This window comes from Coccinella septempunctata, chromosome 6 (assembly GCF_907165205.1).
Source record: "Coccinella septempunctata chromosome 6, icCocSept1.1, whole genome shotgun sequence".
NCBI classification, from domain to species: domain Eukaryota; kingdom Metazoa; phylum Arthropoda; class Insecta; order Coleoptera; family Coccinellidae; genus Coccinella; species Coccinella septempunctata.
In genome coordinates, this window is record NC_058194.1 from 6,365,745 (window position 1) to 6,487,413 (window position 121,669).

General features: G+C 35.0%; 10 protein-coding genes across 17 annotated transcripts; 6 read left to right on the forward strand and 4 right to left on the reverse strand.

Moving 5' to 3' along the window:
* The first annotated feature begins 3,702 nt into the window (after positions 1–3,702).
* LOC123316062 (troponin T) lies at positions 3,703–37,040 on the forward strand. Of its 8 annotated transcripts, none has more exons than XM_044901982.1 (12): positions 3,708–3,817; positions 9,043–9,085; positions 9,475–9,516; positions 10,665–10,667; positions 10,885–10,911; positions 13,679–14,057; positions 15,779–15,997; positions 16,052–16,144; positions 16,228–16,308; positions 18,711–18,789; positions 36,562–36,794; positions 36,851–37,040. In XM_044901982.1, the coding sequence occupies exons 2-11, from the start codon at positions 9,060–9,062 to the stop codon at positions 36,777–36,779; spliced, it is 1,167 nt and encodes a 388-aa protein (XP_044757917.1). In that variant the 5' UTR covers positions 3,708–3,817; positions 9,043–9,059; the 3' UTR covers positions 36,780–36,794; positions 36,851–37,040. The 8 variants fall into 8 exon arrangements, with proteins under 8 accessions (XP_044757923.1, XP_044757922.1, XP_044757917.1 ...); XM_044901981.1 differs by lacking the exon at positions 18,711–18,789 and adding an exon at positions 18,953–19,031 and having other exon boundaries at positions 3,710–3,817; XM_044901983.1 differs by lacking the exon at positions 10,665–10,667.
* A 1,917-nt stretch (positions 37,041–38,957) lies between these two features.
* LOC123315580 (uncharacterized protein K02A2.6-like) lies at positions 38,958–40,631 on the reverse strand. The gene is made up of 2 exons (XM_044901333.1): positions 39,983–40,631; positions 38,958–39,746 (listed from the first exon to the last, which is right to left on the reverse strand). Coding segments are annotated over exons 1-2 (651 nt in total). The 3' UTR covers positions 38,958–39,744.
* A 21,530-nt stretch (positions 40,632–62,161) lies between these two features.
* Positions 62,162–65,764, forward strand: LOC123315925. The gene has a single exon (XM_044901830.1). The coding sequence runs from the start codon at positions 62,162–62,164 to the stop codon at positions 65,762–65,764; it is 3,603 nt and encodes a 1,200-aa protein (XP_044757765.1).
* Positions 65,765–66,009: 245 nt separating this feature from the next.
* LOC123315926 lies at positions 66,010–67,401 on the forward strand. Its single transcript, XM_044901831.1, has one exon. It carries the CDS (start codon positions 66,010–66,012, stop codon positions 67,399–67,401), a length of 1,392 nt encoding a protein of 463 aa, XP_044757766.1.
* An 8,323-nt stretch (positions 67,402–75,724) lies between these two features.
* Positions 75,725–76,750, reverse strand: LOC123315927. Its single transcript, XM_044901833.1, has one exon. The coding sequence runs from the start codon at positions 76,748–76,750 to the stop codon at positions 75,725–75,727; it is 1,026 nt and encodes a 341-aa protein (XP_044757768.1).
* A 360-nt stretch (positions 76,751–77,110) lies between these two features.
* Positions 77,111–78,537, forward strand: LOC123315928. The gene is made up of 2 exons (XM_044901834.1): positions 77,111–78,340; positions 78,398–78,537. Exon 1 carries the CDS (start codon positions 77,111–77,113, stop codon positions 78,047–78,049), a length of 939 nt encoding a protein of 312 aa, XP_044757769.1. The 3' UTR covers positions 78,050–78,340; positions 78,398–78,537.
* Positions 78,538–79,284: 747 nt separating this feature from the next.
* LOC123315929 lies at positions 79,285–85,247 on the reverse strand. The gene is made up of 5 exons (XM_044901835.1): positions 85,160–85,247; positions 83,189–85,104; positions 80,764–81,013; positions 79,346–79,360; positions 79,285–79,290 (listed from the first exon to the last, which is right to left on the reverse strand). Exons 2-5 carry the CDS (start codon positions 84,904–84,906, stop codon positions 79,285–79,287), a joined length of 1,989 nt encoding a protein of 662 aa, XP_044757770.1. The 5' UTR covers positions 84,907–85,104; positions 85,160–85,247.
* A 2,907-nt stretch (positions 85,248–88,154) lies between these two features.
* On the forward strand, positions 88,155–90,919 carry LOC123315930. Its single transcript, XM_044901836.1, has 2 exons — positions 88,155–88,242; positions 88,298–90,919. Exon 2 carries the CDS (start codon positions 88,496–88,498, stop codon positions 90,917–90,919), a length of 2,424 nt encoding a protein of 807 aa, XP_044757771.1. The 5' UTR covers positions 88,155–88,242; positions 88,298–88,495.
* Positions 90,920–100,643: 9,724 nt separating this feature from the next.
* On the reverse strand, positions 100,644–102,065 carry LOC123314968 (dnaJ homolog subfamily C member 25 homolog). The gene is made up of 2 exons (XM_044900460.1): positions 101,300–102,065; positions 100,644–101,156 (listed from the first exon to the last, which is right to left on the reverse strand). The coding sequence occupies exons 1-2, from the start codon at positions 101,841–101,843 to the stop codon at positions 100,699–100,701; spliced, it is 1,002 nt and encodes a 333-aa protein (XP_044756395.1). The 5' UTR covers positions 101,844–102,065; the 3' UTR covers positions 100,644–100,698.
* A 5,822-nt stretch (positions 102,066–107,887) lies between these two features.
* Positions 107,888–109,992, forward strand: LOC123315129 (RAD50-interacting protein 1-like). The gene is made up of 2 exons (XM_044900701.1): positions 107,888–108,092; positions 108,159–109,992. The coding sequence occupies exons 1-2, from the start codon at positions 107,930–107,932 to the stop codon at positions 109,967–109,969; spliced, it is 1,974 nt and encodes a 657-aa protein (XP_044756636.1). The 5' UTR covers positions 107,888–107,929; the 3' UTR covers positions 109,970–109,992.
* The last annotated feature ends 11,677 nt before the right edge of the window (positions 109,993–121,669 follow it).

Sequence of the window (121,669 nt, forward strand, 5' to 3'; positions counted from 1 at the left end):
AGGAACGATTGACGAAACAAATGACTGATGCATGACAAAGCCGGAACGACGGCGTGGCGAGAGAAGCGTCCGTCACGGCCGCTAGCGATCTGGGGGCGCAAAATAAAAATAATAAAAAAACAGTTTTCTCTCCAATTGAATATTTTTCATTCAATATTCAACACAAAACATATTATTACAAAAATATGCCATAACACATATTATACATATGTGTGTGAATTAAATAATTAACGAACACTATACATGTGGGATTGTAAAAAACGTCCGTATTCCACACCATCAACTGGAGAATAATAACCAAATACTTAATAATAATAAATTATTAAGTAGTATATAGTCCACGCCATCAGTATGAAAACAGAATGCGTCGCCATAGCCTTCTAAAGAACGTCTCTATAGAGGGCTGTGGCGTCGCATAACAACCAACGCGATAACAAAAGTCATGTCGAGATCTACTCACAAAAAAAATATCATAGACCGATTGAGGCGCAAAACCTTACCCGATTCGCGAATCCAATTACCGTTGAGGGCGTTTGACGTTTGTCAGTACTCTTCTCGAGATTTGTACGGCCTAACAGAGTTTTTCTAGTAAATCAAGATATTTATCGGAATTATCGGAAGTGAATTGATTGATTTGGTTTCGTGAAGAAAGATCAACATTCTTTGGAAATACTTCATTTGAAAGGGATGAATTGTGGAATAAAATTGAGCGATGATATTGGTGATCCACTGTACCTAGACACGAAATCCTATTATTTCACAGATTCTTTCTTGAATTAAAGCTAGGTAATAATGTTGAGGTAGCATATACTGAGTTTGTGAAGTATCTATTTAAAGCTTTTCAATTCCATGTTATGTAATAGGTATTCCTCATACTGAAATCTCAAGAGACATAAATATTATGCAGCTCATGGAACAAGTTTTACAGATGAGAAAAAGCATTCATTTGGAAGTATGATTATTATGAAATTGTTTTTCTAAATCGTCAATTGAATTTAGCAGAAAACTCTCGCAAAAAAAATCGTTCAACCTAACTCCTGCCAGTTGAAAGCACTGGTATAAATACCTTTTGTAATATCATTTCGGAATCAATATTTCTATTCAGAAACCCAGACGATAATCCCAATATAACTTCTCCAAATGATAATTATAATACTTTTTTGGACAACGTGAGATAAGAAAAAACATGAGGAACAAAACTTGTTTCGACTTTGCAGTACTGACAAAGTAGTTTCGTAATTCAGTCGGCAGAGGGCGTCTAGATTTTTGGATTCGCCAATTGAGGGTATTTCATTCAGAACATAGACAACAATAGCTCCTTTTATCGCAGACAACGGCGACAACGCTCGTGCATTTGTGTTTCTAAGGGTTTTCCTTCTTCTTATTATGATATATACTTAGTTATTGAGTGAAAATATAATATGAGCCTGGAAATCATTCGAACTGGGGAGCTGGTGAATTATCACAGATAGAGATTACAGAAGAGGAAAAGAAAAGAAAAATAAAAAAGCCTGGAGGAGAGGCTGATGATGAAACATTTAATTTGGACTAGAAGAAAAAGCTGAAGAAGGACCTCATTCAAGTATTGAACTCTATTTCAGTGCAACTTGAAGAAAGATTCAGTGTTTTGCCAGAAGTTGCTGAAGACAGCTTTCTCGAGGGAATATGTTTGCAAGACTTTCTACTTGGCGAACTAAACAAGAAAGCATTGAAGTATAGTTCCGATTCAGATCCATAAAAATTTGTGGCCACTCAAAATATTTTTGACTTTATCAGTAACTACAGCTGCCACAGCTACATATTAACGTTCTTTCAACAAATTGAAATTCGTGAAAACCTATTTAAGGTCTTCAACTGGACAGGAAAGGCTGACTTATTTAGCATAGCAGTCCCATCAATAGAAAACGACATCATTGATATTCTTGCAGAAACCAAAGCAAGAAAAGTCAAATTAGAGTTCATTTTGAATGAATTTTATTGTTATTTTGTATCCCTTTTATTCTGCTTGTATCCTCAAGCATATTGCATATTATGTGTTAATAATTACATTTTCTTCTATAGCACAAATAAGTATATTTAGAAACTGATCTCTTGTATTTTCCACGTAAATAACTAGATTTGGTATGCCTTCAATCAGTTCTCATACACGTCAATTATGTTCGTCACATATTTTCGACTTCATGTTTTCCGAAGCGATTCGACATCGTGATAAAATACGTAATTATTGAGACTTTTACGTAGAACGGACAACATAGCGCTGATTTAAAACCCAAAAATGTTTTGACAAGCGTCATAATCTCACATTTTCGTTCTATGAAGGCTGAAATGTGTTAAATTTCCATGGCCAACTGAGTGCTAAAATAAAAGTGCCTATGTACTATTGACAAATATCAGTTTTCGGAAATTGATTTTGGTCTGATGAAGGAGTCTGATATAGACTCCGAAACGTTATTATAATTTCAAAGTTGTTTTCCAGTTCATTGTCAGACAACAATTTTTTCTACTTGATTTGTCCTGACAAATCAGTGCAAGAATTTACGCAGGAGCAGATCGTTTATTTCAATTTTCTAATTGATTTTGTTCCAGAGATTGGGAGTGAAAACCCTAAGAAGTTTCAGAAAATGCAGAATCCTCCCAGAATGAATTTCAATCGATACCTTAACCATCATTTACAAACAATATTTGAAGCGTCGTTAAAAATTAAATGTATTCAACAAACTTTTGGGTGGATCTATTATTTTGTCGATGATGTATTTTGTATGTAAAGATCAGAGTACGCCAAGGACATTCTTTTTAAACTTTTTTATAGTTTTTCTCCCAATCTCAGAAACACATAGTTTAATAATTTGAAATTTTTACTTAGAAGTTTTTCTGCTTAACCATGAGTAGTCATTACACTATGTATTTAAAGAAGGAGTTTCTTGGAACAGCATTGCCTTACTGATAATATCAAAACTACTAAAAGGAAATATGAATCAGAGTACTTCAGCTGACGTTGAACTTTTTACTTTCAGGAACTAAAACACTTGAATTCATAAGAAAAAAAAAACTACTTTATATAATATTTAAAGAAGACAAACACCTTGAAAAGATCTGAGTGGGTCACTGAATTGCTTTAAAAAAATCGTATAATGTTCATATAAACATAAAAGAAACAGAGATAATTATCAAAGTTTAAATGCGCAACTGTGAATTCTGGCTCCTATGTCAAAATCAATAGAAGATGAAGAAATGAAATCGATGGCATATTTGGATCTAGAAACAAGATAAACGAAGGGCGCCATCTCTTAAGCTTGAAAAGTTGTAGTTCGAAGACGCAAAATAAATTGAGTTACCTAAACTATCGATTGCTTTATCGATTCATAATATTTTATATGTATATTTCAAGGTAGATATTGAATAATGGAGATACTACGGATCCTTTATTTTCTATTTTGAAAAAAATACTTTCTGAAGAGCAGATGTTATACAATTTTGAAAAATTTCAAAATAAAGAAAGCATTGTGCTTTCTGATATGCTGTTAATGAAGAGTTCACTCAAAATTTCCGTTGATCGAAATGAAAGAAACAATGGTGCGGTAAAATTAGATGTGCAACTATTTTTTCTCTCACTGTCATAACAATTATTCGATTGCCGAAATTCTCCGAGATGAAATTGAGAAACTGAAATGAAACCCAAGAAAAGATTCAGTTGGCGTGGGCGAAATTAGAGGAGGGGGAAAGGCAGAACTGAACCAAAACATGTGAACCTCACCAGTCACTGCGGGCTCCCAGAGTTGTGTGGTGCTCCTGGATTGCTCTTTTTCATCTAATTTTTGTAAGTTTTCTTCTCAAGGAATTTTATATTATAGATAACTAACCCTAACGATAGAGAGTTCGTTCTTGCAAATATAATAATTCACATTTTCTAACAAGATGTAGGTACATGGCAAATTCCAAAGCTATTCTTGTCCTTCTGAAACCAAGGCCTTGAATTTCAGTCTTCCCAATAAATTTTTTGGGTAGCAAATTTACATGCGCAGATCTACATATAAATCGGAACATAATTTATTCGTATAAGTTAAAATCGCGTTAATTTTCTCGAGCAATCCGTTCATCCTGGCGAGCTCCAATTTGGGATCCGAAACCTGGGTTATTTTAAGAACGAATGAATATCCGATTACCAAACTACTTCAACGAGACACATTGAAATCTGGAAATAGCCTATACAATCTTTCATTAGATAATAAGTATCAAATCAGTTTATACCGGAACCTATTTCGACTTTCTGATTTTTTCTCAGTCGATTTCATAAAAATTATGGAAATAGCCAAATGCCTCATAGCTAAATTTTTTTTCCTATATGAGCTTATTCACAAAATCTCATAATTCAAATCGATAAAATCAGACATTTCAGCAATACTTTTGACCGAGTCTTCAGATGTTCAGAATGTTATAATTATATTCAAAGTGGAATGTTGCTTCAAAAATCTATAAGTACACCTACAAATAAGTATATGTAACTAGACTACTATAGACATGATAACTTGATTGCTTGTGATTGATTCAAATGAATTGAACTCATAAACTTACTCTCATACGTAAGACGTATGAACACACAGAGATTATTCTGCTACAAAATGGCGTCCAACGTTTACCTATGTAAATATAAATGGTAAAATGAAGAATTGTGCTTAAATGACGGATATAATGTTGTCTTTAAAAAATTCCAAACTCTAAAAAAGCACTGATATCTGAGAAATTTTTTCTCAAGATTATCTCTACTGTTACTGATCCGTACCCACTCAAAAATATTCAAAATCAAAATTGATAATATCAGGAAGTTTTTAAGATCTTAGGAAAGAATGAAAATCCAATTCAAACAAAGGATGTTCTTTTGCTTATCATTTTAACTCATTCTTAGGCTGCAATTGTGAAACTGCAATCGCATATTCCTTCGAAAAACTGATCCTTTTGCTCAAGGGCTTAGAAATAACGATGGAATTATATCATGGGTCTACAGCAGATTCGACAAACCACTGGTTGGTGCAACCATGACGCCATGTAAAAGATACCCCAAGAAAATGGATCCTTCGAAATTTTATAAAATTCACACATGATAAATAAAAAAGTAGACAGATATCGATTGAAATTTATTCTGGGAGGATTCTGCATTTCTTCATAAACTTTTTAGGGTTTTCACTCCCAATCTCTGAAACAAAATCAATTAAAAATGAAATCAACGATTTGCTCCTGCGTAAATTCTTGCACTAATTTGTCAGGAGCAAATTAACTAGAAAAAAGTAGACAGCACATTTTCTCAGCAGTTATATATGCAAGAGAAAAATTAAAGCTACTTAGTAGTAAAAAAAATTTGTATGGACTAACTTGAATTTCTACTGAACAGTTTATAAGTTATCCTTTACGTTAGATAGGTTTATAAAAATTAATGGATTAAAGATGAACGATGGACTTTAAAAATGTTCTCAATCAAGCCCTACAAATTTTCGTTTTATGGTCATGTTTCGGACATATTACACTTCATCTTTGGCAAAAACTGTCAAGCATTTGCAATATTAGCTCTGCCAACTTGCTGAAGATAGACTCTAATAATTCCCAAAAATGTCAGTAAAATAATAATTTGTTGCGTTCGATTGTAACCTCGCTTTATATGGTAAATCAGCTGTAAATCATGGATATCCATCTCGGGAATCGGTTGTTTTTATCCAATAATGAAAATCAGCCTCATCTTCGATATAGAATCATTGCAATCATAGGGCCAACATTATTCAAAAAAATAGCTTCGCCTAATTTAAGAATAATTATTCCTTATACATAAAACTGAATCTATCGCATGTACGACCAAAGAGATAATTTTCTGAAAACAGAGTCGAATTTCTTTCCTAGTCTATTTCAAGATTACAAGACTTCAGATGTTTAGTTTAGATTAAAAATAACTGTTAAGTTTGCTGTCGTTGCCAAATAGAGCCTGGCAAGAAACCTTGGTTTATTCTAAGTTGCATCGTCTTTGGACGTCATTAGATAGACTACTAAACACTTGACGCACTTTTTATTTACAACTTAAATCTCATGAATCATTATGATTTGAAAGGAAATGATATAGTTGGACATGCATTTATAAAAGTAATAAATTTTTTCAACAGAAAACTGTAACATCTTGGTGGATGACTATGAAATGAATATTTTGAAAAACGAGTCATGATATTTCAAACTTCATTGATAAATGTCAATATTAATGGCAGGTTCATCTATGTATATATAACGTGCGTTCAAAAAAATTCGTCGTCAAGTAGGCTATGGAATTTTGAACGTCGATATTTCGTGCCTAAACGTAATTCTTAGCTCGTGCTATACTATTAATTTTCCAGGTTAACTGTCATTTTAGCATTTTGGATTGTTGTTGAATTAAAATTATCAGCAAATTATAAAAATGGTTTTTACGGACGTGTGAAAGGCTTTTACTATTGAATCCTACTTCAAAATTGGAAAGAAAATTGAAGGAGAATGGAAATATTCTGTTCCGGCGACTTCATAGAAGCCTATGTTGCTGTAGATTATTAAGTATGAATTTTTCCATTGTACTGTTTTGCGATGTGTTGACGAAACAGGTTTGTTCAAACAAAAAAGGAAGTGGTCGACCAAAGAAGAAAACTCCAGAGTTCAGCAATAATGAAAACATCATGACAGAAGCTTGACAAACCTCTGTTTAGGTTTTATCTCAAGTGGCTGGAGTATCTGTTGGCATATGCCACCCGATTTAAAAAAAAATATCCATTTGTTTCCATAAAGATTGACATGTTATCAGAAAACTGAAAAGGTTGTGATTACCTAACCTTGTAGCATCCAAGAAAAATTGGAGTTCAGTATGCATCAGTCAAAGGCAAAATGTGGACCTACTTTCTTTTATGGAACTTTAATAGCAGAACGTGATGAAGGAGATCATGCCTTTTTATATCTGCATTGAATTTTAATAAATTGTCCAATAGCTATTTTTATGTAATTCAGTTCTTTTAGTTTAGTCATGGATTTTCAGTAATGACTGAATCAATTCAATACCTATTTATAGAGAATTAATAAACATATTATTGAGAATATTACTGTGATTTATTCATTTGACTGAAGTTAGCTAGAACCTTCTTACAAAAAAAAAACATAATATCACGATCAATTCAAGATTCATGTCTCTTACGTATGAAAATAGTGGACGGATAAAATTTTTACGAAGAATTTTTCTAACTGCCTCAGATTGTTCGGATTCTTGTCATCTTACTCAATGAAAGAAATGCTTTTCGAAAGTTGGGTGAAATCTACAGATAACTTTTCCTAAAAAGTGAATTTCCGTACAAAATTACGATATCTATATATCGTAATCGACATTAACCTATGTTAATGTCATCATTGTTTACATTTTGGGAAGACGAAGTAATTCAAGGAAAGACATACGTTCAGCCACCGAACATCAGCCTTCAAAATTTCATAGCCTACTTGACGACGAATATTTTTGAACGCACGTTACATAAAAGTGTGAAGACTTTCGGATATTCATAATTGGATTAATTCAAATCCTCAAAGGATTTTTTTTCGATGGAAATAGTATAGTTCCTGAATAAAGATGTTCTTTATGTATATTCGATAATGGAAATTAAAATATCAGCAAAAAATATATCAATGGCCAATAGTTTTGGCCTGGATATATCGCCGAATAAAAAATCAATTGAAATACCTACTGAAGAATAATGAATCTCTGAATTTGAGAAAACTTTTGATATATATTCATATGGATAAAATACTAAGTTTTGCATCAGTACCTAATTCCAACAGAATATTAGCATTAGGCACTTCAAAACAATTAGAAACACCATAGATCAACTCTTGACAACCGTAAAATTTTTGAAAATAATCGCACCATTGCTACAACTTTGTTTTGATTTCATGTTTGAGGTTTTATTTTCGATGGCATATGCCTTCTTTTCTGAGGAGTCCCAACCTTCCAACACATAAATAAATAAATAAATGAACAACTAGAATAAATTAACTAAGCTATCAGTTATATTATGCTGAAATTCATTTCAAAATATTAAATCTTAACTTTGCTTTCAAGGTTGAGAGGTGTGGTTTGAGATAATCTAAGTACCTAACGAAGGAGTTATGGCTCTCAACATTGAATATATGTAGTATTTCTTCAGAGTTGAAGTATATCATTAATTTGGCTTAATTATAGTTGAACTGAAAACAGAATTATATGATTTTCACGAACATGAGTTGTCAAAGCCATGACACATGTTTCGCGATCACAATAGCATCTTCAGGTGGTGAAGGTTAAATAAAATGTTAGTGAAAATCATATACCTAATTCTGTTTTTAATTATGGATTTTCATGAAGTATCGAACACATCAATCAGTAGTAAAATTCAAGGAAAAGAGTCAAAACGAATTCTTGTATTGCTTGGAATTGTTTGAGAAACTTGTGGAGCTACTAACTTGTACGGATTGATACAAATGGTAAGCGCTCGGGTGAGCGTCGTACCTGCTCGTGAAAAATGAGCATTTAAGGAAGTTAAGTATCAGTTTTACAACTCATCACAACTTTTTAATTTAACAACTATACTTATCTATTCGAATTGACGGTTTGTCTTTTTGTCTTTGTTTGGTATTGTTTCTTTTGGGATGTTAAATAATTTCAATATCAATTACGATAATGAAATTGAGAGCAGAATGTACTTCACTATCAAATCAAAAAATGTTTTTAATAAAGACAATGCATGAAAACAAAACATAGTTGCCGATGAGATGAGCGCTAGATTCTTCTTGGATACAACCAAATAAATCTGTATAAAAAAAGGTTGAAAAGAAGGTAACGATTATTTTTTCAGGTGTCAGTTAAACGTAGCCTGACCTATATTTTAAAAATATCCGTCTACATTCTTTCCCCATGACATTTGGGATAAATATAATCCCAATCTTCAACGATTCATTACTATACCAAGCCTGCTTCAGTTACGAAATCTGAACCCAAAGTGAACCATTAATTTTTTTTTTCAGAAAACTAACTCGCTAATATGTCCGATGAAGAGGAAGTTTACTCGTAAGTAGAAAAATCGCAAAATTAATTTTCATCCAGATTCCACTGCCGCTCTTTATTGCACTATGAACCTTATTTCTTCCGGATTGTCTGAGTCTATTTCAGCAGCAAGAAAAATTTGATAGAAGGACTGCATCCTCATATATATTAGTCATGGTTACTAACAAGTTTTTTATGATTCTAAACATTTATATGAACAAAAATAAATTGGTGATGCTACGCAAGATAGAAAAACTAAATATCATATATTTCTCCAACGCTAGCTCTTCTTAAGAAGCTTATTCAACAATTCCCATGCTTTCACTACCTTTGCACACGCTTCTGCTTCAAAAATAGGTAAATCATGTTCCTGTGTTGTTACTCGTGTTAATATTTGTCTGTGTGTCTTTTAGTGAAGAAGAGGAAGAGGAAGAAGAAGAGGAAGTCGTAGAAACGTAAGTAAAGCTCAAACTCTAGTGCTATTGAATCAATTCCTCCCGTTCATATGAAATTTAACGAATTCATTACACAACATACATATTTTCGATGCATATAGGTATGCTTTTTCTGTTACTCCAACTAACGAATAGCATTTCAGAAATGAGAATGAGACAACACTTCCATAATAACTAGTATGTTCTAGTTCTAGAAATGATCCATATAAATGACCAAGAAAATCCCATAAATAAAGCCCGTTTGCAACAGCTGAGAATTCTCTAGAAAATTTACTCGAGATTTCATGCGCCGTGAATTCTTTACCGTTACATACGCACTTTCGGTAGAATTCTCTGTTCAGTTGCATACAAAATAATCTCTGCCGTTTTCTCACCAAAATTTGGTAGAGAATTCTTCAGAGAATTCTTGGCTGTTACAAACGGGCTTAAGAAATCAGATACTCGAAACTTGAGCAACATCTATACGTATCTACTAACCCTAAATAAAAGACCCTTTTTCGACGGACTGATCGACGAATAAAAAAGTGTTGGACAGCCCTGACACTTAACCTATAAGAAAATGTCGCTGATGCGTATTCATCATCAAAAATAAAATAAATTATCAAAACAATCTTTTCACCTCCAATCTATTGTATATTAAAATAAAATCATTCTTTTGCCGTTGAAAAATCAAAAAAATCTCAATTTTCAGTATGTATAAATTACAAAGCCAGAGAAATTAAAAACTGAATATTCTGTTAAAATTGTAGGAACCCTGAAGAAGGACACAAATTGTTCCGAAAGCTTAGTGAATGAATAAAGAGTAACATTTTACAACACTTAATTGGTTAGAAATCCCTTATTTCACCCTTTATATATATATATATATATATATATATATATATATATATATATATATATATATATATATATATATATATATATATATATATATATATATATATATATATATATATATATATATATTAGAAAATATTGATTATATTATATATATTAGAAAAAATCTAGTCAACCAGTGCTATAATGAATAATCACCTCATCTCATTAAATTCCTCCGTTTTCATGTAGATAATCCACTCTTTTGCATCTCGTAGCTCGCCCTCTATAAATATTCTTCAGTCCTAAATAAAAATTTTTTCTCTTTACAGAAAGTAAGTAGTAAGCCCCACCCTGTTTTTAAAACGTATGTTGTACAGCCCTGATGTTGTGGTGACCCTTCTCGAACGTTTGAAATAGAGTAGATTCTAGTAGTAAATTCATGAATACCTATTTTGTAGTTAAGTTTTTTATGATGTGATATTTTATATGTATTTTTGTTTTTTCCTTGTCACTCGTGATCTTCCCCTGCCTTTGTGATGTACCATGTAGGACCACAACTACCACCACCAAAGTCGAGTAAGTTTGAGACAAAATTAAGGAGCATTGCCTGAATAAGCTTCGAACTTTTTTGTCTCGATTTGGTCAATATGCCGCGCCTACAAATTGTAGAAAATGGATCGTATAAACGTCGAAAATGTCTCTAAAATCATCGTTCGCACAATTATATTCTTATACCTCCTTTTTTTTCCGATCCATCTTCTATATACCAAGCTCTAATCAAAAGGCTAACAAAACAGTTAATGAATTTTGCCGTATTTTGTCCACCTTTTACATTCTTTTCAGTTTTTTCCCTCGGCATGTTTTTCAAAACACGGGCAACAAAATACGGCGGAATTCTCAATCTAATTTATCAACGAAGGAGAATGAAAGGCGTGAATTGCCCAAAATATCAGACTATTGAAGTCATTATTCAACTAAAAATAGTTTTTGAGCTTTTTCGCGATCTAATCAATTTTTTATAGGCAGTTTCAACTATTCATATATTATGATTTAATGACGTTAATAACTTTTTGAACTAAGCTATTTTTGTGACCTTAATGATTTTGAGATTTTTCATAACTTTTTTTGTTCTTCACGTAAGTTTGAATATTCAATATTTTCACATTATTGATTCTCATACAGGACACACTTGCGTTGAAGACGGTTTTGGATGAAAGTGTTCTTTCAATTTTTTCTCAGACCTCTAGTATGGAAAGCCATACAATACTGAGAACATAACCTGATTGGAATCTAGACTATCTAGAGGAATTTTTCTCTTAACTCATAAATATTCTATTCTGTTGTCGAATATCAATGAAGAATTCGATGTTGTGGATAAAGTTTTTCAGGTTAACGTTTGGCTATTACTTTTTCCTGAAAAAAAAGCCAAAAAATATTCATTCATCTACAGTCCAGGGTTTCTTCAAACATAACCATGCAGAAATTAATTGATTGAATTTGATACAAAGTCGAGTATCATCCGAAAACCGTCCTTTTCAGTTATCAATTCTATCGAAGGTTTTAAAATTGAGAAATTAACTTTTGAAAGATACTTTTTCTGCCCTATTCTGTAACTTCAGATCGACCTGAGATGGTTAAATTTGCTTTGAATAGAAAGTTATCAGAAATTGCAGCATTTGTTTGGCACCTTTTTATGGATAGATAGTTACAGAATAAGACCGAATAGGTAATATTGCCTTCCTAAAAATATATGCGGCCGTCAAAACGAGAAAATAGAGCTAAAAAAATTTTCCACAGCCTTCGGAGTGATTCGAATAAGACATTTCAGTTTCAGTGTGTTATCCAGAATGACAAGCAAATCTGGAATATTTTCAAATTTCTGTCACTTCCGGTTGTAAATGAAGTAGCCATCAACTTCGTTTTTTCGAATGGCATGCCCAGTAGGTACGTTGCATATACATACTATATTCTTCATCCTTCCCCAAATAAAGTAATCTAAGGGCTTTAGATCAGGTGAACGTGGTGGCCAGTGATGAGGGTCATTGTTTGCCAGCCATCGGTCTTGAAAAACGATTTCATGTGACCATCTTATTGGAAACATAAGTTTTAAACATCGTTCTCCACTAGCGACTCAATTCCTTGAATGAATATCTTCGATTATCTTTAGTTAGTACCTATTCGAATTATAAAAAACACAAATTTTGATTCGGCAGTCCAAATGCCTCTGCCCAAAAAATTCATCTTCTTGAACTGGAATGAACGCTGCTTCCGAATACTGTATCTTTTTCTTGAAATCAGTTTATTTCGAACAATATCCTTGAAAACCGACGCATCATATGTTTTCTCAGAATCCTGATATCCTGACAACAGAATCCTGATATGTTTCAGTATCAATTGGAGAATCTCCCGGATTCGCATGAAAATGCGACAAAATTATAATTTCTCTGTTTCCCCGATCACTTTGTTATGAAAGAGACCAACATTTCAAGTTGTCCATTAAATGTTGTCCCAAGAGTGTGGTTCAAGTAATCTTCTTTCGTGGACTTCTTCAGTGAAAGTGATTGAATGAAAATTAATATTGCAGATGCGAATTCTGGATGTTTAGTATACTTAATATCGGATTATTTGATAATGAAATAAACAACGGATAACTGAATACATTATTCACCTTAGAAACGTATTATTTGTTGAATATTTCAGGCATAAGGTTAATGAGACATTTTTATTGGAGAATACAATCATAATTCAATAAAAATAACTGATTCTCTTGAGGAGTGAAACATTTTTGGATAGAAACTAGAAACTAGAAACAAAATTCTCTGTGCAATTTTTAATGAAGATTAGAGTGAAAAAAGTCAACATGACTTCAATAAAAGTGCCTTAAAAATTTCATCCTTCTAACGTTGAGAAGCTTCTAAAAATTGAGTTGATAGTTACTTCTGGTATATGCGGCAGAATCAATACTTGAGAATATTTTAGATTATCTCGTCATTCTAGAATTTTATATGAACATATCTTGTGCAGTTCACCGTTTAATTTTGCGTGAAGTAATGAAAGAAAGACCCTGTAAATAATTTATTCAAAATAATTTTCTTGAAATTAAAAGTCTAAAATTTCAGCATCGGCAAGAAACATCTTCCACCAAAACCGTTTCTTAACGTGAAACAAATTTATAACGAATCTCTTTCCAAAAAGAGAACATTTTAACACCTAAAACACTTAAACACCTAAATATTGAATAGTTTCTCGATAGTTAAGAGGTATCAACACAAACATCCCGAAAATCGGAAAACGGTGAATTAAAATAATTTGAAAAATCGCTTGATGTATTTTATTCATTCAGGGCGGAAAAAGAAGGGGATCCAGAATTCATCAAACGCCAAGACCAGAAGAGATCAGACTTGGACGAACAGCTCCGTGAGTACATTACAGAATGGAGGAAACAACGTGCCAAGGAGGAAGAAGACCTCAAAAAGCTGAAGGAGAAACAAGCAAAACGCAAGATTAGTCGGGCTGAAGAGGAGAGAAAAATGGCCGAACGTAAGAAGCAAGAAGAAGAGCGCCGTATCAGGGAAATAGAGGAGAAGAAACAAAGGGATATCGAGGAGAAGAGAAGGCGTTTGGAGGATGCTGAGAAAAAGCGTCAAGCTATGATGCAAGCTCTGAAGGACCAGAACAAAAACAAAGGACCCAACTTTACCATCACCAAAAGAGACCCTACTGTGAGTATTTGTAATATGTACACACACACACACTCACACTTACACACATATGTATATATATAGCTGTTTTTCCTGTTTTCTCCGGTAAAAGATCAGTAACACTAATTCATTCTGTGGTTACGATGGTAACCACATTAGACAACGAAATAATTATTATTGGTAATTACTTTCTTCAACAATTAAAGTGGTTGTCTCGTCTGTTTCGTTTTGAAAAGCGCACCCTGTATATATATATATATATATATATATATTGCAGAGATAATACTAATTTCATTATAGTGCTAAAGCCAAAGGGTTATATGAATAATTTGTGAACGAACAAATAATTGCAGATGATTACTAAGAGTACACAGGTTAAGTTTGAGTTAATGCTGAATGTGTATATAAGATAATCCTACAAACATTTTCAAAACTTTTCTTTCTTTCCTTCCAATAATAAAGTAGAAATATGATTCCTATAATGGATATGTATAATATTTTACAAGATGCCTCAGAATAAACTTTTGAAATTTGGCTTTCGAAATATTATTTATTGACCAGGATTACTCACACATAACTAGAGTGGCTTACAAGCGCCTAATCTGAAGACATTTTTCATTCTTGAATCATCTGGGACATATATTCAAGTAAATCATAGACAAATATTGGAGAGCTCATATTATGTAGTAGGTATCTATTAGAACAACTACTTACACTGTTAACTGAATGTAATAGGTACATCCTCCTTTTTTTACCATGAGATTACAAATTTAGTTTGTCTGATTATTTAATTAGTCGACCAGACCTAGTCATTATTTGTGGATGATTTGGAGGAGTATCAATATCTTTATTTCAAACTCCTCTAATTCAGTTTGACAATTATCAATGACCTCCGTCTCAAACTTTATTAGTTGATGGTTTTAAGTCATATATACCGATTCCTATCCTACCTACACTATTTCCTACCCTATCCTGAATAACATAAGATCTAGGACTTTTATGATTATCAATGTAAGTCATGTCAGTTATGTGAGATGCCTAATTTAATTTCTAGAAAAACTAAGTTTCCATTTCCTCAATCAATTCCATGATTGGATTAAACATAATATACACATTGTATGTTACTAAAAGGTGACTGAATGAATTATTGTTATTTCGTTCTTCGCAAGATGGGATTTTTGACATATTTTTCATAACCACAAAATTTCAAAATCGAAAAAAACTTGTTTGAACTAAATTCGTCGGCCAGTAGATACATTTATCTTGAAAAATGGTAATAGTCTTAGGTACTGGTCATGGACTCTTCTGGTATTCCTATTATTAAGCACTTTGAAGTGTATGAACCAAAGGTTAAAAAACTCTGTTTTTGAAAGCAAAACACTAATTTCATTGTTACCTTGTTATATTGTAATTGCGAAGTTCTATACAAAACTAACAAAAATGGTTTTATTGTAACAAAATTGATGTTGACTTGTTCACAGACTTTTGATTGTCTTATAATTGAATTTTTATTTTCGTTAGATAATAAAAAAATATTATTATTTTTGAAATATTATTTCCGTTAACGTTGCGTCAATGTAGAAGTTTTATCGAATTATAGGAAAATATTCCATCCAGAAACACCATTTTATGGCCGTTACATTATTAGCAGGTACTAATAGCAAAATGTAATTGGTAATGCATATCTCCTTTGACAAATAAGCATTTGGTAATATTCATGAAATATTTTCATTATATTTCAGTCCAATCTTTCTGCCGCTCAAATTGAAAGAAACAAGACCAGAGAACAGTTGGAAGAAGAAAAGAAAATTTCACTTTCCATCCGTATCAAACCTTTGGTATTAGATAACTTGAGCGTAGAGAAACTCCGTGACAAAGCCCAAGAGTTGTGGGAGTGCATTGTTAAACTTGAAACCGAGAAGTACGACTTGGAAGAAAGGCAAAAACGCCAAGACTACGATGTAAGATTAATTCAATAAAGTGTCCTACAAAAATTCCATTACTTTCTGTTGTAGCTTAAAGAACTGAAGGAAAGACAGAAGCAACAACTCAGACATAAGGCTTTGAAAAAAGGTTTGGACCCTGAGGCCCTAACTGGAAAGTACCCAGTAAGTATTTTATTATTGTCACAAAACTGGTATCCCTACCTTAATGTCAAAATAGTATACGCATCACTGATCAATTTTTTCAGCCCAAAATTCAAGTAGCCTCCAAATATGAACGACGCGTGGATACCCGGTCATACGACGACAAGAAGAAGCTGTTCGAAGGGGTAAGTCCAATATTTTCATTCACAAATGAACATAAAATGCGGAAAAACTATGGATTTGAATCTTCTATTCTCCATTCACTTTTATTTTAGCAGTCGGTTGGCCATGGAAATTTGACACATTTCACTCTGTATAGTATGAAAATGTGGGGTTATGACGCTTGTCAAAACATTTTTGGGTTTTAAATCAACGCTATGTTGCCCGTTCTACGTGAAAGTTTCTGTTATTACGTTTTTCATCACAATGTCGAATCTCTTCGGAAAATATGTGACCAACACAATTGAAGTTCATACAAACTAATTGAAGGGCTTGAAGGCATACCAAAACCAGTTATTTGCATGGAAAATACAATTAGTATAATATCATAATATGCACCCGCTTGAGGAGAGTTAATGTTCGTTATCTTCTTTGGCTAAAGTTTGAATACGTTACATCAGTTGTAGATTTCAAAAATATTAACCCGATGAAATGCATATGATGGAGTGGTTGAGAATGAGTATCTTCCGGAGGAATTAACAGATAATTACAAGAATGTTAAATTCTTCAACAAAAATCATCTTGCATCAATATAAGTAAAAAGAATTAAAGGAAGTTTGAAGTCAAGATGAACTTCACTGAAAAAAATTGCACATGAATAAACAATTAACAGGACAACTGGCGCGTATTTGTGGCTGTTCATCTTAATACATTGACATAATAATAATAATTGGGTATTTATTGGTATCTTAAGACATTTACAATGTATAGGACAAGTCAAATGAAAAATAGAAAAATCAATTTTCGGGAACTTATTCTACGATGACATTCATCGAAAATCCTGTAGTAAACTTTTCGCATTAATTCACTCAAACATAAGATTCTCAAATGCCACCACTTTTTTGGGTCTCCCCCTTCTATTGGGAGTTCTTAGTCATTCATTGGGTATCTTCCGAAGGAATTAACAGATAATTACAAGAATGTTAAATTCTTCAACAAAAATCATCTTGCATCAATATAAGTAAAAAGAATTAAAGGAAGTTTCAAGTCAAGATGAACTTCACCTTTGAAAAAAATTGCACATGAATAAACAATTAACAGGACAACTGGCGCGTATTTGTGGCTGTTCATCTTAATACATTGACATAATAATAATAATTGGGTATTTATTGGTATCTTAAGACATTTACAATGTATAGGACAAGTCAAAAGAAAAATAGAAAAATCAATTTTCGGGAACTTATTCTACGATGACATTCATCGAAAATCCTGTAGTAAACTTTTCGCATTAATTCACTCAAACATAAAATTCTCAAATGCCACCACTTTTTTGGGACTCCCAATAGAAGGAAATTCTTTGTCATCCTCTTCATTCACAATCTTTCTGATTGTGGAAATATTCAGCTGAAATATGAGTCTTCTAGATTCAGATGAAACATTATATGAATTCTCTTACATTGAATATGTTCGCTGAAGTCTAAAGTATTGTGGATTTTAGAATATCAGGGTATAACTATTGGAATCAGCGGACCTGAATTCTAAATAGCACTTCCTGAAACCCTGTTTCTTTTTTTAATCACTTTCGGCATTTTCGTAATAAAAATTGATATTAGTTGTGGCAACAGCGTTATGACATTATCTACATTTCATGAGTGCCAACCTTACTCCGTTCTAGTTACAAAAACTTGAAAGAAAATTATTTCATGGCCAACTGACTTCTAAAATAAATGTGAATGGAGTCTATACTTCCAAATTTTTTCGGACAAACTTTACGAAACTTTATTATATGAAGGTACAAAAGCAATGAACTAATCTTTTTTTCCAATACTATGCAAATGCCGGAAATACATTCCAACCATCGTTAACGATTCCTTCAGGATTTTAAACAGTCTCAAGGTATATTTCGATATAATAGAGAAAGTGCCTACAATATTGCTCCAATTTAACAAATTCAGTCTGATATCCAGACGTTAAATTATGACACCTGAATTTCCAAAACTTGAAGGTTTTTCTCAATCGTAACCGTGTGTGGTTATGTCAGTAGGTATTTTTATAATCTGATATTCAGGAACAAAAAAGCTTCGATTCAAAAATTTTTGAAATATTCTTTCCTCAATAATATTTTTATTATACATCAAACACTCAAAATTCTGAATACACTCAATATTTGATGTCCAATACCAAATTTTAAAGTACCAATTTTTGTATTTTATGCGAATACAACGCAAAGAGACATATTTCATTTTTCGGCACACGGAATGAATTTCAGTTTCAGTTTGTTTTCTTTAAAATCAAACCAAATCCAACTCAAGTTACTATTAAGTATGTATAAATTTTATCCTGGCAAAAAATCATTACTTTCATATGTATTTCAATTATTGGTTGAATATTGGGATATGAAAATAGTTCAGAAACTTATTTGATACAGGGCTTTGATCATTTGTATATGGATCACGTGGAAAAAATTTGGCAAACAAAAGTCGAAGAATTTATGAGCCGGAACAGGAGTAAGTGACCATTAAGTGCTTGTTCACATGGTCCATTGATTCTTGTTCTCATAAGTTTTTAATGTTTCGTTACGTCCATGTTGAATATGTCTAACGAATTGTGTGAAACAGTGGTTTAATAAATGTTGTGATGTTTGAGCATGGAACTCATGTTTTTTGACAGGGTTTGGAAGAGATCATCAAAGAAACTAATGAGAAGCAGTGGAAAGATAAAATTGGAGTGTTTGACTCAAGACAGAAGAGTAAGGATATACTTTTTCTTGTTGTTGTTGTTTGCCTTTGAGGAGCTTATTCATTTGATTGTGGCAAGCATGCTTTTAATTCCAGAAGAAGACAGTTACATCCCCAAAAAACTGCGAATTTCACACTAAAGTTCATTATTCACAGTGTTCGAAGTATTCAAACCAAATTATTACAAGACAGAATTAAAATAGAAAACAGAAACGAATATGAGAAATAGATAGGTCGAATTAAGGCTAGAAAAATTCTGGAAGGTGGATCTTTATTAATTTTTTGAGAAGATTAACATAGGTACTTACATGTGAATTTTTCAGTTTTGAAATAAAAATTTCAGGAGCAGGAGAGATGATAATTTTCTCTTCATCGATCCTCAGTTTTCCTCCTTTATTGGAAGTGATGAATGCAGGTTCTCTTATATTCCATTTACAAACAAACCTTTCATTTATACCATTCACCATTATAAAACTTATTAGTTTTGGAAAATATTAGGAAATTAAGAGAAGTTATTTTGAGATGTAACTTTCTTGCTGAAAAAGGCTGTTCTACTGGATTCATTTTTCATGTAATGAATCCATATAATTCATTATGTGCATTATTGATTATTTGAAAGTTATTGTCGTTAATATCACCTACTATAATAGTACTTATACAAAAGGTAGGGAACCAATTATTCTTCAATTTCGAAAATAAAGAGATATGGAATTTTGTTTCGAATCAAGAAATCATTGAAGAAGGTCATTACCAAATTTCAATATCGTTTGGTATGGAATTATATACAATTTTTTAGGAATATTGAAAGCTAAAGCCGATTTAATGGGAATAAATAGAAAAATAAACCAGGTTCTTCATGATATTGAATTCACCCACTAGGAATATACAGGGTGTTTCATGAGTCCATTGGCCATAGCCTTATTGCTTGTTTTGTATCCTAAGGCAATTAGTTTCGGAGGTACGGGGTGATTCATGAACATCGACCTAAATTTGCGATAGCCATAAGTCTGGAATGCAAGGTCCTGCTGAAATCGGTGGATTAGGGAGCGGAAAACCAGAAAATGCCCTGGTGTGAGGGCCTCAAGATCAGAAAGATCAGACGATGGGAGATACAGAGGTCGAGATGTTGAGGATTGCCTAAACCTGCAGACGGTGAGAAACTCCGTGAGTTTTTGCTCATCGGTAACGTGAGTGAGATGATGCTTAGCAGATTTTACAGCGGCTTCCCAAAGACCACCAAAGTGAGCACTCGAAGGGTTTACGACGTCAGTTCCGAAAGACGAGGCTGCACCACACAGACTTTGCTGATGTTGTGGAGTAGACAATAAGCGGCCAAGGTCACGAAGGTAGTTATGTGCACCCACAAAGTCAGTCCCGTTATCCGAAAAGATAACGGAAGGATGGCCTCGGCGTGCATGAAGCGACGATAAGCAGCAATGGAAGCGGGGGTGGACAGCCCAGGCGCCAATTCTAGGTGAACCGCTTTGTAGTGAAGCAGATGTAGACAGCTATACTCCATTCACTTTTATTTTAGCACTCGGTTGGCCATGGAAATTTGACACATTTCCCTGTGTATAGTACGAAAATGTGGGTTTATGACGCTTGTCAAAACACATTTGGGTTTTAAATCAGTGCTATGTTGTCCGTTCTACATAAAACTTTTATCACAATGTCGAATCACATGTGACGAATTGATTTGACGTTTATACAAACTGATCGAAAGTATACCAAATCTAGTTATTTGCATGGAAAATACAGGAGATCAGTTTTTAAATATATACATTTTTGCTATATAATTATTGACACATAATATGCAGTAGCTTGAGGAAAGTTAATGTTGGTTATCTTCATTGGCAGTGATTTTTGTAATACTTCTTTTTCGTGGAGAAATTTCACATTTGTAGTTTCAAAATGGCAGCCTTTTGGTATGGTTAGTAGGAAAATTCCTTTTAAGGCAGCGAAGTCAGTACTTCTACAGACTGTATGTATTTCCATTCCAGAGGGGGCGACTGCGATGACTTTGGCATTATCAATTCGTTGAATGAAATTCTTGTCAAGTTGAACTGGGTGATATTGGCATGAACCAGGGAATTTTTTCAGTTATAAAATTGGGAAAAGGCAATCTTTCACTTCAGACCCATCAATTAATTTATCACTTTGGCGATAATACGTTGAGTGCATATTAACACAAGATGAAGAGGTGTACTGATACCGTCTTCCACTTATGGTCAGATATGTATTTTTAGGAATTATAATGGTATTATTACTTGTTGGGATCGAGAACTAATGATAATTTTCTTGGTGTTGGAAAATTTTGAATAGCAGAAATTTTGTCTTTATCAGCAGTTATTCCATGTTTACCAATATAATAACCCACATATTTCACTTAAGGTTTAGCGAAAACGAATTTTTCTGGATTCAATGTTATACCCCATGTTCTGCAACGCTCTAACACTTGTCTTATGCGATTCTCATGTTCATCGAATGTTTCATCATACACAAGTACATCATCAATAGGTAATTTTCAAATTTATATCGCCAATCCTTGAATTGAAGAAAACTGAAAGAATGCATCATCTTTTCTGGGCTCTGCACTATATTCGATAAGCGTATTGGCGTTGAAAAATTACTCTTCGAAGTCGACGTATTTGCTTGACACTCAGTGTTATTAACTTCAAGATGAAATTCCTCATGAACAGATTCTTCTTGTTGATCTGTTGAAACAACTTTCTTTAATATATCCTCCAGCCTTTTAACTTGTTTATTGAAATTGTTTTCCATTCGTGTTAAAGATTCAACTGTTCGTTTTTCCAGTAGGGCGACAGCATTATTTTCTACAGATTCTTCACCATGTAACTTATCGGAAGATTTTCTACTACCTTTTCTAGGCATTTTGTCCAATTTCTATTACTTTCAATATTCTATTACTTTTAATATTTATAGACCATGTTATGATGAATAAGACGTCTGTATTAATTAATTCATTTAATACTGTCCAACTGACACCGTCTACCTCGATATACACATATCACATAACAGGTTCAATTTTGGGTTTTCGCGAATTTTGTTTATGCAGAACTTTCTTATCTCTATGAATTTTAATTTTACGATTACGAAAGACTACTTCCTCAGAAAACTTAGGCGTTAAAAAACATCTCATATTCGATTTTACCTTTCTATATGCAACAGGGCCTGGTTGATATGTTGGGGGCTCCTGTCGTTTTTCGTTATGCTTGGCTATACTGGTCTGCTTTTTGTTCCGCATTGGTTCGTTCAATTGCTTTCTCAGGTTTTTTCCTTATGTTTTTCGATATAATTATTGATAATTTGTTTATTGATATCAATATTAAGAGGATCTTTAATATGAAGATGGCCGTTAACAATATCAATAGGTTTTTGTTTAGTTGAAGAATTAATAGAATTGTTATAACCAAAAATTGCATAGGACATTAGATTTTCAATAACACTGGTTGTGCCTTTTGTATTTATCAAAACCTAAAACTCTAAAAGAACTTTGTTTTAGAGTTCAATGATCAAAACTAGTGAATGTTCCAATAAAGTGGAGTAGAATAGCTCTACAGTGCCGTTCGATTGCGAATTATTGATCGTAATATAATGAGTGGTAATACGATGTAGTTCCAGAAATTCTTTCACAACACTATTTTCGAATTCAGTAGCATTATCCATGATGAGTCATAAATATCAAAAGTGATCTTACAATTTCGATACCTGTTGAGGAAATTAATGGATAAGCTTGGGCGTATATAGAGAAAGCATCTATAATTGTCAGAAATTTCTTATTTTGTGCTTGAAAAGTATCTATATGAACAATTTCGAAAGGCTTAGATGGCGTGGGAGTAAGCATCAATTTTTGATTGAGAGGGTCTCTATCATATTTATTAATTTGAGTTATATCACAATCTATCTATATATATTAATAAAAGAGGATCTATGGTTTACTTCAAAATGCTTTATTGTTCAAACGATCGCACCAAATTGGACAATTCTTTTTTTGTTGTGTTTATTATTGTTAGGGCAAGGTTTATATAACAAAATATTCCCAAAAAAAATTGTACAGAACAGAAAAAAAGGCATCCCTTTTTTCTTACGACTAATCGAGCAATCACGATGAGTTAGTTTATTATTATCTACCCTAGAAATAATTAAAATGGCAAAACTAGGTTTGCCGGGTCAGCTAGTTATTAATATATTCCGTAACGTCATTCTGAAAATAAGGCCAGTAATAAGATATTATTGTTCTGGCAACAGTTTCAGTTATTCCTCTATGATTCGTTTGGCCTTCATGCATACATTGAATGGTTTGTGTTTGATCATATCCTTGTCGAAAATATCGTTGCATTTTACTAGCTTGAACGAAGAAGGGTTGAATGTTTTTCTAAGAATTTCACAAACTTCGGAATAATAATCATCTTGTTTGAAATGAAGGGCATAAAGAATTTTGGGTCGTATATATGTTTTAAAAAAGTCAATAACTGCCTTACTTAAATCGTCAGTTGCAAGCTGGACAAAAATTCTTTGCGGGAAAATTCTATATATTCTTACCTCGGCTGGAGAATGCAAAACAAAATCTAAAATTACCTGATTGTCAAATATATTCGAAACCTTCTCGGAAATAGGAAGAATTTCTTGAACTGGATTTTCATGATTTGAATATACAGTATTACTCTCAGATTGGTTAATGGGTTCTTCAACACTAATTGTTTTTTTCAGTTTATCTAATCCACATAATTATTTTGTAATAAAGAAAGATCACGCCTAAACGGGAAGGCAATGAATACAATGATGAGGATAAATTCAGATGTATACCACACGCTTATATGAATATCAACAAGTGTTACGATCTGAATTAAGGAAAATATGGGACATATGCTCTTGTCTTCGTCTTGTTTTCTATCTGGAGGGGATTGAATCGGACACCTTTTCATATTGGGTGGCGCACTGGGTAAATGTATAGTACCCAGTAGAACACGACAATATTGAATAAAATTCCATCAATTCCAAACGTTCTCCACCGCAGAAAAATGCTATGTTGCTCTGATGAGGCCAAATGAGGCCGAAACCATGGTCAGCATCTGCTGGAGCGTACTCCATTTGGGGCCTTGACGATGGCAAATTGTCTAGTTCAATTCAGATCGTAACCCTTGTTGATATTCATATCAGCGGGTGGTATGCATCTGAATTTATTATTATGACTTTAGCCTTGCGGCTTTCACACTCCTCTCCAGAGGAAAATTAACTTATCCCAGATATCTCAGATATCAAAAGGATTAAGCTCTGTTGGAGCCCTTTCCAGGTTTTCGGGCTCGTGGTGGTGGTCGGGTTCGGCTCGCTCCTCGGCTCCCTGCTGTAGGTTGGATTCCTGCTCCACCCGCACTTCCTGTCGGAGCAGACGGTGTTCCTCTGCATTCCCCATGTACTTGCGTACAGTTCTCGCCGTTCCGAGCAGTACCGCCTTCTGCATGACTTTATAAATATTTTCGTCCAACTGAAGTTTTCTCAAGTTCTCTAGTAGTTTCTTCGGTATCAGGCCTGTAGATGAAATGACAATAGGGATGGTCTTTATATCTTTCAGCTTCCACTGTGTTCTGGTTTGTTCCTCGAGATCTCTGTATTTTGAAATTTTTTCAGTGTGTCTATCTAGAAGATTGTTATTATTTGGAATTGCCACGTCGATGAATAGTGCTGTGTCCTCATCCTTATTGAGCAATATGAGGTCTGGTCTATTGTGGGTTATTTTCCGGTCTGTGAGAACAGTGCGATCCCAGTAGAGCTTGTGATGTTCGTTTTCCAGCACAGCATCTGGATGGTAATTGTAATAAGGAACCCTTTTCGAAGTTAGAAGTTGGTGTTTTAGTGCCAATTCTTGGTGAAGAATTTTGGCAACAGCATCATGTCTATTTTTGTACTCCGTGTCCGCGAACTTCTCACATCCCCCGGTGATGTGCTGGATAGTTTCATGTGTCGCACAGCCATAACGACAGCTATCGTCCGCCACTGAGGCATCCTTGGCGATGTATCTCATGTAATTTCTTGTTGGAATCACCTGATCCTGGATGGCGAGCATGAAGCCCTCTGTCTCAGGAAACAACCTTCCGGAAGTCAACCAGTAGTTCGACGCAGATATGTCGACGTAATCATGGTTGACCTCAATCTGGTGCCTCCCATGCAAAGGTTTGCCAATCAGTTTCTGCATTTTACTTTCTGCAGAGTGTTCGACGAATTCCAAGTGATCCTGGTGTAGCTTTAACGGTGTAGAAGTATCAGCAACACAAACTACTCGATGGAGTTCTGACGAAGCTGCCTTGCTCAAGAAATAGTTTCGAAGTCCTTCAATTTCCTGGGACATACGGTTGGACAAATCAACAATTCCTCTACCCCCAAGATGTCGTGGCAGCTCTGTCCGTTCAATTGAGCTTTTGGGGTGATGTTTATTGTGTTTAGTCAGCATCGTCCTTATTTTTCTCTGTAAAGCTGCTAAATCGGTGGTCGTCCAAGAGATAATACCAAATGAATAGCTCAGCGCCGAGCAAGCGTAGGTGTTAATCGCTTTTATCAGATTCTTGCTGTTAAGACCAGTTATCATTATCCTCCTCAATCTTCGGGTGAACTCCTCCGTTAATTCTTTCTTCATCTGAGTCTGATTGATTTTTCTTGCCTGTTTTATGCATAGATACTTGTATGTGTCTCCTTCCTTTAATGCTTCAATTTCTGCACCTTCCTTGAGTTTGAACGTACCATCTTCTATTTTCCCTCTCGTTATGTTTAGCAGTCGACATTTTTTTAGTCCAAACTTCATTTTGATGTCTTCCGAGAATCCTTCCACCATTTTCAGCATCAGTTGCATTTGTTTTTTGGTAGATGCGAAGAGTTTCAAATCGTCCATGTAAAGGAGATGATTCAGTTTCATCATAGTTCTACTGCCGCTCTTGATGGAAAATCCGTAGTCCGTAGAATTCAATCTATGAGACAAGGGATTCAGGGCCATGCAGAACCACAGAGGGCTCAGCGAGTCTCCTTGGAAAATTCCGCGTCTTATTGGAATAGGTCCTGTTGTAATGGAGCAATCTGCTGCTTTCATTTGAAGACTAGTACGCCAGGTTGACATGGCGTTTTTCAGGAACTTAACAATATTGGGATCCACCTTATAAATCTTCAAGATCGTCAAGAGCCATTCGTGAGGTATAGAATCGAATGCTTTTTTGTAGTCTATGTACGCAGCATAAAGATTCCTTCGCTTGGGCTTGATTGCAGATAACTGAATCTATTATTAGTTGTTCTTTGCACCCTCGGCTGTCTTTGGTGCATCCTTTCTGTTGCATGGCGATGATGTTATTTCTTTCGCAATGGTTGTGAATTCGGTTTGATATGCACGATGTGATTAATTTGTACATCGTTGGAAGACATGTGATCGGACGGTACTTGGATGGGTCTCCTGTATTCTTTTGGTCTTTAGGTAACAGGTATGTTGTGCCATGTGTAAGGAATACTGGCATTCTTTCAGGATTTTCAATGACATCATTTATTGCGGAGGTCAATTTGTCATGCATGTTCCAAAGTTTCTTGATCCGGAAGTTCTGTAATCCATCAGGCCCAGGTGCTTTCCAGTTGTGCAGTCCTCTGATAGCCGATTTTACTTCTTCAATTGTGATCATGTCATGCTGCATCGGCTCATATTTTATAGCTTCAGATTTTTCATCTTCAATCCATCCGGTATCTCCATTGAAGTGAGGTTTCGTTGATAATTGTTCGGTCCAGAATTGTTCAATGGCTTCCTTTGGTGGTAACTTTCCATTTTCTCCATCCGACGATGTGAGTGACCGGTAGAAAGATTCTTCTGACTTTTCGAATGAATTATTGTCTCTTTTCCGGCTATAATTGCTTTTATATCTCCTCAGGCGTTCTACATACAGACTTAATTTTTGCTTCAGAGTGTCGAGGCAATGGTGAGCTGTAGCATTCTCCGTCTCTCGTTCTGTGTGTGTCCTGTTTCTATCCATGATCTCTTTGGCAGCTTTCACAACCTTTCTTCCTCGATTCCCGTTCAAGTACTCCGTCAGTCGTCTCTTCTTAGCCTTTCTGTTTTGTGTTGAAGACGTTTCTGCCATGCTGGCGCGTGTAATTTGTGTAATTTTGGACCATCGTTGTTCGTTCGGCGAACTTTTGCCCCTATGGTTTTCGCTGTCGTCAGCGCTGCACAGTGAAAAACTAGATGCAAATATTCCAATGAACTTCCGTTCTGTAGGTATTCAGGTAAAACGTCCTTATTCAAGATGTCGATTATAAGTGACAGTTTCTTGGATGTATTGAGTCGTGGAGGTGCTACTCGATGAAGAGGATCTGTTCCTTCCAGTTCGGCAAAGTATCTCCTCATGTCAGAGTCAACTTGTCGGTGGAGCTCTTCCCTATCGTCCTGGTGTTCAGGCTCACTTGCGTTGCAAGATGGACTTTCAGTATCAGTTTCTTCTGCCTGTTGTTGCCCAGGCATGTGAATTTCATCAGAGGTGTTGGTGTTATTCTCTATTGTAGACGGACGCTGAAGTTCTCGTTTAATTTCGTCGATTCGTGCCGTTGGTATTAGTTCATTTCTCAGAATTACGCGGTACTGGTCTGCCACTCGTTGTTCAGTGACATTGAGATTTGGGTAGGCAATGCAGAATTCCTCATGGAGCCTTTTCCTATAGTTGTTCGTGTTCTGCCCTAGTCCCGTGATGGAGTTATATATGCGCACAATAGTTTCATTCATGGACGTTGTCCACTTCATGCGCTTTCTCACTAACCCCGCTTGGGTGAGCACTGGCTGAATATCCTGCGCAGCACCTTCAGCGGTTCGAGTCGTCAATTGAATTGGACTCGTTGGTTGCTGTTGTTGCTTTGGAGCAACATTATTATTATTATTTATACAATAAGAATTTAGGTCTAACGTAAAAACTCAGAAATATAAAAAAATATAAAGCGTTCACATGCTGAAACTTAACTGAATACAAATTTAAAAATTTATTTCTATATATAAAAATGAAAAAAAAAAGAAAAAAAAATCACACATACGCTCCACCACCAGTCCACCCATCAAAAGAGTTCTTGAACCCATTCACAGACTCGGCCCCCACCACATCTACAGGCAAACGATTCCAAGACTCGAAAACCCGGTTAGACAGGAAACTCTGGCGCTGTGTTGTCCGAAACTTTTCTTTACGGAGTTTGTAGTTATGGCCTCTCAAGTTGTTCGTGTTTCTCTCGAACATGCGGCAGAAATCTTCTCCAAAATGGCCGTGGAGCGATCGGTAGGTGATAATCAAATCTCCTCTCTCACGCCGATCTCCGAATGAAGGAAGGTTAAAAATGCGAAGGCGGTGTTCGTAGGAGGGACGATATCCACGATACGGAATACGAGTGTTCCAGCGCTGGACCGACTCGAGTAGGTCCTCATCACCCTTGGTAGAAGGCCACCATACTGGACCCAAGTATTCGAGGATTGGTCTTACATACATGGTATAGAGCATCCGAACCGAGGCCACATCACTCCCCCTGAAAGTTTTCTGTAGAGCATAGGTTGTTCGCCTGGCTTTAGCACAGATGTTATAATTATTTTGTTCACATAATATTTTTAGATTCAAAAGTGCTTGGAAAACCTCAATGCCCGTGCTCATACTGAAATCTTTAGATACACAATGAGCCAAAGAATAAGTTCAGGAGTCGTAAATAAATCACCCTCTCTTTGCACTATATTGGGGGAAAGTTTTTCATGCTATTGAAATGGAATCGAGAAGTTTTGAAATGATGAGCTTTGATATTCATCCTCTTCAGGAATTTCTGAGTTATCCGAATTTACAATAATGGATTCATTATCAGTACTTTTATTTAATTTGGAAAATTCTTTTTGAAATTTTTTCTCCATATATTCAAAAAAATCTTTGTTTTGAATTTCAATTCTAGAAAGTGCGTCCGCATTAGTATTGCAACTACTTACATTTTTTATAAATGATTTCGAAATCAAATTCTTTCAGTTTCAATCTCCAACGTAAAAGTTTACTACTCGGTTCTTTCAGTGACATCAACCATTAAGGAGGCTTATGATCAGTAACAATATCAAATTTCCTGCCAAAAAGATAGGGTCTGAAATAGGTACTTAGTTGCCCAAACGATAGATAATAATTCTTTTTTAATCGGGCTGTAATTTATTTCGTTGTCATTAAGGGTCCTTGAGGCATATGCCTAGGGGTTTATCGTTACCAGTTTTTCTTGAGAAAATACAGTACCAATTGCACAATTACTGGCGTCTGTGGATAAAATGAATTCTTTCATTGGGCTCATTGGTTAATGATTTACCTAATTAGATTTTTAAGTTGGCTTCTTTAAGCCGTTGAAAAACTCTTTTGAGATTGACAATATGTTCTAGTAAAGAAGTGGAAATAGTTATTTAATCAACAAGGTTATTAATAAAAGCGATTAATGATTGAGATATTTTAACGTGTGAGCGAAGCGAGCACGTTAATGTTCGAGATCATTAATCGCTCAATTAATAAACGAGTTGATTACAAGATTTTTCCGTCGACCACATTTCGAATTTAATGTGAAATCTTGATTGCAAAAATTTTCTATCGATACCTAGTCAAATTTGACACCTTTAAAATTTTCTATGCTCATATCGGAATGTTGATATTTGTGCGGCCGATCGAACAATTCGAGAAGTCCATAGAGAGCATTTTCGAGTTGTGACATTTTGAGTAAATCACATTGATATCAGTCCCTATTATATCTGTTAAAGAATGTGTGGAGCTGGTGGAAGCTGGAGTTGTAGTGAATAGATATATTGATTACTCTCTAACCATCATAATTTTTCTGCTACCTCCACAATTCATCTCTCCACAATTCACCCGCTAGGTGCTACTAAAATCAATGCTACATAAAAATGAAATAATTATTTGGGAAGCTGAATACTTCTATGTTCGATTACCAATGACAATAATGCATTAATAGGAAATTAATCAATAAAAGGGTTTATTAACAGCTAATTTCGTGTACGTTAAACAGTACTATTATTAAGAGAGGTCGGCGGAAAAAATAATTATGTCATCCAGATAGACGGAGCAATTTTCTAAGCCTCTAAAACCCGATAGCACCGAGTTATTTAAGATAGGATTAACGTTAATTCAGTGATTGCTATGGTAACTGCTATAAAAATCAGAGAATTAATCGAGTATTAACGTTAATTCCGCCTTAAGTACACTCCATTCACTTTCATTTTACCACTCGGTTGGCCATGGAAATTTGACACATTTCACTCTGTATAGTACGAAAATGTGGGGTTATGAAGCTTGTCAAAACATATTTGGGTTTTAAATCAACGCTTTGTTGCCCGTTCTACGTAAAAGTTTCTGTTATTATCAATATAAGTAAAAAGAATTGAAGGAAGTTTCAAGTCAAGATGAACTTCACCTTTGAAAAAAATTGAACATGAATAAACAATTAACAGGATAACTGGTGCGTATTTGTGGCTGTTCATCTTAATACATTGACATAATAATAATAATTGGGTATTTATTGGTATCTTAAGACATTTACAATGTATAGGACAAGTCAAATGAAAAATAGAAAAATCAATTTTCGGGAACTCATTCTACGATGACATTCATCGAAAATCCTGTAGTAAACTTTTCGCATTAATTCACTCAAACATAAGATTCTCAAATGCCACCACTTTTTTGGGTCTCCCCCTTCTATTGGGAGTTCTTAGTCATTCTCTACATTCATGATCATTGTGGAAATATTCAGCTGAAATGTAAGTAGTTTAGATTCAGATGAAACATTATATAAATTCTCTTACATTGAATATGTTCGCTACCATAGATTAATAATATGTTCGCTACCGCCCTGAAACCCTGTCTCTTTTTTCAATCACTTTCGGCATTTTCGTAATAAAAATTGATAGTAGTTGTGGCAACGGCGTTATCACATTAACGACATTTCATGAGTGCCAACTTTACTCCGTTCTAGTAACAAAAACTTGAGAAAATTATTTCATGGCCAACCAACTACTAAAATAAATGTGAACGGAGTATACTAAGTCGGTGCAGACGGCCGTAAGAACATTATCCATAGTTCGTTGAAAAGTGGAAGGAGCATTTTTCAGGCCAAATGGCCTTCTTAAAAATTCGTAATGTCCATTTTCTACATTAAATGCCGTTTTCGGTATATCTTCAGGATACATTTCGATTTGATGAAAACCGCTAGCCAAATCAAGCTTCGTAAAATATTGACATTTTCCTAATTTATCAAGAACATCATTTATATTGGGAATTGGATATTTATCATCAATAATCTTATCGTTAAGCTTTCGAAAATCTATGACAACTCTTTGGACTTTGGAATGATCCATATTGGAGACGACCAAGGGGATTGATTAGGTCAAATAATTTCTTGTTGAGGCATTGAATTAATTTGCTTTTTGACCTCTCTCTTATGAATAAAGGGATATCTATAGGATTCTATAGGATTCAGTATATTATTTATTTCATCCTTCGTTTCAATCGAATGCTTTATTTCATTTGAAAAAGAAAGGGGTTAATTTTCTAATTTAAAAATATCGGAGTATTTTTTGCATAATTTCAAAATATGTATGATGTTGTTCTTCCTCATTTATATGATTCTTCCTAATAAGTTTCTCTATATCAGAATATTCTAATGAGTGATGTGATTCAATATGGAAAACTTTATTTTTTACTGAAATTGACTCAATTGGATTATTCAAAATAAGTATGATATCCTCATCAGTTCTATTCAAAATTTCTACGTTAGCTAATCCATTGCAGGAAAGAGTTAAAATTTCAGGTATTTCACAATTTTGGATAATTTGATTAGAAACGATTATGTCACCTGATTTATTCATTACCATAACCTTTGCGATAATTTTCGAGTTAGCATCAATTTTTATTTTCAAAGGAATGTTATTGGATGTTGCTCTTTATTTTATTCTTAAAGTTGTATGCATAAGGAGTTATCAACACAGAATTATGAAAATCAAGAGTAGCTTTTAAAAATTTCAGATTATCTATGCCAATCAATCCATCATAAACGTTATTGTTATAACGAATTTTATCTGTTGATAAAATTCGAGATTCTCACGATACCGATTAAATTCAGCGAAAATTAGAATATTAGCACAAAATTCATGATGCGAAGTTTGATGAACAGTGTTTATAATAAATGGTTTCTTAAATATGGGGTTTGAAAAATATTTTTTAGCTAAATCCTGACTGATTCTGAAGATTTTGTTGATCCGGTATCAATTAATAACTCAAAAGGAGGATTCTGAATAGTTATATAAGGTAATTCACGTTTGCTATTAGAGATATGAAATTTTATCATCTCTTTTGGTTCGTAGGCCAGGAATCTGAAAAATTTTGATTGAAGAATTATTCGTTGAAAGGGTTGATTTAAAGTATGCTTCTTTGCATAGATTGATTTTGTTTAAATTCTGGTACTGTATGATCAGTTGAAACATTAATAGGTGTAGATTCATTAGGTTTCTTGAAAACTTGTGAACTAGTGGGAAAATTTGGCTGTCAATAATTTCGGTTCCTTTGAACATTTATTGGATTACTAGGAAATGGACGATTAATTGGCCCATAGCTTTGGTTTCTCGAAAAATAATTGGGATGTTGATTATTGAGTCTATAACTAGGTTAGGTGATTTTTTTAAATTTTGGGAAGATTGTACCTACTTTTTGAATGTGCTTACTATTGTCTTCTTTGATAATAAATTGTAAAGCTTGAGCCAACGAGTCAGATCTCATGGCTCTAATTATAGGCCCTAAAGGATCTTTCAAGCCAGCTAAAAATGTATTTTTGGAAAAATAGGTACCGTTTTACTATTCCATTCATGTTCTTCACAATTCAAATCTATATAATTACAGATAGTATCAAGTAAAGTAATGACTCTTTCGTAAAAATCTTAATTCTGCCTTAAATCAACTAAATCTTGAAACACGTTGAGCGCCACAGCGGTCCATAGGGACCGCTGATAGTCTTACTTGTAGGGCCACGGCGGTCCGTAGGGACCGCTGTTTTGGAATTTACGATTACTTCTTAGTAGTATTTTTTTTCGAATTTTTATTCGAAAAAAATTGAACAGGTGTTGTTATGGTTATAATTAGGAGATTGTACTCGACAAATTTCATCTGTACCGCATCTACTGTGCGTTTTAATTTTTCTGGGGACCATAGCGGTCCCGTGGGACCGCTCATCAATATTCTTGATATTAGGCGATATTGCACTTTTAGGGAAAATCTGACCAAAGGGATTATCTATATGATATAAGAGAAAAACAAAATATCGGCACAGAAAATTTGGCCCCACAAGAAAATATATCGATATTTTGATGGCGCTCAACGTATTAAAAACGTTCTCATCTCTTTGATCGCTGAAGTAACCCACTAATACCCTAGTCCGCCTTGAGACTGGTTGCATATAATTGGATACAAAATTATTCTGCCCATGTCCGCCTTCAGTATAGGTTCATTTTGTGAGAACAGGTGTAAATGTAAATCAGTTAACTATTTGCGAAAAAAAGATGTAGATTACTTAAGCTAATTTGAAACTATACAGAAATAATTATAAAAAAGGAAAAAAAAACTTGGGCATTAGAGGGTTAAAAATGAAACATTTTTAATTTCTAACCAACTACCGGTTGCACCATGAATCGCATTTCTTCAGCACGATCCTGTAATTTATTCAATATACCGTTTAGAAGCAAGGTATTCTGAAAATTATCGAGATTGTTATCATCGAAGAAATGGAAAAGAAGTGCTTTCGCGGCTTGAATGAATTTTGTCTACATTACTATCAAACTCGGGGATAATTGTTAAATTTTTCATATCAAAAGCGGGAAAAGCAATTGTTACTTTAGGTTTATTTTTTCAAGATAAATTTTAGAACCAATGTGAAAATTCAAGCTTCAAATCATTATTGTTTTCACAAGAGGAATCAAAATGAGTTTCAGAGGAGTCTGACATACACAAATGAAAGCGAATAAAATATCAATACTACTCACCACCCTGGGAGAATTGCTAAATCCATCCAAGTTTTCTTGGATGGATTGTTGCTGCCTCAATGGATTGTTGCTGGTCCGATGTGGATTTTCCAAAAAAGTAACTGCACGAAAACACTCCGTCGACTGTGCCTTTTATGATTTAGGGGTTAGCGGAAGAGTTTTTGGAAAACTACCTAATTGATATTTTATACAGGAATTGGAATTACGAGTTATTCTTACAACAATTTCTCTTCGCGAGATTCAAGTCAGGACTAACTCACTTAATAATGAATGCAATATGCAATAATTCATTATTTCAATCTGAAATGAAAACGTAGACAAAAAGATTCCACGAGTGGATGCTCCATGTAGATGTCTAGTCATTACTATGGGAGCCTCGACACTTGCCAGGGATATGTAACTCGGGCTCGTCCCTATGGATATGGAGCCTTTACATAGCCCCACAAAAATAATCTAAAGGCGTTAAATCGAACGATTTAGCCGTCCAATTTACCGGTCCTAAACGTGAAATAAACTGTTCACCGAACTCGCCTCCCAATTGAGCCATTGTTTTGCATATGTGGCATGTGGCACCATCTTGTTGAAACGACATGTCAGTCAAGCCCAGCTCTTCCATTTTGGGCACAAAAAAGTTCGTAATCATCGCTCGGTAGCGCTCGCCATTCAGAGTAATGTTCCTGCCTTCGTCGTCTTTGTAAAAGTACGGTCCGATGATGCCACCGGCTCATAATCCACACCAAACAGCGCATTTTCGGGATGCATTGACAGTTCCAGGATTGCCTCTGGCTACACACCAAATACGGCAATTTTGTTTGTTCACGTAACCATTCATACAATTATGAGCTCCGTCGCTGAATACAAATTTCCGATAAAAAAGTGGATCTTTATCGAACTTTTTCAGTGCCCATTCACCAATAATTAGTCGTTGTGGTATGTCGTGTAGTTTCAATTCTTGAACCAGCTGTATTTTGAAGGTTTCAAACCCAAATCCTATTGCAAAATTTTTCACATTGTGGAATATCAAGAGGCCCAATTGCTGCGAACGGCCCCCAATGGATAATTCACGGTCATCAAGAACACTGTCGGATACAGCTGCGATGTTTTCCTCTGTCCTCACTCTACGTATGCGTCTTGGGTTGCGTTCACAAACTTAATCAGAGCAAGCTCTGAGTAAGCTCTGATTACCCGAAGCGTTCACAAACGTACTTTTAGTTCCTCAGAGTATATATATATATATATATATATATATAGGGAAAAACCTTAGTAAAAAAACCCTGTCTCCCCGTGAGAAGTGTAGTGATGACAAATTTGTTTACAGAATAAGCTTTAAATACTGAAGGGCTTCCTTTCCATTGACATAAAAATTTCTTTATCCTCTTTCCATTTCGAAAAAATATCTGAAACAAAGAAACAGAGCAGAAAACGAGAAAAAAGGCGAATAATAAAGCCTTCATCCGAACTTATTTCGAGACTTGATGAAGTCTCGAAAGAAAAAAATTGATAATCATAGGTACATGCTCTCTGAGCATGACCATACTCATACTCTACTCTCGGAGTAAGTTTATGAACACACCCTTGGTGTTTCAAATTGCTTTCCACTCTTTCCAGTCAGGTGCGCGAAAGCTCGGGGCTTGACGCTCTTGCTGCTATGACGGGAACGCCTAATATAAATTGTCAAATTAACCACGTGGAACGGTTACAATTCGGGGAGGTACGCTTCTGGGGCGCACCCGGTGCTCATGACTGGAAAGGCCTTCTATTGTCCAATAATGTAAATTTGGTGCGAAATTCAGTCACAATATTCCGAATAGCCGCTTCAGGTCGCCCAAACTGACCATGAAATGGAAGAAGTGAATGATGTACTTTCTTAACCGAGCATGAATTTTGATAATGAAATTCAATAATCTGCAAGCGTTCTTCGTTTGTGAGTCGATTCATGGTTAGAATATAGATCTAATAGGGAACTCCAACGATTTGTCGGAATCAGCAGATCGTCCGTTGTCGTGGGGCACACAAAGCTTTTTATTATCACTGTAAAGAGGCATTTTTGAGAAAGTTATAGTTTAATCACTCTAATCAAACGCCGGTAGGAACATTTTTTCTAAGAACAGGAACAACATTCAATACTCGACCAAAACAGCATGCGAATCAATAGAGGGAAAAGCTTGTGTGCCCCACGACAACGATCGCTTAGCTGATTTTGACAAATTTTGACACGAAAAAGGCTGAGTTGCCAAAAACAGTGTTGTCAGAAAGAAAGTTGCTAAAAAAACACAAAACACCCATTATGTACTCATTTTTGAGGTTTATTGAAACAATTACAATAATTGGTAATGTTTTTAAGACTCACCAAATAATTTATTGTGATAAATCCATTTCCAATTTCAGAAATTGTGGTAATCCATAAGGAAAATTTTTACACATATAGTATATACCTACTGTATTTTTGAAACTTTATTGTTCCTCTATAGCACGGTTACCTAAATGGTTTGGTGAAAGGCCTGGCAAAAAACCAGGAGACCCCGAAACTCCAGAAGGTGAGGAGGAAGGTAAACAAGCTGCAGACGATGATGAAGACCTCAAGGAGCCTATTATAGAGCCTGAACCAGAAGAGGAGGAGGAAGAAGAAGAAGAAGAAGTTGAGGTAGATGAGGAAGAAGAAGAGGAAGAGGAGGAGGAAGAAGAATAAATTCTTGATAAGTTGGTAAGATTCAATGGTGTGAATTCTGAGAAATATCCTCCTATATAAATTTTTTTCAGCTTTTTCTCTTCTGACAAAATAAATCTTCATCATCAATCCATGAAAACGCTAGCAGTTTCAGGATTATGTTTCATAACATGAGTTTTATTTCCAATATTTTAAGCACCATCTGTTTTAATTAATTTGTAATTATTATGGAAAAACTGTATTTGTAATCATATATTATCATTACAAAATATTGTTCAATCATTTATTTTTCCATCCCATTCGCTCGAAAACAATTATCTGTTTGTAACGATATAGGTACATATTCCCACTAAATCCCATATTCCCTACTAAGTTTTCAATTAGGTATCAGAAATAATTCATACTTACCTACCGTAGATTTGGGTGACTTGGGACGATTGTTAAATTAAACTTGTCATATTTTGAAAACGGTGACCTATTTTCATCTGAAACAGAGGTTTAAATATGCTCAAGTCAACCACCGATCTGGGAGGCTTGGGACACAGTTAAAATCTATTGATTTCTCAACTCTAAAATGAAATAGGTGACTTGGGACAGTGTAAAGTTTTGAAAAATTATAATTCGTGATTATATACTCTAATAGCAGAAAGTAGTCCTATGGACATCCATAAGACATCCTCTTCGGACATTACGGACATCCATGGGACGTCCATTTCTGTTACAATGGACGTTCTATGGACATCCGAGAGACGTACAAATGTCACAACTTTGAACCGAATTCGGACGTCCACCGCGGACGTCCAATGGATATCCCGTTGGGACCATCATAAATTTACCACGACGTTGGCTATCCTATCTATTACAATTTTAATGTCCTAGAACCCAATGTCTTACACTCAGACGCAGATGGTATTTTCTGTGTTGTTCTCATTTCCATCCATACTCACTAGAAATTTTTCACACTATACGATATACCTACTTGTAGGAACATATTCATTATAAACTACTGATTTATGGAATAGTAGTCGATTAATACAGAAATACCTTATAATAAAAACTAAAGTCTTAAAACTCAAATATAGATTATTTCATAATAGTAATTACTCAACTATTTAGTCTTCGTTCATCATAACGTTATACATAATATAATATTCATGAGATATTCATAAACAACAAAGCGAAAAAATGGAGTTTAGTGAAAAATTATATTAAATTTTGGTGTTCATTGATATACATGTATGTATTATTTGGTCCATATTACGGACTCCTAGTGAATATCTGGTATGGACATTCAAAAGATGTGCCTACCGGATATCCAATAGGTGTCCGTCATGGACGTTATACGAACCATGTAATATATACATGTTAATTGGTCCATATTACGTCCATTACAATCTCCTAGTGAATATCCGGTGAGGACATTCTAAAGATGTCCCTACCGGATATCCAATAGGTGTCCGTCATGGACGTTATACGGACCATGTAATATATAAATGTTATTTGGTCCATATTTAATAGTATCCTGCTGCCATTGCGGCATTGTCCCAAGTCACCCTATAAAACAACAAAATAAATGAATGAGATCCATGTTGCCGTTTGATTTGAAACAACCTTGTTTCATGAGATATCTAATATCCCAATATCCCACGTATCAAGAAAAAAAAATGTGCAGTACAGGGCACTAGAAAGTATAGGTCCCATAAATAATGCGCTTTTACTCTCCTGAATTCGTTCATTTTTTTCACTCAATTCAAACGCACTGGTCACGACAAGCTCAACAGGAATTCATTTTTAAACTAACCAAAGAGGCGCTACACAATCTTATAAGTTTGTCTCTTCACTCATAAATGGTAAGAAACAAAGAAATCTGCAAGAGGGGTAATTGTCCCAAGTTGCAAGACTGTCTCAAGTCACCCGAATCTGAAGGTATACAACTTTTTTCTTTTAAAACATTCGGAAGATATAAGGAAATTATGTGATAGGGCCCCGTATCCCTATCACATAATTTCCATAATTCCATAGTATGTTCTATAATCGATTAAGTAGAAATAAAAGGACACATATATTTTATTATTTTTTATTCTTAGGCGATCGATTTCGGATTATTATTATTCCATCATCAGGCCAGCTGAAAATACACAATTAAAAATATGAGGTTTATGTGGTGTATTGAATAAATTAGCAATGATTAAAAACGACTATGACGTATACTTTTAATCTTTCATTTGCTACAATACAACTGAACTGCTTTTTACAACGGAGAACAATTAGGATCAACAAGATTAAGTGGGGAGTTTAACGCATGACAATATTATTCTCCGATTTGACGTATTCGACTTCGTATTGGTAATTCGATAGAATCACAGCCCAACGCTCCAACCTATTAGCAGAAAATTGAGGGATTGGCTTGTTTTGTCCGAAAATCGTCATCAGAGGTTTATTATCTGTAATCAACTTAAATTTTTTTGCATAAAGATATTGATGAAACTTATGTACGCCAAAAATAATAGCTAAACCTTCTCTTTCTATCTGACTATAATTTTTTTCACTTTTTGAAAGTGACCTTGAAGCATAAGCTATTGGTTTTTCAATTCCTGATGGGTATTGATGGCTTAAAATAGCCCCTAAGCCGTGTGAACTAGCGTCTACTGTTAATCTGATATCTAATTCAGGATTGAAATGTACCAAAACTTCTGTTGAACTAAGCAATAACTTGATTCTGTCAAAAGCTTGGTCACAATCTTTCGACCATTTTACATCCTTTCTCAACAAACTATGTAATGGATATAAAATTGAAGAAATATTTCGGATAAATTTTCCATAATAATTTACCATACCTAAAAATGATTTTAATTCAGTTATGTTACTTGGTTTCTGGACTTTCAAACTTGCCGCGACTTTATTCTCACTTGTGTGAAGACCTTCCTTATCAATTTTATATCCCAAATATTCAATTGAATCTTGAAAAAATTTACATTTAGCAATGCTCAACTTGAGACCGGAATTTTCTAAAATTGACAAAACTAATTTAAGTCTATTAAAATGTTCCTTTTCGTCTTTTCCCGTAATAAGAATATCGTCTAAAAATACTGTCACGCCATCAATTCCACTCAACAGTGATTCCATCAGTTTCTGAAATTTAGAGGGCGCAGAAGCAATTCCATAAGTTAGTCTATTGTATATAAATAAACCTTTATGAGTTACAATAGTGGTGAGATTTTTTGAATCATCATCCAAACCTACTTGTTGATACGCGTCTGATAAGTCTAATTTGGAAAATTGAACTCCTCCCTGTAGACAACCAAACAGATCTTGAATTCTTGGTAATGGATGTTGATCTATTTCAATGTGGGGGTTTATTGTCACCTTGTTATCTCCACAAAGTCTGACTGCACCATTTTTCTTCAACACTGGTACTACCGGAGTGCCCCACTGACTATAGTCTACCGGTGAGATGATACCTAGTGAAAGAAGGCGATTAATTTCAGCTTCGACTGGCGATTTTAAAGCATATGGAATAGGACGGGCCTTATGGAATTTAGGAGTAACATTGGTATTTTTCAACTTTAAACTTAAGCTTGACTTATTGAATAATCCTACTCCTTCAGAAAAGAGATTCGAGAATTGATTTATCAGAGCATTTGTTTTAATATTAATTCTTTCATTCATGAAATTCAAATTTGAAAAGCCAATATTGTATATATTCAAGAAATCTCTACCCAATATTGGTGGGCCACCGTTTTTAAAGACATAAAAATTCATATTAGTTACAATTCTTTTAAATTCAACATTAGCATTCAAAATACCTAAAGGCTCTACCTTGGTTCCGTTGTAGAAAGTGAGACATCGATCAGTCTGTTTCAATTTGTACATTCTAAATTTCTCTAAATACAAATCTTCAGAAATGCAAGAGATACTCGCTCCAGTATCAACTAGAAATAGAATATTACAAGAACCAAGTTTTACTTCTAATGAGTATGCATTGTCTTGACTGTTAGCATTATTGACAACAAACAAAGAAGGTTCATTTTCATAATTATCATTTTCATCTTGCAAGTAATTATGAGATCTTGAAACATTATTCGTTCTTTTTTTCTTTTTGAAACAATTATTAATATTATGGCCATTCTTTTTACAGAAAGAACAAAATAAATTTCTGAAGCACTTATCTTTATTATGACCAATTTTTCCACAGGTTGTACACTTGTCATTTGTACCACCTTTCGTTGCGCTGGCGCTGGAACCTTTCTGGGAATTGGAGTGACGTCTGCCCTCGAGACGGTTGACGTGGCTGCGCACATGTAACAACTGTTCACCACAACCACCTTCACGGGGTTGCCGATCTGGTAGCTCTGCGAAGACGCCATCTTGTTTTCTGCTATGCCTATAGCTTGTTCGAAAGTTATATCTTTCTTCTCTTCCAGGAGTCTGTCCAGTATAACACCTTTTTCGAATCCACAAACAAAACGGTCTCGGAGACACATATCTAATTCCTTTCCAAACTCACAAGAAACAGCTAAGCTACGCACACGCGCTGCCCAATCCTTAATTGTTTCATTATTCCCTTTCTTGCTTTGAAACGTTCAGCTAGGACTGATTTTCTTGGGATGAAATGTTTATCCAAGAGTGAAATTAACATATCGAATGTTTTCAATTCAGGACATCCGGGCTGCACATGTTGAATATCAGTTTGTACGATTCTTCATCCAACATGTTTAAGAGAATTGCACGTTTTTTATTATCACTGGTAACTTCATTAGCGATGAAATAATTGTTCAATCTCGCTTTATAGATGTTCCAATCTGTGATATTTAAATGAAATTCTCGCAGTTGGCCGATTCCACCCATAATCACTTCGGAAGTACCGACTTCACCCGTAGCCATTTTGTCTTTTACACTTCTATTCACTCAAATGAAAAAAAATATTCCCAGGCAAAACAAAATTAAAAATACTTTTAGAAAACTTAACTCAAAAATATTGTTCTTTTATCCTCGTCGCCAAATTATGTGGTGTATTGAATAAATTAGCAATGATTAAAAACGACTATCACGTATACTTTTAATCTTTCATTTGCTACAATACAACTGAACTGCTTTTTACAACGGAGAACAATTAGGATCAACAAGATTAAGTGGGGAGTTTAACGCATGACAATATTAATCTTTATAACCAATATATTACAGTTTACTTACGTTGTGTTAAGAATTGAGCGGACTGTATATTTTTTCGCTGGTTCGGAGGCTGAATTTAGAATAAGAATTTAGAGAACCATCATTATTGATGGTTCTCTTTCTTTTCTTATTTATATAAGAAAAAATCTTACCTTGAGAGGTTGGGGCTGTTGCTTGGAAAACCCGCAATTCTCCGAAATCCAGCTGGCCAGAGGACGGGAGTCTCGCAAAGAGATCCTTGTACAGAGAGGGGCCCAAATCTCCTATCTGAATGGGGTTATTGATGGTTCTTTCTAGTGCCTTTCTCAAGAAATGGAATCAAACAGCGAAACTTCACTATCAGAAGCACTAAATGTCGTAAAGTACTCGGAAACTGAGTAATTTTTGAAGGAAACGGCAGAACAAAAACTTTGAAAATCGCGCAATAATTCAAATCAAGAAAACTCGGAAGCAATCTATATTATTCTGATTCTTTTTCATTCCGCTCAACACATGTCGCGATATCGAGAAGAATTCAAAAATCGTGTATATCATGACATCTGTTGACATATCAAATAAATTAGAAGGATGAAACCATGAAATTTGAAGAAATCCATATTCGGCGTCAACATACCGCCCACCAAATTTATAATTATAAATTTGAGCAATTGATTGAAAGTTACAAAAAAACAAAAAAAAAAACAATGGATGCTGTGAAATGAAATCTTACAAAAAACACATAGAGAGACAACAAACCTAATTCAAAGGGAAACTATTCGCCTGTTAACGGTATAAGACAGTTAACAGGGCGACAAATGCTGGAAGTTGCAGTCTTGACCACAGCTACCCTGGGAATACCATCTGGGGAGTTATTTAACTCTGAAATACGTCCCATTGGCCAATTTAACGGGTAAGTATGGACATCCCGGATGTAAACGACATCACCTATTTTAGGGAGTGTGGAACTGGTCCACTTGTGTCTCTGCATTAAAGTGTTCAGATACTGCTTTGACCAACGGGTCCAAAAGGCTTGTACCATTTGTCTCAGGCGAATCCATCCATCACGGACCGTCATTCTCACTGGCAAGGGAGATTCAGGAGCGGCTAAAAGTTGCGTACCAACCAGAAAATGTCCCGGAGACAGGTAATTACACTCTGATGGGTCATCTGACAAAGGACACAATGGACGGCTATTTAACACCGCCTCGATTTGGCAGAATATGGTACTATATTCTTCGACAGTGTAAAGCTCCTTACCTATCATGCGTAAGAGAAGGGATTTCGCGGATTTCACCCCAGCCTCCCAAAGTCACCGAAGTTTGGGGCGTAGGGGGGATTGAAACGCCATCTAACCTCTCTTGTAGTAAGAAAGTCCGCAATTTCAGTTTGGTGCTGCAATAAGAAGCTATATGCTTCTTTCAGTTGCTTGGCAGCGGCGATAAAGTTGCGACCCTGGTCTGAAAGAATTTCAGATGGTAACCCTCGTCTAGCAATGAAACGTGAGAGACAAGCCAGAAAGGCGGAAGCAGTGAGGTCGGAAACAAATTCCAAATGAATTGCTTTGGTTGCTACGCATACAAATAAGGCGAGATATCCTTTTGTGGTTCGAAATTTTCTAAGTTTAGTGTCGCGAACCATGAAGGGACCGGCAAAGTCAACACCGGTAGTGTTGAACGGACGGGAGATGTTGACTCGGGAGGCTGGAAGATCTGCCATAGTTGGCTGGAAGGGGGACGCTCGGAACCTGAAGCAGGTTTTACACTGTCGAATACACTTACGAATTAAGGAGCGAGATGAAAAAATCCAAAAGGTTTTCCTTAACAGAGCCTGAACATTGTTGGGTCCAGAATGGAGGGAAACCAAGTGAAAATGTTTACACAGAAGTGTAGACAGAAAACATGATTTAGGAAGCAAAAGTGGATGCCTTGAATCAAAATCCAAGTTAGAAAATTTCAATCTACCGCCCACCCTGAGAAGACCGCGTGAGTCTAAAAAGGGAGCGAGAGATTGTAGTTGTTTGGAAAGAGGCTGCTTTTTACTAAGGGACTTCAAGTCCGCAGAAAAATGAACATGTTGAACAATATGAACCAGTGATACTGTGGCATCATTCAACTCATCCACAGTCAAACTTTCTTTCCTCAGTACAGAGGAAGTTTTTCTAGAGCGACAATTATGGATAAATCGATTTATCCATCCCATGACTCTACGAAGTCGAAGATAACTGGAAAACTTGCACTCAAACATTACATAGATTTCAGTGGGCTCTATTTTCTGAGTCACCAGAGACACTGAAATATTTTTCGTTTCAGGTAAAGTCTCTGAAACTTCAGAAAGACGGAAGGGTCCAGGCCAGTCCATATTGGAATCCATTATCATTGAGAAACCGTTCAACCAAGTTTTCAGATTTTCTTCATTCAAAAAATAATCAGGATAGCAACCCCGGGAAGCTAAGTCAGCTGGATTTTCCAGACCGGGAACATGAGACCAAAGAGCGTTCTTTGTGTCGTCTACGATTTGAGTCACTCTGTTGGCGACGAAGGTCTTCAACAAGTGAGGGGGTGTATGGATCCATGACAAAACAATTTGAGAGTCACAGAATAGCCGGACGGTTGAAATTGACAGCGGTATCCTCTTGGACCACCAACTTGGCCAATAAACAAGCTCCGGACAGTTCAAGACGAGGAATACTCAAGATCTTTAATGAAGCAACTTTACTTTTGGCTTGCCACAAATGGGAACGACGAAAACCAGTTGATTCAAAACACAAATAGACCACCGCTGCGTAGCCACTTTCGGAGGCATCACAAAATCCGACAATTGAAACGGAATCATAAGCTGAGGGGATGACAAAACAAGGAATTTTTAATTTATTCAAATAAGGTATTGAAGATACAAATTTCAACCAAGTCGTTTTTAAAGAGGGAGGAAGAGGAAAATCCCAATCTAATTTAAGCAACCACAACTTTTGAAGTACAGACTTCATGAAGAACGTTATAGGAGACAAGTAACCTAAGGGATCAAAAGTTTTCGCAATGAAGGATAAGATGTTACGCTTTGTACATGGGCAATTAAAAGGTTGGACATGAAAAGTGAATGCATCTATAGAAGGTTCCCAAGATAATCCTAAGATTTTAAGGGATTCGCAGCCATCTGAGAACCGTATAGGACTTTCTCTGTGATCCTCTGGAGACTAGAAAGTAATTCGGGGTGGTTGGTTGACCATTTTCTGAGTTCGTAACTTGCTCTACTCAGCAATTCACGCAACTCATTCCTTAACAATTCGGCAGTCTCGACATCTTTGGCGCCGCTTATCACGTCGTCAATATATATTTGGTTCGTTATAGCATATGAGGCCAGAGCATTCACCCTCATCCTTCACCAACTGTTTCAGCACTCGTTGTGCCAAATACGCTGAAGGAGTCAATCCGTAGGTAACGGTGTTCAGTTCAAACTCTGCGATTGTATCTGAACCAGGAGGACGCCAATAAATATGTTGGAATCGTCTATACTCAGGAACAATAAGGGTCTGACGATACATTTTTTGTATGTCGGCACATAAAGCAATTGCCTGCAAGCGAAATTCAGAAATAATGTCTTGTATGTCAGATTGCAATTTTGGACCCTTTAGAAGACGCTCATTCAAAGAAATGCCTGTCGAATCTGGATCTGAAGCATTGAATACCACCCTCAATTTTGTTGTGGAACTTGTCTCTTTCATGACAGCGTGATGGGGAATTATGTATGAGGATGTAGAGGAAGTTATAGACATGTGACCAAGATTACGATATTCTGTCATGAAATTTTGATACATGTTGAATTTTTCTGGTTGCTTTAAGAGTCTCTGTTCAAGACGTTTGAATGAAGCTTGTGATCTAGAGCAATTTGATCCGAGGGGAGTTGCATTTGGTTTGAAAGGAAGTGCTACTATGTAACGCCCATCTTTGTCCCGAGAATGGGTACTAAGAAAATGCTCTTCCACCAACACATCCTGTGGATCGAGCGGGGAACTAGGTGAGACTTCCTCTGTTTCCCAAAACTTTTGGAGGGCTGAACTGATGTCACAATGTACATGGAGAGAGGTGGCAATAGATTCTGAAGTTTGAGAAGACGTGGGACCAACCAGAACCCATCCGAAGATAGTATTGACCGCAGTTGGGTTACCAGGAATAGACTGAATACCATCAATCAAAAGTTGAGGGAGCAAATCGGCTCCAATCAGAAAATCTACTGGAGAAGGTAAGTCGAAATCATCATCCGCCAGCTGCAAATTCACAAATTTAGAACGCACTTCCAGAGGGAGTTCTGAAGGAGGAAGCGGATGCGAAATGTTATCAAGAACGACAGCATGGCCCTTGACCAACCGAGAGGAATGTCGTGAATGTAACGAAACATCAACGGACCCAAATATACGCAAGTTCGATTGACCTAAACCTGAAACAGAACAAGTAGAGGGACAAATTTTTAAACCCAAGCAGGAAACACTGGACTTAGTAATGGCAGAAATATGAGAGCCAAGGTCATAAACAGCTCTGAGTATGTGTTTTTGACCTGTAACATCCTCAATTAGGAGACTTATAGTACCAAGAAGAATTGGTGAACTACCAGAAGATGCGATGCATGACACAGACTGAATGGGTTCAGCTTCAGATGAGTCACGACCATGAGGGGGGCAAGTTACATTAAGTGAATTCTGGGTAGCGAAGGGAGACGCAGTAACAGAAGAGGGGTGTAGAGAGGTATGATGTCTATTTGTTTTACAGTGGCGGCATACAGAACGAGAATTACAGTTTTCTCTACGATGTCGACCTAAACAGTTGAAACAGCGTGAATTTTCTCTGAGATATTTATATTTATCATTCAATGTCATATTCTGATACCTTGAACATTGATGCAGAAAATGCGAACTTTTACACAAGGGGCAAGCGAAAGTTCTACCATCAGAAGGAGAAGAATCTGTAGAGTTCACTTAAAGAACGTTTGAGCCGTGCGATCTTGGTCTCGGGATATTGCTATCAGCGGTTTTAGAAAGTTCCATTATACGAATTTGCTGCGTTACGAACTCAATTAATTGTTTATAGGTGGGAATGCCTTTTGATGGCAACTTATTTTCAAAGGCACGTTTAGTGTTCGAATCTAAGTAATTCAAAGCCAAAGAAAATAACAGAAAATCTGCAAGATCTGGAATTTTTAAAGATTTCATTGAATTCACGGCTGTTTCATGATTATGTAAAAAATCTTTGAGCGATGACAGTGAAGGATGAGAGAGAGACTTGAATTGCAGTAATTTCGAAAAATAAACAGAAGCAAGGCGTCTAGGATTTTGGTAACGCTGAACTAAAGCATCATACGCTATATCGTAGTTATCAGGAATCAACTGAAGACCACTGATAACAGCTAGAGCTTCACCCTTGAGTGTGGTTTTCAAATATTGAAATTTTTGTGTTTTGTCTATCATTGAGTTTTTATGAACCAATGAGTCATATAAGGAAATGAATTCTACCCAATTATCTATTTTACCATCGAATGAAGGAAGTGCAATAGTCGGAAGCATCTGTGGTACTGGTGTAGTGCTAGGGGTGGTATCAGATGTGGTCAAAACTGCATTTTGTTTCGCTAAATCACACTGTATACTATGAATGGAGGCTAGTATCTCCTCAAAGGAGGCTTGTACTTGAGAGATCTCGATTTTATCCTTCTGAGGCATATTCTCGTTGAGTGCCTCTATTTCATTTTGAACTTCTTCAAATTTGTCAGAATATTTAGGAAGTTGATTGACAAAGTAGATAACTTTAGCAAGATTATCAGAAGAATATGTTTTGCACTTATTAAAAATAGATGTAACGGTCGCGAAAATATTATCCCTCTGACAAAAGTTTACTGTGAACTTTCATCAGTTCAGGATCAATCGATTCCGGTTCAGCTTTTGAAGTCATTGTAAATGAACTGAAATTTCCGAAAACTCACGGAAGAAAGTTAAATCTGGCAACGTCAGATGAAAGATTTCCCTTTCACCGGCAACGTCGCAAGGGAATTCAAAATGAAGGATGCTTTGTACAAAAAATCGAAGCTGAATTTGAATATTCTAAATTACAAAATTCGGCACGATAGGACCATGTTAAGAATTGAGCGGACTGTATATTTTTTCGCTGGTTCGGAGGCTGAATTTAGAATAAGAATTTAGAGAACCATCAATAAATAAGAAAAAATCTTACCTTGAGAGGTTGGGGCTGTTGCTTGGAAAACCCGCAATTCTCCGAAATCCAGCTGGCCAGAGGACGGGAGTCTCGCAAAGAGATCCTTGTACAGAGAGGGGCCCAAATCTCCTATCTGAATGGGGTTATTGATGGTTCTTTCTAGTGCCTTTCTCAAGAAATGGAATCAAACAGCGAAACTTCACTATCAGAAGCACTAAATGTCGTAAAGTACTCGGAAACTGAGTAATTTTTGGAGGAAACGGCAGAACAAAAACTTTGAAAATCGCGCAATAATTCAAATCAAGAAAACTCGGAAGCAATCTATATTATTCTGATTCTTTTTCATTCCGCTCAACACATGTCGCGATATCGAGAAGAATTCAAAAATCGTGTATATCATGACATCTGTTGACATATCAAATAAATTAGAATGATGAAACCATGAAATTTGAAGAAATCCATATTCGGCGTCAACACATTGTATTCAATATTTTCTTTTCAAAGATGTTTCTTTTTTATTCTTTAGGTTAAGGCTATGCAACTTATGAGACTTACTGTCGAATGTAAGTTAAAATAGAAACAAATCGTATTATTTATTATGACTTTCACACTCCTCTCCAGAGGAAAATTCACTTATCTCAGATATCAAAAGGATTAAGTTCTGTTGGAGCCCTTTCCAGGTTTACGGGCTCGAGGTGGTGGTCGGATCCGGGTCGCTCCTCGGCTCCTTGCTGTCGGTTGGATTCCTGCTCCACCCGCACACAGACGGTGTTCCTCTGCATTCCCCATGTACAGTTCTCGCCGTCCCGAGCAGTACCGCCTTCTGCATGACTCTATAGATATTTTCGTCCAACTGAAGTTTCCTCCGGTTCTCTAATAGTTAATAGGGATAGTCTTGATATCTTTCAGCTTCCACTGCCTTCTGGTTTGTTCCTCGAGATCCCTGTATTTTGAAATTTTTTCAGTGTGCCTATTCAGAAGATTGCTATTATTTGGAATTGCAACGTCGATGAATAGTGCCCTGTCCTCATCCTTATTGAGCAATATGAGGTCTGGTCTATTGTGGGTTATTTTCCGGTCTGTGAGAACCGTGCGATTCCAGTAGAGCTTTTGATGTTCATTTTCCAATACAGCATCCGGATGGTAATTGTAATAAGAAACCTTTTTCGAACTCAGAAGTTGATGTTTTAGTGCCAATTCTTGATGAAGAATCTTAGCAACAACATACTGTCTATTTTTATACTCCGTTCCCGCGAACTTCTGACATCTTCCGGTGATGTGCTGGATAGTTTCATGTGTCGCACAGCCATAATGACCGCTACCATCCGCCACTGAGGCATCCTTAGCGATATATTTCATGTAATTTCTTGTTGGAATCACCTGATCCTGGATGGCGAGCATGAAGCCCTCTGTCTCAGGAAACAACCTTCCGGAAGTCAACCAGTAGTTCGACGCAGATATGTCGACGTAATCATGGTTGACCTCGTTCTGGTGCCTTCCATGCAAGGGTTTGCCAATCAGTTTCAGCATTTTACTTTCTGGAGAGTGTTCGACGGTTTCCGAGTGATCCTGTTGTAGCTTCAACGGCGTAGAACTATCAGCAGCACAAACTACTCGATGGAGTTCTGACGAAGCAGCCTTGCTCAGGCAATATTTTCGAAGTCCTACAATTTTCTGGGACATACGGTTGGACAAATCAACAATTCCTCTACCCCCAAGATGTCTTGGCAGCTCTGTCCGTTCTACTGAGCTTCTGGGGTGATGTTTATTGTGTTTAGTCAGCATCGTCCTTATTTTTGTCTGTAAAGCTGCTAAATCGGTGGTCGTCCAAGAGATGATACCGAATGAATAGCTCAGCGCCGAGCAAGCGTAGGTGTTAATCGCTTTTATCAGAATCTTGCTGTCAAGACCAGTTCTCATTATCCTCCTCAATCTTCGGGTGAACTCCTCCTTTAATTCCTTCTTCATCTGGCTCTGATTGATTTTTCTTGCCTGTTTTATGCCTAGATACTTGTATGTGTCTCCTTCCTTTAATGCTTGAATTTCTGCACCATCCTTGAGTTCGAACGTACCATCTTCTATTTTCCCTCTCGTTATATTCAGCAGTCGACATGTTTCTAATCCAAACTTCATTTTGATGTCTTCCGAGAATACTTCCATCATTTTCAGCATCTGTTACATTTGTTTTTCGGTAGATGCGAAGAGTTTCAAATCGTCCATGTAAAGGAGATGATTCAGTTTCATCATAGTTCTACTGCTGCTCTTGATGGAAAATCCTTAGTTCGTAGAATCCAATCTATGAGACAAGGGATTCAAGGCCATGCAAAACCACAGAGGGCTCAGCGAATCTCCTTGGAAAATTCCGCGTCTTGTTGGAATAGGTCCTGTACTAATGGAGCAATATGTTGCTTTCATTTGAAGACTAGTACGCCAGGTTGACATGGCTTTTTTCAGGAACTTAACAATATTGGGATCCACCTTGTAATTCTTCAAGATCGTCAAGAGCCATTCGTGAGGTATAAAATCGAACGCTTTTTTTTTAGTTGTTCTTTGCACCCTCGGCTGTCTTTGGTGCATCCTTTTTGTTGCATGGCGATGATGTTATTCCTTTCGCAATGGTTGTGAATTCGGTTTGAAATGCACGATGTGATTAATTTGTATATCGTTGGAAGACATGTGATTGGTCGGTACTTGGATGGGTCGTCTGTACTCCTTTGGCCTTTAGGTAACAGGTATGTTGATTGTTGTGCCATGTGTAAGGAATACTGGCATTCTTTCAGGACTTTCAATGACATCATTTATTGCGGAGGTCAATTTGTCATGCATGATCCAAAGTTTCTTGATCCAGAAGTTCTGTAATCCATCAGGCCCAGGTGCTTTCCTGGACCTGATTTTACTTCTTCAATTGTGATCATGTCCGGTATCTCCATCAAACTATTCTATTCTATTTACCCCTAACGCACACAAATAGCGCTATGAATTCCCCTATCTTCAGGATGCTGCATCACTGTAACAATCTGAAGGATCGTATAGATGTATTTTTTCAAAGCGAGGTAACCTTAAAAAATTCTCTCAAAAGGTATTTCTTATCACTCTATTAAATTATTTTGGTTTCTTTGTTTGCTATTTTTTCTTCTTACTTTAGTTATCTTTATTATAGGAATAGAGCACTTTTGTTAATTTATTATTATTAATACATGATAAGGGCACTTTTGTTAATCTTTTTTGTATTTTTGATTTGTGAACACTGTTTTTGGGTATTGGATTACCTGTTTGTGTTCCTTTGTGAATAAATAAATAAATAAATAAATAAACTGAGGTTTCGTTGATAATTGTTGGGTCCAGAATTGTTCAATGGTTTCCTTTGGTGGTTACTTTCCATTTTCTCCATCAGACGATGTGAGTGACCGGTAGAAAGTTTCTTCCGACTTTTCGAATGAATCATTGTCTCTTTTCCGGCTATAATTGCTTTTATATCTCCTCAGGCGTTCTGCATACAGACTTAATTTTTGCTTTAGAGTGTCGAGGCAATGGTGAGCTGTAGCATTCTCCGTCTCTCGTTCTGTGTGTGTCCTTAGTGTAAAACTAAGATATCTTATCTACGTTTTTCTGCTCAGGACGCTGCCATCAAGACTATAACTATACAATAGATAGTTCTGGTGTACTTGACAACATTGCACTCAGAAATGCTCAATGGTACTAGATTTCTGCCACACCAAATCAAGAATGAGTCCACAAGGCACGCTGCAGGAAACGCAGTCTTCAATAGAGCCTATATCACCAAAGATTTTAAAATCGTCGGCATGAGCCCATGCACGAATAGGATTAATTAGGTGCATCCTCACTTGTTCAAACTTCCGGGAGTGGATTACTGAAGTGGGAGGCCTCCAAAATTCCCTGATCGAGTTTTTGCTCCAGATCGTAGTGTGAGAGGCTTGGCCTATTAATTTCGAACTGTTGTAAGTTTTGCTTCAGATGGATCTTAATATGGTAGATCAGTTCCTCTTCTGTTATTCTATATTCGATCATCCTATGGTCAGAGATTGCTGGTTTGGTCGTCATTTTCCAAGCTATAACACTTTTCCTGGTAGCTTCATTGACCATTGTCACGTCCAAAACCCCTTTTCTTGCTCTAGTGACAAAACCAGGTGTTGCCCCCACGTTCTTGAGATAGTTATTCATCCTGCCCTTACAGCGTCTCTCAATAAAAGAGATGAGCTGCAAGCACTCTTCATGGGATCCGAAGGTCCGAGCTTTATCATTCTCAACTACTGCTCTGATCTTGGGAGGTACAAATGAGAGCTCTGGTTATTTGTGTATACTATAAACTTCTGTCAGATGGAAGTAAGGAATTCGCATTGTGTCTCTCTATATACACTGATAAAGTATGAATTCTGCAAGTGGACAGAATGTGCATAAGTTTTCGTCGATCACGGCAAGTCATGCAAGATGTTGAGGTAACCACTTGCATTATATTCTTCTTATACCTTCTAGTATCTAGTATCACTCCATCTTGATGAACAAATCCTCCCTTTTCCGACATCAGCTTAGCCGACTCCAAAAAGCAGAAGATGATTTTTCCAGCAATTCCTCAATCCTTCAATCTCTTGAAATATATAAAGTGCTGATATTTACTCATATGATATTCGACTGAAAACTTCAGTTTTGCTTGTCTTATCTGACTTTCTAATATCTTTTTTCTGATGGCGTGATATATTTTCCTACTAGCTTAAGATTGATTCATATGTCGGATATTTGCTTCTACAACTCCAAGGCACTCCAGCTCTTTGACTAATGATTTCATGATGAGCTACTATTCCCTTGAGTGGGTCTTGACTTCTCGATAATCTCATTCCATTTCCAACTTTTGTGTATTTTGTTTGTATTGCAAACTTTGAAACCCTTGTCTTCCTGCATTCGAGGAAGGTATATCCTTTGTATCGAAGATTTACAGTTACAGTTTGTTGGGCGTATCGGTCGAACCCCCTAGACCTACTACCGTGACCAAAGCGGTCTATTGTGGCACACAAACGAGCTCAGAGAGCAAAACTTCTACCTCCAGTGACATCTTCCTAAGGGAAAAGATTATGTCAGAGGAGTCCATGAGTTTCCCTAGAACCAGCCTGAGCGAACCTTGTCTGCCACTGGGCAGTCACTGAGGATATGCTCAATGGTTTCGTCCTCCTATAAGCAAAGCGAGTGTTTCATTGATGATGTAGTGTTTGTGTAAGTAAGCTCCGGAGACTACAATGACCCTGAAATCAGCAATAGATCTAGAAAATCTTAGCCAATGATTGGTATATTCACCGGGAGGTACCAATATTGCCTTGTGCTAGTGGCGCAGACCGGGACGACTGCCATAGTTGGTTCCGGGCCAATAAACGCTGAGGTTTTGACTTCCTAATTTAGAGAGGTTAGATCTGCATTCGAATACATGTGCCGAATTGCATTCGTTCGCTGCGAGAAATTTGATGCAGCGTACGTCCGTTAGGATTTTATAGATCTTACCGCCCAGCCCCTATCAAGCAGGTGATTGATGCATATGTTAATGGCAGAACGTTTCACCTGGAATGCTGTAAGTAGTCCGCCCAGACTAACACTGAGCTCGGTCAGAGGTTTGCGATTATGGCCACCGAACCTAGAGCCATGTTTGGCTCTGGAACCTACAGAAAACCAACAAGGTCCTTATGTGAAGTTCCTTGTATATCGAAGAGCTAGGATGCAGGCTAAGATTTATATTCATGACTCTCCTCATCGAACTCAAGAATTTCATTCGCCGTCCATTTAACTACCCTGAAAGAGTAGTTGACTCTCCAGACTGCCAAATTGTTCGTAGGATAAACATAAGGAAAACTAACAAACGTGCAGTTAAGGCATTCCTAATTTAAGTTTTCCACAGAACACCACTCTCTCTCATTCATTTGTTATTGAAAAAAAACGAAAATGAAATATATCACGTTTTTTTAATTATTTTTACATAATCACTGAAGCTTTTCTTGACAAAAAGATAGAGTGAAAAAAATTCAGAAATACATTTCCCCAAGTGAGCAGTCCACAAACTAAGGATGGGAGCAATCAAAAATATATTGGTGTTTGGAAAAATTAAAGTTGTAGTAACTTGAACCAATGTTATAATACGATCACGTCATCGAGCTCGGATAATCCTACTATACCAGATTCAAGAACATATGTGGCAACTACGCTGGACGCCATAACATGAATACTCTTCGGACGCAGCATTGTACTGCATATAAAAACAAAATATACACCGGACGCACTAATGGTATATATATATATATATATATATATATATATATATATATATATATATATATATATATATATATATATATATATATATATATATATATATATATATATATATATATATATATATATATATATATATATATATATATATATATATATATATATATATATATATATATATATATATATATATATATATATATATATATATATATATATATATATATATATATATATATATATATATATATATATATATATATATATATATATATATATATATATATATATATATATATATATATATATATATGAACTCGTAGTTCGTTGTGACCTCCGTTAAGTTCATTGGGCGACCTGACCTCCGGGTGAAGGAGTTATATAATTGGAATAATTTTTGTTTATATATGTAGAGGGGAAGGTAAATAACAGGGGTACCTAAAGAGGGGAAAAGATTTTTAGCGATAAATTTTTCTTCAAACGAATCAGACCTTACTACCTCCGCTTATATTTCTTATTAGTAGTTCGCTCTCACCTCCCGCAACGTTGCCAGATTTTAGGAGGACGGAAGGTAAGGCAGCTTGAATTCTACTCATATATAGAATACAGCTGCTCTTTCGATTCATTCACACATATTGAAACTTTTAAATAGTTCGAGAACGCTACTAATATTAATAAACTTAATACGCTAATAATTGATTGATAAGGTTCGTGATCTCGGTGTAAATGAATTTGGAAAGAAATTATTATCTTTTCCTCATGAATATCAACAGTTTTGTTTTGAATAAATATGCTATGTCTACGATACTTCGTCCGATAGGGGAGTTTAATACCATATAGGTCCCAAAATGAATGATTCATGACAATGAAATTTTTCGTGACATATAAGATCAATTCCAAAGACAATTTTACCGAATTTGTTCTGGTATGAAATAGTTATCTAAATTTTGGGCATTATATTCACGACATGAGGAACTCCATTGAAATGTTTTTCCCGAATGAATCAACAAAGATATACGTTTTACTTTCAGCTTCTATACTTCATTCACTTTCATTTTAGCACAGGATTGGCCATGGAAATTGGATACCTTTCACTCTGTATGGTACGAAAATGTTGGGTTAACACGCTTGTCAAAACATTTTTGAGTTTTAAATCAGTGCTAGGTAGTCCGTTCTACGTGAGGCTCTCAGTAATTACGTATTTCATCACAATGTCAAATCACTTCGCAAAATATTACGTCGAAAATATGTAACGAACATAATTGACATTTATACAAAACTGATTGAAGACATACCAAATCTATTTATTTACATGGAAAATAGAAGTAATCAGTAGCTTGAGGAGAGTTACTGTTGTTCATTTTCTTTGGCTGAAGGCTGAAGACGTTACATCAGTTGTAGAATTCAAAAAAATCAACCCGAAGATGAAATGCATTTGACGCAGTGTTAGCATTGAATTTAATACTCAAAGGTGGTAGGGAATGGGTATCTCTTGAAGAAATGAACGGATAATTACAAGAATGTTGAATTCCTCAACAAAAATCATCTTGCGTGAATGGTAGTCAAAATAATTAAAAGAAGTTTGAAGCAACAGGAGCTTCACCTTCAAACAAAACAACTGGCACGTATTCATGTCTGTTTATTTTCAATACATTGATATAATAATAATAATTATACAGAATGTGGCGTAATGAATGGATAACATGGAGCCTGCGGGTAGGGTACTGTATGGCGGTTCAAATAAATATATTTTACGTTTGGTAAATGTGCCTTGGTTTTCGAGATATTGGGGATTTTCGATGAATCACCCCAAATAATAATAATAACTGGATATTGACATTTTTCATCAAAGCGGATCAAAAGAAACTCCTTGATTTAATGGCATTTCTTAATTGCTCGAGGAGTCTTTTGAAATTTTTCAGTACACAGGGTGTTTCACAAGTAAACGGACAAACGAAAACCGTGAATAGAGGGCATTGAGCTGAATTCAAAAACACCTTATATGTGTGTCTTAGGCATTCCGTTTCCGATATAGAGAGGAGTTTATTCAAATTTCCCTAATTTTCGTTCGGCTATAACTCCGAATATTTCAGTTGGATTCGGCTAAAAATTCTTTATCCGCACTTTTAAGTTTCAATAAAACAGAACATTGAAAGTTGACGAACATAGGACCGGACTCATTGAGGATATATTCAAATTTAAACTCATGCAAAACACTCTGTTTGCAGTTTTTCTCGTCATAATTTTGAATTTTTCAGGTATCTTCATTGATTTTCTCAAAATCAATGAAACTTTGGTATGCCTATCTAATAATTGTTTGATCGTGAAATGCCAATAGACATATTAAACACATGGACACGGCGTAGAGAGAGAGGGGGTGCGGCCGAAATAAGATAGAGCTAGTATGGGCAAAACATTCGTTTGAACTTTGTATTTATCGAAATTTTCAGAATTTTCTCATCAATTTTAGATCAACTTTGAATGTCGTATCCTTTTTCTATTATGAAAGTAATAATGGTGTCCACGTAGAGTGCAATTAATAGTACGAAATGAGTTGAAAAGACAGATAAAGTGAAATTTCACAGGTATAGTTACTTCTAATGTATTAATCGATTTATTATATCATAGTTGAATTATTCATTTCAAATCAATAAATGTGTGTCAATTCTTTTCTCATCTAGCTAAAATAATACTCAAGAAGCACTTGAGATTAGAAGAGAAAATTAGTATGCTGATTGTATATAATGTCTATTTTTCAACCTTTTGATCAATATTGATCAATGAAATATTTTTTCAGATATTGAACAAGAAATCAGAATATTGTGTTGGCTTAAAATGTGCTCAATTGTTTTTATTCAAATCAATTTATTTACAAACTTTTCATGAACTTATCTGTTGTATTTTCCGAGGAATAGTTGCCGAAAGCAAAAATTTTGCTCTTTAGTTCTAATTGGATCATTAAACGCAATCTAAATGATACTGATATTCGTTCAATTTTTTATATTCGATTATAGGTACTTGTTTTTATCTCTAACGGGCGCAAATATACAAATATAGCTCGGAAATTAATACCATCTTGCCCATACCAGGTTGGCCGCACTCGTGGCTATTGAAACTCACTGAAAGAGCGCGTCCATGTGTTTTATAGGTCTATGGAAATGCCTCTGGAAAAAACAGCGCTGCATATTGACTTTTACTTCACATTAATTAATGGGATGAATATGATCGCCAATCAACTGTGGAAATCTAAAAATGGAATTGGAAATGTTCAACTGAATTTTTTCGTTCTCAATATATGTCTTGCATTTGTTTTTGATATTTATAGCATATCTGGTTATTCAGATAAGTCATTTACAGTGATAATAAGCTTTATTATTGATAATGAACAAAAATAGAAATAAAAAACTACGCTATCATGATCATGAAAATAATAATTATAATTCGATATCTTCCGAATGAATCGCTTTTTATGGACAACGTGAAACTGAAGTAATTTTCCGAACTGATTTTCACCTCATTTGGTTTTTTAGTGAAGGTAATGATTGGCACTTCGAATAAGTATGATAAATGCACTTTCGAATTATTCACTGATTCCGTTATAGTCATTATTGGATCTATGGAAATCTATTGATTGGTCTGGTCTTATTACAATTTGTTATTGAAACATTGATGATATTCATGCACCAGCAAAAGTATTTATCAGTATTTCAGGTCATTTCATTAGAAGGGTTGGACCCCAATATTGGACTGCTAGATCTCCAGATCTGACACCCCGCGATTTCTTTCTTTGTTTTTATTCACACAACTAGTTGTCCATAGAAAAATAGATTCATTCTGAAAATCAAGTTTTAATTTTTAGTTTCAAGATAGCGTAGTTTTTCCATCCATATTTGGATATTATCAATTTTGAAACATTTTATCCTTGTGAAAGAGTATTTTGAAGACCGAATATTGTATAGTTGTTGAACACATTCAACAGAATATTCATTGAAAAAAAAATCAATTTAAAATTTCTAAATACATTTTCATGAAGTGCTCTATTCCTTAGAGGCGTCTGACCAAAACAATTATTTCTAGAACATGATCAACAGGTGGGGCAACCCAAAAATCAATTCATTCTGAGACAATACGAATGCAAATAACAAAAAAGTTAAAATTATGATTAAAAAACTCCACACACGGTGTTTTTATGAGTTTGAAGTTAAGTAAAGCCTCACTGAGCCTGGTCCTGATTTTTGTCTAATTTTAATGCTCTGTTTGAATGAAATTTACAACTCAAGTCTAAATATAAATTTTCAGTCTATTTGATCGAGAATTTCAGGAGTTATAGCCAAATTTCAAAAAACCCCGAAGAAACCTATATATAGGGTGCCCCAAAACTATTGAATCAAACGTCACACCACGATAGAGTAGATCAAATACTATCGAATGACACCAACATTAGTTGAGCGAAAATGTACCGTTTCTGAAAAAACCTAACCTAAAGTTGCCGATTTTCGAACTATTTTTTCAGTCACAAGGCCAATTTGTTATTAAGGATAGCGTTTTTCTCCCATATTATCACCCCTGTTTATTCTGAGTATTAAAAATCATGTAGAAAAAACAATTGTTCTAATTTACATTTACTTAGGTTATGGTTATCGATTAACTACATAAAATAATTTCAATTAGGGGAGATGAAACAATAATATTACTTCAATATAATTTAAAATCGATATCCTTTTTCACAAACTGGCCCTGTTATTAAGCAAAATAGTTCGAAAATCGGCAACTTTAGGTATTTTAATAAAGTTCTGATTATTTTGGAAACGGTACATTTTCGTCAAACTAATGTTGGTGTCAGTCGATAATATTTGGTTTACTCTATCGTGGTGTGACGTTTGATTCACTAGTTTTGGTACACCCTGTATATGGGATGATTTTGAACTCAGCTCAATGCCCTCTATTCACGGTTTTCATTTGTCTGTTTACTCGTGAAACACCCTGTATACTTCTTGTACTCTGAAAATTTTAAAACAAATGCCCTCACAGTCAATGAAAATTCAAATTCTTCTTGTTGTAAGAACCGCTCATCCTTTTACCCAACGCCGATCCTAGTTACATGGCCCGTTGAAAATGAAATCGGCATCTGTTTACTGCAGAACACGTGTTAATGCTGATATGAAGGGTTCAAAATTTTCTACCTGATTCGGGCTTTTTAGGAACGAATTGCTCAAGATGCCGAGTTCGAGTAACATTTCGTTTCGCGTGTTATATTGGATAAAATTGAATTTATTCCATGGATGATTCGAGAATTATTGATGTCCAGAATGCTCCAGAATGATGAAAATTTTCAGATTTCATTAAAACTCTCGCGAAAATTATCTCGAATATTATCAAGTTTAGATTTTAATTCATTCAGAACTTTGAAGTTCGGCAAATAATGATGTAAGTGATATAGATAACAGTCAATCACATTTCCTTCAGCGCAGTTGTTGTTTTGAAGAAAAAGCAGTAGATTCTCGCAAAATCCGAAACTCTACATGAATAGGCCCAGTTGTTCAGTTCGGGATTAAAGATTATCCTAGATTGATTTTGACATTTCAGTTTATTTCTGTCAGGTTGATCTAGGATCATCTTAAATCTCGGCCTAATCCTGAACTGAACAACCGGGCCTTATAGTAATAGCAACGTAGCATTAATTAAGTCGGTATATTGTTGGGATAATATTAATTGTTTATAGCGGAGAATAGTTGTTTTTAGCCCCGGTAAACACGATATTCATTTCATTATGTTTTTTTTAAGGTGAATCGGCCCGAAATCTTGAATCCCCCGACCTGCTAGTTTCGTACACTTCTTTGACAATAGCATAATAACTCAAGTTTCAACATTTTAACAGAAATTTTTGAATTTAAGGGCGGTTTTATGACTTAGTGTTTTTCAGAACCTGCAAAAAAAATTAAAAACTATAGACTCGTCATCGCCTTCCAAGGCTGCATCTTGGAAGGGCTGTCGATTTGAAAAAAAATTTATAGGAACTAGCCCCGCTTATTTTCATTAAGGAATCATCTCCCTTAATCCTTCGCATTTGTTTATAGATATCCTGTATATAGATACATTTTATCCATGTACCGATTTATTTTGGATAGTAGAAGTTTAATCAATATGTGTTATTTTCGAAGACCAAAACAACAATTTCAATTGCACCTGATTTGTTAATTATGAGAATCATCATTCATTTTGAATAATAAAACTGCATGCGAAGATACTTGAATTAACTTTTGTCTTTCTCCTTTCATCATGCGTTCATCATAGTGTTCGCTGTTCATCATAGCTTTTGGGAATTTACCAATCAATCATCTGTATATCAATCATATGTATCCGAGTATGTATCTATATTATTAACTTCATTTTGTAGATTAATCATGTCTCGACAAAAATATGGTTGCAATTTCAAAATATGTTGACTCGAGGCCTTCAAAAGACTTCAATTTTTTTTTATTTTTTCCCTTACATCATGTATGATCTATCGAAAAATGCAAATCTGTTTTGGATAATTCTTCATAAAAACTTGTTTCCATATAATTGGTAATTTTCTTTATGATATATCACAAAAAAATTAAACCAGAGAGATGGTACAAGCTCTTCAAATATTCGGGAAAATCCAATATTTAAACATAATCGATAATAAAAGAGATGTTTCTGAGCAAATAAATCTGTGCTCAAAATCATTGAGCAATCCGATTTAAGGAAAATATATAGAATGTCCCATTCGAAATAACACAACAATGTCCAACATTCGGTTTAGCAGACGTTGTTCATTTCTGTGATATTGTAAAATTTGTAGCATTTTTTCTCTTGATTCTGAAATGAAAATTTTCGGAATGGCTCATTGTCCTTGAATTTTCATCACCATTTACATCTGAGTAATCTTTTCCAACAAATTTTTTTTTCTCTGAACAGCTCATTTAATTATATGCAATGCAACAATACTAATTATTCGTTATTCTAATAGGTAGTATTATCTATATGGATCATATCCATAGAGAGAAGCAATATTATTATGGACAACACTCAAATCGATTTGTTTTCATATAGGTAATGAAATAGTTCGCCAAATTCAGAATTATAGTGTTAGCTTGAGATGAAAAAAGTCCAACGGATGCATAGATGCACACGATGAAATATAAACAGTCATAATCCCATTCGAGAGAGCCAAGATTGGTTTTCTTTCACGTGATTCTTTCCCCTACAGAAGAATGCGATAAAAAATCTTTGAGATATGCCGCCAGGATTGCAATAATGGAGGAGATAACGCGCTGCGCCTCTCTTCAGTTAATTCCTCCGTATACTGATATTCCGCCTGTCTACATCTGCTTGGACAATACAGCGTTGCCATTTTCGGAGGTGCTAACCAGCAAAGAGTCTTCCAGAGCAATTCTTCGATATACAGCTCAGCACACTAGCGCCAGTGATATACACTCGAACTAAAAGATTGTTCAGTACATAAACGAGGTGCGTTGTGACCTCGAAACGATTTTTTGATATGTTGGTCCCTGAAGCCTCCTGAATCTAACAAGCTAAAAAACAAGGCAAAACGTTGTCACCTCCGATTTCGGAGGTGACAGCGATATATATGAGGTGAGAGCGTTAAACGAGTTACTATTTTGGAGGTGGTATTAACACTTTATAACTATATATATATATATATATATATATATATATATATATATATATATATATATATATATATATATATATATATATATATATATATATATATATATATATACATGCAGGGGGGCAGTAATGCTTTCGGGGAGTGACGACCCCGCATACCTGAGTCACCCAGCCCCCAGGTTAGCAGCCTGGGAAGCTGTAGATTATGAAGCTCCTGTCACTAGAAGCATGATGCAGGGCGGTAGAGGGCAGCGGGCTGGCCCTCTTCGGAGCCGTCTGGAGGCAGAGCCTGTAGGGGACAGCTGTGGGGCGAGCGGCGCAGCCCCCCGAGATGGCACCGTAAGCCATAGCAGTAACAACATCAGAAGAGTGAGAAGGAGTATCAGTTTGGACGGAATCAGGAACCGTCCCGCTGAGGCTCAGACTAGAGATGGAAGAATGCGCTGGACCGAGGAAGAGAATATCCTCATTATGCGGGTTCACTTTATTGCTGAGGAACTGCACCAACAGAATGCAGAAAGAACTTATCGACAAATTCTAACCACCACTTGGAATGAGATCTATCCAAGTAGACTCTCATATCCGAATCTGCTGGCGAACAGGGTCAGATGGATCATACAAAATGAGAAATTCTCAAGCGTCGAACTTGAGTCTATCAAAAAAAGCATTAGACCATATGCCCCAGTCTCAACTGATGATACTATCATCACCGAGGAAATAGACCATGAACAACAGGTTTCAACGACGCTTGAACACAAGTCAACAGAAAAAGTCTTCAGGAGGAACATACAATTGTATGCCAAGATCAATCCTCAAGAAAGACCTAGAATACCTAGACTCAAAGGATCACAGAACATACTGGAAAGTGTGAGTAGAACAAATAAAATAATGGAAACAATCCTACCGAGCAACCTTAACATTGAGGAAATTGCTGACTATGTTTATGCCGGGGCCGTAACTGTATGTGAGGAAAACAACATAAGGTTGATCATAAACAAACACCGAACTGAAGAAAACAATATGCCGCCATGGAAGATCCGCCTAGAAAAAAAAATAGAGAGAATCAGAGCAAACATAGGAGTGTTATATACTTACCTGAACTCCAACTCACCATCCAGAAAAACGATCAAGAAGATCTCGCGCATAGCATCGGACTACAAAATCAGAGCCACAAATGAACCCTTCAAGCAAGAACTCATTGTTGTATATGACACCCTGAAACAGAAGGCAAAAGCATTAGGAAACCGGATCAGGCGATATAATGAAAGGGTCAAAAGGTACAAGAATAACCAATTGTACTATAAAAATCAAAATCAGTTTTACAGACAACTAGAGGAGACAACAACAGTTGAAGAGGAGTTACCAAAACCTGATGAAATGCGTACAACATGGGAAGCAATCTGGAGCGACGGAGGAGAACATAATGATGGAGCATCTTGGATTCGAGAGGCAGAGGAGGAATCAAAATATTACATAATGGATAGAGTTACCATCACTGAAAATGATATAAGAGCAACACTAAAAAAAACAAACAACTGGTCTGCGCCAGGACCTGACGGGCTTCACAACTACTGGTGGAAACACTTCAGTTGCACACACAAACAAATAACAAAGTTGTTTCAGCAAGCCCTGGTAAATCCATCCCAATTACCACACACCCTGACTCTTGGCATCACCCACATGATTCCGAAAGGACCAGGACACAATAATCCCAAAAATTATAGACCAATCACGTGCTTGCCTGTTATCTACAAAATCTTAACAGGAGTGATAACACAAAAAATATGGAATCATGTGAGAACATGCAACATTCTAGCACCTGAACAGAATGGATGCCGCAGAGATGCAAAGGGAAGTAAAGAGTTGCTAATCATTGATTCCCTCATTACCAAACAGGCAAAGAAGAAACAGCGGAACCTATCGATGGCATGGATTGATTATAGGAAAGCCTTCGACTCCATCCCACATTCATGGCTACTAAAAACTTTGAGATTGTATGGAGTTGAGGAGGCGATAATCAATCTTCTCAAACATCTCATGCTCACGTGGAGAACTCGATTGCACCTTAAAACGAACACAGGTGAATATACAACAGAGCAGATCAACATCAGAAGAGGGCTTTTCCAGGGAGACAAACTGAGCACACTCTGGTTCTGCCTCGCAATTAACTTTTTGAGCAAATTGCTTAACAACACCAGGTACGGCTATATCATTGAAAAAAGAAATAACACCAAAATCAGTCATCAGCTTTACATCGACGACCTCAAATTGTACGCTGCAAATGAAGACCAACTATTAAAACAGCTCAGAATCGTGACATCCTTCACAGAAAGTATAAAAATGGAACTGGGCTTAGATAAATGTGCTGTACTACATATGAAAAGGGGAAAGCTGATAGAGGGAGAAGCCATGCTTATAAACCAAGGGTTAGAAATGCAGAGGATGGGACCAGAAGATACTTACAAGTATTTGGGAATTAAACAGGGGCTTGAAATCAGAACAAGAGAAACCAAAGATGCTTTTAAAACTAAGTTCATGGAAAGGCTGAAGAAGGTACTCCAAAGTAAACTGAATGCGAAATCAACATTCACGGCAATTAAAGCGTGGGCGATGCCATGTCTTACTTATTCCTTCGGCATCATTAAATGGTCGACCACCGATCTAAGAGCAATAGATACCCAAGTAAGAGTACTCTTGACTAGGTATGGAATGCATCACCCTCATGCTTCTGTAATAAGACTGCACATGCCAAGAAGTGAGGGAGGAAGAGGTTTACAACAGGTTGAAAACACCCACAACACTGTGGTCAAGCAAATGAAAGAGTATTTTAAATCAAAGAACTCACCTTTCTTCCAAGCGATAGCTGAAGAGGACCAAAATATCACAGCTCTAAACCTGGCATCAACAACGCCCCCTATAGAAAGCCCAAACATCGAGAAAGCTGCAAGAGAATGGCACGGTAAAGCCCTTCATGGAAGATATCCCACTGCTCTGAAATGGAATAAAATTAACAAGGAAAAGTCTATCTCATACCTGAAAGCAGGTTACCTTTTCCCAGAGACGGAAGGAAGACTGGCAGCCATCCAGGACCAAGTGATACCTACGAGAGCCTACCTGAAAAACATAGCACAAAAAAACTTACCAACAGATCTATGTCGCAAATGCTCACAATCCGTGGAAACAATCCAACACATTACTTCATCCTGTTCGACCCTCGCTCCCAGAGAATACACGGATCGCCACAATGCCATGGCAAAAGTTTACCACCAGGCACTTGCTATAAAACATGGGTTATTGAAACAACATAAAAAAGTTTATGAATACTCACCACAAACACTACTAGAGAATGCAAACCTGAAGCTATACTGGGATCATCCACTGATTACTGATAGGCCAATTTCACACAACCGACCGGACATAGTTATCTTTGAAAAAAAAGAAAAAACAGCGATAATAATTGACATCACGGTTCCAGCGGATGACAACGCTGAGAAAGCCTATATTGAAAAAATAGTGAAATATCATGACTTGGCGTTTGAACTGAAACAAATTTACCAACTTACCTCCACTCTGATCCTTCCATTGGTCATCACAACCAATGGTCTTGTTGAGATGCATCTGATCCAACACACCAAGCGGCTTGGACTTGACGAAAGTCTTATCGATGTAGCCCAGAAGGAAGTCATTCTGTGGACTACAAGAATAGTCAGAAGATTTCTAACCAGCAGCTGAGAAATGCTTTGGTCCTCGTGATCCGGCATAATCATGCGCCCACCCAGAATGGTGAAAAAAAAAAAAATATACATATATATATATATATATATATATATATATATATATATATATATATATATATATATATATATATATATATATATATATATATATATATATATATATATATATATTATGCTTCGAGCACAGAGCAGCTGCGACGACAACTTGAAATTGTCGCAGCTTTCAGCGATTCAATCAAGATGGAAATGGGAACCGATAAGTGTGCTACGCTCGAAGTAAAAAGGGGAAAGATTCAGGAACCTCGAACCACCACCCTGATGAACTTCAATAGGATTTCCGCACTGAATGAGGATGAGTCGTACAAATACCTGGGAATAAATCAGGCCCTCGACATAAGAACATCAGAAATGAAAGTCATTTTCAGGGAGAGGCTGTATAGGAGAGTGAACTTGCTGCTGAAATCTGGCCTGAACTCCAAATCGCTGTTCACCGCAATCAATATTTGGGCTATACCGGGCATTACTTATTCGTTCGGTGTTCTCGCCTGGTCACAGACGGACCTTAGGGAGATTGATAGAAAGATTAGAACTATGCTAACGAAGAACGGCATGCACCACCCCCACTCATCCACCATTAGACTTTATCTTCCGAGGAAAAACGGGGGAAGAGGACTCATAAACATAGAGACAGCCCATGCGGAAAATGTTAATGCCCTAAGAACATATTTCATGCAGCTGGACTCACCTGTTAGTGCGGCAATCCGGGAGGCTGACGTAAACATCTCCATACTGAAGTTGTCGGTTCCGGATTATAAGCTGGCGGCTCCATCCGTTAGTGAGTGCGTGGAGGAGTGGGGTGGAAAGGCTCTGCATGGGAGGTATCCTGGTCACCTGAAAAGCAGAGAGGTCAATGAAGAGGAGTCGCTTACTTACCTTCGGGCAGGATACCTGTTTCCTGAGACAGAGGGGAGACTTCTGGCGATACAGGATCAGGTGATGCCAACGAGGATGTACTTGAAACATATCGCCGGGCAGGACATCCCCTCCACCCTCTGTCGCAAGTGTTCCCAGGCTCCTGAGTCGATTCAGCACATGACTTCGGCCTGCTCCATCATGGCCCCGAGAGACTATCTTGAAAGGCACAATGCCATGGGAAAGATCTATCATCAGAAACTGGCACTCAAGTTAGGATTGATTCAAAACGAAATCCACCAATATCTGTATGCGCCGAAGCCTCTTTTACTGAACCACCGATACAAATTATATTGGGACTCAACATTAATAACGGACCGAGGTGTAGCCCATAATCGACCGGATGTAGCGCTGTTCGATGAAGAAAAGAAAACCTGCTTGTTGCTGGACTTTACAATTCCAGCCGATGAGAACTTAGCTAGGGCATACAGTGATAAGATCTCGAAATATGGTGACCTCGCCTATCAACTCCGCGAGATGTACGATTTGAGATCCATTAGTATCCTCCCATTGATAATGTCGGTTAATGGACTGGTTGAGAGGCATTTAGTGGAGAATACGGAAAGATTGGGTTTGGGACGCGAAGTCATCTCTAGCGCCCAAAAACAGGTCATTCTGGGAACGGTGAGAATTGTGCGGAAATTCCTGGAGGCCCCGTAGCTGCAGCATTCTGTCTTGACGCTGCTTCGCGTCCGACAGATGACTAAGCACAAGCCCGAAAAGCGCGGTGATTAAAAAAAAAAAAAAAAAAAAAAAAAAAAAAAAAAAAAAAATATATATATATATATATATATTTTTTTTTTTTTTTTGTCAATCACCTTTCAGGGAATTACGAAATACCACCGGGCTCTGGGAGCCAAAGTGGAATCAAGAGCTATGAAGGAAGCGTCTTACGATACGTGTAGTGCCCAGTATGACCTCCTTCTGGGCACTCGAGACAACATAGCTGTCAAGTTCCAACAGCTTTGTATTATCAACAAGATGTTCTTCTACGAGTCCGTTGACCGACATCACCAGTGGGATAATAGATATTTTCTTGAGCTTATACATCTCCTTTAGTTCGAACGACAGATCGAAGTATTTTGTTAATTTTTCAGTGTAGGCCCTTGAAATATTGTCGTCTGAAGGAACCGTTATATCGATGATCACACAGCTTTTTTCTCTCTTATTTAGTAAGACGATATCCGGTCGGTTATTTGCAACTGGTCTGTCTGTCACCATCGTGGTGTCCCAATACAGTTTAAATTCTTCGTTCTCGAGGACACTCTCAGGTAAGTATAGATGATTTTTTCTCTTTGTTTTAATTAATTTTAATTTCAGTGCCATGGCCTGATGGTAGACTTTTGCCATTTGGTTGTGTCTATCCGTGTATTCTCTCGGTGCAAGGATTGAGCAACCAGACGTAACATGTTGGATGTGTTCACGTCCCTGCTTGCATTTTCTACATAGATCAGAGGTAAGTTGTTGTCCCGCTATGTTTTTGAGGTAAGACCTGGTAGGAACCACCTGATCCTGTATTGCAAGCAGCCGGCCTTCGGTTTCAGGAAACAGGTAGCCCGCCTTAAGGTAAGTTAAGGATTCTTTTTTATTCACATTGTTGTTTTCTAAATTATTAGGGTATCTACCATGCAATACCTTAGCTTTCCATTCCTCCTGCAGGTTTTGCTGAGTGCGAATCGGTTGTGTGAAGTCGGAATCCGATAGCCGCAATGGGGAGCATCCTACATCGACTGAACGAAGGGTCCTGACAAAAGGTGAGTTCTGCTTCATGAAGTAATCCCTTAGTTTTAATACGGATTTGTCATGTGTTGTTTCTAGGTTAAGCATTCCTCTTCCCCCTAGATGTCTTTGGAGATAGAGTCTTGCCACGGATGAGTGAGGGTGATGTACTCCGTATTTCGTTAAAATCGTGCGGATCTTCATGTCCAATGCCTGCAGTTCTGTAGCCGACCATGTAAGTATCCCGAAGGTGTACGTCATTATGGGCAATGCCCATGTGTTCAAGGCTAGAAACAAAGATTTTGAATTTAATTTGGACTTGAGCACTTGGTTCACCCGATAAAAAAGTTTCTTACTGAAGGCTTTCTTCATTTCAGCGTTTTTAATTTCTAGAGCTTGCTGTATACCTAGATACTTATAGGTTTCATCCCGGCCGAGGTTCTGAATGGCATTTGGATTCAAGATATTGGAATTATTCTCAATTATTTTTCCCCTTTTGACTGTTAGCCTTGCGCACTTGTCCAGCCCCATATATATATATATATATATATATATATATATTTACATCTCCGAACATTATGGCTTCAGACCATAGACCAACCATTATGGCGTCACCTAGAAAGAGACGACCTATGTCGGTTTTGATTCGTGTATATTCAACCAAAACCAATTATACTCCCTGTCTACGAAGAATAGCGTACGATGAAAAATGAATATACGAATTTTCAACATCTGGCGTATGTTATGGCTTCAGTATAAGTTCATAACATTGTGGCGTCAAATAAACGCTTTTTGTACAAGAAGATAACATTACGGACTCATGTAAATGGCGTTTAATTCCCTCACAGCGTTGCCAGAGAGATTGCTATTCCGACAATTATGATAGATTTTACAGCTTCGTTTCCAGTTCGAATTGAATATTCACTTGTCTAGTTGAGTTCGTTATCCATCTGGTCAGGATCGCGATCTTATCCAGTATAAAAATGGACCAGAAAGAATCCTCTAGTACTTCAGTATAAAAATCTATGGTTACTGGGATATAGCGATTTTTCGAAATTTTGAACTTTTTCTACTTTGTTATCCAAAATAATTAATTTTGTGAAAACAACTCGACCTGAAATATTCAACTGATATTTTTTCGAAAGCTGGTGCTGATCATTTTATGAAAAAATGATCTACTTGAAATACCTATAAAGTTTGCATGATACAACTATTCTGGAGTGTAAACGGAAAAAGCTGCTAGATAAATGATTTCGATAAGAAACAAACAAAATCTGAGTTCAAATTCAGTTCTGAATTAGTAGGAGTATTTTCGGTATGAGATAATAAGCATGTTTCTGCTGATTTATTTTTTTAAGAGTCCATTTTCACAGTTTTCATGTAGTATGTATGAATGTACCGAATATGAAAAACACTGTATGTAAAAACTCGAAAGTGCCTTTTTATGAAGATTCAAGATTAAAGAGATTTCTTTGTGGATATTCATGATTTGTCCACGTCCAAAATTCGTTCTGATTTTTTCAAAGCCATAAGTTATTGAAATATGTGTGTGCTTTTTATTTGTGTCGATATACTAACGGCCGTTTTCAATAAACGTATATCCATTGTTTCAGCTACTGAAGATAGACAATACATCTGATTTCGTTTCTATGATCTATGTGTAGATATTTTTTAGAATGGTTACCAATGGTTACTAATCGTCAGTAAGTGAAACGATGGATAAATAGTTTTATTGAAAACGGCCGTTAGTGTCCTACAACTAATCTACGATTAATTCGACTGTTCCGTCTGAAAGATTCAGTGGAAAATACCTTTACTTAGCACGCTCACAGAAAATACTGACAAAATTTTATACAGTTTTGTTTTTCAATTATAGATTTTGATATTTCCCAATAGCTATCTCGTTTCGATAGTGAGTGAGTTCTATCTTTGGTTCCTTGTTTTTCAGTATTATGAGTTGAATATTGAAATGTATTATTTTGAATACTTACTGAGTTTATTTATTTAATTTTGAACTATTGGTGTCGATATCGCTGCTGTTTGTTGTTTATTTTCATATGCTTTCGATTCAGTTCTCTCTAAAAATTTCACCATTTCTTTATTCAAGATCGCTTATGCATAACTTAAATTTCGACGTCTTGATGAACCCACATTTTGGTTCATGAAGATTTAGTGGCTAGTAGGTACTGCTGATGACAGTTTTTTTCCAATTTCTACTCTATTCAACCGTCTACCAAATGAGATGTCTGAAATACTCGAATTGTATATGGAATTGAATCGAAACAATTATAACCTCTCATTGTCAACCAAATCAATAAATTAGGTTATTTCAGTGAGAATTCAATATACCGAAACGTATCTGATCAATTCATTGTGATGGCAATATAATATACCTATGCAAGCTTCATCCCATGAACCCAGAAATTCATGCACCGTGTGAATATTTTTATCAGCAAAAGAAAATTTACTATTTTTCAATTGTGCGTGCCATGTTTACTATGCTGTCACGATTCAAACTACTGTTGACTTAATACTCAAAATTTGTGTAATGAATATTAACACAACAAGAAGTATCGGAAATTTGTTTTAGCTGCAGAGACATCTGTCCCTGGAGAAACAATGTTAACTAAAACAACGAGAATATACTCAGTCAACAGTCCGATAAGAAAATATATTGAAAAATAAGAAAGAAGTTTCAATGAGTAAACTAAATTCTGAAAGTCGAATGGGAAAACTGTACCTAACCATGAATAGCACGGGTCAACACCAAATTTGACTTTGACTGCAAAGCATAAAATTTCGATAGTTTGGATCCTAATTAGACGAAAAAAAATATATGGCATGAAAAAGTTTGCTTCTGTGTTTAGGAGACTGATTCAACGATATCATTTACAATAAATACAAGCAACATGTAGAGCCCATGGCTTCTCTTGATTCCAAACAGAAAAGTCAAAATATGCTTCATAGGCTTCAGAGAGAACGTGAAATGTCTTTAATTCGTATTTCACGTCACGAATTATAATAAATTGACCACATATAAAACAAAATGCATCAGCATCGTATTTACACTTTCTTGACAACATTTGAAGTTTGTCTGGGCTTGTAAACAACACCTTATCGTTGTTTATGACTCGAGTGCCCACTAGCGGCACTTTGTAAGGGTAAACACCCCACTCTCATCGCGCGGTTTTTTAATTATTAAAAATTATAACAAAAAATAAAGAATGAGTATTAATACTATAACTATCACAAAAGCAAACTTTATACCAAAAAAAGGTATTTTCTTTTCGTTTTTGTGCATAATTAACCGGAAAATCCTAGTATAAACGTTAGGACAAAGAACGAAAAATTTTTTGTAGAGTCGTGATAGTAATTCATATTCTCAACCTGCGATATCAACATCAACTGCTTATTCCCTGCGTTTCTTGGAACAGTGATCATTCCTTGAATAGTGGACGATTTGATCCTTTGCAAAAAATAGTTTCCAAGACATTTTTCTTAGTTATTTGAAAATAATTCTTGTGTGCCCAAGGCCTGCTTTGGGGCTTATTGTAGATTCAGTGGACAAGGGAGAAGTGGGAGCGAGACTGAGAATGACGCTATTGAATTAGACGCGAGTAGGCGCGCGAGTACCAATGTTTGCTGTCCCGGAACCATCAACCCAGTGTAGCTTTCGTCTAACAACAACATCAGGAAAATCCGTGATTCGCAGAGAAAAATTTATGGACAGATGAGTCCACATTGGAGAAATATGGTTACCTGAGCACGCATAACTTGCGCGAGTGGCAGTTAGAAAGTATCTTGATGAGGTATACTCTAGAGATCGGTTACTATCTCGTTCACCAGATTCAAATCTGCAAGATTTATCTTATTGGGAGCGGAGAAAGTAAAGGTTTATTTAGCCAATCGAAAATATAGCTGAGTTACTGCACAGATAAATGGAGGCAGCTGAATTTGTTAACAATGGAAGAAATAAACGTTCGATAACACGATCTTATAGAGGAGTTTATACCACGGGAATTCCTCGCCATCCGTATAAGGCGTAAAGGGGGAAAGAGTGGAGTCTTTCCAGAACATTTGAACGATCAGTAGAAGTTACGAATATTAAAGTAGTTTTCACTTTCGTCGAAAAGATGAACGTCTTTTTTCAATTTCACCAGGATACGAATTGTAGCCAATGGCGAGACTTTTCGAGAAATTTCTTCATGTGGAATTTCATAGAAGAGATAATTTCACATCGGAAAGTTAATAACATGAATGAATATTTGTTCTTCAATAAAAAAAAAATTTTTTTCGTTTGACGAATAAAAAAATTTCTGAATTTTCTAGGTGACGAACTGATTGAATTGAATTATAATGAAAACCCCATATAAATTAGTAGTTTCTGACGTGAGATATTCATTTTCTCTTTTTGAACTGACCACTAGAATGGTGTAGACCCCTCTTAAGGAGATATCAAGCTTGCATTGCGGCTTTGGAAAACAATTCGAACATCTGTTATAAACCTTATTATCTAAATGAAACATGTTGAATGAATTTCATAATAGTGTCATCATCGGTGTCGCTCCCACATCGTGAAGTGATTCTTCCTACCTCAGCCTTGAAGAAGCCTGTTTTTTTTGCAGAAAATGAAATTGTCCACCATTTAAAGAATAATAATTTAGAAAATGTCATACCGTTTTTGATTTGCCAAACTCGCACAGTATGTATTTTATTTTTAGTATCATTTTCTTTCATGCTGGACGAGCTGGTTCTTAATTTAAGGCCATAGTAGAATCATTATTCAGTATTACTCAACACGAAAAAAATAAGAGAATTGAAGACTCTCATCAGGAGTGAAAAAACGCCACAAGTATTCCAATGTGACAGAGTTTTCCATTACTCTAAAAGCCTTCATTCTTATCAAATATCATCAATAATATCAATATTCACTGAAAAGAGTTGATAAAACTTACTAGTTTTCATCCAAATAAATTAACCGTTGAAAACGGTTGACCGAGTTTTCCATATACGCTAAAAACCCTAGCTCTACCTACTATTTTTCATTACCAAATAATAATACTGATATAGAGTAAGATTAATGAAGAGTGATAACGCTTAAACGGCAATGAAAAAAATAATGAGGATAAATTCAGATGCATACCACCCGACGATATGAATATCGACAAGTGTTACGATCTGAATTGATCTAGCCAATTTGCCATCGTCAAGGTCCCAAATGGAGTACGCTCCACCGAAGAAAAGCACATGCTGACCATGGTTTCGGCCTCATTTGGCCTCATCAGAGCAACATAGCGTAAGATTAATATTGAATATCGAATTATAATAAGGGCTTTTAGAGAATATTGATACAATCGTAACTGAAATTCGACTATAAAAATTTTCAAATCGTTGACTTTTGATGTAATTTAGCAGATAATCGAGTTTGTGACGATATCTCAACGTTTAGTCTCATGAGCTGTAAATAAAGACTTCCTAAGGTTGAGAATATGTTGGTTTTTATGCTGACTTAAAATTTTCATGAACAAACACTATGTATAAGTATAACCTACTTTTGTTCTGTTGTCCTTGACTTCATATTATTGTTTAAAATAAACTGAATCTTCATTTGGGATTTTTTCCAATATTTACACACCAAATGATTATACATTCGCAGTATGCTGATAGACTATTATGCTTATAAATAATTTTATATCATTCGATCTCGAGATCGAATGTAGGAAAATTTCTATGTAGTTGTGTTTTACTAAAACCAACTAAACCAACTAGGTATTTGTTATATTAAACTCATTTCATTGCAACATTTTTTAGGAATATCTTCCTGAGCTCTTGGTCGCGTTGGTAAAATTCCTTTATTTCGAAGGTCTTGTTACTAACTTCGACGACATTTGAACTGCAAGTTCATTATGAAATGAAAAAAACAGGTTTTTTGTTTTTTATGAAAAGTTGTTTTTTCCATCAAATTAAAATTTTTTATATGAAGCGAAAAACAATTTTAATAATTTTGGAAATAAGTTTGCAATTCAAGCATTAAATTTTTTTTTCAGTTAATGTGAAGAAGTTCCTGATTTTCTTCGAATCATCAGAACACCTAAAAAAATTTCTGGAAGCCATTATGTTTTGGCCTATCACATGGTTTCCGCTTGAGATAGCATTTGGGCTGAATTAACATATCAGTTATTCTTCAGTATTCAACTAGAATATGCGCTTGACTGATAAAAAATTGAACCACGAATTTTCATCACTGATTAGAATATTAACATCCATATATGACGTTTTCCTTCATAGAAGCCTTGAAAGACCACAAGATGAGTAACTCTGACGCGCAATAAGAATTCTGCATCCCCAAGAGATATTCGAAAATCAACCGCTGGATGAGAATTCTCTCTGTTCACTATAGATAAAAACGCGAAAGAGATGTTGCCACATCTCTGAGTCCATAAAGTACAAGGTGTAGTTTACAATATACAGGACATGTATATTACAGTCACGCCCCCGGCGGCAATGTCTCAAACTAAAATATACAATATTTACCATTCTCCGACCATTAGGGCTTCACGAGAAGAAATTTTCATTTCGTAATAGTGATGTCATATTTACAATTTAAGCAGATATCTGTATTCAAGGTTCTTCCACATCACTCAGTGCTTCGAATCACGTAAACCAGAGTCAAATCGGTAGCTTCATTGAGCGGAAAACGTGAATTACATTATGGCTTCACATATACTGAAGTCATAATTCGCCTGAAGCCACAATGAATGGTCCTTGCATGTTACATGAAGCCATAATGATAGGAGGATATATATATATATCGAAGAGGTTAAGGGTGTTTCGACTTTTGGGCAGTTAGTTAAAGTCAATTTGTATTAACAGCTCTATATTTCGTCCGAACTTTGTGGACTTCTTCAGGAGCATACTGTAAAAAAAGAACTTTATCTTATGTTCTAATGTGCATACATGACAGTGGACTTACAATACTAAGACATAAACAGGGGCACAGCTTCAAGAAAAAGGCACAATTGCTGAAGGCTGTCAGTCCACATTATCATAATAACAAATTTTATGGGGTATTGTACGATGTTAATATTATTTTTCTTAATTATCTCGAAAATATAGCGGCGCATAACAAAATTAAGTAAGTGACGTGACGAACACAGAACAGGAACATAGAACAACATATGACATGGATTGTTTTTCTTGACAGGGATGATTTTGTTTCCTAATTACTATTTTATTTTAAAACCACCTTTTTATGTGGGAATATTCACTCTGTAAGATCCTGCGGGTTTCGTCCATATTGATCACATCTTAGGAGAAAACTATATATACTGCTGAGATTGCTTGTATCTGATTTCGTATTCATTGTGTTATTTTGTTGTATATGGCACATCTCGAGGAATAAGCGTTTGTTATAGTTGTCTTCTTGTTCTAATACCATTACGTTATCGAAATCTGCGTTGTGACCTGTGTTTCTAATGTGTTGGCCTAGTGCACATCGGTCTGGGCGAATGGTGGAATCGCTTTTGTGCAGGGAAATTCTTTTTGCTAGGGCTTGTGAAGTCTGTCCTATGTACACCTGGGGGCAATGTTTGCACTTTATCTGGTAGACTACGTTTCGTTTAAACGAGTTTTTTAATTTTTCCTTTGTGTTACTGAAAAATGATTTGGTGGCCACTAGGGTGTATCTTGCAACTTTTATGTTCATGTATTTTTTGAATAGTTTGGTTAGCTCGAATGTCAACTCTTTGATGTATGGTAACTTTGCGAAGGTGATTCGGTCTTGAATGTCATCCTCATTGCCCCCATTTTCAGCCGTCAGGGTTGGCTCTGGAGGGCGCGTTGTGCTGTATAGTAGTTTTTTAAGTAGTTGGTTGGAGTACCCATTGTCTTTCATTAGTTGGAATAGCCTTCCTAGTGCTCCTTTTGTCAATGTGGGATGTGTGATGTCTTCGATTCTTTTCTTTAGGCCTAAGATGGTGTTCACTTTTATTTTGATGTTGTGGTATGACGACGCATTGATATATCTGCCGGAACTGCTTGGCTTCTGGTACCAGTCCAATTTTATAGTATTATCTTCTTGCCTGATCAGTTTGGTATCTAGAAAAGGCACGCTTCTATTTGATTCTCTTTCTATTGTGAACTGTATGTGGTCGTCAAAATTGTTGAATATCTCCAAAACTTCTGTTTCGCGGTCACCGGGCATGGATATTATCAGGTCGTCTACATATTGGCAGAGGAATGATGGTGTAAAGGAAAGCCTTCTGAGCTGGGTCTTAATTAGGGTTGACATTGCTATCTTTGCCCAAAATCCCGCTCAGAGGACCCCCCATAGAACAGCCAAATTTTTGTCTGTAGAAAGAGCCTTTGTATAGGAAGTAGTTTGAGTTGAAAATGAACTCAACCATCTGAATGAAGTCATCTTTGTGTATATTGGTGTGAGGCATGATAAGTTCCCAGTTGTTGTCGATAATGTATATGGTTAGCTCCAGAGAAATGTTGGTAAACAATGAGATGGCATCAAGAGACGCGAGCTCATGATCCTCTGGCAGTTTTATTCCATCAATTTTGGTAGCAAATTCTTTGGAGTTGGATACTTCGAATTCGTTGTATATCATTCCTCTGCCAATATGTAGACGACCTGATAATATCCATGCCCGGTGATCGCGAAACAGAAGTTTTGGAGATATTCAACAATTTTGACGACCACATACAGTTCACAATAGAAAGAGAATCAAATAGAAGCGTGCCTTTTCTAGATACCAAACTGATCAGGCAAGAAGATAATACTATAAAATTGGACTGGTACCAGAAGCCAAGCAGTTCCGGCAGATATATCAATGCGTCGTCATACCACAACATCAAAATAAAAGTGAACACCATCTTAGGCCTAAAGAAAAGAATCGAAGACATCACACATCCCACATTGACAAAAGGAGCACTAGGAAGGCTATTCCAACTAATGAAAGACAATGGGTACTCCAACCAACTACTTAAAAAACTACTATACAGCACAACGCGCCCTCCAGAGCCAACCCTGACGGCTGAAAATGGGGGCAATGAGGATGACATTCAAGACCGAATCACCTTCGCAAAGTTACCATACATCAAAGAGTTGACATTCGAGCTAACCAAACTATTCAAAAAATACATGAACATAAAAGTTGCAAGATACACCCTAGTGGCCACCAAATCATTTTTCAGTAACACAAAGGAAAAATTAAAAAACTCGTTTAAACGAAACGTAGTCTACCAGATAAAGTGCAAACATTGCCCCCAGGTGTACATAGGACAGACTTCACAAGCCCTAGCAAAAAGAATTTCCCTGCACAAAAGCGATTCCACCATTCGCCCAGACCGATGTGCACTAGGCCAACACATTAGAAACACAGGTCACAACGCAGATTTCGATAACGTAATGGTATTAGAACAAGAAGACAACTATAACAAACGCTTATTCCTCGAGATGTGCCATATACAACAAAATAACACAATGAATACGAAATCAGATACAAGCAATCTCAGCAGTATATATAGTTTTCTCCTAAGATGTGATCAATATGGACGAAACCCGCAGGATCTTACAGAGTGAATATTCCCACATAAAAAGGTGGTTTTAAAATAAAATAGTAATTAGGAAACAAAATCATCCCTGTCAAGAAAAACAATCCATGTCATATGTTGTTCTATGTTCCTGTTCTGTGTTCGTCACGTCACTTACTTCATTTTGTTATGCGCCGCTATATTTTCGAGATAATTAAGAAAAATAATATTAACATCGTACAATACCCCATAAAATTTGTTATTATGATAATGTGGACTGACAGCCTTCAGCAATTGTGCCTTTTTCTTGAAGCTGTGCCCCTGTTTATGTCTTAGTATTGTAAGTCCACTGTCATGTATGCACATTAGAACATAAGATAAAGTTCTTTTTTTACAGTATGCTCCTGAAGAAGTCCACAAAGTTCGGACGAAATATAGAGCTGTTAATACAAATTGACTTTAACTAACTGCCCAAAAGTCGAAACACCCTTAACCTCTTCGATATCTCCTGACGACTAGTATCTCGCCTCGATTATATATATATATATATATATATATATATATATATATATATATATATATATATATATATACATCTGCTTTGAAAATACAACGTTGCCATTTTCGGAGGTGCTAACGAGCAAAGAGTCGCCCACAGCAATTCTTCGATATACAGCTCAGCACACTAGCGCCAGTGATATACACTCGAACTAAAAGATTGTTCAGTACATAAACGGGGTGCGTTGTGACCTCAAAACGATTTTTTGATATGTTGGTCCCTGAATCCTCCTGAATCTAACAAGCTAAAAAACAAGGCAAAACGTTGTCACCTCCGATTTCGGAGGTGACAGCGATATATATGAGGTGAGAGCGTTAAACGAGTTACTATTTTGGAGGTGGTATTAACACTTTATGAGTGTTGCCTTGTTCTGTGAGGAACCGGCAAGCTCTAAGCCTCACCCTGCAAAGGTGATTTAAAAAATATATATATATATATATATATATATATATATATATATATATATATATATATATATATATATATATATATATATATATATATATATATATATATATATATATATATATATATATATATATATATATATATATATACAATAGGTAAAATTTCTCGTGCTATATTTCATATATTTCAGGTGCAAGTTTCTTGGGTTTAGAGCACAATAAAACTTCAGGTATTCAGATTTTATAACTTGTAATCGACATATGTTTCGGCGTATATAAGCCTTTTTCAAGATTACGAAATAGGAATGGCTTGGACATTTACATCTAAAAATACATTTAAAATCAGTCATAATTCTTCATCACGTGCACATTAACTTACTGCTTTATCTGTAATCTACAAATTATTAATTTATTATAACATTACGAAATATATTGGATCTGTCAATTTGAATTTGTTATTGTTTCATTTTTGACTTCCTAGTTTTCCAATTGACCACATGAGATGCCATCTGTGTGCTTGTATGAATAAGTAAATATGGTATTGAAAGTTATTATTTCATTTCGATTATGTTTCACGTTTAGAATCACAGATGTCATCTCAATACAAGTTTTATTTTATTTAAGGATACTATGGTAAATTTTTGATAAATTTTTCAGGTCGGTTCTGTCGTTTATAGAGTTTTTTTCCTTTTGAATATATATCATTTCCAAGAAAGTCCTTATTTTGCTGTTGGTTTCTCTGTGTAGGATCTGAAAATTATCGAAGTCGAAACTATGGTTTCTTGCTATTTCATGTTTCTTTAGGGCTGTAGAATTTTTCGCATACTTGTGGCCATTAATCCTTTCTTTTATATATTGTGTTGTTTGGCCTATGTATACTCCTGGACATTCCTTGCATTTCAGTTGGTAAACACAATTTGATGTTTTATCCTTTGGAATTTTTGATTTCAGCTTGCTGTAAAGAGGCCTTAAGTTGTTTGTGGACTTGTGTGCAATTTTTATGTCTGTGTCCTTGAATATGTAATTAATCTTCTCCGACAGATTTTTTACATATGGGATTGCTATATATTTTTTGTCTTTCTTATTTGTCTCATTATTAGTGGAATTATAAGCTGAATGTATTCTGGTTTTAAATATTTTCTCTACGAATTTTGGTGGATAGTTGTTTCGATTTAGGATCTCTTTTGCTTTTTTTATTGTTTCGATGCGATATTTCGGTGATGTCAGCTTTATCGATCTATCTGCAATTCCTGAGACAACACTTTTCTTATATTGAATTGGTGCTGTTGATTTATAGTTTAGGTATCTGCCTGACCATGTTTCCTTAGTATGCCAAATTGTCTCTATTTTAGAACCGTTGTTATCATGTATCAGTGTCATATCTAAAAAGTTTATTCTGTTGTTTTTTTCTATCTCCACTGTGAATTTAAGTTTTGGATGATAGTTGTTTAGTTCATTTATTATTGGTGTTATATGAGATTCGGCAATCGCAGTTATGCAGTCATCCACATATCTTTTGAAGAAATTTATTTTAAATATAAGTTTTTCTATTATCGTTTTTTCAAGGTCTTCCATTACTAATTCGGCTAATACACTTGATAGAGGGTTTCCCATGCTGCATCCGTCTATTTGGCTGTAAAAGGAATCTTCAAACTGAAAATAGGAGTTTGTTATGCAGAAATCAATGGCCTTCATAAATTCAACTTTTGTGAGATCTGTATGATTTTTTATTTCGTCCCAACGTTTTGAAATTATGTCTTTGGCTTTTTCCATTGGAGTGTTGGTATATAGACTCACAACATCAAATGACACCAACCTTTCATCTTCATTCAAGTTCACTGTATCTATGAATTGTTTGAACGTCCAAGAATCCTTTATGTGGTATGCGTTCTGACCAATGATGGGAGATATACACTTAGATAAGTATTTTGATAGGTTGTAGGTAGGACCTTGAATACAGCTGACAATTGGTCTTAACGGAATGTTATCTTTATGAAGCTTAGGTAAACCGTAGAATTGGGGAGGCACAGCGTTGTGTATTTTGAGACTGGAACATAGCTTTTTAGGTAAAAGATTTTTTGTTTCCCAATTTTTCACTATTTCATTGTTTTTTCTCTGAATTACTTGTGTAGGATCCCGATTTAATTTTTTGTAAGTTTTTTTGTCATTAAGATGTTCTAATATTTTATGTTTATAGTCACTGTTGTTCATTATCACTGTTTTATTTGATTTATCTGGTTTCAAGATTTTAAGTTGGGGATTATTTTTTAGGAATGTTGTTGTTTCTTTAATTTTCTTATTTAATATATCTTGCTCTCTATTCCTTTTTGGATTCTTGTTTTTGAAATTAGTGATAGTGTTTGTTATATCTGTTCTAATTTTTGACTGTATTTCTGGTTCTAGGTTTATAATTCCAGTTTCCAAACTTGCAACAATGTCTGTTATAGGTATGTTTTCTGTCTTATATTCCATGCCGTAGTTTGGGCCCAAGCTAAGAATTTCTAGGACTGTTTCAGGTATATCTGTGTCTGTGAGGTTAGTGACCCATTCTGTATGTGTGGTATTGGTGTTACTATTTTTGTTTTTTAATTTTTGTAGTTTCTTTATTTGTTTACTCTGGACTTTCTTGAATGTTTCTTCTATTTTACAATTCTGGATATTAAGATATTGTCTAATATGTTCGGATGGTTGTATACTCTTTAACTCCGACTCTGTATGTCTTATTTCTGCTTCAAGTTTTCTCAGATGTTTTGTTGTATCCGTTAGTAGTAGATTGAGTGTTCTCAATTGGAATTTACTCACTGCTCTGTCAAAGTTTATCTTCATCGATTTGTCTAGAAATTTGATGTGCTGAAGCTTAAGTTTAAGAAATGTTGGACATAATTGTGCATTTTTACATTGTAGCAAGAATATTCTTCTGTTCTTTTGTTTTGCTCTTTGTTTTTTCGTGTTCCAAAGTCTTTTGAAAGTACGTGCAATGTCCTCAGGATAGTTGTCTTGGATAAATCTCATGTTGATGTTGTCTGCCTCCATTTTTCACCCAGGAGTCTATAAATACAATAGGTAAAATTTCTCGTGCTATATTTCATATATTTCAGGTGCAAGTTTCTTGGGTTTAGAGCACAATAAAACTTCAGGTATTCAGATTTTATAACTTGTAATCGACATATGTTTCGGCGTATATAAGCCTTTTTCAAGATTACGAAATAGGAATGGCTTGGACATTTACATCTAAAAATACATTTAAAATCAGTCATAATTCTTCATCACGTGCACATTAACTTACTGCTTTATCTGTAATCTACAAATTATTAATTTATTATAACATTACGAAATATATTGGATCTGTCAATTTGAATTTGTTATTGTTTCATTTTTGACTTCCTAGTTTTCCAATTGACCACATGAGATGCCATCTGTGTGCTTGTATGAATAAGTAAATATGGTATTGAAAGTTATTATTTCATTTCGATTATGTTTCACGTTTAGAATCACAGATGTCATCTCAATACAAGTTTTATTTTATTTAAGGATACTATGGTAAATTTTTGATAAATTTTTCAGGTCGGTTCTGTCGTTTATAGAGTTTTTTTCCTTTTGAATATATATCATTTCCAAGAAAGTCCTTATTTTGCTGTTGGTTTCTCTGTGTAGGATCTGAAAATTATCGAAGTCGAAACTATGGTTTCTTGCTATTTCATGTTTCTTTAGGGCTGTAGAATTTTTCGCATACTTGTGGCCATTAATCCTTTCTTTTATATATTGTGTTGTTTGGCCTATGTATACTCCTGGACATTCCTTGCATTTCAGTTGGTAAACACAATTTGATGTTTTATCCTTTGGAATTTTTGATTTCAGCTTGCTGTAAAGAGGCCTTAAGTTGTTTGTGGACTTGTGTGCAATTTTTATGTCTGTGTCCTTGAATATGTAATTAATCTTCTCCGACAGATTTTTTACATATGGGATTGCTATATATTTTTTGTCTTTCTTATTTGTCTCATTATTAGTGGAATTATAAGCTGAATGTATTCTGGTTTTAAATATTTTCTCTACGAATTTTGGTGGATAGTTGTTTCGATTTAGGATCTCTTTTGCTTTTTTTATTGTTTCGATGCGATATTTCGGTGATGTCAGCTTTATCGATCTATCTGCAATTCCTGAGACAACACTTTTCTTATATTGAATTGGTGCTGTTGATTTATAGTTTAGGTATCTGCCTGACCATGTTTCCTTAGTATGCCAAATTGTCTCTATTTTAGAACCGTTGTTATCATGTATCAGTGTCATATCTAAAAAGTTTATTCTGTTGTTTTTTTCTATCTCCACTGTGAATTTAAGTTTTGGATGATAGTTGTTTAGTTCATTTATTATTGGTGTTATATGAGATTCGGCAATCGCAGTTATGCAGTCATCCACATATCTTTTGAAGAAATTTATTTTAAATATAAGTTTTTCTATTATCGTTTTTTCAAGGTCTTCCATTACTAATTCGGCTAATACACTTGATAGAGGGTTTCCCATGCTGCATCCGTCTATTTGGCTGTAAAAGGAATCTTCAAACTGAAAATAGGAGTTTGTTATGCAGAAATCAATGGCCTTCATAAATTCAACTTTTGTGAGATCTGTATGATTTTTTATTTCGTCCCAACGTTTTGAAATTATGTCTTTGGCTTTTTCCATTGGAGTGTTGGTATATAGACTCACAACATCAAATGACACCAACCTTTCATCTTCATTCAAGTTCACTGTATCTATGAATTGTTTGAACGTCCAAGAATCCTTTATGTGGTATGCGTTCTGACCAATGATGGGAGATATACACTTAGATAAGTATTTTGATAGGTTGTAGGTAGGACCTTGAATACAGCTGACAATTGGTCTTAACGGAATGTTATCTTTATGAAGCTTAGGTAAACCGTAGAATTGGGGAGGCACAGCGTTGTGTATTTTGAGACTGGAACATAGCTTTTTAGGTAAAAGATTTTTTGTTTCCCAATTTTTCACTATTTCATTGTTTTTTCTCTGAATTACTTGTGTAGGATCCCGATTTAATTTTTTGTAAGTTTTTTTGTCATTAAGATGTTCTAATATTTTATGTTTATAGTCACTGTTGTTCATTATCACTGTTTTATTTGATTTATCTGGTTTCAAGATTTTAAGTTGGGGATTATTTTTTAGGAATGTTGTTGTTTCTTTAATTTTCTTATTTAATATATCTTGCTCTCTATTCCTTTTTGGATTCTTGTTTTTGAAATTAGTGATAGTGTTTGTTATATCTGTTCTAATTTTTGACTGTATTTCTGGTTCTAGGTTTATAATTCCAGTTTCCAAACTTGCAACAATGTCTGTTATAGGTATGTTTTCTGTCTTATATTCCATGCCGTAGTTTGGGCCCAAGCTAAGAATTTCTAGGACTGTTTCAGGTATATCTGTGTCTGTGAGGTTAGTGACCCATTCTGTATGTGTGGTATTGGTGTTACTATTTTTGTTTTTTAATTTTTGTAGTTTCTTTATTTGTTTACTCTGGACTTTCTTGAATGTTTCTTCTATTTTACAATTCTGGATATTAAGATATTGTCTAATATGTTCGGATGGTTGTATACTCTTTAACTCCGACTCTGTATGTCTTATTTCTGCTTCAAGTTTTCTCAGATGTTTTGTTGTATCCGTTAGTAGTAGATTGAGTGTTCTCAATTGGAATTTACTCACTGCTCTGTCAAAGTTTATCTTCATCGATTTGTCTAGAAATTTGATGTGCTGAAGCTTAAGTTTAAGAAATGTTGGACATAATTGTGCATTTTTACATTGTAGCAAGAATATTCTTCTGTTCTTTTGTTTTGCTCTTTGTTTTTTCGTGTTCCAAAGTCTTTTGAAAGTACGTGCAATGTCCTCAGGATAGTTGTCTTGGATAAATCTCATGTTGATGTTGTCTGCCTCCATTTTTCACCCAGGAGTCTATAAATACAATAGGTAAAATTTCTCGTGCTATATTTCATATATTTCAGGTGCAATTTTCTTGGGTTTAGAGCACAATAAAACTTCAGGTATTCAGATTTTATAACTTGTAATCGACATATGTTTCGGCGTATATAAGCCTTTTTCAAGATTACGAAATAGGAATGGCTTGGACATTTACATCTAAAAATACATTTAAAATCAGTCATAATTCTTCATCACGTGCACATTAACTTACTGCTTTATCTGTAATCTACAAATTATTAATTTATTATAACATTACGAAATATATTGGATCTGTCAATTTGAATTTGTTATTGTTTCATTTTTGACTTCCTAGTTTTCCAATTGACCACATGAGATGCCATCTGTGTGCTTGTATGAATAAGTAAATATGGTATTGAAAGTTATTATTTCATTTCGATTATGTTTCACGTTTAGAATCACAGATGTCATCTCAATACAAGTTTTATTTTATTTAAGGATACTATGGTAAATTTTTGATAAATTTTTCAGGTCGGTTCTGTCGTTTATAGAGTTTTTTTCCTTTTGAATATATATCATTTCCAAGAAAGTCCTTATTTTGCTGTTGGTTTCTCTGTGTAGGATCTGAAAATTATCGAAGTCGAAACTATGGTTTCTTGCTATTTCATGTTTCTTTAGGGCTGTAGAATTTTTCGCATACTTGTGGCCATTAATCCTTTCTTTTATATATTGTGTTGTTTGGCCTATGTATACTCCTGGACATTCCTTGCATTTCAGTTGGTAAACACAATTTGATGTTTTATCCTTTGGAATTTTTGATTTCAGCTTGCTGTAAAGAGGCCTTAAGTTGTTTGTGGACTTGTGTGCAATTTTTATGTCTGTGTCCTTGAATATGTAATTAATCTTCTCCGACAGATTTTTTACATATGGGATTGCTATGTATTTTTTGTCTTTCTTATTTGTCTCATTATTAGTGGAATTATAAGCTGAATGTATTCTGGTTTTAAATATTTTCTCTACGAATTTTGGTGGATAGTTGTTTCGATTTAGGATCTCTTTTGCTTTTTTTATTGTTTCGATGCGATATTTCGGTGATGTCAGCTTTATCGATCTATCTGCAATTCCTGAGACAACACTTTTCTTATATTGAATTGGTGCTGTTGATTTATAGTTTAGGTATCTGCCTGACCATGTTTCCTTAGTATGCCAAATTGTCTCTATTTTAGAACCGTTGTTATCATGTATCAGTGTCATATCTAAAAAGTTTATTCTGTTGTTTTTTTCTATCTCCACTGTGAATTTAAGTTTTGGATGATAGTTGTTTAGTTCATTTATTATTGGTGTTATATGAGATTCGGCAATCGCAGTTATGCAGTCATCCACATATCTTTTGAAGAAATTTATTTTAAATATAAGTTTTTCTATTATCGTTTTTTTCAAGGTCTTCCATTACTAATTCGGCTAATACACTTGATAGAGGGTTTCCCATGCTGCATCCGTCTATTTGGCTGTAAAAGGAATCTTCAAACTGAAAATAGGAGTTTGTTATGCAGAAATCAATGGCCTTCATAAATTCAACTTTTGTGAGATCTGTATGATTTTTTATTTCGTCCCAACGTTTTGAAATTATGTCTTTGGCTTTTTCCATTGGAGTGTTGGTATATAGACTCACAACATCAAATGACACCAACCTTTCATCTTCATTCAAGTTCACTGTATCTATGAATTGTTTGAACGTCCAAGAATCCTTTATGTGGTATGCGTTCTGACCAATGATGGGAGATATACACTTAGATAAGTATTTTGATAGGTTGTAGGTAGGACCTTGAATACAGCTGACAATTGGTCTTAACGGAATGTTATCTTTATGAAGCTTAGGTAAACCGTAGAATTGGGGAGGCACAGCGTTGTGTATTTTGAGACTGGAACATAGCTTTTTAGGTAAAAGATTTTTTGTTTCCCAATTTTTCACTATTTCATTGTTTTTTCTCTGAATTACTTGTGTAGGATCCCGATTTAATTTTTTGTAAGTTTTTTTGTCATTAAGATGTTCTAATATTTTATGTTTATAGTCACTGTTGTTCATTATTACTGTTTTATTTGATTTATCTGGTTTCAAGATTTTAAGTTGGGGATTATTTTTTAGGAATGTTGTTGTTTCTTTAATTTTCTTATTTAATATATCTTGCTCTCTATTCCTTTTTGGATTCTTGTTTTTGAAATTAGTGATAGTGTTTGTTATATAACACCAATAATAAATGAACTAAACAACTATCATCCAAAACTTAAATTCACAGTGGAGATAGAAAAAAACAACAGAATAAACTTTTTAGATATGACACTGATACATGATAACAACGGTTCTAAAATAGAGACAATTTGGCATACTAAGGAAACATGGTCAGGCAGATACCTAAACTATAAATCAACAGCACCAATTCAATATAAGAAAAGTGTTGTCTCAGGAATTGCAGATAGATCGATAAAGCTGACATCACCGAAATATCGCATCGAAACAATAAAAAAAGCAAAAGAGATCCTAAATCGAAACAACTATCCACCAAAATTCGTAGAGAAAATATTTAAAACCAGAATACATTCAGCTTATAATTCCACTAATAATGAGACAAATAAGAAAGACAAAAAATATATAGCAATCCCATATGTAAAAAATCTGTCGGAGAAGATTAATTACATATTCAAGGACACAGACATAAAAATTGCACACAAGTCCACAAACAACTTAAGGCCTCTTTACAGCAAGCTGAAATCAAAAATTCCAAAGGATAAAACATCAAATTGTGTTTACCAACTGAAATGCAAGGAATGTCCAGGAGTATACATAGGCCAAACAACACAATATATAAAAGAAAGGATTAATGGCCACAAGTATGCGAAAAATTCTACAGCCCTAAAGAAACATGAAATAGCAAGAAACCATAGTTTCGACTTCGATAATTTTCAGATCCTACACAGAGAAACCAACAGCAAAATAAGGACTTTCTTGGAAATGATATATATTCAAAAGGAAAAAAACTCTATAAACGACAGAACCGACCTGAAAAATTTATCAAAAATTTACCATAGTATCCTTAAATAAAATAAAACTTGTATTGAGATGACATCTGTGATTCTAAACGTGAAACATAATCGAAATGAAATAATAACTTTCAATACCATATTTACTTATTCATACAAGCACACAGATGGCATCTCATGTGGTCAATTGGAAAACTAGGAAGTCAAAAATGAAACAATAACAAATTCAAATTGACAGATCCAATATATTTCGTAATGTTATAATAAATTAATAATTTGTAGATTACAGATAAAGCAGTAAGTTAATGTGCACGTGATGAAGAATTATGACTGATTTTAAATGTATTTTTAGATGTAAATGTCCAAGCCATTCCTATTTCGTAATCTTGAAAAAGGCTTATATACGCCGAAACATATGTCGATTACAAGTTATAAAATCTGAATACCTGAAGTTTTATTGTGCTCTAAACCCAAGAAAATTGCACCTGAAATATATGAAATATAGCACGAGAAATTTTACCTATTGTATTTATAGACTCCTGGGTGAAAAATGGAGGCAGACAACATCAACATGAGATTTATCCAAGACAACTATCCTGAGGACATTGCACGTACTTTCAAAAGACTTTGGAACACGAAAAAACAAAGAGCAAAACAAAAGAACAGAAGAATATTCTTGCTACAATGTAAAAATGCACAATTATGTCCAACATTTCTTAAACTTAAGCTTCAGCACATCAAATTTCTAGACAAATCGATGAAGATAAACTTTGACAGAGCAGTGAGTAAATTCCAATTGAGAACACTCAATCTACTACTAACGGATACAACAAAACATCTGAGAAAACTTGAAGCAGAAATAAGACATACAGAGTCGGAGTTAAAGAGTATACAACCATCCGAACATATTAGACAATATCTTAATATCCAGAATTGTAAAATAGAAGAAACATTCAAGAAAGTCCAGAGTAAACAAATAAAGAAACTACAAAAATTAAAAAACAAAAATAGTAACACCAATACCACACATACAGAATGGGTCACTAACCTCACAGACACAGATATACCTGAAACAGTCCTAGAAATTCTTAGCTTGGGCCCAAACTACGGCATGGAATATAAGACAGAAAACATACCTATAACAGACATTGTTGCAAGTTTGGAAACTGGAATTATAAACCTAGAACCAGAAATACAGTCAAAAATTAGAACAGATATAACAAACACTATCACTAATTTCAAAAACAAGAATCCAAAAAGGAATAGAGAGCAAGATATATTAAATAAGAAAATTAAAGAAACAACAACATTCCTAAAAAATAATCCCCAACTTAAAATCTTGAAACCAGATAAATCAAATAAAACAGTAATAATGAACAACAGTGACTATAAACATAAAATATTAGAACATCTTAATGACAAAAAAACTTACAAAAAATTAAATCGGGATCCTACACAAGTAATTCAGAGAAAAAACAATGAAATAGTGAAAAATTGGGAAACAAAAAATCTTTTACCTAAAAAGCTATGTTCCAGTCTCAAAATACACAACGCTGTGCCTCCCCAATTCTACGGTTTACCTAAGCTTCATAAAGATAACATTCCGTTAAGACCAATTGTCAGCTGTATTCAAGGTCCTACCTACAACCTATCAAAATACTTATCTAAGTGTATATCTCCCATCATTGGTCAGAACGCATACCACATAAAGGATTCTTGGACGTTCAAACAATTCATAGATACAGTGAACTTGAATGAAGATGAAAGGTTGGTGTCATTTGATGTTGTGAGTCTATATACCAACACTCCAATGGAAAAAGCCAAAGACATAATTTCAAAACGTTGGGACGAAATAAAAAATCATACAGATCTCACAAAAGTTGAATTTATGAAGGCCATTGATTTCTGCATAACAAACTCCTATTTTCAGTTTGAAGATTCCTTTTACAGCCAAATAGACGGATGCAGCATGGGAAACCCTCTATCAAGTGTATTAGCCGAATTAGTAATGGAAGACCTTGAAAAAACGATAATAGAAAAACTTATATTTAAAATAAATTTCTTCAAGAGATATGTGGATGACTGCATAACTGCGATTGCCGAATCTCATATAACACCAATAATAAATGAACTAAACAACTATCATCCAAAACTTAAATTCACAGTGGAGATAGAAAAAAACAACAGAATAAACTTTTTAGATATGACACTGATACATGATAACAACGGTTCTAAAATAGAGACAATTTGGCATACTAAGGAAACATGGTCAGGCAGATACCTAAACTATAAATCAACAGCACCAATTCAATATAAGAAAAGTGTTGTCTCAGGAATTGCAGATAGATCGATAAAGCTGACATCACCGAAATATCGCATCGAAACAATAAAAAAAGCAAAAGAGATCCTAAATCGAAACAACTATCCACCAAAATTCGTAGAGAAAATATTTAAAACCAGAATACATTCAGCTTATAATTCCACTAATAATGAGACAAATAAGAAAGACAAAAAATACATAGCAATCCCATATGTAAAAAATCTGTCGGAGAAGATTAATTACATATTCAAGGACACAGACATAAAAATTGCACACAAGTCCACAAACAACTTAAGGCCTCTTTACAGCAAGCTGAAATCAAAAATTCCAAAGGATAAAACATCAAATTGTGTTTACCAACTGAAATGCAAGGAATGTCCAGGAGTATACATAGGCCAAACAACACAATATATAAAAGAAAGGATTAATGGCCACAAGTATGCGAAAAATTCTACAGCCCTAAAGAAACATGAAATAGCAAGAAACCATAGTTTCGACTTCGATAATTTTCAGATCCTACACAGAGAAACCAACAGCAAAATAAGGACTTTCTTGGAAATGATATATATTCAAAAGGAAAAAAACTCTATAAACGACAGAACCGACCTGAAAAATTTATCAAAAATTTACCATAGTATCCTTAAAAAAAAATAAAACTTGTATTGAGATGACATCTGTGATTCTAAACGTGAAACATAATCGAAATGAAATAATAACTTTCAATACCATATTTACTTATTCATACAAGCACACAGATGGCATCTCATGTGGTCAATTGGAAAACTAGGAAGTCAAAAATGAAACAATAACAAATTCAAATTGACAGATCCAATATATTTCGTAATGTTATAATAAATTAATAATTTGTAGATTACAGATAAAGCAGTAAGTTAATGTGCACGTGATGAAGAATTATGACTGATTTTAAATGTATTTTTAGATGTAAATGTCCAAGCCATTCCTATTTCGTAATCTTGAAAAAGGCTTATATACGCCGAAACATATGTCGATTACAAGTTATAAAATCTGAATACCTGAAGTTTTATTGTGCTCTAAACCCAAGAAAATTGCACCTGAAATATATATATATATATATTTTTTTTTAAATCACCTTTGCAGGGTGAGGCTTAGAGCTTGCCGGTTCCTCACAGAACAAGGCAACACTCATAAAGTGTTAATACCACCTCCAAAATAGTAACTCGTTTAACGCTCTCACCTCATATATATCGCTGTCACCTCCGAAATCGGAGGTGACAACGTTTTGCCTTGTTTTTTAGCTTGTTAGATTCAGGAGGATTCAGGGACCAACATATCAAAAAATCGTTTTGAGGTCACAACGCACCCCGTTTATGTACTGAACAATCTTTTAGTTCGAGTGTATATCACTGGCGCTAGTGTGCTGAGCTGTATATCGAAGAATTGCTGTGGGCGACTCTTTGCTCGTTAGCACCTCCGAAAATGGCAACGTTGTATTTTCAAAGCAGATGTAGACAGGCGAAATATAAGTATACGGAGGAATTAACTGTAGAGAGGCGCAGCGCGCTATCTCCTCCATAATTGCAATCCAGGTGGCATATCTCAACGATTTTTTATCGCATTCTTCTGTAGGGGAAAGAATCACGTGAAAGAAAACCAATCTTGGCTCTCTCGAATGGGATTATGACTGTTTATATTTCATCGTGTGTATCTATGCATCCGTTGAACTTCTTTCATATCAAGCTAAATATTCAGATGTAAATGGTGATGAATATTCAAGGACAATGAGCCATTCCGAAAATTTTCATTTCAGAATCAAGAGAAAAAATGCAACAAATTTTACAATATCACAGAAATGAACAACGTCGGCTAAACCGAATGTTGGACATTGTTGTGTTATTTTAAATGGAACACTCTCTATATATTTTTCTTAAATCGGATTGCTCAATGATTTTGAGGAATCCTTTGCTCAGAAACATCTTTTTTATTATCGATTATGTTTAATTATTGGATTTTCCCGAAAATTTGAATATCTTGTACCATCTCTCTGGTTTAAATTTTTTAGGGATGTATCATAAAGAAAATTACCAATTATATCGAAACAAGTAAGATTTTATGAAGAATTATCCAAAACAGATTTGCATTTTTCGATAGATCATACAGGATGTAAGGGAAAAAATAAACAAAATTGAAGTCTTTTTGAAGGCCTCGAATCAAAATATTTTGAAATTGCAACCATATTATTGTCAAGACATGATGAATCTACAAAATGAAGTTAATAATATAGATAATATAGATACATACTCGGATAAATATGATTGATTGGTAAATTCCCAAAAGCTATAATGAACAGCGGACACTATGATGGACGCATGATGAATGGAGAAAGACAAAAGTTAATTCAAGTGTTTCCGCATGAAGTTTTATTATTCAAAATAAATGATGATTCTTATAATTAACAAATCAGGTGCAATTGAAATTTTTGTTTTGGTCTTCGAAAATACCACATATTGATTAAACTTCCACTATCCAAAATAAATAGGTACATAGATAAAATAAATCTATATACACCATATCTGTAAACAAATGCGAAGGACTAAGGGAGATGCTTCCTCAATGAAAATAAGCGGGGGTAGTTCCTTTAAATTTTTTTCCAAATCGACAGCTCTTCCAAGATATAGCCTTTGGAAGGCGATGACTAGTTTACATTTTTTAATTTTTTGTTACAGGTTCTGAAAAACACTGAGTCATAAAACTATACATATCATGAAGCACTGAGTAGATTGGTACCAGTTTCAACTTCGGCAAGCTCGTAGTTTAGGCGGTAACTTGCTATCGATTTTTTTAATGTGTCTCTCCCTTAAATTCAAAAAGTTGTGTTAAAATGTTGAAATTTGAGTTATTATGCTATTGTCATAGAAGTTCACGAAACTAGCAGGTCGGGGGATCCAAGATTTCGGGCCGATTCACCTCAAAAAAACATAATAAAATGAATTTCGTGAATACCGAGGCTAAAAACCACTATTCTCCGCTATAAAAAATTAGTATTATTCCAATAATATACTGACTTAATTAATGCTACGTTGCTATTACTATAAGGCTCGGTTGTTCAGTTTAGGATTAGGCCAAGATTTAAGATGATTCTAGATTAACATGACAGAAATGAACTGAAATGTCAAAATCAATCTAGGATAAACTTTAATCCCGAACTGAACAACTGGGCCTATTCATGTAGAGTTTCGAATTTTGCGAGAATCCATTACTTTTTTCTTCAAAACAACAACTGCGCTGAAGGAAATGTGATTGACTATCAGCGACACATAATATCAACCATCTAAATTCTGTAGTCTATACAAATTTTTTTGAACTCTCATTATATGTACTATGTAGCAGTCTGATACTGAAATCCGTCATTTGACAAAATGAGTTGTCAGTTTATAGACTGACCAACATTTTCGAAAGCTATTGATCTATTAATTAAATCGTTCTATAATTGGTCCTAAATTGACAGTCGTATTGTGAACAACGATATGCAGCGGATCATCTAAATACGAAATAAATTCTGAAATGTTTCGGATCATGACTCTAATTGAATAAGTATCTTGTTCGTATCTTTTGTTGAACTTCATTATTCTAAATATTCTTCAATGAATGAAAATATAATATCAACACACATAATTTTTTGATTTATTCGTCATCTAATCATTAAATGAATCGTTTCCCGAAAAGTTTCGATTCTTGAGGCAAATAGAATATTGAATTATTTAGATCATTATTTGCCGAACTCAAAGTTCTGAATGAATTAGAATCTAAACTTGACAATATACGAAATAATTTTCGCAAGTGTTTCAATGGAATCTGAAAATTTTCATCATTCTGGAGCATTCTGGACATCAATTATTTTCGAATCTTCCATGGAATAAATTCAATTTTATCCAATATAACACGCAAAACGAAATATTACTCGAACTCGGCATCTTGAGCAATTCGTTCCTAAAAAGCCCGAATCAGGTAGAAAAGTTTGAACCCTTCATATCAGCGTTAACACGTGTTTTGCAGTAAACAAATGTTGGGCTGAACGTTTCTCACAACAAGAAGAATTTGAATTTTCATATGACGGTACAAGGAGGTACAGGGTGTTTCACAAGTAAACAGACAAATGAAAACCGTGAATAGAGGGCATTGAGCTGAGTTCAAAATCACCCCATATACAGGATGTCCCAAAACTAGTGGATCAAACGTCACACCACGATAGAGTAAACCAAATATTATCGAATGACACCAACATTAGTTCGACGAAAATGTACCGTTTCCAGAATAATCAGAATTTTATTAAAATACCTAAAGTTGCGATTTTCGAACTATTTTTCTCAATAATAGGGCCAGTTTGTGAAAACGGAAATCGATATTAAATTATATTGAACTAATATTATTGTTATATCTCCCCTAATTCAAATTATTTTAAGTAGTTAATCGATAACCATAACCTGAGTAAAGGTAAATTGAAACAATTGTTTTTAATACATGATTTTTGATACTCAGAATAAACACGGGTGATAATATGGGAGAAAAACGCTATCCTCAATCACAAATTGGCCTTGTGATTGAAAAAATAGTTCGAAAATCGGCAACTTTAGGTTAGGTTTTCTCAGAAACCGTACATTTTCGCTCAACTAATGTTGGTGTCATTCGATAGTATTTGATCTGCTCTATCGTGGTGTGACGTTTGATTCAATAGTTTTGGGGCACCCTATATACAAGTTTCTTCGGGGTTTCTTTAAATTTCTCGAATTTCCGTTTGGCTATAACTCCTGAAATTCTTGATCAAGTCGACTGAAAATTTATATTTAGCCTTGAGTTGTTAATTTCATTGGAACAGAGCATTAAAATTCGAAAAAAATCAGGACCGGGCTCAGTGAGGCTTTACTTCACTTCAAACTCATAAAAACACCGTGTATGTAGTTTTTTGATCATAATTTAAACTTTTTTTTATCTGCATTATTATTGTCCCAAAATGAATTGATTTTTGGGTTGTCCCACCTGTTGATCATATTCTAGAAATAATTGTTTTGGTCAGACGCCTCTAAGGAATAGAGCACTTCATGAAAATATATTTAGAAATTCTTAATTGAATTTTTTTTTCAAAGAATATTCTGTTGAATGTGTTCAACAATTATACCTAATTCGGTCTTCAAAATAGTCATTCACAATGATGAAATGTTTCAAAATTTATAATGCCCAGATATGGATGGAGAAACTACGAATCTTGAAACTAAAAATTAAAACTTGATCTTCAGAATGAATCTATTTTTCTATGGACAACTAGTTGTGTGAATAAAAACAAAGAAAGAAATCGCGGGGTGTCAGATCTGGATATCTAGCATTCCAATGTTGGGGTCCTACCCTTCTAATGAAATGACCTGAAATACTGATAAATAATTTTGCTGGTGCATGAATATCATCAATGTTTCAATAACAAATTGTAATAAGACCAGACCAATTCATAGATTTCCATAGATCCAATAATGACTATAACGGAATCAGTGAAGAGTTCGAAAGTGCATTCATCATACTTATTCGAAGTGCCAATCATTACCTTCACTAAAACACCAAATGAGGTGAAAATCAGTTCGGAAAATTACTTCAGTTCCACGATGTCCATAAAAAGCGATTCATTCAGAAGATATCAAGTTATAATTATTATTTTCATGATAGCGCAGTTTTTTATTTCCATTTTTGTTCATTATCAATATCAAAGCTTATTATCACTGTAAATGTCTTATCTGAATACCCAGATATGCTATAAATATCAAAAACAGATGCAAGACATATATTGAGAACGAAAAACTTCAGTTGAACATTTCCAATTCCATTTTTAGATTTCGACATTTGATTGGCGATCATATTCATCCCATTAATTAATGTGAAGTAAAAGTCAATATGCAGCGCTGTTTTTTTCAGAGGCATTTCACCACCAAACAATTATTCATTAAAAATAATCCACTGATAAGGCATACCAAAGTTTCATTGATTTTGAGAAAATCAATGCAGATACCTGAAAAATTCAAATTTATGACGAAAAAAACTACAAACAGAGTGTTTTGCATGAGTTTAAATTTGAATATAGCCTCAATGAGTCCGGTCCTGTGTTCGTCAACTTTTAATGTTCTCTTTTATTGAAACTTACAAGTTTAAGCGGATAATGAATTTTTAGCCGAATCCAACTAAAATATTTGGAGTTATAGCCGAACGAAAATTCGGGAAATTTGAATAAACTCCTCTGTATATCGGAGACGGAATAGCTAAGACACACATATGAGGTGTTTTTGAACCCAGCTCAATGCCCTCTATTCACGGTTTTCGTTTGTCCGTTTACTTGTGAAACACCCTGTGTACTGAAAAATCGCAAAAGACTCCTGGAGCAATTGAAAAATGCCATTAAATCAAGGAGTTTCTTTTGATCCGCTATGATGAAAAGTGTCAATATCCAGTTATTATTATTATTTGGGGTGATTAATCGAAAATCTACAATATCTCGAAAACCAAGGCACTTTTACAAAACAAAATAGTTATTTTCCTATCAAGTGCGGAAAGTGATACTTGCCCGCACGAAACTGCCGTTGCCCGAACGATGCGAAGCAGAGTTCGGGTAAGCAGTTGAGTGCGGACAAGACACTTTCCGCAAGAGTTAGGAACAATATTTTTTCTACAAGCGCTTGAAATATATAAATATATCAATTGCACGATACAGATCATATCTCATTTGATCAATTCATATAAAATGACAAACGTAATTCTGCATGTCGTTACCATGGGTTACTCATCGTTGACGTTCGGTGCATAGAGACATGATAAAATTTAATTTATTCTATAAGATTTGCGTGCGGGAAAAACCCCTGTTAATCCATTCCCGCACGCAAATGCAGGCGTTTTTCCCGCACGTTTTGGAAAAGTGACTCTTTGCAACTTGAAATGCGTGCGGGAAAAAGGTTGAACGCGCACGCTTGTAGAAAAAATATATTTATCTAAACCGTCATAGAGTCCTCTAGACGGAGGCTCCATATTATCCATTCATTACGCCACAGCCTGTATAATTATTATTATTATATCAATGTATTGAAAATAAACAGACATCAATACAAGCCAGTTGTTTTTTTTTGAAGGTGAAGCTCCTATTGCTTCAAACTTCTTTTAATTATTTTGACTACCCAGACTACCATTCACGCAAGATGATTTTTGTTGAAGAATTCAACATTCTTGTAATTATCCGTTCATTTCTTCAAGAGATACCCATTCCCTACCACCTTTGAGTATTCAACTCAATGCTAACACTGCATCAAATGCATTTATTCTTCGGGTTGATTTTTTTGAATTCTAAGAAGATAAACAACAGTAACTCTGCTCAAACTACTGATCACTTGTATTTTCCATGTAAATAAATAGATTTGGTATGTCTTCAATCAGTTTGTATAAACGTCAGTTATGTTCGTTACATATTTTCGACTTAATATTTTCCGAAGTGATTTGGCATTGTGATTAAATACGTAATTACTGAGAGTCTCACGTAGAACGGACTAAGTAGCACTGATTCAAAACTCAAAAATGTTTTGACAAGCGTCTCAACCCAACATTTTCGTACCATACAGAGTGAAAGGTATCCAATTTCCATGGCCAATCCAGTGCTATAATAAAAGTAAATGAAGTATAGAAGCTGAAAGTAAAACGTATATCTTTGTTGATTCATTCGGGAAAAACATCCCAATGGAGTTCCTAATGTCGTGAATATAATGCCCAAAAATTAGATTACTATTTCATACCAGAACAAATTCGGTAAAATTGTCTTTGGAATTAATCTTATATGTCACGAAAAATTTCATTGTCATGTATCATTCATTTTGGGACCTATATGGAATTAAACTCCCCTATCGGACGAAGTATCGTAGACATAAGCATACTTATTCAAAACTGTTAATATTCATGAAGAAAAAAAAAACAGATTTGGAGATCTTGTCTAGACGATTGAGAACAACACTCGCACAACAAGCCATGCTACTATGTATTCTGCGATACTGCGATAGAGCGGCTTTAATTACCTCAACATCCAGAAATAAACAGGAAGAAGATCCTGCGGAAAAAGTAAGAAACAAATGGAAATCCAAAGCACCGCTCGGCAGATTTTTTCGATAGCCTTCAACCTGAGGTAGACATGACAACCTTTAACAGCTCCAACGCCTATCTCAAGCAAGGCTATCTTTTCCCCCAAACGGAAGGAACATTCCTGGCCATCCAAGACCAGGTTGTTCCAACCAGAACTTACCTGACACACGTCCTACAACAACAGGTGGAAACAACAAAGTAACAGTCCAAAACCTCACCTCAAGCTGCACAACAATAGCGGGTATCAAATATCTCACCCAACATAACAACATGGGGAAAGTTGTGCATCAACTAATATGCCTACAAAAAGAATTAATCCCGCATTTTACACCACACCATGTATATGTTACGGCTGAAGACAGGTGTGAACATAAACTTAAGATTAGCCGGCTAAACTTCGGTTCAGCTTCGGGTATTTGCTAATGTTAGTTTCTTCTATCTTTAGCCGGCCAAACTTAAGTGTAACCATATCCCATCGGCTAAAAATTTAGAAGGCTTGAGGGGCGAAACTTTCGGCCATTAAAAGAATGTAAAGAAATAGTAATACGAGTATAATCAAACTATTAATGCAATGCATTTTTTGTATGAATTTCACATATTTTAATAGCAGAAAAGCATTCTGTTAAGCAGTTGAGAAATTGGAGAATGAACATATATTTGTTTCAACTGTGCCTCAATGAATTCTTATTGACGAATCTATAAATCTAAACGCTTGATGACAAAATTCATGACATGCTATTTTGAGTGTGAGGGAAAACTGTAGTGTTAATGATTATTTTTCATCTTGTTATTGTTCATAATTTGAGGGAAATTGAATGAGCAGAAGGAGATAATGAAGACAAGAATGATGCCGTGAACTTCTTCATCAAAATACCAAAGGTTAAATTCTAGAAAAATATAAGTAGAAGTACCCAATCTTGTTTGTAGTTAACCGGACTATTTGGCTCAAAGATAGAGTTAACTCTATAATCTTTGATTTGGCTGATAAGCTTTGCTTTACGATGAATACACTTGTATCCACCGGGATGAATCATCAAGGTTGGCGACAGGCCATATTTTGAAACCCGTATGTTCAATGACTCATAAAGAAATTTTTAACAAAATCAGCTAGAGAAAGTGTTTTCAACTATGTTCATGTTCATAGTTTTTTTTTGTTCTTTTTTGCGAAAGAATTGGTTGGAAAGAAATTGCAATGTTAGAAACTATAGTTCTCATTTCGTAATTTTTCCATAAACCCAATTATTGAATGGTAGGGAAAATATACACATTTATCTCCTAAAGTTTAGGAGATAAATGCTCTTCAAACCGAGCCTAATTTGTGAAAAACCATAATATGACCTTGCAAAAAAATGAGATATTAGACATAAAATTTTTTTCCGTAAAAAAGTATGCCTAAACAGATGAAAATAACTCGTTAAATGTTGAATTGAAAACCCATGGGCGTTATGTAATGCAACCCTAATACATTCAATGCTCTTTTGCATATTTCAATTCTAAAAATTTAAACAAAAAAGTGGCCGTGTGCGTTTGTCCTCTTCCATCCGACCATTCATGAGACATCTCCTCTCTGCGTGTCCATCGAATAAATTTTTAGCCGTTCCGTTTTGGGTAATGTGCACTTTGCCGGCTAAAGATGAAATGCCCTGACGCAGATGAATATTTTATCCAACTTTAGCCGATCCTCGAATATAAACCTAAGTTTAGCCGGCTAATCTTAAGTTTATGCTCACACCTATCTTTAGCCGTAACATATACACACCGCAAACATTAAACGAAAATGAGCAACTCGAAGTATACTGGGACTTAACCATAATAACCGACAGAAGGGTCAAACAATAGACCCGACATGGTAATATTTGATATGGCCAATAAAACAGCAATTATCATAGACTTTGCTGTGCCACAGGACCAGAATTTAATGAAAACATACATCGAAATTATGACAAAATATGATGCGCTGGCACAACAAATCTGGGAATGTGGAAGTTGAAAAATGCGAGAATAATGCCGCTGATAATGTCAATGGTCTTGTCCACAGAACAATCACCCAACATCTACTTGAATTGAAGCTGACGCAAAACAATTAAATGAATGTAGAAGGCGGTTATACTGAGAACAGTGAATATAATAAGATAACCTTATATTCTCACTAGCAGCAGCACGAGACTACCCTTGTCGCTGAGTCCAGGTAATATATACATTATGATTTCTATGGTAGATAGTATCACATATACAAGATAAAAAATGTGGTAATGAGAATGTATAATGAATCTTACGAATTAAAGTACATAATAACATCTTCAAGAATCATCAAAAGTCATTCTGCCTACACCATGGTTTTTAAGATATCTTCTATATTGTTTATACCGATTATTTTCAGCTAACAATTTTTTCGCATTCTCTTCTTCCTCCTTAAACCACGTTTCAAAATTTTCCTGAATCCAAAGTTCTTTAGCCAAATATTCCTGGATTTTATGATCCTCTTGACTATCAAATTGATGTTGGCCCATTTTTAAATTTTTTCTGATTATATAGAGCTTTTCCTCCTCTGAAAATGGTTTTCTAAGGATATTATGTCTCCAAATCCACGAAGCATACCAAAATATGTATATGAAAATAGTGTATGGGCTTATAATCAATTGTATCCATAACAAATCTTTAATTGTGGGTTTAGCATAGGCTCCCTTGATGTCCATTTTATCTTCTATCACTTTTCTAACCACTTTTTCTATATCTGCTTTCGATACTTTACTTTTGCCTGGAAATTGACAATTTATAGAAAAACTGTTTTGTTTTATTGGAATGGTTACAGCTACTTAATTTCCTCATAACAAAGCAATTTATTATTCAAATCATTATTAAACCGACAGATAAATCTTTAAAACGTATTTGGTAACAAACCTCTTATTTTTTTATCATCATTCAATAACCCTTCTTGTTTGGCGATATCCATGGCTCTATTTCTATACTTAGGAATCGTCATAAAATACTTGATGGCTTCATCATACTTTTGCCATCCACTATAATACTGAATGGCAGATATTATACTTATTGTAACAATTATCACAATTCTGACGTCTACTTTAGGCGCCATACGCCTTCTGTAGTACCTATAATAATGGGCATAGTATTGATCTGGATTATCCAGCATGTAATCATAATCACTCCTGGATTCATCATCTTTCAAAATTTCATAAGCTGTTGCAATTATTTTGAATTGTTCTGCAGCTTTCTCTTTAGCTTCTTGTCCTCGATGTAAGTCTGGATGGTACTGCTTAGCCAATTTACGATAGCTTCTAGCTATCTCTTGTTTAGTGGCTTCTCTTGAAACTTCCAAGACATCATAGCAATTGTCTCGTCCACAATAAATGCCATCTAATAGTGTACAATGATTAATTTGTATGGTAGATAACACTACTAACGTTGACAACAGATTCATATTCATTTTGCGATTACTTTCCGATTGTCACAATCTCCAGTTTGAGTGGAAAGTCATAAAAATTCCATTATTCTAAATTATTTGCTATTCAGAATAGATATACAGAGAAAGTTTTGTTTTATGCTCCAATAATTTTTCCTATAGATCAATTGTTCACAAAAAGAACAATAATTCAAACGTATGTTTGCGCATAGACAACCACTACTCTGTAATCTGTGTAGACAACTCACTCATAGAGTTTTCTACTAAACTAGTGCAGTGCGAGTGCATATTTTGATGTCACTAGAATCATTCCAAAGGATATGAAGCTAGTTCTTTCAATGGAATTCACTGTAACAGAATATTCCATTAGTGAAACTAGTGCTCATTGAGTGCATATTATAAAAATAGAGCATATATTTAAAGATATCCTAATTCATATTTGAGGTTCTGTGATCCAGTGCAGCACTAGTTTTACCAATAGAAAACACGAGGAGCTAAATGCTCATACCCGTACCGACGTTGCCACGTCTGTCGTCTACTTTTTAAGCCACAGAACATTTGAAAACTGTCAACTGTTCTCTGACAGCCTGTCAACTCATTTCATGTCTTATTTATTTTTATTTTGTTATCAGAGACCGTTTATTATTTACATTTTTCATTTATATTCTTTGTGAAATTGTGGTAATAGTTATATCAGAAAATCTGTATTGAATAGATGACCAATGCAACACGAATAACAGGGTTGCAATCACTTACAACATGATTAACAACATTAACAACAAGAAGTTTTGAGCGGAACGTTAAATTAAACTGATATATCTACAACATAAGGGTCCTGTAACGTTCCTCGAACAACTGAAGAACATTAGAATCATTACTTGGAAGACTGAACCTGGTCGAAAGACCCTCTCGGTCAAAACAAAGATTTGGACCATTATAGGCCCCTCCAACCTTCTAGCCTCACAAAAATTGTGGAGGCAAGCAAAAGCGTCATTACAAGTAAAACTCCTCACTTGCCGAATATTTTCGTTGTTCCAAGGTATAAAAGAGTGGTATTTAACTTCATCTAGAACTCTAAGAATATTTATTTGGCAATCTGTAATAGATGAATAGATATAAGAAAAGTAAGTTGATATTAAACTTTTGATATGATAACTATCATCATCATATATCAAGATTTCTGAATTAACTATAAATTTTCTTTCAGTGAATACAAAGAGTACCTAATTTATTGAAATTTTGAAAACAAATCAAGAAGTGGCGGATTTTATTCCCAGAAGATAAGCCAGATGTACGAAAGCATTCAGAGCGTAGCAGCCTACAAATACTTTATAATTAGCCTTTTACCTAGGTTACTCTATAAAATATTTGGAACAAAATACTCGAGGAAAGTATTTCACAAAAGGATTAGCACAGATGAATTGATGTATATTTAGAGAAGGAAATAATGACCAACCTGTAATAAAATACTGATATGAGGATTGTGAAACTCTGGATCCATATGGAATGCGTCTGGTAGACCATTGTTCCTGGCCTTTATTTCTACAGCGTTTGTACGGGTAAAAAGAGATGGAATGAATATTTTCTCAAAATGTAAATACGTAATATTATGTAATTTAGTTGTATTAAATATTCTTGAAAAGATGCACTGTTTCATTGAAAAGGTGTATTCAATATAGGTATATATAAAACAGGAACACTATAGTAGTAGTAATAAACTTTATTGAAACAATGTTTCCAAGGGTTAACAACTCAGGTCTTCCTGCCCAGGAACAGTATAAAAATATAATCGATACAAAATAGAACTAGTTAAAAAAACAGCATAAATATAATGAGTATAAATAAAAATATAACTAGTATAAGTCAGCTCTCCTAATAATAGCAGTTTTGTTGTCTCCTCGTCAAGTAATTTAAGTGAAGCTTCTTATGCTGAAATACAGAAATTTCTTCCGGAATAGGAAAAAAACTTAACACTGTTTCCTCGGCCTCCACATCCAACAACACAACGAGAAAATGGCATAATTATTCACTTCCTGCTAAAATACTGTGTGACTTTCCCAAGATATTGAATACTTTCATTATAATTACTGGCATTAATAACGCACATTTAACACTAAAGAATCACTAGGATTAACACCACCAACAAATTAAAAACAAAAATAATGCATTTCAATGTACGTATTTTAACTAAAAGTAAAATAATATTCCAAATTATGTGTTATTTTCATAGACATATAGACATGGACTGTGCCTTTCCTTTTTATCTATGCATGAAATACGTGGTCAAAAAAAGTGACAGAGAGAAACGCACGTCGGGAATGCAGTTGTCTCTTTCTAGAATTTTGATTGGTCTACACTCACCTCTATGTGAACAAAAAAGAGAAAACTGCATTCCCGACGTGCGTTTCTCTCTTTCTATAAAATAGGCATTGAACTCTATGGGAACCCATAGGTTGCGTTCACAAACTTACTCAGAGCAAGCTCTGAGTAAGCTCTGATTACTCGAAGCGTTCACAAACGTACTTTTAGTTCCTCAGAGTATGCTCTCTGAGCATGACCATACTCATACTCTACTCTCGGAGTAAGTTTATGAACACACCCATAGAGTTCAATGAAAATAGGCCAATTTCATGCTGACATTGCTCAGTCCATGTCTCTATGTCTATGGTTATTTTTGCCTACACACCTCACAATTTTATTTTGACATCTATCCGAAGTTGACAATTTCAGAATGAGAGGTAGACGTGGCAACGTCGGTACGGGAATGAGCATTTAGCTCCTCGTAGACCACAGACGTACAGGGAAATCATTAGAGAGATATGGAAGCATCCTTAACGTCATGCGGTAATAACGTCAAGCGCTAATAACGTTTCGACGCATGCGTATTTCCATTTTCAGAATAGCGGGCGGTATTAACGTTACCGCATGCCGTACGGGTGGATAACGTTGAACGTTATCGTAATTTACGTTTTCTTGCCTTGCGCATTACTATAATAATAATAATAATAATAAAGTTTACTCTGTTAATCAACATACAGTTGTTCTCACAGAAATATTAACAAGGTATAAGTTCATTTGCTACATAAATTTCTTATCACAAGTTAGAAATATTGAATAGAGAGATATGGAAGCATCCTTAACGTCATGCGGTAATAACGTCAAGCGCTAATAACGTTACGACGCATGCGTATTTCCATTTTCAGAATAGAGAGTTGAAGTGCAGCCATGAACGTAAACGTTAACGTTATAATTGACATCTACGCATGCTCATTCGTCCGTTTTTAACGTTAACGTTAGCGTCAGCTTTACGGCCTACGTAAACTAGCGGTCTCCCACAATAGAGAGTTGAAGTGCAGCCATGAACGTAAACGTTAACGTTATAATTGACATCTACGCATGCTCATTCGTCAGTTTTTAACGATAACGTTAGCGTCAGCTTTACGGCCTACGTAAACTAGCGGTCTCCCACGTATACCTTAAACATCGACGTACGTTAACCGAACGTTAAACGAGTAGCACCGATGACTTGCGAATGGCCGAATTTTGATTGTTATATGCAATTCTCGATAACCTCAAACTGTCATTGTTTACATTTCCTGTGTATTTTCTCATAATGAACGAAAATTATAGGAAATCAGCAGTGACTTGAAAGTTATCAAAAGGATTAAGTTAAATTACTTTGTTATCAGACTATATTCAGTACATAAGGAAATGGCTGAATCTACACTGCAATTCTCATGTCTCTAACACTCGAGCATATCATTGATAATAAAATACTTCCAAGCTGAAAATTCTCTTTATTAGGCATATAAATCATTAGAACATCAATATTCCAAATGTTATTCCAGCTGTCGACGCTCAATATTAGATAAAAGAGAGTTCACGCGAAACGAAAGCAAAATCAAATTGATAGGTTATGTTTAACGTCTGACGTTTCATGAAGGCAGCACTTCAACTCAAATTTCATCACAACACGTAAACGTTATATCTGACGTTATTTCTCACGTTAACGTTTGCGTTCAGGCTAATGTTCTGTGCGCACTTCAACTCTCTTATACCTTAAACATCGACGTACGTTAACCAAACGTTAAACGAGTAGCACCGATGACTTGCGAATGGCCGAATTTGACTGTTGAATGCAATTCTCGATAACCTCAAACTGTCATTGTTTACATTTCCTGTGTATTTTCTCATAATGAACGAAAATTATAGGAAATCAGCAGTGATTTGAAAGTTATCAAAACGATTAAGTTAAATTACTGTGTTATCAGATTACATTCAGTACATAAGGAAATGGCTGAAACTACACTGCAATTCTCATGTCTCTTAACACATGAATATTTCATTGATAATAAAATACTTTCAAGTTGAAAATTCTCTTTATTATGCATGGCTGTGGTCCGTATATACACTTTGGTTACTTCTGGTTAGTAAGTGGGTGGTCCGTATATATCGAATTCCTGACAATTCGGTTCAATATCAGTCACCAGAGTAACCGCTCTGGTAACTTTCGGTTACCAAATGTGTATATACGGACCATACGCCATATAGGGAGTTGAAGTGCGCACAGAACGTTAGCCTGAACGTAAACGTTAACGTGACAAATAACGTCAAATATAACGTTTACGTGTTGTGATGAAATTTGAGTTGAAGTGCTGCCATCATGAAACGTCAGACGTTAAACATAACCTATCAATTTGGATTTTGGTATTTCTATGATTTTATTTTGCTGGAACTCTCTTTTATCTAATATCTATAATATTGAGCCTCGACAGCTGGAATAATATTTGAAATATTGATGTTCTAATGATTATATGCAAAGATGCAAAGATTCTCTATAATCTTTTTTTGGGTTAGGACAGTGAAAAAACATATCTCTCTATTAGAGAGATATGAAAGCACCCTTAACGTCATGCGGTAATAACGTCAAGCGCTAATAACGTTACGACGCATGCGTATTTCCATTTTCAGAATAGCGGGCGGTATTAACGTTACCGCATGCCGTATATCGGGTGGATAACGTTGAACGTTATCGTAATTTACGTTGTTTTCTTGCCTTGCGCATTACTATTTTTCCGTTTGTTTTGACAGAAGTAGGTTATGTTATGAAAAAGGGGCCTCTTAATCGACATTGAATCGAATTTTTTATAAGAACAGAAGAGACTGAGTTCCTCAAGAATAATCTAATAACCAAAGGTAAAAGTGTATATCTTCAATTAATGGGTCACATGAAAGGAAGAGTCGAATGAAAATAGAAATTTTCATCCTAGTGTTTAATTCTGAGTACCTATTTCAATCCCATATTGTTGATTATGAACTATGTAACTTGTTTTCAATAGGAAATAAAAGGGTTCAATTCGAGATTTTTTTATTAAGACTCATAAAAGTAGAAACATCTAGATTGGATATATGGCTTATAGGTTAATGGCAGCAAAGCAGTACACAAATAATTCTACGTTATCTCTACATATCCTCCAGATGATATTCCAATTTTTTCTTAGTAACTATAGTGGCCACTTAAAGGTTCATCATATTTTAAAATCATGAAAGCATCACTGTGAACAGGTATTTTTCAATACAGTTTAATCCACCCCCACAAACAAAAATTCCTGTAGATATACATCCATATAAAAGCACGTTATTCACAAAAACAGCATAAAATCAACCCAAAATGCATAACCTAATAACCTATCGACAACAAACTTTGACATTTACCGATCATCTGTTGCTTACGCTAATAACGTAAATTCGTATCTTCCATACGACTAAAATCTGAGCCAGATAGCGCAAGACGTTATTCCATTACCGCATGACGTTGTTAACGTACGTTCGGGTTATACGCTTCTTCCATATCTCTCTAATAGAGAGTTGAAGTGCGCACAGAACGTTAGCCTGCACGTAAACGTTAACGTGAGAAATAACGTCAGATATAACGTTTACGTGTTGTGATGAAATTTGAGTTGAAGTGCTGCCATCATGAAACGTCAGACGTTAAACATAACCTATCAATTTGATTTTGCTTTCGTTTCGCGTGAACTCTCTTTTATCCATTGAACTCATTGAACTCTATGAGAGTTCAATGAAATAATATAACAATTCTAGAGCTAGAGATGATGAATAATATAAAAATAAAATCGTTTGAAAATTTACAACTTAATTTCGGAAATGACTTACTGGATTCAAAAAAATGTAAATTAATCTATCATTCTTTAATTCAGAAGAAGCAATCTTTACTATCAAAATTGAATGTCAGAAATATTGACTGCCCTATTGGTAAAACAATATATTCTTCTGAGAAAATGTTTGATAAATGTAATCAATTGTTCCATTATTTTAAAGAAGTCACTGAACTAATTGAGAATGATTTGGATGGAATATATGGAACTAGAAGAAAATACGAGGATCTATTACATAAAGTGAATGTTCTACAAATTACCAAACAGTATATAAGAGTGATACAAAAACTGGAATATTTCAATGTTGAATTAGAAAGAGAATACAAAAGTAAAGACTATGAAAAGTGTGTAACTATATTTGCTAATTTATGTGAAATTAACTGGAACTTGAAATATTTAGATAATTTCTATTTGAATAATATTATTTGTGGCGTCCAAAAGTACTGGCATGACATTCTGAAGAGTAGTTTATCTGAAAGTTTTGAGGAGACTTTGAAATCAATCAAGTGGCCTTTTGTAAATGCAAATTTTAGTCTTCAAACACCCCCTCAAAATGCAATAGATGGACTGAAACTTCTTACTGAGTATCTTCTTCAAATTGAATTATCTAATGATCCTTTCGATTCGATAGCATTATCTATGAGTACATCTTGTTTGAGTGCACCAACATTTCTGATGATACAGCCACTTAGAAAACGTTTTATTTATCATTTTTATGGTCCACGTCAAACTAACCGTTTGGATAAGCCAGAGTGGTATTTTACACAAATTTTAACATGGATAAGAGACCATAAGGAGTTTTTGCATAAATGGATTCAGCCCGTTGTTGATAAATTGGGGTACTGCCATTTAGACATTGAGCTTGAATTTATGGTGGGGTTGGTTCAATTAGCTGTTGAAAAACTACATGCAGACATTGGGAAGGCACAGTATGATGATTTCACATTCTCACACACAGTTGATGAAGCTTTGAGCTTTGATAAAGAGTTAAGAATTTCTTATGATTATCCAGTTATACAAGCAGGAGTATTAGGTGTACTTACTCAAGCACAAGTATTCATTAAGTGGATTTCAATGGAAAGAAAATTTGCCTTGGAAAAAATGGACAATATTCTTTCATCTTCTGAACTAGCATTTGAACCTCTAGACTCTGATATAGATAACTTGAAGGTGACGGTTTGTGCTGATGCATTTATGACACTTTTGAAACGGATAACAGATAGGTATGAAAGCTTGCCACAACCTGGTCATCGACTTCAATTTTTAGAGCTACAATTGGAGTTATTAGATGATTTCAGAGTTCGATTGATTCAAATTGCAAAAGCAGAAGAAGGTAATGTAATAGAATCTAAGGTACCCATGATTGCCAATACTTTATTTTATATGGAAAATGTCTTGTTGGATTGGGGAAACACTCTCCATCATCTGAATTTATACTATTACAAGTCTAAATCAGAAAATATTAGTCCAACTGTGTTATTACCAGATATTGACGATTCTACTTTAGAAAATGAGGCACAAAGTGTTTTCACTGAAACATTATTGCTATATGGGGATATGAGAAGATTTTTAATTTCTACAATGTCTGAATTTGTTATGGAGGAGATTGAAAGCAAAAGCCAAAATTACATCAGAGAAGATTGGTCCAAGATGAAAGTCGATAAAGATTTTAAAAATTTATCACTAACGCCATCTGCCTGTTCAATGTTTGAAGTTATAGCAAAAAGATTGCATCAGTTGCAAAAGTCTTTGGCAGATAAGATTTTCTCTATTATATGGAAATCATTGGCCCAACAATTGGATAATTACTTATTTGAAGAATTGATTTGGAACAAAAAATTGGAGAAAGGAGGCATTCTTCAGTTGAGATATGATATTGAAAGAAACTTATTTCCATTATTTTCCCAATTCACTGATAAACCAGAAGGTCATTTCAAACAATTGCTTGGGTCACTACAAACATGTAACATATGATGAAATATACAAATTTCAGTTAATATTATATCTTTATTATTTATTAGGATAAGTGTAAGTGATGTGAATGCAGCCTGAATTAGGTACTTTCTTGTGAAAACTTTTACAGTATAAATGATCAAATGAAAATATCAAATTTATGTTCCTATATATATATATATATAAATATAAATTCAACGATAAGGGTCTATCGACTCTGGTTTGGGGAGTGAATGAGGTACTCTTTATTCTACGCCAAGCTTTCGGATTATTTTAATGCTTCTTCACTCCCCAAACCAGAGTCGATAGACCCTTATCGTTGAATTAATATTATTATAAGGCTCTAATGACTTCAGTAATTGTATATATATATATATAAAATTCAGGTCTATAATGGTCGCAGTTTTAGAGATTAGTTTGTAAGGGAATCGGCCTAGGTTCACCAATAATACTCTTGTTTTCTTTGCCGAGCTTTCGGATTTATTTTAATCCATCTTCAGGGCTTCTACAAGGATACAAAACATTACAATCAGCACAGTAAAATCTTATCAGAATCACAAACATGACTTGCTGAATGTAGAGATTTGGGTGATTTATCTAAAGTTGTTGTCATTGAAACGATCCATGCATTGCAGGAGAATTATAGATTTCGTTTTGAAGATGCAGAAGTAACAGATAGACAAGCAAAGCAAAGATTATAGAGAATCTATAATCTTTGAAGCAAAGTATAAACTCGCTGTTTAGACAAGTGAGATTCGGTAGTCAAATTCTGCGTGCGGTAACAGCGTCATTCGAGCTTTTTGTTGCCAGATTGTGCAGAGACCTTATATTCGAATCAGATTTTGATGATTATTTTTTTATAGATAGAATTTGTTCATGAGGAATCTAATAAATCTGCGGAAACTTATAATTCAGTAGCTATAATTTTTTGAAATGTTCGTTAAATGCACTCAATTATGACAGCTGAATGTTTGTTCACTGTAATTCTTAATTAATTCGAATGTTTTTTTCAACAAATTGGGGTTTTGAGATAATTTATTGGGAAAATGTGCATAATTGATCAATTTCGGCCAAAAATTCAATTGAATCATTTGGAGGTTAGATTAGGTTGTTAGGTTGGGTTAGGACAGTGAAAAAACATATCTCTCTATTAGAGAGATATGAAAGCACCCTTAACGTCATGCGGTAATAACGTCAAGCGCTAATAACGTTACGACGCATGCGTATTTCCATTTTCAGAATAGCGGGCGGTATTAACGTTACCGCATGCCGTATATCGGGTGGATAACGTTGAACGTTATCGTAATTTACGTTGTTTTCTTGCCTTGCGCATTACTATTTTTCCGTTTGTTTTGACAGAAGTAGGTTATGTTATGAAAAAGGGGCCTCTTAATCGACATTGAATCGAATTTTTTATAAGAGCAGAAGAGACTAAATGAGTTCCTCAAGAATAATCTAATAACCAAAGGTAAAAGTGTATATCTTCAATTAATGGGTCACATGAAAGGAAGAGTCGAATGAAAATAGAAATTTTCATTCTTGTGTTTAATTCTGAGTACCTATTTCAATCCCATATTGTTGATTATGAACTATGTAACTTGTTTTCAATAGGAAATAATAGGGTTCAATTCGAGATTTTTTTATTAAGACTCATAAAAGTAGGAACATCTAGATTGGACATTGGCTTATAGGTTAATGGCAGTAAAGCAGTACACAAATAATTCTACGTTATCTCTACATATCCTCCAGATGATATTCCAATTTTTTCTTAGTAACTATAGTGGCCACTTAAAGGTCCATGACTATTTCAAAATCATGAAAGCATCACTGTGAACAGGTATTTTTCAATACAGTTTAATCCACCTCCACAAACAAAAATTCCTGTAGATATGCATCCATATAAACGCACATTATTCACAAAAACAGCATAAAATCAACCCAAAATGCATAACCTATCAACAACAAACTTTGACATTTACCGATCATCTGTTGCTTACGCTAATAACGTAAATTCGTATTCGCGAATCCAATTACCGTTGAGGGCGCTGCGAAATGAAAACAAACTTTGACGTTTGTCAGTACTCTTTTCGAGATTTGTACGGCCTAACAGAGTTTTTCTAGTAAATCAAGATATTTATCGGAAATATCGGAAGTGAATTGATTGATTTAGTTTCGTAAAGAAAGATCAACATTCTTTGGAAATACCTACTTCATTTGAAAGGAATGAATTGTGGAATAAAATCGAGCGATGATATTGGTGATCCACTGTTCCTATACACAAAATCCTATTATTTCACAGATTCCTTCTTGAATTAAACCTAGCTAATAATGTTGAGGTAGCTTATACTGAGTTTGTGAAGTTTCTATTTAAAGTATTTCAATTCCATGTTATGATATAGAGGTATTCCTCATACTGAAATCTCAAGAGACATAAATATGATTCGGCTCATGGAACAAGTTCTACATATCAGAAAAAGCATTCATTTGGAAGTATGAAAATTATAAATTTGTATTTCTAAATCGTCAATTGAATTTAGCAGAAAACTTTCGCAAAAAAAAATCGTTTAACATAACTCCTGCCAGTTGAAAGCACTGGTATAAATACCTTTTCCAATATTTTTTCGGAATCAATATTTCTATTCAGAAATCCAGACAATAATCCCAATATAACTTCTCCAAATAATAATTATAATTGTTAGACAACGTGAGATACGGGAAAACATAAGAAACAAAACTTGTTTTGACTTTGCAGTACTGACAAAGTAGTTTCGTAATTCCGTCGGCAGAGAGCGTCTAGATTTTTGGATTCGCCAATCTTCCATACGACTAAAATCTGAGCCAGATAGCGCAAGACGTTATTCCATTACCGCATGACGTTATTAACGTACGTTCGCGTTATACGCTTCTTCCATATCTCTCTAATATAATGGATAATACACGTATTGTGATGAAATTTTCGAAAAATCGTTCCTCTCAAATTAAAAGTTTGTTGAGATTGATAGTTGTACAAATAAATTTTGTATCTTGTTCTGCATACAGGAAAAAATCGGCAAAAAAATCGGATAATGGCACAATGTCGAGTTTGAGATAACAGACTTCAAACAGAGTTCAAAAAAATCATGCCGAACTATGAGTTTCCACAGATTGAGTCTAATACCATTCGATTCCATATAAAGAATTCTATCTTTAAAAAATAATCATTAAAACCTGAGGTGCGGCATAAATCGAAGTTCTACTCTTTCTTCAATTATCTGAATAATCGTACGATATGGCAACGTACCGGCGAGTTACGGACCACCCCGAAGCCCACTTGTTTAAACAGCGGGTTTACCATAAAAAAATTATTCTAGAAATGATACACATTAACAAAGAAAAAAATAACGTAGTAAACAAAAAATCAGATACGCAGGGTCTGAGTTCCATGTATACATCAGAGATATAGAATTCTATATCTCTGGTATACATAGACCATATTAGTGAGGTTAGGCGGGAAATTTGAATCGCGATTCGAGATCCATCCGTGGATCTGGTCCCTGAATTCCCTATGCATTTCTTATGGGACTAAAAATGCCGCGTACTTCTCGCCTGTTTTTGGATATTTTAGCGAATTTCTTAAGATTTATTTCTGTTGAAATGTGTTCTATGATCCTTTCTTAACAAGTTGAAAACAAAATTTCGTAATAAAATGGTATAGTTTTTTAATCAATTTAAAATTGGTCAGCAAGATCCATGGAAGTTTGTCGTAGCTTCATTTCGTTTCTAACCTCTGAAGCTGACATCATTCCATTGAACTCTATGGGAACTCTATGGGTTCCCATAGAGTTCAATGCATCATTCTAACGAGCAAGCGTAGCATGCATAGAACTAACTTCCAACTTGTTAGGTTAGTATAAATATGTTAACGCTTCTTATCTCTCTATTAGAGAGATATGGAAGAAGCGTATAACGCGAACGCTATGCGGTAATGGAATAACGTCTTGCGCTATCTGGCTCAGATAATTTTTAGTCGTATGGAAGATACGAATTTACGTTATTAGCGTAAGCAACACAGATGATCGGTAAATGTCAAAGTTTGTTGTCGATAGGTTATGCATTTTGGGTTGATTTTATGCTGTTTTTGTGAATAATGTGCGTTTATATGGATGCATATCCACAGGAATTTTTGTTTGTGGAGGTGGATTAAACTGTATTGAAAAATACCTGTTCACAGTGATGCTTTCATGATTTTAAAATAGACATGGACATTTAAGTGGCCACTATAGTTACTAAGAAAAAATTGGAATATCATCTGGAGGATATGTAGAGATAACGTAGAATTATTTGTGTACTGCTTTACTGCCATTAACCTATAAGCCAATGTCCAATCTAGATGTTTCTACTTTTGTGAGTCTCGAATTGAACCTTTATTATTTCCTATTGAAAACAAGTTACATAGTTCATAATCAACAATATGGGATTGAAATAGGTACTCGGAATTAAACACTAGGATGAAAATTTCTATTTTCATTCGACTCTTCCTTTCATGTGACCCATTAATTGAAGATATACACTTTTACCTTTGGTTATTAGATTATTCTTGAGGATCTCATTTAGTCTCTTCTGCTCTTATAAAAAATTCGATTCAATGTCGATTAAGAGGCCCCTTTTTCATAACATAACCTACTTCTGTCAAAACAAACGGAAAAATAGTAGAAGTTCAGATATTTGAATCTTTATCCAACTTAATTTGAATTAAAGTTCCTAGTAGTGATTCAGTTAAGGAAATTTTCCGAAATAAGTGCCGATACGGTCGAATAAATCGATTTTCGGTTCTCGATTTCGTGTCGCCGCCGGCCGATAATATATTTGTCATCTGCAGATAGTGAACATCTGGCTGCAGCTAAATAAAATCTTCGTGTTCCTTGAGAAAGAAACGATGGCGAGAAACAAAAATATTATGAAGTGTAATGGATGTAAACAAACATTGAGGAAGTCAGTGGCGCGGATCCAATGCTCTGGTAACTGCAAAGTGTGGTACCATGGAACTGCTACTTGCTGTTCATTGAATGACTAGGATCTAAAAGCGGTGATAGACAAGAAATTACCGTGGCTTTGTGATAACTGTGAGGAACTCGAAGATGGAGGTGATGGGACTTCCTCTGAGCTTGGAGATTCTACAGATAGTGGGGAAGATGAGTTACCTCCAAAAACAACAAAAAAATCTAGCAAAAACTCGTTAACTGACAATTGTGATACTAAGTTAGATCAAATTCTTCACCAGAACGCTTTGATTTTGAAGAAACTAAACAAAATGGAAAAAGAAAATGCTGAATTAAAAACCGAACTAAAACTGCTTAAGAAAGAAAAAAATGATATGAAAAAAGAGATCAGTCTACTGAAAATGGAAAATGAACACAACAAACAAGAGGCAATAAAATCAAATATAGTCATCACAGGAATACCACTAACTTCGAGAACTGAAAAAAAGGATTTAGATATGGTAGTTCTCAATGTTGCCAAGAAATTGGAACTTGATGTGTCGAAGGATGAATTCAGTTGTTCTGTGATAGGCAGAGAACAAACAAAACAAATCAAGGTGAAGTTTATCGACATTGAAAAGAAGAAGAAGTTGATGCAGGCAAAGAAGGGTATATCATTGAACACTAAGGACCTTGGATTCCAGGAAAGTAAAATGGTCTTTATTAATGAAGATATGACAACGTTGAATCAGCTTCTATTCAAGAGAGCTCGTGAAATGAAGAAGCAGAATTCAATAAAATTTGCATGGTTCAAGGATGGACATGTCTTTGTACGGGAAACTGATACAAGTAAATCTATTAAAATTCTCAATGAACAGGATTTTGAAAAAATAAATACACAAAAAAACTAAACAATTTTTTGAACATCTTGTATCTCAATATAAGATCTATAAGGAAGAGTCAAAAATTTGAAAATTTGAAATGTTATATTGGAAATTACAATTACCCAGATATAATTGCTATTACTGAGTCCTGGCTCCGTCAATCTGAGATAAAATACTACAGCATTGATAACTATGTGGCTGTACATAAATGTAGAAACTCTAGAACCAGAGGTGGTGGTGTGATCCTATATGTTAAAAAGTATTTAAAATTTGAAGTCGTTGTTAATAAGGAATTTGAACTCCTGGATAAGTGTGAATACTGTCAGATCTATATAGAGGATTACAAAACTCATATTCTGAATATTTATAGAGCACCTAAAAACAAATTACATAATTTCATTCCTAAACTTAATCATACTCTTACTGAATATCCAAATGTTATTGCAATAGGTGATATTAATCTGGATTTAAAAAAGAAAAAATTGAACTTCGTTAAAGACTACATTGATCTTGTTCACAGCAATTATTTTAAATTCCTCACCACATCAAAAGTTACACGCATGAACTCAAATCAGGGTTCCTGTGTCGACCACATTATCATGCCCAGAAAATTGACATGTAGCTCGAAGTTTTATGACACCCCTGTATCAGATCACAAAATGATCAAAGCAAAAATCAGTTTACCCTATTATGAACCAAAAAATAAAATAACAAAAATATTCTCACGAACTAATTACAACAATTTCAAGGAATGCATGATAGAGAAATGTAGACAAAATATTCAAACAACAGATGATTTGATTGGTGCTCTAACCTCCGCAAAAAAAAACGCAACAATGAATTATCATAAAAAAGTATTAAACAACAATTTTTGGTTTAACAATAAAATTAAACAACAAATAAAAATAAGAGACAATGTTTATCGGAAAATGAAAAAATACCCACATATAAACAAATATAAGGATGATTTTAAAGCCATCAAAAAAGAAACCTACTACATGATAAGAAAAACCAAGAAAGAATATATAAGAAACAGAATAAACAAAATTGGTACCAATAGCAAACAGTTATGGTCCATTATCAATCAAACACTCAATATTGAAAATAAAAAGCAAAATAATAAAATCAATAAAATCAAAAAGGATAATATATCTATATCAGAGGATGGAGAAATTGCTGAACAACTAAATGAATATTTCACGGAGAATCCTTCAACATTGCATAGCAAACTCAAAGTTTTTCCTGATACCTTCGAAGAAATAGTAAGTGACAGATCCATCTATTTACAAAAATGTACTAAAGAGGAATTGAAAAATGTAGTGAACTCTCTCAGTACTTCATCTGCTAGTGGAGATGACGACTTGACAGCAAGAGACATCTCATCAGTCTACAATATTGTGGAGGATACACTATTGAACACTATAAACTTTTCACTCAGAACTGGTGTTTTTCCCAAAAAATGTAAAGTATCCAAAATTATACCGGTTTTCAAGAAGGGAAGCAAAGAAGAAGTGGAGAACTATCGGCCAATTGCATTAAATTCTACAATTTCAAAGATAATTGAGAAAATAATTAAAAAAAGACTGGTTGGATTTTTCAGATTGTCTCAAGAACAGTATGGTTTTCAAGCAAATAGTTCAACGCTGGGACCAGTGGCAGACCTGGTAGAAAATATAATAAAAAAAACAGACGACGGTTATTATGTTGCTACAACATTCATAGATCTCAAGAAAGCATTCGATACAATAGATCATCACAAGCTAATTGAAAAACTGGAGCTACTTGGAATACGAGGACCAGCCTTGAAACTTATAAAATCGTTTCTACTTGACAGATCTCAATATGTTGCAATAAATGGTAAAAAAAGCAGAAGAAGAAAAGTCAAAACCGGTATACCTCAAGGATCAGTCCTCGGGCCTCTATTATACCTGCTGTATGTTGAGAGCTTATCAAAGGTGAATCTACCAGGAAAATACTATATGTTTGCAGATGACACAGTATTATTATTTTACCACAATGATCTGAAGGAACTTGAAAGAATTGCTAATAGTGCTCTACTAACATTTTTTAAATGGTTGTGTTGCAAAAAAGCTCGTAATCAATGAAGATAAGACAGTCTACATGTTGTTTAGCTCCATAAAAAAAAGAAAAAACAAACACGATATTTCACTGAAGATAAACGAATGTGTAATCAAGCGTGTGAACTCTTATAAATATCTGGGGTTGGTTGTTGATGATGAACTTGGATGGAGCAATCACGTCGACACTGTAATCAATAAAATCAGCAGTATGATTGGTCCTATTTCCCATATACGAAATTACCTTACAGACAAAGAAAAACTGATGTTCTATAATGCTCATATAAACAGTGTACTAATTTACTTATTAGTCATATGGGGCAATACCACCAAATTCAACATAAATAGGTTGCAACGATCACAAAATAAAATAGTGAAATTCCTATTCAAGTTGCCATTTGATACACCTACCACATTGCTGTATAGTAGATATCCCATTTTGCCTATACACAAGCTCTATTTGCGAGAATCGTACATGTTTGTCTACAAGATCACCAATAATCTCTTGAAAAACGGCCTTACAGTGGAGAGCAACATCATCCATCAATATAATACAAGAAATAGAGAAAGATTCAAGCTGGATAAAAACACAAAAACAAACTATGGTAGAAGAAGACCTAGCTATGCCGCTGTAGAACTTTATAACAAATTGCCCCTTGCCATCAGATCGTCCAAATCGCTGGGGACATTTCGAACTGGTATACGAGAACATTTAGTTGTGTGATTTTATTGTTAATATTAGAGAGTTGAAGTGCAGCCATGAACGTAAACGTTAACGTTATAATTGACATCTACGCATGCTCATTCGTCAGTTTTTAACGTTAACGTTAGCGTCAGCTTTACGGCCTACGTAAACTAGCGGTCTCCCACGTATACCTTAAACATCGACGTACGTTAACCGAACGTTAAACGAGTAGCACCGATGACTTGCGAATGGCCGAATTTTGATTGTTAAATGCAATTCTCGATAACCTCAAACATTGAACTCCATAGAGTTCAATCATTGAACTCTATGGAGTTCAATGCTTTTATCTCATATTGAGCTTCGACAGCTGGAATAACATTTGGAATATTGATGCTCTAATGATTTATATGCCTAATGAAGAGAATTTTCAGCTTGGAAGTATTTTATTATCAATGAAATGTTCAAGTGTTAGAGACATGAGAATTGCAGTGTAGATCAGCCATTTCCTTATGTACTGAATATAGTCTGATAACAAAGTAATTTAACTTAATCCTTTTGATAACTTTCAAGTCACTGCTGATTTCCTATAATTTTCGTTCATTATGAGAAAATACACAGGAAATGTAAACAATGACAGTTTGAGGTTATCGAGAATTGCATTTAACAATCAAAATTCGGCCATTCGCAAGTCATCGGTGCTACTCGTTTAACGTTCGGTTAACGTACGTCGATGTTTAAGGTATACGTGGGAGACCGCTAGTTTACGTAGGCCGTAAAGCTGACGCTAACGTTAACGTTAAAAACTGACGAATGAGCATGCGTAGATGTCAATTATAACGTTAACGTTTACGTTCATGGCTGCACTTCAACTCTCTAATATTAACAATAAAATCACACAACTAAATGTTCTCGTATACCAGTTCGAAATGTCCCCAGCGATTTGGACGATCTGATGGCAAGGGGCAATTTGTTATAAAGTTCTACAGCGGCATAGCTAGGTCTTCTTCTACCATAGTTTGTTTTTGTGTTTTTATCCAGCTTGAATCTTTCTCTATTTCTTGTATTATATTGATGGATGATGTTGCTCTCCACTGTAAGGCCGTTTTTCAAGAGATTATTGGTGATCTTGTAGACAAACATGTACGATTCTCGCAAATAGAGCTTGTGTATAGGCAAAATGGGATATCTACTATACAGCAATGTGGTAGGTGTATCAAATGGCAACTTGAATAGGAATTTCACTATTTTATTTTGTGATCGTTGCAACCTATTTATGTTGAATTTGGTGGTATTGCCCCATATGACTAATAAGTAAATTAGTACACTGTTTATATGAGCATTATAGAACATCAGTTTTTCTTTGTCTGTAAGGTAATTTCGTATATGGGAAATAGGACCAATCATACTGCTGATTTTATTGATTACAGTGTCGACGTGATTGCTCCATCCAAGTTCATCATCAACAACCAACCCCAGATATTTATAAGAGTTCACACGCTTGATTACACATTCGTTTATCTTCAGTGAAATATCGTGTTTGTTTTTTCTTTTTTTTATGGAGCTAAACAACATGTAGACTGTCTTATCTTCATTGATTACGAGCTTTTTTGCAACACAACCATTTAAAAAATGTTAGTAGAGCACTATTAGCAATTCTTTCAAGTTCCTTCAGATCATTGTGGTAAAATAATAATACTGTGTCATCTGCAAACATATAGTATTTTCCTGGTAGATTCACCTTTGATAAGCTCTCAACATACAGCAGGTATAATAGAGGCCCGAGGACTGATCCTTGAGGTATACCGGTTTTGACTTTTCTTCTTCTGCTTTTTTTACCATTTATTGCAACATATTGAGATCTGTCAAGTAGAAACGATTTTATAAGTTTCAAGGCTGGTCCTCGTATTCCAAGTAGCTCCAGTTTTTCAATTAGCTTGTGATGATCTATTGTATCGAATGCTTTCTTGAGATCTATGAATGTTGTAGCAACATAATAACCGTCGTCTGTTTTTTTTATTATATTTTCTACCAGGTCTGCCACTGGTCCCAGCGTTGAACTATTTGCTTGAAAACCATACTGTTCTTGAGACAATCTGAAAAATCCAACCAGTCTTTTTTTAATTATTTTCTCAATTATCTTTGAAATTGTAGAATTTAATGCAATTGGCCGATAGTTCTCCACTTCTTCTTTGCTTCCCTTCTTGAAAACCGGTATAATTTTGGATACTTTACATTTTTTGGGAAAAACACCAGTTCTGAGTGAAAAGTTTATAGTGTTCAATAGTGTATCCTCCACAATATTGTAGACTGATGAGATGTCTCTTGCTGTCAAGTCGTCATCTCCACTAGCAGATGAAGTACTGAGAGAGTTCACTACATTTTTCAATTCCTCTTTAGTACATTTTTGTAAATAGATGGATCTGTCACTTACTATTTCTTCGAAGGTATCAGGAAAAACTTTGAGTTTGCTATGCAATGTTGAAGGATTCTCCGTGAAATATTCATTTAGTTGTTCAGCAATTTCTCCATCCTCTGATATAGATATATTATCCTTTTTGATTTTATTGATTTTATTATTTTGCTTTTTATTTTCAATATTGAGTGTTTGATTGATAATGGACCATAACTGTTTGCTATTGGTACCAATTTTGTTTATTCTGTTTCTTATATATTCTTTCTTGGTTTTTCTTATCATGTAGTAAGTTTCTTTTTTGATGGCTTTAAAATCATCCTTATATTTGTTTATATGTGGGTATTTTTTCATTTTCCGATAAACATTGTCTCTTATTTTTATTTGTTGTTTAATTTTATTGTTAAACCAAAAATTGTTGTTTAATACTTTTTTATGATAATTCATTGTTGCGTTTTTTTTTGCGGAGGTTAGAGCACCAATCAAATCATCTGTTGTTTGAATATTTTGTCTACATTTCTCTATCATGCATTCCTTGAAATTGTTGTAATTAGTTCGTGAGAATATTTTTGTTATTTTATTTTTTGGTTCATAATAGGGTAAACTGATTTTTGCTTTGATCATTTTGTGATCTGATACAGGGGTGTCATAAAACTTCGAGCTACATGTCAATTTTCTGGGCATGATAATGTGGTCGACACAGGAA

Coding starts and splice junctions, on each gene's coding strand:
- LOC123316062 (XM_044901982.1), top strand. CDS start 9,060: ATGTCCGATGAAGAGGAAGTTTACTC. Junction 14,058..15,778: donor TCACCAAAAGAGACCCTACT/GTGAGTATTTGT, acceptor ATTATATTTCAG/TCCAATCTTTCTGCCGCTCA. Junction 16,309..18,710: donor AGAAGAAGCTGTTCGAAGGG/GTAAGTCCAATA, acceptor TATTTGATACAG/GGCTTTGATCATTTGTATAT.
- LOC123315580 (XM_044901333.1), bottom strand. CDS start 40,631: ATGTACAAATTGAAACAGACTGATCGATGTCTCACTTTCTACAACGGA.
- LOC123315925 (XM_044901830.1), top strand. CDS start 62,162: ATGCTTTCGGGGAGTGACGACCCCGCATACCTGAGTCACCCAGCCCCC.
- LOC123315926 (XM_044901831.1), top strand. CDS start 66,010: ATGGAAATGGGAACCGATAAGTGTGCTACGCTCGAAGTAAAAAGGGGA.
- LOC123315927 (XM_044901833.1), bottom strand. CDS start 76,750: ATGTCAACCCTAATTAAGACCCAGCTCAGAAGGCTTTCCTTTACACCA.
- LOC123315928 (XM_044901834.1), top strand. CDS start 77,111: ATGCCCGGTGATCGCGAAACAGAAGTTTTGGAGATATTCAACAATTTT.
- LOC123315929 (XM_044901835.1), bottom strand. CDS start 84,906: ATGGAGGCAGACAACATCAACATGAGATTTATCCAAGACAACTATCCT. Junction 81,014..83,188: donor TGGCATACTAAGGAAACATG/GTCAGGCAGATA, acceptor GCTATGTTCCAG/TCTCAAAATACACAACGCTG.
- LOC123315930 (XM_044901836.1), top strand. CDS start 88,496: ATGGAGGCAGACAACATCAACATGAGATTTATCCAAGACAACTATCCT.
- LOC123314968 (XM_044900460.1), bottom strand. CDS start 101,843: ATGAATATGAATCTGTTGTCAACGTTAGTAGTGTTATCTACCATACAA. Junction 101,157..101,299: donor TGATGATAAAAAAATAAGAG/GTTTGTTACCAA, acceptor GTCAATTTCCAG/GCAAAAGTAAAGTATCGAAA.
- LOC123315129 (XM_044900701.1), top strand. CDS start 107,930: ATGATGAATAATATAAAAATAAAATCGTTTGAAAATTTACAACTTAAT. Junction 108,093..108,158: donor AAATATTGACTGCCCTATTG/GTAAAACAATAT, acceptor ATTATTTTAAAG/AAGTCACTGAACTAATTGAG.